Source organism: Ziziphus jujuba, chromosome 12, assembly GCF_031755915.1.
Source record: "Ziziphus jujuba cultivar Dongzao chromosome 12, ASM3175591v1".
Classification (NCBI taxonomy): Eukaryota; Viridiplantae; Streptophyta; class Magnoliopsida; order Rosales; family Rhamnaceae; genus Ziziphus; species Ziziphus jujuba.
This window is the reverse complement of record NC_083390.1, coordinates 5,288,013-5,425,445: the sequence shown is the minus strand read 5'-3', so window position 1 is coordinate 5,425,445 and position 137,433 is coordinate 5,288,013. Positions and strand designations below refer to the sequence as shown.

At 33.0% G+C, this 137,433-nt stretch overlaps 21 protein-coding genes, 1 long non-coding RNA gene, 1 other non-coding gene and 1 pseudogene across 32 annotated transcripts; 12 read left to right on the top strand and 12 right to left on the bottom strand.

The window, feature by feature from the left end:
- The first annotated feature begins 1,438 nt into the window (after positions 1–1,438).
- On the top strand, positions 1,439–2,643 carry LOC107428479 (uncharacterized). 2 transcript variants are annotated; one of them, XM_048462809.2, is made up of 2 exons: positions 1,439–1,562; positions 2,023–2,643. In XM_048462809.2, the coding sequence occupies exon 2, from the start codon at positions 2,056–2,058 to the stop codon at positions 2,317–2,319; it is 264 nt and encodes an 87-aa protein (XP_048318766.1). In that variant the 5' UTR covers positions 1,439–1,562; positions 2,023–2,055; the 3' UTR covers positions 2,320–2,643. The 2 variants fall into 2 exon arrangements, with proteins under 2 accessions (XP_048318766.1, XP_015894501.1); XM_016039015.4 differs by lacking the exon at positions 1,439–1,562 and adding an exon at positions 1,621–1,878.
- Positions 2,644–4,283: 1,640 nt separating this feature from the next.
- On the bottom strand, positions 4,284–8,039 carry LOC107428520 (BTB/POZ domain-containing protein At1g67900). Its single transcript, XM_016039066.4, has 4 exons — positions 7,189–8,039; positions 7,020–7,089; positions 5,625–6,887; positions 4,284–5,066 (listed from the first exon to the last, which is right to left on the bottom strand). Exons 1-4 carry the CDS (start codon positions 7,245–7,247, stop codon positions 4,569–4,571), a joined length of 1,890 nt encoding a protein of 629 aa, XP_015894552.1. The 5' UTR covers positions 7,248–8,039; the 3' UTR covers positions 4,284–4,568.
- A 15,931-nt stretch (positions 8,040–23,970) lies between these two features.
- LOC107428517 (uncharacterized) lies at positions 23,971–27,751 on the top strand. The gene is made up of 2 exons (XM_048462747.2): positions 23,971–24,664; positions 26,168–27,751. Exons 1-2 carry the CDS (start codon positions 24,584–24,586, stop codon positions 27,266–27,268), a joined length of 1,182 nt encoding a protein of 393 aa, XP_048318704.1. The 5' UTR covers positions 23,971–24,583; the 3' UTR covers positions 27,269–27,751.
- Positions 27,752–37,362: 9,611 nt separating this feature from the next.
- LOC107428465 (probable E3 ubiquitin-protein ligase XERICO) lies at positions 37,363–38,211 on the bottom strand. Its single transcript, XM_016038997.4, has one exon. It carries the CDS (start codon positions 38,061–38,063, stop codon positions 37,632–37,634), a length of 432 nt encoding a protein of 143 aa, XP_015894483.2. The 5' UTR covers positions 38,064–38,211; the 3' UTR covers positions 37,363–37,631.
- Positions 38,212–40,245: 2,034 nt separating this feature from the next.
- LOC107428509 (uncharacterized) lies at positions 40,246–44,876 on the bottom strand. 3 transcript variants are annotated; one of them, XM_016039049.4, is made up of 15 exons: positions 44,556–44,694; positions 43,218–43,353; positions 42,969–43,080; positions 42,689–42,838; positions 42,389–42,493; positions 42,190–42,273; positions 41,987–42,102; positions 41,781–41,882; positions 41,572–41,685; positions 41,417–41,473; positions 41,206–41,272; positions 41,041–41,094; positions 40,857–40,931; positions 40,690–40,725; positions 40,246–40,456 (listed from the first exon to the last, which is right to left on the bottom strand). In XM_016039049.4, exons 2-15 carry the CDS (start codon positions 43,235–43,237, stop codon positions 40,352–40,354), a joined length of 1,197 nt encoding a protein of 398 aa, XP_015894535.2. In that variant the 5' UTR covers positions 43,238–43,353; positions 44,556–44,694; the 3' UTR covers positions 40,246–40,351. The 3 variants fall into 3 exon arrangements, with proteins under 3 accessions (XP_015894535.2, XP_024934291.2, XP_024934292.2); XM_025078523.3 differs by lacking the exon at positions 43,218–43,353 and having other exon boundaries at positions 44,556–44,876; XM_025078524.3 differs by lacking the exon at positions 44,556–44,694 and having other exon boundaries at positions 42,969–43,075; positions 43,218–43,358.
- A 2,158-nt stretch (positions 44,877–47,034) lies between these two features.
- On the bottom strand, positions 47,035–50,876 carry LOC107428504 (chloroplast sensor kinase, chloroplastic). The gene is made up of 9 exons (XM_016039044.4): positions 50,376–50,876; positions 50,128–50,289; positions 49,671–49,991; positions 49,009–49,074; positions 48,849–48,917; positions 48,669–48,761; positions 48,164–48,348; positions 47,672–47,945; positions 47,035–47,571 (listed from the first exon to the last, which is right to left on the bottom strand). Exons 1-9 carry the CDS (start codon positions 50,811–50,813, stop codon positions 47,335–47,337), a joined length of 1,845 nt encoding a protein of 614 aa, XP_015894530.1. The 5' UTR covers positions 50,814–50,876; the 3' UTR covers positions 47,035–47,334.
- Positions 50,877–51,009: 133 nt separating this feature from the next.
- LOC107428505 (probable protein phosphatase 2C 14) lies at positions 51,010–56,113 on the top strand. 2 transcript variants are annotated; one of them, XM_025078320.3, is made up of 6 exons: positions 51,010–51,595; positions 51,696–51,857; positions 52,411–52,581; positions 52,677–52,856; positions 53,387–54,417; positions 55,974–56,113. In XM_025078320.3, the coding sequence occupies exons 1-5, from the start codon at positions 51,287–51,289 to the stop codon at positions 54,134–54,136; spliced, it is 1,572 nt and encodes a 523-aa protein (XP_024934088.1). In that variant the 5' UTR covers positions 51,010–51,286; the 3' UTR covers positions 54,137–54,417; positions 55,974–56,113. The 2 variants fall into 2 exon arrangements, with proteins under 2 accessions (XP_024934088.1, XP_060669432.1); XM_060813449.1 differs by lacking the exon at positions 55,974–56,113 and adding an exon at positions 55,092–55,231.
- LOC107428506 (uncharacterized) lies at positions 55,405–57,238 on the top strand. Its single transcript, XM_048462487.2, has one exon. It carries the CDS (start codon positions 55,897–55,899, stop codon positions 56,842–56,844), a length of 948 nt encoding a protein of 315 aa, XP_048318444.1. The 5' UTR covers positions 55,405–55,896; the 3' UTR covers positions 56,845–57,238.
- A 1,605-nt stretch (positions 57,239–58,843) lies between these two features.
- Positions 58,844–60,657, top strand: LOC125424117 (casein kinase 1-like protein HD16). Its single transcript, XM_060813558.1, has 3 exons — positions 58,844–59,169; positions 60,049–60,235; positions 60,313–60,657. Exons 2-3 carry the CDS (start codon positions 60,133–60,135, stop codon positions 60,621–60,623), a joined length of 414 nt encoding a protein of 137 aa, XP_060669541.1. The 5' UTR covers positions 58,844–59,169; positions 60,049–60,132; the 3' UTR covers positions 60,624–60,657.
- A 360-nt stretch (positions 60,658–61,017) lies between these two features.
- Positions 61,018–61,870, top strand: LOC132800256 (uncharacterized). The gene is made up of 2 exons (XR_009635206.1): positions 61,018–61,071; positions 61,211–61,870. It is a non-coding gene; the product is annotated as an uncharacterized LOC132800256 (long non-coding RNA).
- A 4,164-nt stretch (positions 61,871–66,034) lies between these two features.
- On the top strand, positions 66,035–68,343 carry LOC107428455 (uncharacterized). The gene has a single exon (XM_016038983.4). It carries the CDS (start codon positions 66,379–66,381, stop codon positions 68,284–68,286), a length of 1,908 nt encoding a protein of 635 aa, XP_015894469.3. The 5' UTR covers positions 66,035–66,378; the 3' UTR covers positions 68,287–68,343.
- A 297-nt stretch (positions 68,344–68,640) lies between these two features.
- LOC107428485 (GDSL esterase/lipase At3g26430) lies at positions 68,641–71,884 on the bottom strand. The gene is made up of 5 exons (XM_048462965.2): positions 71,527–71,884; positions 69,910–70,119; positions 69,640–69,809; positions 69,272–69,542; positions 68,641–69,111 (listed from the first exon to the last, which is right to left on the bottom strand). Exons 1-5 carry the CDS (start codon positions 71,882–71,884, stop codon positions 68,846–68,848), a joined length of 1,275 nt encoding a protein of 424 aa, XP_048318922.2. The 3' UTR covers positions 68,641–68,845.
- LOC107428482 (alpha-L-fucosidase 3) lies at positions 71,866–74,533 on the bottom strand. The gene is made up of 5 exons (XM_016039020.4): positions 74,194–74,533; positions 73,104–73,313; positions 72,826–72,995; positions 72,439–72,709; positions 71,866–72,317 (listed from the first exon to the last, which is right to left on the bottom strand). The coding sequence occupies exons 1-5, from the start codon at positions 74,435–74,437 to the stop codon at positions 72,043–72,045; spliced, it is 1,170 nt and encodes a 389-aa protein (XP_015894506.2). The 5' UTR covers positions 74,438–74,533; the 3' UTR covers positions 71,866–72,042.
- A 1,411-nt stretch (positions 74,534–75,944) lies between these two features.
- TRNAR-ACG (transfer RNA arginine (anticodon ACG)) lies at positions 75,945–76,017 on the top strand. Its single transcript has one exon. It is a non-coding gene; the product is annotated as a tRNA-Arg (tRNA).
- A 125-nt stretch (positions 76,018–76,142) lies between these two features.
- On the bottom strand, positions 76,143–81,841 carry LOC107428446 (GDSL esterase/lipase At5g14450-like). Its single transcript, XM_060813305.1, has 10 exons — positions 81,539–81,841; positions 81,249–81,458; positions 80,988–81,160; positions 80,353–80,623; positions 78,294–80,191; positions 78,093–78,174; positions 77,661–77,850; positions 77,377–77,543; positions 76,560–76,825; positions 76,143–76,465 (listed from the first exon to the last, which is right to left on the bottom strand). Exons 2-5 carry the CDS (start codon positions 81,340–81,342, stop codon positions 79,938–79,940), a joined length of 792 nt encoding a protein of 263 aa, XP_060669288.1. The 5' UTR covers positions 81,343–81,458; positions 81,539–81,841; the 3' UTR covers positions 76,143–76,465; positions 76,560–76,825; positions 77,377–77,543; positions 77,661–77,850; positions 78,093–78,174; positions 78,294–79,937.
- A 400-nt stretch (positions 81,842–82,241) lies between these two features.
- On the bottom strand, positions 82,242–86,567 carry LOC125418589 (eukaryotic translation initiation factor 4B2). Its single transcript, XM_016038977.4, has 3 exons — positions 85,123–86,567; positions 82,948–83,391; positions 82,242–82,632 (listed from the first exon to the last, which is right to left on the bottom strand). Exons 1-3 carry the CDS (start codon positions 86,274–86,276, stop codon positions 82,608–82,610), a joined length of 1,623 nt encoding a protein of 540 aa, XP_015894463.2. The 5' UTR covers positions 86,277–86,567; the 3' UTR covers positions 82,242–82,607.
- Positions 86,568–88,481: 1,914 nt separating this feature from the next.
- On the top strand, positions 88,482–89,957 carry LOC107428524 (high-affinity nitrate transporter 3.2). The gene is made up of 2 exons (XM_016039072.4): positions 88,482–89,020; positions 89,116–89,957. Exons 1-2 carry the CDS (start codon positions 88,888–88,890, stop codon positions 89,610–89,612), a joined length of 630 nt encoding a protein of 209 aa, XP_015894558.1. The 5' UTR covers positions 88,482–88,887; the 3' UTR covers positions 89,613–89,957.
- Positions 89,958–90,156: 199 nt separating this feature from the next.
- LOC125418097 (sufE-like protein 2, chloroplastic) lies at positions 90,157–92,507 on the bottom strand. 3 transcript variants are annotated; one of them, XR_009635027.1, is made up of 4 exons: positions 91,527–92,506; positions 90,885–90,988; positions 90,692–90,762; positions 90,157–90,496 (listed from the first exon to the last, which is right to left on the bottom strand). XR_009635027.1 is itself a non-coding variant. In XM_048462769.2 (3 exons), the coding sequence occupies exons 1-3, from the start codon at positions 92,292–92,294 to the stop codon at positions 90,490–90,492; spliced, it is 846 nt and encodes a 281-aa protein (XP_048318726.2). In that variant the 5' UTR covers positions 92,295–92,507; the 3' UTR covers positions 90,157–90,489. The 3 variants fall into 3 exon arrangements, 1 of the variants encoding a protein (XP_048318726.2); XR_007237625.2 differs by having other exon boundaries at positions 90,896–90,988; XM_048462769.2 differs by lacking the exon at positions 90,885–90,988 and having other exon boundaries at positions 91,527–92,507.
- Positions 92,508–96,209: 3,702 nt separating this feature from the next.
- LOC125418411 (uncharacterized) lies at positions 96,210–101,366 on the bottom strand. Of its 2 annotated transcripts, none has more exons than XM_048461919.2 (14): positions 101,206–101,366; positions 100,612–100,750; positions 100,240–100,497; positions 99,801–99,975; positions 99,429–99,490; positions 99,121–99,284; positions 98,853–98,950; positions 98,498–98,556; positions 98,277–98,411; positions 97,877–98,133; positions 97,629–97,788; positions 97,209–97,284; positions 97,081–97,134; positions 96,210–96,694 (listed from the first exon to the last, which is right to left on the bottom strand). In XM_048461919.2, the coding sequence occupies exons 1-14, from the start codon at positions 101,259–101,261 to the stop codon at positions 96,468–96,470; spliced, it is 1,920 nt and encodes a 639-aa protein (XP_048317876.2). In that variant the 5' UTR covers positions 101,262–101,366; the 3' UTR covers positions 96,210–96,467. The 2 variants fall into 2 exon arrangements, with proteins under 2 accessions (XP_048317876.2, XP_048317877.2); XM_048461920.2 differs by having other exon boundaries at positions 99,121–99,275.
- Positions 101,367–112,531: 11,165 nt separating this feature from the next.
- On the top strand, positions 112,532–113,083 carry LOC125418436 (uncharacterized). The gene has a single exon (XM_048461967.1). The coding sequence runs from the start codon at positions 112,532–112,534 to the stop codon at positions 113,081–113,083; it is 552 nt and encodes a 183-aa protein (XP_048317924.1).
- A 113-nt stretch (positions 113,084–113,196) lies between these two features.
- On the bottom strand, positions 113,197–118,262 carry LOC125418745 (uncharacterized). 3 transcript variants are annotated; one of them, XM_016039053.4, is made up of 14 exons: positions 118,026–118,262; positions 117,401–117,563; positions 117,034–117,291; positions 116,610–116,784; positions 116,250–116,311; positions 115,942–116,105; positions 115,689–115,786; positions 115,334–115,392; positions 115,054–115,243; positions 114,767–114,959; positions 114,507–114,666; positions 114,082–114,157; positions 113,951–114,004; positions 113,197–113,525 (listed from the first exon to the last, which is right to left on the bottom strand). In XM_016039053.4, exons 1-14 carry the CDS (start codon positions 118,079–118,081, stop codon positions 113,257–113,259), a joined length of 1,977 nt encoding a protein of 658 aa, XP_015894539.3. In that variant the 5' UTR covers positions 118,082–118,262; the 3' UTR covers positions 113,197–113,256. The 3 variants fall into 3 exon arrangements, with proteins under 3 accessions (XP_015894539.3, XP_015894537.3, XP_015894540.3); XM_016039051.4 differs by having other exon boundaries at positions 114,767–115,023; positions 115,109–115,243; positions 118,026–118,259; XM_016039054.4 differs by having other exon boundaries at positions 113,197–113,483; positions 114,767–115,023; positions 115,109–115,243; positions 118,026–118,256.
- A 1,236-nt stretch (positions 118,263–119,498) lies between these two features.
- Positions 119,499–124,488, bottom strand: LOC107428519 (protein PECTIC ARABINOGALACTAN SYNTHESIS-RELATED). Its single transcript, XM_016039065.4, has 11 exons — positions 124,000–124,488; positions 123,666–123,716; positions 123,486–123,576; positions 123,290–123,366; positions 122,517–122,605; positions 121,858–121,977; positions 121,319–121,435; positions 120,942–121,085; positions 120,735–120,858; positions 120,451–120,642; positions 119,499–120,280 (listed from the first exon to the last, which is right to left on the bottom strand). Exons 1-11 carry the CDS (start codon positions 124,303–124,305, stop codon positions 119,921–119,923), a joined length of 1,671 nt encoding a protein of 556 aa, XP_015894551.1. The 5' UTR covers positions 124,306–124,488; the 3' UTR covers positions 119,499–119,920.
- Positions 124,489–124,820: 332 nt separating this feature from the next.
- Positions 124,821–126,534, top strand: LOC107428472 (uncharacterized). Its single transcript, XM_016039006.4, has 2 exons — positions 124,821–125,254; positions 126,247–126,534. Exons 1-2 carry the CDS (start codon positions 124,932–124,934, stop codon positions 126,257–126,259), a joined length of 336 nt encoding a protein of 111 aa, XP_015894492.1. The 5' UTR covers positions 124,821–124,931; the 3' UTR covers positions 126,260–126,534.
- A 1,814-nt stretch (positions 126,535–128,348) lies between these two features.
- LOC107428495 (protein SRG1-like) lies at positions 128,349–132,649 on the top strand (annotated as a pseudogene).
- Positions 132,650–137,433: the final 4,784 nt, after the last annotated feature.

Sequence of the window (137,433 nt, the reverse complement as noted above, 5' to 3'; positions counted from 1 at the left end):
CAACTAAATCATTTAGATACGTTAGGGTTACCGGAGCTGAACGTACATTTCTATATTAAAAATGTGTGTTTTTTCATGGTTCACAAATAGAATTTTAATCAATTCAAATGTGATAGTATTCACCATAAACCTCATTTAATGATTTTAATTAAATATATGTATCAAAGAATTAATCAATTAAATTTGTTTGCCACATACACTTTTTTTTTTTTTTCGGGGGAAATACATAAAATAATCAAACGGGAATAGCTGAAATATCCACATCAGCAAATCCCAATGCCGACAATGATGTTAATATTCAGCCTACTGCCATCTTGCCACAGACCTTTGATAGGCTTCATTGTCATTATAAGAAATTTTATAAAGTTTTTTTTTTTTTAAGAAAATAAATTAATAAAGTTATGAAATGGTGAATAAAGATCATTCATTAAACAAATAGAAGTGAAAAGAAAAATACATATGGGTATGCATTTTAGATAATTCATGTGAAAAAACGTGGGGTAGAAAAAGGTTTCTTATAAATAGAAAGTCCATTAATTCCAACAAATCTTTTCAAGGCCCTCCAATGTCTTTTTTCTTGAGGCCCAAGTCACTTGGCTTGTCACTAATGATTGCATTGGGGAAGATGACTATTTATTTATTATTATTTTTTTAAGAAAAAAGAATAGAGATAGTTATCATCTTGTTACCAATCAAAAGGCATTAAATAAATTTATAAATGTGCGTTAATATTTGATAACTGTTAGTTATATTTGTATTTTTAATATTTACTTATTTATAATTATATTATAATAATACGTTAACAAGTAAAATATTAATATACGATATTAGATACATATTTTACTATTTTTAATTATCATACTTTTGGTTAAAATCTATACAAACATAAAACTTTTTTTTTTTTAAATTTTTTTTAAGGTAATAAGAAAACCATCTTTGGAAGCTATAGTAAGCTCGCTGATTTGGCTTGGCCACCCATCGGTTCTTTTAATACATGATGGTCATGAATGATTGATTAAGCATAATTTAGTCAGAATTTCTAATTTACCAAACACTATCTCAATATGCCAAAGCTAGAAACTTTATATCAATAATTCAAAAGCAAAGCAGCACCAAAAAAGACCCTAAAGCAAAAAACCAAAGCCAAAAATCACCTAATGGCATTATGGCATATAGAAAATACATACATATGGTATGGTGGAGGTCACGGAGATCCTCTCTATCCAATGGTACTTTGAACACAGGAAAGGATGTTTTGCAATCCTTACAATAAATGACGAAAACTGACCCACACCCACATCTGATATCCCCAATTGACACCCACGAGAATGTCTGCCATGATAATGTGTGGGACACCTTCTTAAAGCTTCTATCTTTCTCTCTCTCTCTCTCATGATTCAAAGCGACTGCAAAAGAAAAGATAAGTCAGTGGAAGAGATAAAAGTGAAAGCTAATGAAGGAGGTCGTCATCCTTCCCTTCACTGTGTATAATGATGGGGGTTTTCTAATAGAGACTAGAGTTTGTTTTGATGAAGCATTTTTGCTAAAGTAGAAAAATATAGGTGGGACGTTAATGCTATCCAAAGTTTTTTTTTTATCAATGTCATCTTACCCATAACCCGTGACTGTGAAAGAAAGCAAACAATCAATAATAAAGAGAAACAGATAAGGATAATATATATGTGCATCTATATCACATACTATGTCTGCCCATCAGAGTTTTAAATCACCCTGCTCTCTCATCTCCTTTTGTCTTTCAATTTTCTACCTGTGTCTATATCTTCTCCTTTTTTTTCGCATCTGAAAAAAAAAAAAAAAAAAAACCAACTATACCCTTTTTCCTGGAAAGTTCTAAATTTGCTTGGATTTGATCAGCAGGTCCATTTTCTATTGTACTATATAGTAATTTCAGTCACAAAGTCACTCTTTTTTATTCTTATACTGCTTGTTAATTTCTGTTTGATTTGCTATTAACCCACATGCTGAAGCATTGAATTGATTTCGTTATTTGAGAAATTGCAGGAGAAAAATCAGGAGAGAGAGAGAGAGTGTTTCATGCAAATGAATAATGAACAGATGATGAATAAGGATATGAAAGTGGAGATTCCATCGGGAAATGATCAAATGGGACTGGTTGGGTCTGGTGGGCTAACGAGACAGCCTAGTGTATCAAAGAACAATTGTCTTTGCTCTCCAACAACACATGCTGGTTCCTTCAGGTGCAGGCTTCACCGCACACCAAGCCTTCAAAGGACCAAGAGCATGGACTCTGCGTCCTCTCGGGAGTCTACATCTAAGCCCAATACCACTACAGCTTGATATAAATTTAATTTACCCACCAAACTGTTAATTATTTGCTGATGGAAAATAAGTGAGCTTTCATGCTGCTCTCTGAGTCTTTTTCTTGTATCTAAGGGTTTGGTTTTTTTCTCCATTTTGGGTACTTTTTGTTTGTTTGTTTGTTTGTTTGTTCGTTCTTATTTCACTTGTATAGTTTGGAGATCTGTCTGTTTAGTAATGGTAAGAGTAAGACCTGGCAGTTTATGCAGAGTCTCTCTCAAGCAAAATTAGTGTCTGTTCTGATACCATAATTCCAATGATAGCAACCATAAATAACATATTATAAAGTTTATTATTTATTTATTTATTTTTGTTTTTGCCACAAATTTTTAGTTCTATTTGTGTATATATAGCTGGAGAGCTGGAACAAACATGGCTTAATTTTCCTTGCTAAGCCAAACATTTTTTCAGTTGCCTATTATTTGGAAAACTGATAGCTAAAGAGGAAATCTTGTGAGATTAGTTAACTGTTTAACTATCTATAGCATACAGAACTTGTATGTGGAAGTAATTGTGACTAGAGGCTCAGTTCTTGTACTTCTCTTTATATTTTTCGAAAATGTCTTAAGACGTTTTTGGAAAAAAAAAAAAAAAAAAAAAAAAAAACTAGCTTTTTGACAGTAATTGTTTAAACATAATTCTTCTTGATAAGAGAAGCCCCTAAGATGTGCTTATTGGAAAACGATTTTGTAGTTTAAATTCACCAACTTCTTCAGATTCTTAAATACAACCAGATCAGAGAATATCCTAACCACCAACCCATTGGTTGGATCACTAATTCTAATATATTGAATGAATGAAGAGCTTAGAAGTTTGAATGGCTAGAAATAGGCTATCAGATATTTTCAATTTAATCGGTTTCAATCTTTTCATGTTTTAGAATGTGGAAATACTGAATCATTATTGATAAATGGGCAAGCAACATAAAAACGTGTTAAATTATTAGGAGTAACAAAAAATACATGCTGGTCATGTAGAGTTAGCAGACAGCAAGCGTTTAGCTTTATTAACATAAAAACTGTGTATCATCCAAGCAGCTTCTTCATAATACGTTATAATGATGTGAAAAGAACAAGGACCACCTTCCCAAATATGATGCTCCAACACTCTAATTTTCTCATTTCAATGTATGCACGGTGGGTATTTCTGTTTTTGCAGCAAGAATGAAAGACATTAAAATTACATCCAATTATTTGCAGACAACATGAAGATGCTTGGATTTTTGAGGTCTAGATGGAAACTGCACTGAACTGTTTGTGGAATTGTCAAAGACACGATTTTGCCAAATGTTGGGAAGGAAAAAGAGAACACTTGAATGTTTATGTAATCATTGATTCACAATATTATTCATTCAAAAAAACACCCATGTATTGGTGGTAAATCAATTTGGTTTGGGTGGTGGAGTTGCTTCTTTAGTCGGTAAAATTTCTTACTGTGCTTTGCTTTGATTTGCTACTTTATAATTAAATGTTATTATATTGTTGTTTCCCTATTAGTGTAATGTCATCTTCAATTTTGGAATATAGAAAAAGCAAGTTGAATATTGTTCCATGGTATTGTCAGTTGGTGAGTTTTGTCCCTTCTTGTCGGTTCTTTTGACTTCTTTTGGGTACAAAATTGCTGTAAATAGTTTGTTTGTTTGTCTTTAACTTGCTTCAAATAACCGCAAAACAATTTTGAAATCCATCCTGTTGATCAGATGTCAAAAAAAAAAAAAATAGTAGGTAGTTTTGTCTATGACTCAAAGCAAATTTAAAAGGAAAGCTGAATAATTTCATTTTAACTTCAAAACAAATCAATAGGACAGAAATCCCAGTATCAGAGCAGTACATTATGTCAGACACATGGAATACCAAGAAATAAATTTTCTTAATTAATAGGTGAGGATCCAAGGAAGTTTTTTCAATATAGAGACAAAGACAGGTGTTGCAGATTTATAGACAAACACAACAAAATTGGTCCCACAATTACTCATTTACAACTAATAAAGCTTCAGCAAGAGATTTTCCATCTCATATCCTGAAAATCTTGTTTCTTATTATAATAGATTACATCGACAATGCGCATTGGGATTCTTAATCTTCCTTTTTTTTTCCTAGAAGTTACAGGGGATTTAGCAAGAATAAAGTGGGAACAACAAAAGAAAAAAAAAAATTGAAAAAAGAAAAGGCAGAGTATATGTTACCCTTTAGATTACCATACCCAACCAGAAAGTCAACAAAATTCACTCAATTCTTTTCACTGGCTGCTCTGTTTGTGGACCATAACTTACTGAACATTCTTTTGGGTCTAGTTGGAAGAGCGCAAATAGCCTTAAGCTTAGAACTTCTCACAATTCCATCCGGGTGTATTTCATTTTCATCCAATTCATCATCTTCAGCCAGCTTCATTCTTAAAGTTGACATCCTTGATTTTGGTGATTTAAGGCCTGAGACACTCCATTGATCATCTGCTTGTATGGAAGTAGTGGTGCTTAATGGTGGTGGAGGCTTCGACGGGTCAATGTTGTGTGTGGCTAGAAGTGCCTTTATGTTGCTAGGCAGTTCAGTCACTTTGCCACCTGCCATAGCAGCTCTGGCTTGCTCAAAGAAGAGAACTTGGACCACCACCCTTAGTGGGAGTAGCTCATTTTGTGCAGCATGCATGCAGGCTTCCATAGACAGTTTTTTGCAATCTAGGATTCTACATAACCTCTTCCTTTCACTCTTATTGAGTTCTGGGTGTGCCTGGAAATCCATGCCATAAAATGTTAAATCAAACTTGGTGACAAAGAGAATTGTTGAGCATCTTATAACTCCAACAACTACTAGAGTTAAATACAATATAATCAATGAAGAAATCTGCAAACTAGGAAAATCGACGTGATAGAATTTAGTTCAAACTCTAGTGCTCAATTAAGTAGGATAGAATTTGAGGGTGGTTCAAAAATTTTACTTTTTTTTTTTTTTTTTTCCAAAAAAGAAAAATGGAAAAAAAGAAAAAAGAAGTATGCATGGACATTTAATCAAGAAAAAACTTGATTGAATTACCTAAAATGGAGACTCAATTCTCTGCTAAATTTCTTGTGGGTCAGGCTATCCTAACTGCTGATAAATTGTGAACATGATAAGATTTTAAGGTCAAGAGAGTTGGTTATCTACTAACTTTGGTGACCCACATCCTAAAATATGATAGTGAAATATGTCAAAGATATTTGACAATATTGAAATGTTAAGATAAGCAAGAGGAAAAAAATAAATAAGAAAATAAAAAAATTGAGATCATAGTAGATTGTGTTAATTTACCCTGAGGTAAATGTCAATTGCTCTGTAGAGATCATCATGGTCAAGCCTTGCGAAATCCGGTATGGTTTCGGCTAGAGCAATGAACTTTGATAGAGATAATTTTGACTCTCTAGCAATCTCTTGAAGGTATCCATCTACAAGTTTTGCCACCTTCAATTTTGCGCTATGTGATGCTGAAGAAGATCTCCTACTTTCTTGAAAATCAAAATCGATATTCTCAGCTGATCGAGATCTCCTCCTTTCGAAACCAAGTTTGGACCTTGGAGGGCTAGTTGGGGGACTCTGCCCTTGTAACATGAACTGTTCCAAGATGGTTAAAACTATGTCTATATCATACACCGTATCACTTTTGTAGGACACAGAAGGAATTAACAAATCACTGACTGTTGCTTCTTCTAATTGAAGTCCTATTCTTCTTGCCAATTCAATTTTCGAAGAAGAAGAAGCATGTAGAATATTAGCTGCCTTGAGGAGTTTGAGTAAAAAACTGCAAGAAACAGCACCCTTCTCTGCTGGAAGTAAGCTTACTATTGACTCCAAGAGCAACCTATGCTTAGAAGATACCTCACTGGCTGAGTCTGAATCCGAATCTGATGAACCGTGGTTATTGGTAATTCCATTTCTTGGTATGCTTGGTAGCCATCTTGAAGCATATATTTTCAAGGCATCACCTATGAGATTGGAGGGTATCTTTCCACCAGATTTAATTGCTATCATAGTCCTCCAATAAAGGTCTATACCCAATTCTGCCATATCTTCAGCCCACCAACCTTTTGTTGCTGGTTTGTGTCTTTGGCTCTCAGCTCCATTGCAAGACACATCGTCTCTAACGCGTCGTGAATAACTATGAGACAAGCTCACCTTTGAGGGATGTGTTAACACTTTTGAAGCAATTGCTTCAATGCATCTGCTAGTGATTCCAAGGTCCTCCGACCACAAGGCATAAGCTTTTGTGCTTTGTAGTGTCACAATGGAGTCTCTCCACCCATGAAGTATGCAAGAGTTAAAAAAAACCTCAATTTTGTATATCAGATTCCCCTTCTCCACATCCTCTGTCATCTGCAAATACTCTGCGGCGCATCGAGCCGAGACAATGTTGTAAGCACTGAGGGTGATGGTTATACCATAGCAAAATTTTGCACACATTTCAAATGCTTCAATTCCTCCTGGGAAATCAGGGAGTTGTATTATTTGGTGCTGTGAGGATTCAGGAGATTCAGAACATAGCCTCTGTAGGCGCAAACACTTGGACAGCAGAGGAAACTGGCGTTGCCAAGAAAAACCACAAAACCAATTCAAAAGGAAATAAAACCATCAGCATCATTCAGAATTTCTTCATACATACAGAAAAAAAAATTAATTAATCTGAGTTTATGAGAAAGTTGGATAGATTACCTTGTGAAGCAAATATCTGCTTCCCTTGACTTGAATTATTAGATCACTAGAGACTTCAGAGGAGACTGCCCTGAATTTTAGACAAAAGTAAAGAAAGATTTTCAAGTACCGGTAATGGTGAAATATATCTCAAAGTAAGTTCATGTTTTTAAGTGGAAGATGCTATTACCTCACAGCCTCAGTAGTATAGAAAGTATCTGGTCGAGATCCAAGTTTCATAAACTTCATGATTGATTCTTTCTTTCTTTCTTGTTTTTCTTCTTATGTGTTTTTCATCAGATACTTTGTCAAAGTATTTGAATCAGATAAAAAAAAAAAGGAAAAAAAAAAAAACAACTTATTTGATTTATAAAACCTTCCCTTTTAGTGCAGCAAGAACCGCAAGTTGTTCTTTCTTCTTCAACAGCAAGCAAAACAAGTTGTCCAGACTAGAAACAGAGTGGAGACCAACCATTTCCTGTACTAAATTTTTATGGACCTTTAAATACTCAAACTAGAAAATTAAACCCAAGAGATAAAATGGGTAATTTTTTTTTTTTTTCAGCAAGCTAGAGGGGGGAAAAAAAATAATAAAGATAGAATTTTCTTGGATGAGAGAGGATATCCAAGGAGAAAGGAAGACCAAGAGCTTTGTTGTGGGTATGTAAATACTATGGTGTTTTTATGAGTTTATATATCATAAATAGTCAAAGTTACAAACCCAGAAGATCAAACACACCAAAGTCCATGTCCTATCAGTCAAATTCTATACCCCATGTGATTTGGACATGCAAACAAAGAATCAAAATTCTCTTCAACCCTAATAAAATCCCAAAAAACCACTGTGTCTACCCATGTCAATCAAACAAAACCACAGTAAAAAAAAAAAATGAACCAACTAATAGACACACCACAACAAACAAACCAATATACATTACTTAAATTAGAAAGAAGAGGAATATATATATATATATATATAAATAGTTAAAGAATAGTTTTTAAGATTACGACCTGAAATTATAAACTTTGACACTCCACAAACATAAACTGCCAATCATTCATCGGAAAACTCAACCTGAAAAAAAATAATTGCCAAAAAAAAAAAAAAAAACAAAAAACTCTTCTTTTTTTTTTTTTTTTTTTTTTAAACTAGCAACTTCAAGAAAATGTATGAAGACTCTCCGCTTCTATTAGCATGGCCATGCCAGCGTGCAATTCAAAAGGAGACGCCCACGTGCTTATCCTGCGCCCACTTGTGGCCTTCTCACCATCATTGTCACGCCATTTTTTTACTGTAAACTCTCTGATTATTTTAGTCAAACACTATTTTATACGCTACATCGTACGCCTGTCCATTGCTCCTAATTAATTTCCAAAAGGGAATATTGAGGGAAAAAACTAAAATAATCACAGAAATTTTTTTAAAAAAAGTTAGAGATAATTATATTGTATACCTTTCTTTTTTTTTTTTTTTTTTTTTGGGGAATATGAAAAAACAAAGAATACCAAAAAGTAAAGGGATTGCTAAAAAGAAAAAGTGTATAGGATATATGTGAATGGCTAACAAAATGCCCTTTTTAATCTTCTTCCTCCACCTACAGCCACCGGGGTCCAAACCCGGTCTTAAAATTAAAAACTGCCCTGCTCTTCTTTCTTCAATAACGAAAATACCCCCATCATTCATTTATAGCATTATGGCCCATGACCATGAAACGTTTTCTTATATCATTGGTGTGAAATGAAGAAAACCAAAAGAAAGTTTACCATGCATGAGTAGCACTTAATTAATACTGATCATATGTCAGAGCTTTTTGGCTTGCAAAGTTTTTTATTTTTATTTTTATTTATTTTTATTTTTTTATTTATATATATATATAATTGTTGAAATTAATGCATGATTCTGACAGTTGACAGTCGTCTTCCACACATTTCATATCGGATTATTAGGGTTTTCTTATTCTTTTTTTTAAATTTTTTTGTTTTTGTTTCATAACACATACCTTTTGATGATCATAACATTGAGGACACTGAACCACAGCATTCTTTGGACCCCATTTTCCAATTGAATGATAGATTGCTAAACCAATAAATTAACACCCAATTTAGAAGCATGTGATGTTTGCTAGTAAGCGACCCTCTGATAGGAGTAGCTAGTTGCATTAATCTTCTAGACAGGGAAAGAAAAACGCAAAAACAGCGCCAATATTAGTAATTTAATATAGCTTTATTAATTTAAAGTTTGCCATCAAAAGAGATGTGTTTTATTACGGATTTTATTAAGGAAAAATGGATCAGATTATTATTATTATTATTTTTTTTTAGTTAATCAATTTTCTGGGTCCTGTATCGCCAGCGGAAAAAACCCCACATCATTTGTGAGCCAGTTGTGGGACTTCTAAAGTTTCAAAATCTCTGTTCATATCACAAAAATGATGAGATGGGTTGTATGAAAACTTTCTTCTATATCATTTATTGTTGTTTGCTAATTGAGCCTCTTGTTTTCAATCATACAGTTGAGATTAGCAGATTTTTTTTTTTTTTGGTTATTTTTTTTTTGGGAGGGTCTTACACAGAAAGTCACTCATATAGCATACAGATGTGATATGCATTATGCCATTTTTATTTAATGATAAAAGAAATATCCTATCCAGCTTTACTGAATTAATGCCATAAGGGTCCCATAGAAAATAAATTATAAATATCTTGAAGAGAAGATAGTAATTTTGTTATTAGACTATCTAAAATAATGATATACATTTGTTAACTATGCTATTGGGATCCAAAAATAAAGAAAGTTCAAAATAGCTTCAGAATTATTATCAAATGGGCGAGGCTAAAAAACATATAATATAATATATATATATATATATGTTTAGATAATTTGGATGAAAAAGAAGTGTAACCCAAAATGTTGCAGCGTATTGCGGCAAAATCGATCAGAGAGTGAGAGAATAGGGACCCAAAAATTGAATGTTGTGGCTCTATCAATGTCCTTCTCTAGATAAGAGAACATGAGGCTTAGAGATGGGTTTATCAATGTGCACCTTAAAACCTAGGCAATTGGCAAAGTTTGATATTTGAGAAGAAAACGGAGGGTAAGATTTTAAAACGAGTGGTGTTGAGTACAGGTAAAGGTCTCTGTGGGCATAAGTTGATGTCCACCCTACGTGAAAGTAAGGCAAATGGTTCAACCACAAAATGCTGTCATGGTCCATCTCTTTGTAACCCAACGGGGTAACCAACGGACAACATATGGGTCCCTCATTTTATAGCCTTTTCTCTCTCTCTCTCTCTCTCTCTCAGAGGTGGGTCCTTCTACGTATTTACAATTTGCAAACTCTACTGGAAAATTCAAAAACTTTCACTCTTTGTTAATAAATATATATTTGAAATTTCTCTAGTTATATAGACCAGCTAGCTAGAATTTCAGATAAGATGTTGATTTATGTGAAGCACTTCTGTCAAGCAAGAAAACAAAATCCTAGTCCTGTAGGGACACGCTCTAATAGTGAGTGACCTTAACCTTATTTTCATCTAATTTATCATATGCATCCAATAAGTCCACAACCTAAGAAATAAAAAACAAACTGACACAAGTTTTTACAAAAAGTGTTAGAAACCACATAAAAAGTCCTTGTGTAAATACACACACACACACACACACACACACACATATATATATATATATAATAAATTTCATTTCGAGAAGTTGAAGAAAGATTTGGTTTTGGTTTTGGACCAGTGCTTGGATGAAGCAGGATCTATACGTTTCACACGTGAAGATGGTTGTGGGGTTGTTAGATGGTGTTTTTTTCATTTTTTTTTTTTTTTTCTTAATCGAAGGTTAGATTGATAAGGAACATAAGGTCCCCACAATAACAAAGTTGTAAGCATTAGAAATCCTGTGATGAAAGTAGAATTTATGAGAAGAGGGCACCACATTGGAAAAGCTGAAAGAGACTTTGGATTATATCACTGATCACTATTTGTACTGCATTGGGAAGAGCAGAAAGGAGGAGATCTCTATTCCTTAAAGGTTCGTCTCGCTGCTGCAAAATGTGAATGATCGATACAATTCATTCACTCTCTCAAGAACACAACAAAGATTTTGTATATATTTGTGTATTTATAATCCTAATAGCTACAAAAGTTTGAAGCTCCAATAAGGGATTTGTTAGCACAGACAGAAAGAAAAGGATCACACAAAAAAAACTCTGTGACCTTGCTGTGACTAACAAGACATTTCATACATACCCCTCTAATTAAATTTGCAAATATTTTTATTTTTCCCATTAATATCAGGCTTTTTTAATTTGTTCAACTATATAGGATAACTGTGCATGTGTCGGTTGCGAATTCTGCTCTCTCTCGACCAACCCAAAATCTCTGCAACAATATTTCAATTTTCAGGCTTTACGAAATTAATTACCTTTTGTGTAATGCATATTCTTACAAACTGCACATAAAGGGTGAAATCCTTGAGATTTAGCTAAAAGGTTATACATTCTTCATAAAATATTAAAAGAATTTCAGAATATTATAAAGAAATATATTGTAAATAATTCTAGAATAATCTATAATTTAGCTAGATATATGTTATGTGTACATAATTAGAATGTTATAGAATTTTATAATATATACCAGGCTTTCTATATAAAGGGTTGGTTCTTCATTTGTAACACATTCAAAAAATCTAAACAATAAAATATTTACATTCTCTCAAACTTTCTCAAATTTGGAATTATTAACAAACTTAAGATTATTGTATTGTTCTCAAATTTGGAATTATTAACAAACTTAAGATTATTGTATTGTGTATACTACATTAAAACGAATGACATTATTATTATTGATCAATAAAACTACCTAACACTAAAAAAAGGATAAGAAAAAAGTGGGGACAGATTTCATTTTATGTAAAAATTTTATTCATCTCAATTTTTTCGCAAGAAGAAAAAATAGGATCTGTTGAATTTCAGATACGCAGCCTCACCAATAGGATACAAAAACTTTCTTCACATTTGGAATTGCACAGAAAAAGATTATTTATCTCAAAGAGCCCTACGTCAAATTTTGGGAAAACAAAAACGGCTGCTAATGCCAATGGCTACTGATTGCCAATGGCTGCTGTTTTATTTGTCAAAGAAAAATAGAATATGTTATGAAGAATTAATTAATCAATTGGATATTCGGAAATCAAAAACTTGCTAATTTGAAAAAATAGTTTATTTTGAATTATTTGATTTATCTCTCAAGATCTCTTACGCTTTACACTTCTTCCTACTTCGCTTCTTTTCTTGATTCTATGTTTATGCAAGGCTAGTCAGCAAGAGAAGTGCTAAGTGCTGCACGGAGAGGTTGAGAGAGTTAAGCTTGTGACAATATGGTAGCTTTCAAAAGATCATTTATTATCAAGGCATGGACCTTTCAATTTTCCATTCTAGCTGCTGCAGTGTTCACACATATCAAAACTATAAAAAAAGAAAATGTAAAATTAAAAATGTAACAAATTTGGAATTTACCATATTATCATGTCTCACATTGTAAGTTAAAAAATACATATAAAATTTGATTTTTTATTTTTAACTATCTTCCGGTGTCACTAATTGAGATATTATTTGCAATTTATGGTATCATCCATTCTAAACTATAATCACATAACAAGTAATTAAATGATGATACTGTATCTTTGCAAGACCTCCAAAATATATGTACATATATATATATATTTTTTTTTTTCTTTTTTTTCTTTTTTGATGAAATACAGGTCCTCCAAAATGAAAAGAGATTTTTTTTTTTTTTCAATAAATGAACAAAGAAAGTTGATATATCATACATGTATATGATTGTATTGAATATGCTTCACTTTTGTTTCATACCACATGTATAGCATTCCTGTTGCAAAGCTGTTTTTTTTCGAAGAAAGATAAAGATTACATAATTTTAAAATTTTTTTTTTCTCCTTTGAGTAACTATTATGTATATAATCATCTTGAAAAGAGCCATACTTATAATTCTCTGTTGTCTTTCTGCATGACATAAATGGACAAAATCATCACGATATATTTTTTTAAATATTATTCCTCAATTATATATTTTTCTTGAACATTATTAAAACGAAAACTTATTTTTTCTTAACTTCTCAATTGAACATATGTATATGTCATCCCTAGACTCTATAGTCTATACAGTGCTTTCCGTATGATGGTACTATGCTAAACAGTTCCATATCCACTTGTCCATGCGTATAATTAATATATATATATATATATATATATTATAGGCCCCACCCATTCCCTTCCTCATTTTAACCCTAAACATCCAGTTAGTGGGTAAATTACTTTGCTTGATTTCGAATTTAATCAACTATAAAAAATCATTTTAATTTTTTTTTTTCTAATTGACATGCCACCTCTAATAGAACATGATCATATAGAACAATTTAATATGTATCAACATTTTTGGTAATTAACATGTATCAACATTGATTTCATGGGAAGGGATTGATTATATATAACTTTTACCACTCTAGCTAGCTAGTTTTGTCGCTAAACAACAACTAAATGATTGAGTTATTTTAACAACTATAAGATGAAATGAAAAATCATTTGCTATTGAACGACAAAAATATTGAGTCAATACGCGAAGGGCCGACCAAGAAGATCATATTATATAAAGAGGTTAAATAATCATAACTTTTCTTCTTTTCTTTTTAATGGTAAATTATAAATTCCAAAAAGTAGTAATTAGGTCTGCGTTAATCATGCAAATACCATAGATTTAGTAAATTAGATTTTTATTGTTTGGCATATAAAAAGTAATTAATGGTGGAGTTTCCAAGGGGCAAATAGTCAAAGGTTAAAAAAGCTTGAAAATCACAGTTGGAGTCGGTAAATGATGAGAAATGAGATGGATTTGTATAAATGGTTTCCCTAAGATGCCAAAAACACCCTCACCATTTTTGTCAAAGATTCGCGTGTTAACGCATGGACAAGCAAGATGAGTGTGAATCGACATTTGTGTTTTTAGCCTTTACCATATAATTTTGACTGTCAAATAAAAAAATAAAAAAAAATTAAATCCAATTATTAGTACTAATCCAATTATCATTAGGCTAATGCCTTTGCCTTTTGCTTAAGCTTTGCTTTCACATCATTATTCCTTTTTTTTTTTTTCTTTTTTCTTTTGGCCTTGTGCTTGTCTTCGTATACACACTTTTGCTGTTTGTTGTCTCACTGACCACCCCATTAAATAAAAGTTTTACATACAGAATTTTTGAACTAGATCCACTAAGATCATTTTGTTTATAGAAAAATTAGAATGACGTACAGAAAAACGGTGTTTGTTTTATGCTTAATTTTTCCAATTTATCATAATTACTTAACAAAACTCATTTACGTTTCTTATCCCTTCAAAGTTAAAACTTTTTCTTTTTTCTTTTATCACACTTCTTATCCCCAAAGTTAAAACTCTTTTTTACCTAATCCTTCTCGGTCCTAATAGCTAAAATATAAAAACGATAGTAAGTAACCAAATTAATTCTCATAAAGCAAATAGTAAATTTTAATGGGTAAAAAGATATATGATCAATGACTACCATAGAGCAAAATTTAGGATCTCCTAGAATTATCAAATCCACATTCACAAAATCTGTCACATCATATGGATGATTTAGTAGTTAGTTCCAAAATTATTCATTTTGTTTTTAACAGTTCAATCGTTATTTTTATTTTTGATGAGACAATCTAATAATAAAGTTACTATTTATATTTAATAATTTTTTTTTTCTTTACCTTAGTTTATGGTTCCAAATTTGAATCATTTCACTCCAACATAAAATAAAATAAAAATAAAATGGGTGTAGGTGTTGGTATGTATCATCTTTGTTAAAGGGTGGGAGATATGAACATAATCCGAACAAAAAGTCATTCTCTTTCTCTATTCTGCGGCCAAAAAGTAATTCTCTTTCTCTATTCTGCGGTCGGCTAAGATAAACTTTTGCTCGACGATGAGATCAAACATACGTGTCATTCAAACTGTCTTCCTTTTGGCTTGAAGGATTTCAATCATTACATCATTCATATGTAACATCCCCGTTGGTTTATAAATATATTTATATATGTCAAAAGGAAAGCATAGAAGTTGGCAGACGATCTTTGCAAACTCAAGAATGTTTTTTTTATATATCAGCAAAAATGAATAATATTTATGCCTTTTGTATATAATATATATGTATGGTATAATGAATATATATTTCTTTTTATAAGAAAGAAAAGACATAGTACAAAGTGAATATCCTAATAAGACCTTTGAACCTCTAATCCTTCTTTCATTTCCACTAAAATACTTCTTAATCAACCATTTGCTATTATATCATAATCATCAATCATGTATACAAATAGAAAAATATAAAGTTGTTTGGTTTTTGTTTTTCTTTTATACATCTTAGTGATGAAAGTTTTGAATTTTTTAGTAGAGAATATGGTTAATTAATTATTAAAAGGATTTAGGTTGAAATGTAGGTGGCCCTAATTATATGTAAGGATATGACACTTTGATTTCATTTTCTTTTATCCTTTTTTAATTTTTTAATTTTTAAAATAAAGGTAGAGAAGTTTTGGAATCTCAATCCAATATTGGAGAAGCATGCCATATCATTATAATAAGCTCACAAAAAGCATACTCAATACACAAAAGAGATAATGGTAATCATTCTGGCCCCATTTATACAGCGATTAACACCGAAGAATAAGAACGTTTTGGTCAACCTTCATATGTAAAAAGGATTGAGAGAAAGCAAGAAAGATAGGATTACAAGGATCTGATCAGAAAAATAAAAATAAAAAGCATTTGATGGGATTTGAAATGGTGATGGATCAAGTTCAGGCTATGGCAGCAGTTAGTCTGATAATATAATGAGAATCATTATTTATTATTTTTTTTTGATGAGATTATTATTATTATTATTATTGTTATTGTTGGGTTTTGTTTGATATAAGGTTATATAGGTTTTTGAGCAAGTTATTTGACCTCATAATTGGGAATGGGACTTTATGGCCAAAATTGCATAGTGAGTAGTAATTAGGCCACCCAACAAGGATGATATATATTGGACCACATTTATGGTACGGGGAAGGTGTTCGTAATGAGTGTTCCTCAACATCCCATATGGCAAAAGCTATGAGTAATATGCAAACCAAAAGTTTATTAATTGGGCTAATTTAATTAATTTTCTTCTATACCTTAGGAAGAAAGGAGTAATTTCTACTTTTCTTTTTTTTTCTTTTATAAAGATATTTCTATTTGGATCTAGATTTTTTATTCCATTTTTATGTATTCATTCCTTTGTATATTAACGCCTTATTATTATTATTATTATTAAAAAAAAGTAATAAAGAAACTGGGCAAATAAAAAGTAACTGATTTTTTAGATTATATAGATTTTAATTTTATAATTGATCTGATAAAAAATAAAAATAAATAAAAATCTTCATCTATGTTGACTTAAGTACTTTTAAAGATGAGAAGTTATTTTTAAAATTATTTTTTTTACAATAAAATTATGCCTATTAATTAAAAAAATTATAGGTATTAATCAATTTGTTAAATTTTTAAATGCCAACTAACTTAGCAGTTTTAAAATTGAATTTCCACTTTTTAATGTCTTACGGTTTTTGCTTTGTTTTGTTTTGTTTTTTTTTTTTTTAACTATTAATGTAACGAGCACATGATAAATTGCATGGCAACAATATACATATATATATATATATATATATATATATATATATTTTGGTAATGAAGAGACACGCATGATGGATAAACTATATATATATATATATATATATATGTACCTAAAGGGGACAATTATATATAATTAAAATAAATTGCTGGAGAAGACGGTGGAAAATGAAATGAATCCTGCCGCTTTGTTATGCATGTAATCAAATTAATTAATCACTTACGTTATTGTTTGTACATACTTATAGTGATGTTTCTAAAAGTTTAAACTTATAAAATTTGGACTCAATTATTTACTTACTGCCTAATTTTATGTATGCAGTTAAAGAATTATGACCCTAGGAACCGAAAGTACTATTTGTGTAGCTAGCTTAATTATTTGCTGAAATACGCAATAAAATACCATCAATGAAATTGGTTTGAAACACTCAATTAATATGCTCAAAGTCTCAAACCGAATGACTTACTTATTACTTCTAAATTTATTTTATTTTATTAACGAGTTCTTTTTAGATTCCATTTGATAATAAATTTATATTTTATTTATGTTATTATTTTTTTATTCTAAATTGTGTTTAATTTACTTACTTTAGTGGCTTATTGATGTAGTTGATAGTAATTCAAAATTTGTTAAATATATCAATTAATTACAAATTTTAAAGAAGGAATAAAAAAATAAAAAAAACCAATACAATTTTAGATTTTACTTCATTTTCTGTTTATATTTTTTTTTTTCATTACTTAATAAAGATATCTAACTACTATCAACTAATATTAATAGACTATTAAATTAAACAAACTATACAGAATTTAAAAGAAAAAAAACAAAAACAAAAAATAAAAATGAACTTGTTATTAAATAAGACCAATTTTCTTTTTTTCTTTTTTTTTATAAGAGCAATAAAATGAGGATTTTTAATCAACATACACAAAGTCTTAAACCGAACGACCTACTTATTAAGTCTTGAACCAAAGGACCTACTTATTACTTCTATTTTTTTTTTTCCAAATGAGTTTTTATTTTTTATTCTTTATGAGAGCAATAAAATGAGGAGTTTTACATAATCTATACAAGAAATCAAACTATTCACCAGCGATGCATGACCCGCAAAAGTTTTCGCGGCCAATTGAAGAAAACGTAAAGCCAAATTTCTTGGATTAATAGAAAAAATCATACACACTTATATATATATATATATATATAAAGAAAAAAAGAAAAAAAGGTATAAAAAAGGAAAAAAAGAAAAAAAGGCAAAATCTCTCTAATATGGTCAAGATTCATGCACATGCCTAAGCTTCAAAGAAATTAAACCACATATATATGTATATGTATCTATATATATATATATATATATATATATTGGGTATCTGCCAGAATGAATGTTTTCTGTAAATTGGCTTATCTTTAAATGGCAAGAGAATGTTAGGCCAAATTTATTTATGCAAGAAAGTAGATTGTCCAAATCAAACATCAAACTCTAAAACGTCTAAAACCACAAGGAGGGTTTTTGAAAACAATGAAGCAGATTGATCAGAATTGGGCTCCATTTTTCCAGAGTACGAAATAAAAAGATCAGAAAGCAGAGAGAGAAATCCAAGTTTGTATCGCATGCTCATAAAAATGGTCGACACTGTTAGCCCCATTTAACCTGTGTATTTTTTGGCCATTAAGTGCCATCTATCTTTCATTCTGTGCCCACAACCACAATATATATACATTGCATGTGAATTTGTCTCTGAATTTTTTGTCAACATTGGCTTTTGCTTCAATCAGAGAATCCTCCGTAAGACCAATTTGGCCAGCTGGTAAGGGAACATTCACTAACCAAACCAGGTCGATACCACACGTGCGGCCTTCTCAGTACAAAACCTCTTTTTATTTCGTTTTTTATATTTGTCTTTACATGATTGTCACGTGGCAACACATTTGCTATGTGACCTGTCATAGAAGCTTGGATTAAACCCTCTTTGTCTCTAAGTTGGCCAACTCGCTTTTCTTCTCAATATGTGAAATTTTGTGATATGGTGGATGGACCAAACCTTCATGGGCCATGAAAATGCAAAACATAAAAATGACCATTCACAGCATGCCAAGCATTTTTGCATACTTTTCTTTTTTGTCTTTTTCTTTTCTTTTCTTTTTCTCTTTCTTTCCTTCTTTTTATTTATTTATTTATTTTTTTTTTTTGGCATATTGAATTGGAAGAATTAGTTAAGCATAAATGGTCATTGCTATTTGGTTGCTCCGATCGAAAAAGACCATAAGGCATATGGTGAAAGAATTGGGTGTAAACTAAAACGATGATAAAGTGTCTAGAAAAATTACAATGAAAACAAAAACAGAGCAATCTAAAAAATGGAGATGTTAATCTGAAATTGGTTTTAGAAACCTTATATATATATATATATATATATTGAGTAATTCTACAGTACGGTATATGTAGGTACATAGTAATTTTACGGTGCAAACCACATTTAAAGATAACATTTTTTGAAAGGAAAAAAAAAAGTCAATTTTGCTGTTTGTATATAAAACATATACATGCCAATTTTTTTTCGAAGAGACATCGGCTTTGGGTGTTGTCCCTATCATAGAAGCTATGTATATATATATATATATATATATATTACTTGCTGCCATTTTGACACCAAGATTAACATCTATGTTCACAAATATAACGTTTTTCATCTGGGTTTGTGGCATGGAGACCTAAAACTTGAACCTAAACGGATCAAGTTAGAATGATATGTATTTGGGACAAAGGCCTTGAGTTTCTCCCACTGTTGGGCTCTTGAACTTGGGTTGGGAAACCCCAACAACAAGCTCAAGTACTTGAGCTGGAGCAATCTGTTGCGGGCTTGATCTACATAGGCCAGTTTTTAAGCATTCTAATGGGCCTCTTTAGGTGCAATGTCCGGCTCAGGTTGTTCTTCGTTACCTTACAAAATAACAAAAACCTTCGTGGAAGCCACGGCTGAAGACGAAGGGATAGCGGAGTACCATATTTTGTTGATACAAAAAATAATCAAATACCCAAAAATTAGTGAATCAATGTTCCTTGTCTTTGAATGCTCAGCAAGTGTGGTTTTTATATTTTTCTCCTAAATGCTTGCGTATTGTAATTTGCATTAGACCACTGACCAGACATTTATTCTCTGTTGAACATTCCAGTGAGAACATACTTCGAATGACATATATATTTCTTTTTGACATTAGGGAGGGGAAATCTTAACTTGGTCACCGTTGAGGAAATAATGGCTTTTATGATCAGGGTTCCGTTCAGGACACCAATGAAATATTAACTTTAATAAACACCATATATATCTAAGAAAACCAGAATAATTAACTCCTATCTCTCTTTGAACAATGTTGGTCATTTTATTTTAATATCAAAGCTCATATGCAATTTTGTGGAGACAAGCGTATTAAGAGTGTTGTTTTCGTAAGCCTTTTTTTTTTTAGAAATTCCATCTATATACATATATAACTATTATATAAATGATATGTAACTGTTATATGAATGATATGGTATAATGAATTATTTATTATCGAAAATAGTAATAATAATTATATAGTATCATATGTTTTTATTTATCATGCAATGTTTCATATAATTATAAAACCATTGAATTTCTACTATGGATGACATGGTGTAAATATAAAGGTTTTGGAAGTGTTGCTTTGCCCTCTTGTTTCGATGTTTTCTTCTTTGTTTTTGTGAGATTGCTTTGATGTTTTCAAGGGTTTTGTGACTAAAATACCAAAGAAAGTTCACAAATCTTGTAGCACTCGAGCATGAAAAAAGTCCATGGCTTGATAAGCAGAGTGTTGTAGTTAGAATTGAGATTGATTTATCGTACTCAACGACGAAAGACCCTTTAAAAATACATTATTAATCCTCTCTTACTTAATCATTTGCAATATTTTGTCCAACTTGGATGATGCTCTTTTCAATTATTTTTTTTATATCAATTTTCTTTGTATTAAACTACAAAATTATATATAGTTTTGTTTTCAAGCACGAGTTATACATACATATATATCCATAAATAGTTCAGTGAAAGGTGGATTGAAATGAATGATGATTTGATTTGTGGGATTGAGAATAGTTAGGCAGCAACCAATTGCTAAGTTTTGGTTAAAGATTCTTTTTAAGCATTTAAATTTTAAATGAATCATTTTGTTCTCTTATCCAGCTGTTGAAAAATGCCTTTCGAGTTTCCTCTTAAAACATTGGAACTACCAGTTTTCTTGGCATTAAAGTATCTATCTCTCTCCCTTCACAGAAACAACCCAACCCAATTAAAGAAACATACAGCACATGATTGTTGTTGGAAAGTCAAGCAATACCATTGTTTGGTCTTTTTTGTTTATTTGCGTTCTTTTCTTTTTTTTTTTTTTTTTGGTTAAAAAAAAATATTTCAGCCAACTCAAGCGCCTGCTACCTTTACCAGCTGTATTGACAATGCTGGTTCATGATTCTATATTGTTTAACCTATATATATATATATATATATATATATATATGTATATGCTTATATCCAAACTAAGATTAGGGTAGCTCTTTCAATTTCTTTTAGTCCTTTTCATTTTTCCATTTTAAAAGATGGAAGAGGAGGAAGAAAAAGGAAAATGATATTGTTATCCGTTATTGATACCAATAAACATTGATATTGATATGACAAATATAAAAACTTGTAGGATTTGAATTGTAAGGCATGCATTTAAAGTTTGGTTGTGACAATCTTCATTATAAAGACAAGTTCAATGACAAAAAACCAGACAATAATTTTAATTTTGAGTCTCTTTATCTTACATTGAGAATTGCTTTTAAAAGGACCAAGTCAAATATTTGGACAGATAGGAAAATCATTATCAATTAAAATTGTAAAACATATTTTTGAGAAATGCATATGGATCCAAAGGCTGAAATTCTCTGCGAGTCTCGTAGGAGTCAAGTTTACTATGATACTCATATTGTAGACAATTCCAAGTCTATTTTGTTATGTAGACCTCCTTTAAACGAAGACGAAGACAATTTTCTGGTAGGAACAAAAGTATCCAAAATTAAATGCCGAATTAAATGAATTATTTCTTATTGTTCCCCGTCAATCCATGACCGTGTCAATTGGGGAAAACTTTCTTTACTCTAATTTAATTTTTTTTTCCTGATAAAAAAAAAAAACTACAATAATTTTGTTTGCCTTCTTCAATCTATACCACTTGACGTGAGTCGTCGCTCTAAAAGTCAAGAAAACGACCCAATTGAATTACTTTTCTTACCCTCCCTATCAAATTTTTCCGACTTATAAGACTCTTTTTATAAACTAGTTTAATATTAACACTTCAGTTTTACATTTAATTTTTTTTTTTTTTTTTTTTTTGGTTTGCAATTGGAGTAATTTTGATTTGTGGGATTTTGGTTGCCGACATATGGCAAACTATGAGCTCACAATGTAAACGTAATGAGAATAGACTTTTAAAAACACAGACCAAAAAATAAAATAAAATAAAAGAAAAGAAATTGAGAAGGAAATTTCTTTGGAAATAACGTATTTGTTTTATTACTTTTTCAATGCTGTCATTAATAATACGTGATAAAGTTATTGACTCCATTTAAGCTAAAAATAAAATAGATAATGATTAGCCCTTTTGAGTTGATCCTTGACAGATATATACTTGAAACCTTCCCTTTGGGACACTTCCAAGTGCCAATTCTGAAGAAATTTTGACACGGAATGGTCTTTTTATAAAACATGTTAATTTGGTAAACTATTTCACAATCACCGCCTAACTAGCCCAGGTCGACCTGAGAAATGGTCTTAGCTCATCTTCCCTGCCCAAATAACATTGTGATTTTTATTTCTTATTTTTAATAATAAAGGTGAGGATTTCAAATTTAAATATTATCAAAAAAAAAAAAAAAGGTCTTGTAATTGTTCTAACTTATAAAAAAAAAATCTGAAAAACATGTTATATTGTTTAAAACACAAAATTTGTTGCATACAAAAGTTCAATACCCCAATTAATGCAACCTTTTTATTAAAGACCATGAAAAATAATAACTATAGGATTTATTATTATTATTATTATTATTATTAGTGCCTCAGTTAATGGCCGTTTAATTGGTGAGATTTTCTTAATGATTGGTATTTGAAATTTGAAGAAATTCGATCAGCACTCACCCAGGTGTTCTAATATCATGGTAATGGAATTTTAAAGCGGAATAAATTCCTAACCTTTGATAAAAAGTAAAAGCTCTGTGAATTACACATAATTATAATTTAAAAAAAAAAAAAAAAAGCTTAGGAATCTTGAAGAATAAAAGGAATAAAAAAAGAGAATATAATAATAAAAAAAAAAGTTGAGAAAAAAATAAAAAAAATTAAATTACCAAACCAAACATGACTAAATGCTGAATGATTAAAAGCCATGTGGCACTCGGCTTCACTCGCCACCACCACGCTCTGAACGGGTCCTTATCGGTGATTAGTGATTAGACAGCCTCGTGGGTGGGTCCCAATTCCACACCTTGCGTTTAATTTTTCTTTTTAATGCCACCTGTCCTCCCCAACCCACGCCCCCTTTCGGTTTTTGATATTTTCCCCCGACACGCGTTTTTAGCACCCAATTTACTCTTTTTTTTTTTTTTAACTAAAAAGTTTAAAAAAAAAATTAGTAAGGATAATTACAAATTTATGATAAATTTTAAAATCTTAGATCATGCTACTATTAAAATCTCAAAATATGAAAATAATTATTAAAAAAAAAAAGGAAAAATGTAAAATTCGAACTCAAAATTTGGGAATCTCAAATTTTGATATTTTTAGAATCTGTCATTTGTTATCTTTTTCATTACGAAAAGTGTATAGCGAAGGGTAACCACTTTACAACAAGCCACGTGTCCCAGAAATGGGAATAAACCGTAGAGTCGGGTGCACTGGAAATTCGTAGAGCCAGTAATCCAGTGCTTCTCCACCCCAAAATTACTGAGTGTAAGAGCAAATCAAAGCCAGACGCGAGCATGTGTGTTGAGCTAGTCAATGGACCGCGTGGGGACCCAGCCCAGAAAACGGTTTCCATTTCGTTAAATTACAGTAATACCCTTGGGGATTTAAGCCTTAATAGGAAAGGAAATGGAAGGGCAAAATGGTAAAATGGTAAAAGAAGAGAAAGAAAATTGAGAGTAATATAAAATATAAAAAGGGCGAGTAGAGAAGAAGACAAAGTGAAACGGCTATCTATTCTTTTTTTTTAATCTTTGGATTTGCCTTGTGGCCTCGACAACTGCCATCCAATACCAGAGAGGCCACAGCCTTTTTCTTCTACTTATTAGCTTCTCTCTTTAATATTATTTTTTTATTTTTTTATTGAAAAAAAAAAGAAAATTAAACGGAATTTCTCTGTTTGTTTTTTTTTTTTGTTTTTTGGGTTTAATTTTGGAAATTTTTATGCTTTGATCTTTCTTCTAAGAGAGAAAAAGGAGTTTAGACAGTGTTTGGAAAGAGAGGAAAAAAAAAAAAAAAGGAAAAAAAAAACGGCATTTTTTTTTTTGGGTGTGATTTTGATTTGTAAGAAACTGAATCTGAGAAGTTTCCCGATTCTGTCAAACTGGTTGGTTTCTCAAGCGGAGGGATTTGTTCGTACAGTTGAAAAGTGGTTGGAGGGACATTCGAGTGGATTTCATCTCTCTGCTGTATTTAATTTTCTCGCCGAGACCCAAAAAAAAAAAAGAAAAAAAAAAAAAGAGAAAAGGAAAAAGGGCTTTTTGGTTAGGTTTCGCTGAGCATCGGAGTTGAAAAAGTTTTGTTTGTTGGGTTGTGTAAAAGAGAGAGAGAGGAACAGAATGTGGTGGATGATGGGTGAAGGAGGAGGACATTACTGTTCAAAGAAGACCGATGATATATGCGGCGATGTTTGTGGCCAGGTTTTTACTTTCCCTTTTATTTTATTTTATAATTTTTAATTTTTTTTCAATTTATATTAAATTGTTTTTCTGCTTCTAATTGAGAATATGATCTGCTTGTAATTTTTTTTTCTAAAAATATATATATATATATATATTAATGATGGGTAAATTTTGTTATCTGGGTATGTTTGATTGGTGGGATAATGTAGCAATAAGATGGATCTCTGGGAAAGAAAGCCCTTTGCTTAGTTGTGGCCAATGCGGTTGTTTTAACATTAGGGGTTCTTCGTTGTTTAAAGCTATCAACAATGTTTTAGATGATTCTAAACTTAATTTCCTTTTTCTCAGTTTTCTTAGCTAACAAACGGAAGGTTCTTGAATATGGGGTTTCTGGAAGTTTGATTCCGTGGGGGTTTGTTTTTTAGCCGCCGAATTGGCAATTAGATAACTTATATGCAAAAGCTTCTTTTTTTCCCCTTTAATTTTCCTTTTTTCAACCAAAAAGTCATATTATACGTTGAAAAGCTTGAACCTTGCCCTTTGTCTGGAAATTCCGCTATTTTACTTTTGCCATACTTGGGATTATAAATTTAAAGTGAGTTTGAATTATTTTTTTTCAATATATATATGATTGGTGAAATTTCATACGAGATTTATGAGCTTTTTTTTTTTCTTGCTGAAAATCTGAATAGAATGGAATTGGTGAATTTATGAATGTAATAATTTTGGGTCTCCCAAGGGGCAGGTTCAGTGGCTTCTTGGCTTGGTTACTGGAAATTCAGTATTTCTGGGTGCCCCTTGAGGTGAATTCTGGTAATTAGGATTACTTAGGTTCACAAGAGCCAAAACATCATTTGGGCGCAATTGATCCTAGGCCTCTTTCTTGATGGAATTGATGTATGAAAAAATATTTTTAAATGTCGCATTTGCCTATTTAAATCATCAGCCTTTTTCTTTGGTTATAGGATAACAATGCCCTTCGTCCTCTGTATATTTTATAAGAAAGACTGGAAGAGAGAGGAAAATGTAGATGCTACTGAGAAAAGTCCAGATTCACAGAATATTGCAGATATAAATTAATTGATTGGTTTTATTTTTTGTATACTTATTAGTTGGAGTTTTATCCCTTTAATTGTTTTAGTCGATTGTAGTCTTATGTCTCTCCTTTCTTCATAACTTAGTTGTCACTGAACCAACAACCATGCCAATGTGTATGATACCCAATGCTCATGGTATGTAATGAAAATTGTGCAGCAATTATACCTTAGTGCTTCCTCTTTTAGATATGTCAAAGCAGAAACTTTCTCCTCTCTCTTTCTTGAGTCACATAGAGTTCACAATGCAGGAAAAGATATAGTTTTGGTTTTTCTCTTCAAAATTGTCATGCTTATTGTGTAAAGAGAGAGGCAATCATTACTCAAATTACATTTTATAATTCATTTTCAAAATATTGGGGGTCAATTTAATTGCTTCATTCTTGTTCCTTCCTCAAATCTTAATATCATGCCTTTTTATGTGCAGGAATCAAGCAGAGTATTGAGCATGTCAAGAATCCGCTGCATTCTACGTGGCTTGGACATTAAAACCTACATCTTTCTTTTCGCACTTATCCCAACATGTGTCTTTTTCATTTATGTGCATGGACAGAAGATCTCATACTTCCTGAGGCCCCTGTGGGAAGCACCACCAAAACCTTTTCATGATATCCCCCACTATTATCATGAGAATGTGTCAATGGAGAACCTCTGCAAACTTCATGGATGGGGAATGCGGGAGTTCCCAAGGCGTGTTTATGATGCAGTATTGTTTAGTAATGAACTGGACATCCTTACCATACGGTGGAAAGAGTTGTATCCCTATGTAACACAGTTTGTCCTCCTTGAGTCAAATTCAACGTTCACTGGGTTACCAAAGCCGTTGGTTTTTGCCAGTAATCGTGATCAATTCAAGTTTGTTGAGCCTCGATTGACTTATGGGAATATTGGAGGACGTTTTAAGAAAGGGGAGAACCCATTCATTGAGGAGGCAATTCAGCGAGTGGCGTTGGATCAGCTTCTCAAGATAGCAGGTATTTCTGACGATGACTTGTTGATAATGTCTGATGTTGATGAGATCCCAAGCAGGCATACTATTAATCTGTTGAGGTGGTGTGATGATATACCTCCAATCCTTCATCTCCAGTTGAAGAATTATCTATACTCCTTTGAGTTTCTTGTGGATAATAACAGCTGGAGAGCATCGGTTCATAGGTATCAGAAGGGAAAGACAAGGTATGCACATTATCGCCAGACAGATGACATCCTAGCAGATGCAGGATGGCATTGTAGCTTTTGCTTCCGGCGTATTGAGGAGTTCATATTCAAGATGAAAGCATACAGCCATTTTGATAGAGTTCGGTTTTCTCATTATCTAAATGCTGATAGAGTTCAGAGAGTAATCTGCAAGGGGGCAGATTTATTTGATATGCTTCCAGAAGAGTACACTTTCAAGGAAATAATTGGGAAAATGGGACCTATTCCTCATTCCTTCTCAGCTGTTCATCTTCCATCATATCTTTTGGAGAAGGCGGAGAAGTATAAATTTCTATTGCCTGGTAACTGCAAAAGAGAGAAGAGTGGCTGATTGCTTATTCTCATTAATAAAAGTCTGTGCATCTCTGTAAAGGCTAGTTTGAACGTACAGCTTGGTGTGACTCGTCATGAAGGATACAACTGAATATTTGATGACCGTGGTGTATCACTTACATAGCTGCAGCATATGTTCCGCTAAATTAATATCATTCTTTGGGGAGTTGACAAATTCTCGGATTCTTAGGATATGAGGTTTGTGTACATAGCTTTTTCTCTGGGGTTGAGTTGATAAATAGGGGGGGAGAGTATGTCTACTCATCGAGTGGGAGATTACTGTACTAGGAACCGTTGAGCGTGTTTGTTTATCGCTTTAGAGTTGGTATTTGCATGATTCCCCTGATAATAGCCCAAAGAGAGTATTAACAATCCTGCATCCCTTGGTGGGAAATTTTGTTTGAGACAAATTCTTCCTTATATCTTTGTTTAATTTCTTGATTTGTTCCATTTGATTGCTTAAATAGATCGTTTTTACTTAGCCATTGTGTTCCTTTTAAATTAAGTAATTGCTTAGGTTTTTTTATTGCATATTATTCTTCTTCTATGATGAAGAAAACAACATCATGGCAGACCTTTGAGTCTCTTGACATAGTTCTCCCAGTGATTGTCTAAGACTAAAGATGTGTTAAGTTGTTTGCTTGTACTATGCTGTTAGAAGAAGTACTCATTATCATCATGCTAACCAACAATAATTGATAGTAATAATAATAATAAAAGCAGCGCCATGCCTTTGGGTCTTCCAACTTGCGACTTTAAACAACTCTATGTGGTACACAATTCATTACAAAGAATTTAATGTTTTTTTGACCTTGACCAAGTATACAATATATTCCAAGCCTACGTTTGGTATCAGGCACAAATCAACCATCTCATTAATCTCTGAAAAGTGGGGAGTTTGTACAGTTGGGTCTCTCTTTGGTCTGTAATGGCGATTGAGAAGAGGAGAAGGTGGGGCCTTTCTCCTTTAATTTCGCGTGTGGTTAACTTTTGCGCTTACTTCTGGTCCCAAATCCAATCCCTTTGCTGGGGCTTGAAAAGCGTGTGCGTTTCTATATTCTGCTTTTTGTTCGGACTACTGTGAAAAAAGTCTTCCATGCTTGCTAAGTCATTTATGACTTTTATCTGATTATGGATAAAAATACATAAGTCATTTATCATTTTTATTTTATTATGGATAAAAATACAATTTTAGTCTTAGAATTTTATATAATAAATTTTTTTAAAATTTTCTTTTATTAAAAAGTTAATAGTCTTTTTTTGGTGGAGTTTTTTTTTTTTTTTTTTAAAGCTCTATTTGAGAGCAAAATTTTTTTTTTATAAAAAAATAAAAATATTTGGTAAAAGTCAATAAGTACTTATGAATCAAAGAATAAATTTTTTAAAGCTGTTTTAGAAAAGTTTAAATTTTAAAATTCTATAAAAAAAAATTATTTTTTATTTGAATAAGCATTTAATGTAGCTTTTTTATTTACAACTAAACATTTATTAGCTTTTTAATAAAAGTTATTTTTTAAAAAATACTTTACAAACTAAAAATTTACTTTCATTAGCTATACCAAATGGACATTAAGTGTTTTTATTGTAAATAAAAAAGCTGTATTAATTGCTCAATGAATTTCTATATAGCTTAAAAAAGTTATATTAAATACTTATTGAGTTTCCATATAAGTTGAAAAAAAAAACTTTTATAAAAACGTATAAAATTTAGACTTATCTAAAATAATTTTAAAAAGTTATTTTTTTTTGTTAACAAATGCTTATTGATTTTTAACAAACATTTTTATTTTTAACAAAAAAGCTTTTAACTTTCAAATAGAACTTTTAATAATAAAAAAAAAAAAATTCTATCAAATAGGCACTTAATCAACTTGGCTTATAAGAACTGTGTAAAATGAGCCACAATAACTCTTTAGCTTCAATCAAACACATGCCAAATGCCTTTGTTTTTTGGTGATCATCACCACCTGAGGCATTCAGTCTTTGAAGCTAAACCTTACTGGGATACTATAGTTGGGGCAATGAAATGTTGGGTCATTCACTATATCGTATCTGGCCCAATTGTCTCCAGTTTCTTCTATATTCTAGGCTCTAAAAAATTAAATAAATATTCAGCAGGACCCAGTCCAAAAACAAAAGAAAAGCAGAAACCCTCGAAATAGTTGGAAATTGTTATAAAATAAAGTGAAAGAAAATATACAGAGATGGAGAGAAGGAGAGAAAATAGAAACTCCGTAATTCATTATATAGGATAGAGTTCTAGTAGTATTTCATATCCATATTGATTTAAGTAATATTTATAACATGGATTAAATTCCTAGTGGGGTTTGCCATGTGTTAGGACTTGAAGAAAATCGATTATAATATACAAGCCAAGTAGTGGTTGAGAATTTGATGCTATGGACAACAAAGTCCTAAAGATAGGTTCCTTTAGATTTGTATTCTCCATTGAAATAAGTTTTGTGTTTTGAGTTTAAAATGCAAATCCCTATGATGGAGAACAATACTTGGCACTAATATTATATATAAATATAATGGGTATCAAACTTGAAGGAATGCTATTAATCAAAAGGATGAGAATTTTCACTTATTTAACTTCTTCTTACCTGAACCCAGAACAAGAAGAAGATTAAACTGATCATCTGATAATTTAACTGTGAATCATATATAAAAAGTACACAAAATTAATTTTTGCTTCCGTCTAATCAATCTTTATACGGGTAAAATACATACCATGATGTCGGCTTTGATGCCTATGGTAGCAGAACTATCTAGATATACAATGGTATTATTTTTCAAAGTTGGGAATAAAGTTACATGAATAAACAAAATGGCACCCGTACTGACCAATTTCTCACAAGAGACTACAAACAAATTGTGGCATGCCATTCAAACCGAATAGACACCACAATATTCTCATGATCTAGCCAGAGCTAAAGCCTATAAATTTGCATTTCCATGATCACAAAGAGAACCATAGCCTCAGAAACTACTCGTCAGTACTTCTCTATCATCCAATCCAACATGCTCGAAGACTATGAGTTCCAGCAGCAGCAGAGCTACGCCATGAGGCAGGATGCTCAGCATCAGCAGCAGCAGAGATATGGGCTCAACATTGTGCCAAGCTTTGCATGCGCTGATTCTCGGTTCCTCAAACACCAAAACGGTGGTTTCGGTCGAAGCCAAGCTCATCATCATCATAAGCATCAAAATGGGTGGTCTTCTGCCTCTGCAAATAATTACCACCACCATGTCTCTGGAGGTGGTGGTAGTGGTGCTGGTGGTGGTAAAAGAATGCCTCACAGTACTGCCGGTTTCAATGGCTCATCACAAAAGTATTCTGAAGCATCAATGCTCAACAATATTGGAATGGGTCATGAATTCGAGTTTTACGGAGAGTTTCATACTCATGGTACTACCACTGCTCCAGCAAGTGTGAGAATGCAGGGAATAAGGTATGAGGAGCATAGCAGTTGGGGTGATCATAATAATAATGGCTTTAGTTATGACAGCTGCAATGATCATTTTGATGATGGTATTTTCTGCAAGCGCAATAATGGCGGTTTCCAGAGATCATCACCAGCCACATGGATTCCAAAGGGTATATGAATGGAAAAAAGACACTATCTAGTTTTTTAACTTTTCAGGTGTGACATAATAAAATTCCTCATCATTGGGGTGTGATTCTTGGTATTGTGTATCATGTACTACCTCACTTTGTGACCAATTAAGATATATGTATATGCTGCCTGGTGAACCAGACACTATAAATAAAAACGCTTTAAAGTTAAATAGAAGGCTTTAAAGTTTCTTAAGCTTTTGGATAGTCTTAAAAATGTTGCAAAATTATAAAACTGATGCCCCCAAAAGAAAAATGTTTTTTGACCCCGTTGAAAATTAATTTGTCACCCAAATCTATTTTATTAGCTTTAAGATTGAAAATTTCGGTAACAATTTTGATATGAATTACATATAAATTATGGGATGTGTGGTGACAAAAGTATTAATAGTGATTAAAAACATCGCTATTTATGATTTGGCCGCAAAAATAGAATTAATTATAACTAGCCATAATCAATTTTTTATATCAAGTCACCGCTTAATTTTATATATATATATATATATATATATACATACATAGACAGTATAATTAAATATTTTTCTGTTATTTAAAATTTTATATATATAGTTTTTGATGAATTATTTAAAATTTTATAATTGTAAGTTCAACATGTAGGCTTTTCATGATCGATATTCATTTAGAGAGCTCCATAATAAATATATTCTATGGGTGATTCCTTTCATTGAGGCTTTCAAGAATATTATATATATATATATATATATAGATAAAGTATACGTGTCCTACCTGGCAGTTTGACCGAAAGTGATTGGTTTGCGATCGTATATAATGCGAAGTTGGAATTCACTATATAAATCATCATAACCAATCCTATTCTATCATGTGCCTATATGGACATCATATATTTTCTGAAAACAAATTCAATTCCTGAAACAGTTTGTGTCATATATATTTTCCCAAATTCCAAATTTTATCATCCTGATCATCATCACCACCTTTTACATAGAATCTTGAGGTTTAGCCACAAAATATAGGAGGTTAAGCCACAAATATCAATCTTTAAAAGTTCAAAGCGGGTAAATGGGATATCGTATTCGAATTTGTTTTCTACCCGTTAATTCAAAAAGATGCTAACCTTTTCTTTGGGATCTCTCTTTAAGCTAGCCTTGTGTTTGGCCAAGAAGTTAATTTCTCTATTGTTCATAGTCGAACAAATTATATCCCAGACAAGTACTCTTAAGATAATCTTCAACTTGCAATTGCTTTAATGATTCCCTCTTCTTCGAATATTTAAGCTTCCAAATTCGAGTGAAGGAAACCAATACTGCTCTTCCTTTATTATATACGGTGAACAAAACTTTGAAAAAAAAAAAAAGAGAATCTATAATAACCTTCGAGTTAAGGAAACCAATACTGCTCTTCCTTTATTATATTCGGTGAACAAAACTTTGAAAAAAAAAAAAGAGAATCTATAATAATCTTCGAGTGAAGGAAACCAATACTGCTCTTCCTTTATTATATACGGTGAACAAAACTTTGAAAAAAAAAAAAAAGAGAATCTATAATAATCTACATATATAGAAGATAATCTATAATAATCTACATATATAGAAGATAATTTTGATACGGAAATGGCTCTTTATTTATGTGTCATTTCACATCATAATTAATCATACATTATTCAAACGTTTTTTTATTCTTTTTAAAATTAAATAGATCCAATTTTGATAAAAATTTAAAATTATATAGCATATAATATAATAATATTTAATTGATTTTATTATTTATTTATTTATCCATTTAAAAATTTATTCTTAATATTCAAATTATATGAATATATTAACTAATAAAAAATTGATACATACAATGTGATAAATATTTTTGGTATTTATATCATCACTATACCGAACATATATTCCACGAATAAAAAACTTCAGTCTATAAAAACCCAGTTGAGCATCAGTGAAAGACACAAACAAAAATTGCCAAAAGCAGTTTCGAATCAGCCAGATAGAAACCCTTTCAAGCTTTCATTTAGGAAACTAGAAAATATGTATAGGAGGAGCGGTGTGAAATACAATATTTATGATCGCCAGCAACCTCAAGAACGGGAGTACAGCAGCTCAAATGATCATTTTACAAAACTGTCTGATCGATCCATTATAACTACACCAGCTACATCTTCTCCACGTCCAAAACATAATCGTCACCATGTTTCATTCGGCGGAGTCGACAGTATTACCGACGATCACCGTGGTTATAATGATCGGTATGAGCGTGTTAAAGAGAGGGATCATGAAGAAAACGTTGATGCAGATGCTGATGCGTTCATTAAGTCTGAGCATGAGAAGTTTTCGAGGAACAAGACCTTTTCTTTCATCAATCGCTAGCTCATGAAGATCGATCGAAGCATATATATATATGTGTATGTGTGTGTGTGTTTTTATAAAATATGCTCATCTATATTTTATAGATAATTAACGGGTTAATTTAAGTTTGCCTAGCTAGAAAAACACCTTTAAATAATGTTCAAAGCTGTACTATGGCTTTTGATTTGCATGCTTTTTACCATCACATATGTAGTGGTGTATAATTTCTCTTATATATGAAACTGCGTATTGGCTTTAATTTGTCTTCTTATATATTGTTTTTTTGTTTTTTTGTGTATTTTTTTTTTCCCTCTTTTTGTTGTTCGTCTTCTTAGCAATTCCAATTCTGAACAACTAGTAAAGGTCCACCGTATTTGTATTTATGTACTCCTATGATTCAATGCAATATTCTGAAGAATCCAAAAATCATTTAAAAAATTTTGCATTTTAGAATGCTCATCTCATCTTCACTTTGAGACTTTTACTTTCTTTCATTTAATCCAAAGTCATATATTTATATGTATTCTTGCCGATTTCTCTGTTACTTTATTAATTAGTTTTTTTTTTCTTCTTTTTTTTGGTGAATCATTGATCAGGCTAATTAGTTTTTTTTCTTTTTTTTTTTTTTTTGGTGAATCATTAATCAGGCTTGTAAGTTATAACTAATTGGAGTAGGTGGTGACTCAAATACCTTGATGTATCCCCTAACCCAAAAATAAATATTAACAAGAACCATATGTGATTTGTATTATCAAGGCCAAAAACATAAAAACTTTGATATCCCCTTGACTTTGATGCGCAGCTGGATCGACAATCCCTAGGCTCCTGGGTGAGCAGGGTGAGTCTCCTAAAGTCCTTTCTTCCATGGATATAAACTTGACACTTGATGCTTAATAGGACATAGACGGTATATGTAATGATATGTGATATATGAAATACACACACACATGTACTGATGTTGCAAAATGCTCCTATCTCATTAATTAATATGTACCTATAAATATTATTACATGTATTTTCAAAGGATATGCACGTCCATTTTTTTTGTGCATAAAAATAGAGGCTTTTTATAGCAAATTAATTCTATATATATATATATAATTATATTCAAACGAGGTAGCAAATTAATTCTATATATATATATATATATAATTATATTCAAACCAGGTAGTAAATTAATTCTCTATAGATATATATAGAATTATATTTAAATCAGGTTTTCAATATCAAAACTAATATCAATATTTTTTTCCATCCTTTATATTACATTAATGGTTAAAATTGAAAATTATATTTATTAATCACTAAATTTTGATAGTTTTATTTTTTTAAATAGAATTTTAATATGTTATTGATGCAATCCAATGGCTAATAAAAAAAAAATATGATATTAAGGATATGCATGTAAATTTGTGTGAATATAAACAGAAGTTTGTTATAGCAAAATTATATATATATATATATATAATTATATTCAAATTAGGTTTTCAATATCCAAGCTAATATTAATATTTTTTTCTATCCCTTATATTATATTAATCGTTAAAATTTAAAATTATATTTATTAATCATTGAATTTGGATAGTTTTTATTTTTTTAGATAAAATTTTAATATGTTATTGATGTAATTTAATGGATAATAAAAAAAAAACTGATATTAAAACTATAAATCATAATATGAGTCTAATTTATATATATAGTTTAGCATTGCATTAAATAAATGATTGTATACAGTCGTTTAAAGGTTAGGCATTCAAATTTCCCCTTTCTTTTTTTTTTTTTTTTTGTCTATTTTTGATCGAGAAAATTAATATATTCATACATTACTTTTGTGAAGTAGAATAATTTATTCCAAACCTTTTACAGTGCTGGACCAAGCCCACAGATTTTCCAAATCAATCATCTAGCACATTGACACATTTACCACTTCCATGATATATTTTCTGGACCTTTAAGAAAATATCTATCGTACATTATTTTATGAATGCATATTGTACAACTTCCATGACATATTTTTATATTTTTGATTGAGAAAGATAATATATATATATATATATATATATATAACATATTCTTTTTTTTTTTTTTGCTAAAAATATATAACATACTTATACATTACTTTTATGAAGTGGAATAATCTAATCCAAACTTTTTTTCAGTGCTGGACCAAGCACAAGATTTTAGCAAATGATTCATTTGGCACGTTGACAGATTTATTCCATGACATATTTTATGGAACCTTTAGAAAATATCTATCCTCATATTGTCATAAATTAACAAAGAAAGTGGGGGGAAAAAAAAAATCTCTAGTATGTTTTACATGAAATTCATACGCAATCCATGCAAATTTTCCAAAACAGCCGTCTTTTGAGGTGTATTTGACAGAAGGGGTAAATGGGAGAAAATAAACTGGTGGATAAATGAGATTTTTTTTTTTTTTTTTTTGGTTTGGTTCGAAGGAAATCTAAAATTAATCCTTCTGAATCAACCAAAATTAATATTTTAAAAGGTTGAAGTATTAAAGGAAGTATAAAAAAATCCACTTAAGGTATCAAAATTAATCCTTCCGAATCAACCTTTCTGGCTTTTTTAATTTTCTATCTCTAATATAATAAAGGCAATATACTATAGGTACTAAATTTGTTTATCAAAATTTTAGTAATAAACTATGTGATAATTTTTTAATAATATTAAATTGATATTGCTTTATATACATGAATAGATAAATCATTTAAAAGTTATTAAATCATGAATATCAAAATTTGGGTAAAAAAATTTGATCATTCTAGATTTATCCATATAATAAACAATAAAAAAAAATTACTTGTAAGTCTTGAATACATATTTTTCTATTTTCAAACTTTAATTTACCCTTTCCACCCCTCTTCATCAATACGAGAATAATATTTGAAATATTCAATTTATTCAAAAAGTGTACCTATAACTTTGGCTTAACAATTTCAACACTCTTTCAAATTTTATGCAAGCATATGGGTAAGACGTACTATGGGCTGTCTCTGCTTAATACTTAAGCAAGATAAATGAGATTTAGGAATACAAACATTCTGAAATTTCTTAGTTCAAATTTAGTTATTCTTATATGGTAATAAGTCCAAATTTATTCTTCTATGTACACCATGTCATTTTCTTTTTCCCAAGAATTTATATGTACACCTTAGAAATTTGGGTAGAATAGTTTTCTTTTTTCTTTTCATTTTTTTTTTTGGTTAAATTAGAAATTTGGGTGGATTTGAATATTATATCTAGGTGATATAAATGCCTCCAAATTGGATCTACAATAAATTGGACTAGGACCCCACACTGTGCTTGTTTTTAGCGGATTTTTCTTAAAGGTTGTTTCAATCTTGATGCACACAGAAGTTTCTCAGAAGTTTCTGTATCTAGTACAAGTCCACATGATCCAGCCAAAAAACCACCACATATGGATTGTAAATTCACAAATTATTTTGTATAATTTTCTTCCTCCAAAATTTGTAGGGAAAAAAAATTTTTTTTTTCTTCCTCCAAAATAAAATTATTTATGCAAAATTTTCAATGTATTTTACTTTTTTTTTTTTTTTTGTTTCTTTTTGTCAACAATTAACTTTAAACGGTAACATTGAAAACCCAAATAAGTACATGAGGACAAAGTTTGCTCATCGCTAAATGAGAGCCACAAAATGCAAATAAGTACTGAACCATAATTTAGGTTAGACAAAAATCCTGCTGGGTCGGAATAAGAAAGCCATCGCATTTCTGTTTGGCCGTATGAGAAGAGTTGCCGATTCAAGAAGATAGCATGAGCACACAGAGAACAAAGTTTTCTACTGAAGCTGTTGTCCAAAAACAATAAATAAATAAATAATTTATTCTGAAGCTAAAGCAAGCATCTTTCTGTTTTCTTGAACATACAATTTTGTTGTAACCTCTGCTTTTTGGAAATATTTTCCTAATAAGACAGCCAAGCATAACAAAACCCTTCAAAACCGTGTCATCTTCTTGAAAATTTCAGTGCCTTTTTCATTGCCTTCATCACCAGTAAATTGCATGATCAAAACTTCTAAACTCAGAAACCTTAAATTTATAATCCAGATTGAACATGAAAAATTATTCAAAAAAATAGAAAAAAACACCATTAAAAACTATTACAAGCTCCTGTAATCCATTCATTCATGATTTTACATCTTTTAAAGCGCACATCCACATGCAAAGCAAAGAACATTCTCTAGTTTTCGCTAAAAAATAATACATGGAAAGTAGAGAACAAAAAGAAAGAAAGAAAGAAAGAAACTAAACTGCCCAAGGAAAAGAAAAAAGTACAAGGAAAAAAGGGGGAAAAAAAAAAAAAAAAAGAACTTTTCTTTTGTATTCCTCCAAAACTTTCATCCACCATTTTGAAACCCTTCAATTTTCTAATCAGTAGAACGACAGAGAGGGCAAGTAGCACGTTTGTTTAAAAACCATTTTTCTAAGCAACCTTTGTGGAAGAAATGCTTGCAGGACAATTCGCTAACTTCTTCATCAGCTTCAAACCCACATAGACAAACACAGCACTCCATTGAACCAAAAGCAGAACCATCACTACTACTACTGGTGGTTTTTGTCACAATAATTGACCTTTCATGGCACAGAGACTTGAATTGGGTAATCGAAATTCTTCTATCTCTTCCAATCTCTGGAAACCCATCTGAATCTTCTTCAACATTTTGAGAATTCACATTGGAACCAATAATTTGGAACATAGATTTCAACATGTTCTTCAACAGAGCTACTGATAACACAGTGTTCATTACTAGAACAGGAAGAACACCCTCTGATGCGCTTGGGAAGTTCGAGAGCCCCATCTTCTTTGTATTTGCAGACCTAGTACGAAATTAAATAGCTCAAAAGTGTTTTCGTGGCAAAAGAATTTAGTGAAAAGAGTTTTGACACAGAGAACAGAGTCACAGAACGCAGAGACGCTGACAGCGAACAACTTAAAAAACCCACCTGGGCTGCTAGGATGATAAATAATAATATGGAGGCAGATAATTCTAATTCTAACCACCAGTTGTTTAACCATGGTTTAGAAAGACAACCATGGTGGGGTCTATTTTAACACGTGGCGACACGTGTAAGGTTTATGTAAAGATAAATAATAAAAGGGAAAATATATTTTGAGTTTCAACAGGGAAAAAAAAAAAAGGGTAAATACAATGTAGCCATGTGTCCAAGTGACTTTGTGAAGCCAATAAGGTGTTGAATTCTGGCAGATGCGGTGTGGCCTTTCAGTTTTTGGGGGTGGTGGTGGAAGTTTCTTGATTCCTGGAACCGAGTGAGTGATGAAGGGCGGAGGGCCAATCATTTTGTGGTGTGCTAACTTGTGGGGGTGCTCTCAGTCGGCAGCCCGAAAGACTGGTCGATTGTTCAAAGCCCACCTTTGGAAATATGTTAAAGAGTTAAGGCCACCTAGTTTCTCATAAGTGAGTGGTCCAAGTTTAAAAATAGAATTTTGATATATATTTATATTTTTTTATGTTTAATTTATTGTATAGTTTTGATTGTGTATTTTGTGTCTAATTGGTGTATCATGGGCAAGGTTTGGTTGCCCTTTTGTCGGCTCAGAAGAGATGAGATATGGAAAAGAAGAAAAATTGCACAACGTGAAATTGTAGAAATAGAACTGACTATAAAAAATTAAGAGCTTAAAAATATAATAAACAAATCGAGTAAGGCGAGGAATTGTTGAACTAATGATGTATTTGACAATTAATAAATGAAAATTTGTCAAAAAAAACATCATGAAAAGGCAAACTTTACTACCCATATAGTAATTTGTGCCTTTTTTTTTTATATATATATATTTTTATTTAGACTAGAAGCAAAACATAATTGAATGCATAGAAAAAAAAAAAAAAAAGTTAATCGTATTTCCATAAAGATTTTATAATTTACACATTTAATTTTTTGGTTCAGTAATTAATGTTCTCAATTTTTTTCAAATTGTTATATTTATTTTCAAATTATAAAATATTAAAGTGTAAAATTCTAAAACTAATTCTAAAAATTTACATTTTATGTATCTCTTAATTTTGAAATGTGATATAGTTTAATTCTAATAAGATGGTGCTTGCACAATATTTTTAAACAAATAAATGGTAACTAAAATATTTAAATATTTAAATAGTTTTAAAATTTTTAGCTTTAATATTTTTTTTTATTTTGAAAATTAATATAGATTAGTATCAATAACATAAGACAACTGTTAAAACCATGTAATCAAAAGTGAAACGACTCTAATTATAACAAATTAAAGAGTCAAGAATTTAAATTACTAAGATAAAAAATTAAAAATTTAAATTATAAAACCTTAAAAATTGAGGATATCAAATTAATCCCACAGAAAAAAATAAAAATAAAATAAAATAACTTCAAAATACTCTAGATGTCACAAAAGTAATCGAGGACTGTTTGACGAAATGAAAATAATAAGTATCTCTATTTATGGTATGAGAATATGTATAAAGTAATTTAAACAAAAAAAACTCAGGACCGTCAACAGTGTTTTTCACTTTCCAGCCAAAACATGAAAATCACATTGATTAAATTACATGACACATGCTTATGGAGTGAACGAAATAGACCAAGTCCTTTTTGTGATCGTGAAATGCAAAGCAAGATCAGCCAATTGATTCTCTTAGTAGATGGAAGCGAAAGTAAGGTGGCAAACAAACATCCCTTTCACAGCACCACATTTAGCCACCACCGCCAAACCTTCATCGAATCCCAACCTGACCCAAGTCAACATCATCGCACAAGATTAATTAGAATTCAGGCCCAAAATGAGAATTATTCACCATTCTACCAGCGAATAGTGAAGGGCAATTATATCTATTTGAGTTGTAGTTAACGGTATTATGACATAGCTATTTTACATACAACCAGGAGTGATTCTGAAGGAGGAATCTACTTTTCGTTTGCGTTCTAAAATAAATTATAAGTCTAAAAATTGTGACTCTCAATAATTAATGTTACATTTATAGTTGATTCTTTTCCTTTTTTTTTTTTTCTTTTTTTTTTTTTTTTTAATGTGAAATGCTAAACAAGATGGTGGTGGTGATTGTGTATAATATCTCATGTTGTCTCTCTTCTGCTAATGAGTTGTCGAATTGGATCCCAATGACTTAAAATAGGCATTCTCTGCATTTGCCATACGACTTTGGAACATTGTCCACTCCTTTCTGCACCTTTCTCTAACCTGGCACCAGCAAATAGCCCATTTCAGCACACTTTCATAAACAAATTGCTCAAAATTAAAAAAAAAAAAAAAAAAATCTAAATTTGTTTGTCGGACAAAAACATAATTCATTTGCATATTTGCATGTTGCATACAGTGAGAGAGAGAGAGAGAGAGAGAGAGAGAGAGAGAGAGGGAGGGAGAGAAGTAATGACTAGGATTATGTAAAATTTAAGAAGATAGGATTTGCATACCCCATGCCAAGGTGCCTTTCCATCTTTAACTTCGCCCTGGTAGGACCAAACCCCGCCGCCAAAAAAAAAAAAAAAAAAAAAAAAAAAAAAAAAAAAGAAAATTAGCAAGAGTTTCATTCCAAAATATACTGTTATGGTAATAATATGAGAAGAAAACACCAATCTACCTGGTTCCCGAGCGAGGGAACACTTTGGTGAACAATCCATTGACGATCTACAACTCCTATCTTCTCATGGGCAGGCTGTTTCCAAGAAAATTGTACTATATTTTAAGTAAAAGTAGAACTGAAACCAAATGATTGATTGAAAAGGAACTGAAAAGTTAGAAGAGGATAAAGTCAGTTCATGCACCTCAACGCATTTTCTAAGGGCAAAGTCAAGTCCCCATCCATGGACCAAGTCATTCTGCAATTCACGGAGGAATGAGAATTAAGTTAAACAATAATCAAGGTATAAAATTGATTGACAACCAGTTAAGAAATCTCCTCAATGAACAAGACAGAATGGCATTTTTACCTGAATCATATACCATACACAGCGCCATGCATCTCGGGAAAACACTGGAGCCATGATCTCCACAAAACTGCATTAACAGAAAGGCAAAAAAAAAAAAAAAAAAAAGAGGAGTAATGAAATTTCATTGCTAGTTATACAAAGCAGGAATGCAGGGTTAAAACATATACAAACAACAACAAATACTAGAAAGCATTCTTTAAGTTCTTCTTACCCTGCACAAGGGGGCAGATGTGGGTCAGTGCACCAACCAGGTTTCTCCTCCGTTACTCTATAATAAATTTACAGGGGCAAAGTTAGAAGGCTATTCAAAAATCATAGAACAAATTTGAGTCAAATGAAATTCAGAAATTGTCCAATAATTCTTACTTGTGAACTTCACGATCACCTCTTCTCTTTGTCATCTGCCACGTTAAACCTTTGTTAGGTTCTAATCCAGGCTGTGAAATCTCCAAACCATGCTTCCTCACAAGTTTTATGTACCTGGAAATTGCATTTGAAAGCAGAGATCAGCATAAAAGATTTCAGTATATGGAAAGAAAGTTGGAAGTTAAGAGCAATGGATAATCAACACTCACTCTTCCGCATTAAAATGCTCAACTCCCAGGTCTTCATCCCAGATAAATATGTAGTCATATGGAGCCACAATGTCAGGATGCAAAAACCGCTTAGCATACCACCTTCAGGCAAAATTTTGAAATGTTACAATCATACTCTATAGAAACTGGCTGCAAAGTACATGCATTTTAAAATTAGGAATAATAGTTGGACCACAGCTCCTCACCATTTAGTCTGCTTTCGAGCACTCACATGAATAGCTCGCTTTGACCACTCAAACTCATCCCATTCAGTTGTTTGGCCATCATAATGAAATAAAAGAATAGTGAAATTCTCTGAAAACTGTAAGAGAAGCATATTTAGTATTTAGTCTTATTAACACAAAAAGAGAGAGAAGAGGGAAAGGTGAGAGGAGACAAAGAGTAACACCTTTTTCACTGCTGCATCAATATTCTTTTTCTGAGAATAACCAACAGTGAAGGTTACAAGGTACTTAGGTTTAATGGTCAAGTCCTGCAAAATGCCAACTAGGTCAAATTACATTAACAGAATGCATTCTGCATCTTCTTCAGATATGTAAACTGTTGGTTACTGAAAATTTAGGTTGTGCAGTCCTTAGAATACATACCTCACTGGGCTTACCCCACAGTCTCCTTGGATAGAAATCAGATTCAGCTGCAATAATTCCTGGAGCTAGTCTTTCAGCACCCCTAGGATTTGATGTAACCCAAATCTGGAGACACAAGGATTGAGGGAAATGTGAGTCCTTGTCTAGGAAAAGAAATGCTCGCATTTCATAATAAGTTTTCAAATCAGATCAAGACACTTATTAAAGTTAAATAGGACAGTAATTATGATAATTAATAACCATGAAAACCTTATAAACTAGACATTCTACTAATGCTAAATTAGGGAAAGGGGCGTATACCTTTGATGTATCATTTGATTGAGTTGAGCTGCTATTATTACTCCTCGTAGAGGACCAAGCATTTAGAATTGTTTGGGTGGAGATACCAGATTTTTTGTCCTCGATGTATGAGAGGTCAACAGTAGGAAGAAGGCTGGATGGAATATTCAGCTGCCAAATTATGGGTAAACGTTTTGCAGCATCTAAGTAAATATTTCTAAGGACTTTATCATAAAAGACCAATAAAATAAGAAACTCAAAAAAGTTTCAAACAAAGAATGCAAAATCATAATTTGTATACCTTTGTTAATGATAATGTTGGGAAAGATACACCTACAAAGAAACCAAAAACCACCCCAATGAAAGTTGTCACGATAAGCCTCATACTCTCGTTTGGTTTTCTACCAGCTGCACTGCATTCATGAGCTAACAACATCAGATGTTATATTACATAAAACTTGGTTTACATTTTGTAAGAACTCCCTAAATTTAGAAAAGAAAAAAGGTCTTTGAAATGGAAACAAAAATAAGAACATCAAAATATCTGAACCTGCGTGAAATGATTCCCATGCTATTTACAATCTTCTGACTATGCACAAAAAAATGAACTGCAATGTAGACAACGAAGGCTCATCTGCTCTATTTAACAAGTTTTGAGTCACGGTCTCATGGAAGGAACACAAGACCTGGTGTAACATCATATGAGCAGGAATATAAGTTTTAAGTACACTACTAGCAATCAAAATGAAGATGCAGTCAAACTAACTACCTATCTAAAGCTGCAATCGAGAATTAATTTAAGTGAATTTCTTAGTATTTTCAATAAGCATCTACATTAAGGTGAAGCTTTCAAATGTGGTAAGATTTACAACTCACAACCCATGGGAGCTTCCCGAACATTACTCTCTCACAGAGTTGACTTTGAACACTTTTTTTTCCATTTCAATATCCAACAAAACCTAGCAAATAAGCATACCCAGCTAACTATGCCACACAGTTGACCTATAAATTGAAAACTCTTCACTGTATAAATTCTCAAACCTAGGAATTAGCCATTAATTAAATACAATCAACACAACCAAGAGCAAGCAATGCTATGCTTTTCTTCCTCATTACCCTCTACATGTAACTCTAAAAAGCAAGCAACCATGTGCATCCTTTGACAATCACCAGGGCGATACTCCAAACCAACAACCCATTCAAATTATGAAACCCAAATCCCTCCACTTCGAAGTAATCACGTGGTCACCATGATATGATATGATATCTTAACCTCAGATTTCATTGACAAAGCTCCCTTTATTCAGTATACAATAAAGACAGACAAACAGCTGTGGTTCCTTAATTTCGAAGGTTTGCAGCGAAAACTACCAAAAACAGAAACCCAAACACTAAGATAGCTCCCAACAACTAAAAATAAATATTTTCTTCGATAACTTCTAAAAAAATCTCCACCATCATATATGTTTTGATTAAGTTAAATCCAACTATAAAATTTTACGAGGGGTATTATTTCTAAATTCATTCAGCATCGTAAATCTCGCAACTCATGTTAGAGTGAGACAAAGCAATAAAAACAAATTCAAACTTAATACATAAAAAGAATAAAAAAAAAAAGTTTAAAAACTCAGATTGCTCAGAACCAAGCTTGATCAACTGCGTATAAAAATGAAAAAAAAAAAAAAATCAATTGCGAACCTTGAGTTTAAAAATGTTTGGATGCTAAAACAAAACGTAAACATAATTAAAAATAAATGCACCGAAAGTTAAATAGAAACATCGGTTTCAGCTTAATTGAGTTTCAATTCTTAATATTTTCTCAGCTGCCAAACAGAAAAGAAAAAATAAAAATAAAAATGGAAGTGAAAACGGAAAGAAGAGAAAATACCTGAATAGCTGGAGCAAGATCTGGTGGTAAAGAGAAATCGTTATGAAAAGGCTAAAAGAATCACGGCAAAAATACAACTCCTCAAGTCGGCTAAGAAACGGAAATCGGAGCACGAGATCGTTGAAAAACAAGTGCGTGATCGGCCAAATAACAAAGAAGAAAAAGCGTGTTGCAATAGACCAAAATACACAAAAGGCGCATAAAACAGCAAGCAGTTTTTTGTTTTTTGTTTTTTTTTTTCTTTTTGGGCAGCTAATAATTACGATTTTGTCAGATTTGATTAGTTGTATATCTCTGTCTAAACGAACAAATTTAGCCTCTTTTGCCTCTTAAAACACACAAATAAAATAATCTTCTTCTTCTTCTTCTTCTTCTTCTTATTCTTCTCCGAGATTTCAGAAAACCTGCCTGCGCGTCTCAAAGCCTGGAGGGAATGGGTTTTTTTTTTTTTTTTTTTTTTTTTGGGGCAAAAATACAAATTCACTTCCTTTTAACCTGCCAAACCAACATATTTATATCTATTAAAAAAATATATATAAAATAAAAAAATAATTTTGATTAATTATATTACGATGGAATTTGATTAATTTAAGGAATCTGACAATAAATCCAGTCGGTTTTACTATTTATTACTATTATAGAAAAATAATTAATGACTTTTCTATCCCAAAAAAAAAAAAAAAAAAAAAAGGGTAAGTACTTTGCAGGTAATGTGGACACTGCGATTTGGAGTTTGTATGGAAACTGAAGAATGTGATTTCGCAGGAGTCAATATTCTTTGACTTTAAAAACCAGATATTAATAGAAAGAATCGAAAATTACGATAATATTAATTATACATTATTAAAACGATTACTTATTTATAACTCTGCTTATCTTTTTTTCTTTTTCTTTTTCAAAATAAGTTGTTGTCGTTATCCTTTTTTGTTTTTAATTTACATCGAAAATATAGATTGGAGTTTAAATGCTAAAAAAATAGAAACTTAACCAATTATATATATATATATATTAACAAAATTTGCATTAAAAAAATGTAGTGAATAACTGAAATTTGGCATTGTGCATTTTCCTGTTTGGCCGTGTAAGAGTCAAAAGAGATTCCGTAGGTTGATTCTTCTCCATATTGTGTCTTTTTTATATTGTCAAAAAAAAAATAATTAATTTGTTTTCCAATTTTGTAAAAATATTATTCTAAAATAATCTAAACAAATTACCCAAAAAGTGAATCTATCCCCAAAAAAAAATGAAAGAAATCTACTTATTTATTGGCCATTGCCCCAAAACTTTAATTTCAACCAGAAAACAGTATTAATGTTACGAATTTGAAAGCATCTTTGCAGGACCACCTACACCAAGCTCTTGTCCCCTCTCTCTCTGTGTCAAAATAATAATATATATTTCTTTAACATCCCTTTTGCCAAAAATTTAACTTTTATTATGTGAAAAAATTGATAAAGGTAATTGAAATTTAAAAAAAAAAAAAAAGAATAAACTTGTTAAGATAATAATGGCCGGAGAATGTTAATTATTTTAGGGAGGAAATGTGAGGAAAATTGAAAAGTAGTGATTAAAAAAATGAAGGGCTGGGATTGAGTGGTGTGAGTGGAAGATGGAAATAGTCGTGGCAACGAGGTTAAGAGTTTTGACCCGACAAGCCTACAAAGTCTTCTCGGAGTATTCCATGGGGCAGACTGGTAGGCTACGTGCCATTACAACGTTAAGGACGGCAATAAGCCGGCGCAGATCTTCCTCTCTAGATTAGGCTGCTGCCTTTTCACGTCACGTCACGTGGTGTCCAATTACAAATCCATAAAATTCCCCACTCAATTTCAAACTCAAACTAACATTCTCATTCCCTTCTTTCGAACCCAAAAAAATATTTAAAAAAAAAAAATTATTAAGCTTATCACCCACTATATCCTCCTCTTTATCTTTCCCATAATTCTTTCATATATTTTTTATATAATAATACTAAATATGATAATTCACAATGTAGAATAAACCATGTGCCCCAACAAAATTATTTAAACTTTGAGAGATATAAGTGTAATATTAACGAAGTCTGTAATCGGTTGGTTTGGTTGACTATAAGTCGTCTCTGACTTGTAGAAAATTCTTAACCTGCATTAATGCACACAGAGAAAACCCAAAAAAGTGTAATAATACTTTAGGTTTTTGGTAAACGATTATGAGAGGTACATTGCGCGTCTGGTTTTGAACGCGTAGATGAGTTCGGCAAGAATAATCCAATCTGAATTATGGAAAACACAGAATTTGGTGGTTGGTTGAACAGGTTGAGGTTGGTAGATAGCGATTGGAGTTGAATTGGGCTTCATCTGTACAGGGCACGGATGTGTAAATCCTAATCCAACGACTCTCAGGGATTCAGCCGGGTCCCATTGGATTATGTAATTATGTTCTATTTCCTTCACATTAACATTTCCTAGCACAAAATCAAAAGCAATGTACGGCAATCAAGTATTATAAGATCCTGCAGCACATTTTTACCGAAATTCACAGCAATTTTTACAAGGTTTCCGTGAAATAATCATTTCTCTACATGTATTACACTGTACATAGTGCAGTATGGCAAAAAAACAAACTATACAATATCACCCCATATTGCATACCATGGGTAACCCCCACCTCCCATTTTTCTTTTCCTCCTTTTTTCGATCGATTCCAAAGAGAAAACAGGATTTAATTGTTGTATATACTATGATTCCTATCGTAGAGAGTTAAGGGACAAAAAAAAAAAAAAAAAAGACTAGAACACCCGTTAAGGACTATCAAAATCGGATGATGTCGAAGGAAGCCAGAGTTCTACACGGGTTCCACCTGCTCCAAGGGCAGCATCTTTAGTCCGCGGTGAGATGACACGAACAACACACCCATAACTCTCAAGAATCTCACGTGCAACAGTCAGTCCAGCTATAAAGTTCCATGCCATGTTGTCTTCGACCATTTCATCGGAACAGAGATCTGCTCCAAATGGGGTGAGGGAATGCATCTGTGTCTGAATGCACACAAATCAACGGTGTACAAATTCATTTCTGAGCTTCAATAAAGCCAAAATAAAATTAGAAATAAATTCAGCAAAAGTTGAAAGTAATCACCATATAGTGCATATCAGGCCCATCATCATCGATTATTACAAGAGTACCACCTGCTGGTGCTCTCATTGACACAATTTCAACCTTTCCCCCAACTTGTGTTCGCAACAATGCTCCCTCAATCAAATTGCTTAGGGCCTGGCGCAAAGCAGGTTCTTCTATTGCAACTTCCAAAGATTGTATTAGTTCATTCAGTTCTACTGCACGTTTCTGCTTATGAGCAAGGGGACTCACAGCCTCCACCAAATCTACTAATACATCAGAAACACTGCATGGTCTTCCTGACATAATTTACAAGAGTAAGAAAATGACAATTTAAATCTAAAGAAAAATATGATTTCTCAAGTAAGTCAACAGACATGCTAAACACAGATGAAATATGAAACTTGTTTGCTACATACAAGCACTGCATGCATCTGAAACTTGCACAACAATTTTGTAACGTCAGCCACCTAGATCTCATGCGACAAAATTCTAATTAGGCCCAAAACCTACCTAAGTCCATGTTTATGTACAGGCGCAAGAGCAGGAGGTGGCATAGGCATCTCTAAATCCTTGGCTGCAGTGCTTAAGGAAAGTGGTTCACCTAGATTTTGGAGCTTAGTGCCAGACCCATCCCTGGTAAAACTTGAATTGGGAATCTTCTTCAATTTTTCCTCATTATAGTGAAGTATATTAGCCTAATATCACAAGGAAATTTCAGAGAGTTAGATGTTTCTTTCTATATAATGAAGTAATAGGCAACATTTACGTTAATTGAATCACAATGCTTCAAATTTCAGCATCATCAGCAGTCTTACAGGCTGCTATTTTAGCTCAGATGCTGGGGTGGATTGGGAAGATAACTAAAAAAGGAACGTCAAGTCTGGAGCAAAGTATAGTAAAAAGTCTACTAAAATAGACACGAATAAACATTTATACACACACACACACACACACACACACACATATATATATATATATGTAGAGAGAGAGAGAGAGAGAGAGAGAGTGAACACACCTTTGTCATGTAAACAGCATCTTGGAGCTGTTGGAGAGTATCCCTCATACGATCACCTTGTGTCAAGATGTCTTCAACAATATCAAATGAAATCTACAAGAACGTATTGTCCAATATTCAACACTAATTGAAATAGAATAAACTAAAAAGCAATTCACCGCAGATGTCCACAAACCTCACCTCAGTTTTCTTCGTGTGAATAGATAACATCTTGCTTAAAGTCTGGATGCTAGAAAGAGGACCACGAATCTGGAAGAACATAAGATCATAGAAAAATTAGAATCAGCATATAAATTATACTTAAAAGGCCAACTGCAACAAAGTGATCAAGGGATCCTACCTGCTCAACTAGATTACTCATCCTGACATTATTCTGCCATGTGGATTGCTGAAGTAACATTGCTTTCTGCAGAAGAATAAGCAAGCTATTTAAATTAATAAAGACGTTTTTAAAGACAAAGCCAAACCATCAATATATTAGATTGGTTTAAAAGTTCAGGCAAGCAAACAGAGTCAACAGAAACCAGTCTTCTACAGAGAACAAATACAGAAGATGAGGAAAAGGGAAATTATGAAAACTAAAGGCTAAAGAGAAACTGAATAAGATTACATAGCATTTGATGAATGAATACTATGAACATCTTCCCACGGAAATGGACATGAGATAAGGTTACGGTCAGCAAGCAACCACAAGTACCTGTGCAAATTCCTGTTTAATTAGGCAATTTAGCACTACCCTAAAGTAAGATTTCCTCCTCTTTGCATAAAATCCATAAGGCATGGTTTCAGCATAAACTCAATAATATTTCTCAAAAGAATCAATTAAAATTATAAGACCAAGATGCAAATTCAAATCCAAGAGGAGCATCCTTCAGTACTAATAGGCAGAGACAACGGCAAGTGGGATTTTGGTTCTACTGTTATAAAACGTAGCAGAGACTCTTTATCCTCTCAAGTACTTGCATATATGCAACAAAGTTCAGTTTAGAAATAGCTGTATACCTGATCCATAACATATGCCATGGCCAGAGACCGAGAGATGTTGATAGCATTTGATTTCTGCTCAGCAGTGAAGTTGTACATTCTCATTGACTCCTCCTCCAAAGTCTGAATATCCCACGACTTCACATTAGTGTCCAAAGGCCAAGCATGAGCTTCCCCAGGAACTGATTCTGAATGATGATTCATATCACGCCCTTGGCTATGCACAATCCCCTCCTTGAGTATTTCCATACTCTGAAATTCAGCAACCAAGAAACCAACCACAAATGGGTGTTTCACCATGGGGAAAACCACAGCTTTGTTCTCATGTATAAATTCCACCTATACAAAATTGAATCAACATTCGACAATTAAAGCAGAATTTTACAACAAATTGGAAACCTCATACGGTTCAAAAATCAAACGTGGGTCTATCATGAATCACGTAAAGCAGGAGTTGAAATCAAAACTATCATACTTGCTGACTGGAAAGCACAGCTTCTGCGGCGCGTAAACCAGTGGGCATGCTGAAACTACCAACTAATATCACAATATCAGCCGCATTCACTCCAGGATACGCGGTAACCCGACGCAGCTCCAAACGGTCCATTACATAACTACCAGCTGGTCTTACATAGACCTATCAACAAATTTTCCTTGTAAACTACGTAATTCTCTATAAAATCTACTATAATAAATTTTAAAAGAGAAGGTGCGAACACTTACCGAGAGCAGGACATCGGGATCGACTATTCGGCGAAAGAGGTCCAACTGTTCGACGCAAAGCCTCTGAAAATCGGAACTCGGAAGCACCAGGCCGCTCTTCCTATCGTTTTCGATTCTCTGCATGAACTCGACGGGTGAGGTCGAAGCGCCGCGAATTGCCGATGCGACGGCCGAGGCCGAAGAAAGCATAGCCGGTTCCGGTTCCGGTTCCTCATCCGAGCTGACGTGGCGGAGAGCATTGGGGCTAGGGTTAGGATTTTGTAGAGAAGAAGAAGAAGAAGACGGCGAACAAGAGCTGGTAAAGCGGAGGGGCCTTCTCTGAGTGGAAGTGGCGGAATCGGGGAGTTTGTGGGAATTACGAGAAAAGTTAAGGGTAGAATTGGGATTTAGAGGACGAGAGAGACGAGGGTTTTGGGGAGTAATTGCAGAGAGAAGCATTTGGGAAGAAGATGGACGTTGGTTTGAGACATTGAGTGGAGGAAAACCAATGTCCCATTTGCCGTTACAAAGCGAAAGCCCAGTGGGGTGGGGTCCACATACTTACCCTTCAAAACGAAAGGTTTTTGAAAGGGAAGCAAAGAGACGGCGCCGTTTGACCATAAACACACAGAAAAATAAAAATGATATATATTATTTTAAAAAAAATTGAAAAAAAAAAGGAAATTCCTGAAACCAAATGCAAGTATATTCAATTTCAAACTATTTGACCAGGAATCCCAACGGCTCCTATGGCAGCCAGAAATGTGTTCCTTTTTGACTCCTAAAACAAACCCTAACTACCTTACCATCTTTGCTCCACTCTTTAACACTCTTTTAACAACTTGTATTTTACTTCTTTCTTTCTTTATTAATAACCGTTGGAGCGTAAGGCCTTTCTCTACTCTCAAATCCCATAGAAAAGATAAACAAAAATGGTGACGAGCACAGAAACCTCTGTTTCTTGTACCAACTCTACTGACGCCATGGCCAATTCGACTGGTTCTTCTTCTTCTTCTTCTTCTACAACTACTACTTCTCTGAAGCGGAAACGACCCCCAATGATTGCAATCCCAAACGTCTTGCAGGAAATTCAAGTCGATAGGCTCCAAGATCGATTGCCGCATAACAATGCCATTTCTGTCGATGGTGTTGGAGTCGGGGTTTTCTCACTCAAAGGCAAGAAAAAATTCATGGAAGATACTCACAAGATTGTAACTTCTTTACAAGGAAACTCCAAAAAAGTATTTTTTCTCCTTTCTTTTCATTGTTGGCCTTTTTTTTTTTTCTTTGGTGGAGTCCCGTTTTAGTGATATGGATTGTTTTGGTAATGTCAATGTGTAGAGCTTTTTTGGGGTTTATGATGGACATGGCGGTAAGAAGGCAGCGGAATTTGTCGCGAAGAATTTGCACAATAATATTCTTGAAATGATGGAGAATTGTATGGAGAAGGAAGAGGCTGTTAGAGCTGGGTATCTAAGGACAGACCAGGATTTCTTGAAGCAGGTACTTTCCAATTTTGCTGTTCTCTTTTTTTTTTTTTTTTTTTTTGTTTTTCTTCCCCAAAATGATAGGTATAGCTTCTTCTGATTCATAAGTTGATTTCTTGTAAAGGTTCTCAAAATTAGTTTCAATTGGATTATTTTTTGCCTTTGAACATTTGCATCAAATTATGATACTCTGATGTGCATCGCATTTTCTTTGTAATGTTGGCGAGGAATTTGTGCTTGTTTTTTCCATTCATGGTTTCTTGAACGAGTTATATCTGTTCTTGGTCCATTAAAGCTGCTGTTTTGATTTTCAGTAGCTTTGTTTCTCAATTCGAACAGGCTGGATAGGTTGAAAAATTGTAAAGTCAGTTCCCATAAATGCAAGTTTAGTTTAAGGACTCAGTCACACATTGTCAGCTCAATTATACTTTTAATCATAAGACTCAGCCATGACAGTTTTCTGTTGGCTATGCGAATCCTGTTTCTACCGTACACCATTAGACTTCTCACCGTATTTTAATCAGCAAACTTGATGCAGTTTGCTAATTCAATATTTTGACTGGATGTAGGGTATAGGTAGTGGCGCCTGTTGCGTCACAGCCTTGATTGATGGGCAGGAGGTTGTTATTTCGAACTTGGGAGATTGCCGGGCCGTTCTTTCTAGAGATGGAGTAGCCGAAGCTCTTACAAAAGATCACCGGGCTGAACAGGAAGATGAACGAAAAAGAATAGAGAAAAAGGTGGTATTTTATCAGAATGCAAATCTTAACTTAGGTTGTAACATAGGAGAATCTTGAAATGATTTTGACGTTATTGTTGATATTTTTTTACATAGGGTGGATACGTGGAGATCCATCATGGAGCATGGAGAGTCCATGGGATACTTTCTGTTTCTAGAAGCATTGGAGATGCTCATTTGAAGGATTGGGTTTTGGCTGAACCTGATACAAAAATCCTGCAGCTGACTTCAGACATGGAATTTCTTGTTTTAGCCTCAGATGGACTGTGGGAAGAGGTGAGACAGAAATTTCATAGAGAAGAGCTTGATTCAAAAAACAGAAAAATGAATCAATGCTAGTATTTGAAGATGCTAGGAATTGATGCATTTGCAAAATTATAGCTTTGTTCCACTCTGCTTCTCTTGCAGTATATGTCATTATATCAAATCGAAGAAATTTTGCTCGCCTTTCTTTCTTGCATTGATACATCTTTTGTTAACTAGGTGTAGCCGATATCATGATGCATCATGTAAGTAATCAAAGATGGCATAAATTTGTTGTTAATTTATCAAAGCAAATGCTGACTAGAAAATTGAGACGGCATATTATTCCGAGCAATGAAGTTTCTCCATCCAACTAGGTTATTAGTAAATTTGAAAATTCCGTGTCATTGTACTTTTTGGCTTGAACGTTTATATTGGTTAAAACTTGCTCACAGTTTCTTGTACATTTAATTGCTGTTACATGAAATTGAGATATCTGTGGTTCATTCCTGTTGAGTCAAATTTTTACATGATTTTTAACTTTCTATTGAATGCTTTCCTAGGTTGGCAACCAAGAAGCCGTTGATCTCGTGAAACGATTATGCCCAGTTGAGAAAAATTTGGGATCCTCTTTAGATTGTCTGACAAGTAATGATGATGACCATGGATGTGTTAACATTAGTCCTTCATCAAAGTTACGGAGGATTTCTTTGGTTAAGCAACCCAAAGGGATGAGTCAGTCTCCAATCTACAAGAGGACCTTTAATAGCTGGAAAGATTGTGAAAATATATTTGTCAGTGAAGATGAAAGTTCTCCATCCAAGTCACGAAGAATATTACTGGCCAAGCAAATCAAGACAAAGATTGAATCTCCCACTAAAGAGAATGGTGACCATAAGAAGAGACATACATCTGGTGGACTCATGGATGAATCCTCAGGAGATTCCCCGAACGATAATGCTGACAACTATTGCCGTGTCAGTGTGAGTCCATTACGGAGGATTTTGCTACCAAGAGGGATAGGTGAATCTCCAATCTACAAGACCCTTGGTGGCTGGAAAGATAGTGAAAATGAAAGTCCTCCATTGAAGTCGCAAAGATTATCATTGGTCAAGCGAGTCAACACAAAGATTGAATCCCCCACTAAAGAGAACAGTGGCTATAGGACGACACCTGCCTCTGTTGGACTTGTGGATGCTTGTAAGGAGCTTGCGAACCTTGCTGTGTCTAGGGGTAGTTTGGATGATATTACTGTGATGATAATTGATCTAAAACATTTTGGGAGCAAAAGCACGTGTGGTGGGTTAGCCTAGACCTGATGACTAGAAGTCTTGCTGTGGTAGTGCACTTTTCTTGTGTATATAGGAAAGGAACCCCTGCGATGCAGGGTCTAAGTCTTGAATTGTGGATGCTTATGCAGAAAGCTTACTGATTAGATTCTTTAACTACCGATGTTCCGGAAAGTTTAACTTTTTATCTTTCTTTCTACTAAAGCTCAAGGATAGTGCTAGTGAACTCTTTCCTGCAACTGATTCGGCTTTTGACCAGGACGACCACCACCACTTTCATTTAGTGCTTCTCCGACCATTTTGATGTATGTATATCATAGGACTTTGATGTATTCTACTGTTTTTTCTTTGATGTTTAATGCAATTTTAATGTGCCTTTAACCATTCATTAGCTTACTGCCATAGCCTCATGAGAAATAAACAAAACATTCTGGTTTGACATTCTTTATGACTTTTTCCAAGAACAGAATTATTATATGCATATATTCTTTTCACTTACAGATGAAGTAGCAAATCAAAATTTTCAGAGTATTTTAAATACCATAATTCTTATGAAGTTTCTTTGTCCGAGGATTTGTGGGTTCAATGGTGGATACGAGGATTTGAGGGTTCAATGGTGGATAATCTAGATCTAACTCATTTCAATAATGCATATCAAGGATAAGTTTCCACCTGTCTCAGATTGATATTGAAACAAAGTTTTTCAATAAAAATAATGATCATGGCTTTAACTTGTGTTGCTAAGTTGATTTTAATGTTAGGTTAAGACGAAATGAGTAGTAAATTGTTTTGCTCCATTAAATTATTTTATTTGGTAGTTATCAGCATTTGGGGCTTCTTCACCTTTCTCTGGTAAGACTGGTAGTTATCAGTCTACTGTCATCCATGTTCAGAAAAAGAGAAAACGAGAGAACGAAGAATTATAGTGTTTTTTTTTTTTTTTTTTTTTTTGAATAATTATATTCAAACTCAACTGTAGTGACTGTCCAAAAACAAAAGGAAAAGAAAAACTCAACTGTAGTGAAGACCGAGGGGTGGACCATAAAAGGTACAAAAACCCCAGATTCCTCATATTTTTCTGCGTCTCTAACCCCGAGATTCCCTGCTTTATAATATCTCACGGCATCTGCACTGTAAAGTTAAATGATAAAAAGGAAAAAGCCCCAGGTAAAAAAAAAAAAAAAAGGTTACAGATTTTTCTTACGCATAGATTAGAGGAAAAATTACAATGACCTTCACATCGAAAATCTAAAGTCTTTGCATGTTCAATACCCATCATTAGTCTCTTTTTGATTTTTTTGATTTTTATTTTTTACCCCAAACCCACTTGCTTCTTCGATGTCAGAAAGACTCTTCCTTCTTCCCACATGAAAAGCTTTCTTTTTCGGGTACACCATCACATGAACTTCAAATCTGATGAAATAAAAGGGGTTTGTTTGCTTTTTACCATGCATGGAAAATAAAGTTTTTCTTGGGATAGTACTTGTCATTGAATCCAAACCCACTTTGGAGAGAAAGGCAAAACAGATTTAGAAGCTTACACGGCTTCCATAAATATAAAATGTCTTAGTTCTTCCCCCCTCGTTTCTCACACTTCCTCTGCCTTCAAAACTCTCAGTTTGGAAGTTTGGGTGCCTAAAAATCTCTATCAGTCCATCTTGATCTTAATTTACTAAGTTCTCTATGCTTGCCACTGCTTTTTATGTTCTGTGTAGTCTGACAAAAAACCATCTTTCTTCTTCATAAACCTAATTAGTTTCTTTTCAGTTTACATAGAAAAAACCATGCATGATTCAATCGTAATTCCTGCTTGTTTTACATCCGGTGAGCGGCCAATTGGTGAGCCATCTACTATGATCAGGTCAGGACAGAGTGCATTCATGTCAGTGTATCGGACAAAGATTGCTGGTCAGTGCCGTCTCATCACCGTCACTTGGTGCAAGAACTTGCTGCTTCATGGCTTATCAGTTTCAGTTCAAGGACAAGATGAAGAAGAGCAGTATCGATGCAAAGTTGAGCTAAAACCATGGTATTTTTGGAGGAAACAAGGCTCCAAGCAATTTACAGTTGATGGAAGAACAGTTGATGTTGTATGGGACCTGAAAGCTGCGAAATTCAACGGCGAGACAGAGCCGCAATCTGATTACTATGTTGCCATTGTTTGCCAAGAAGAGGTCGTTTTACTTGTCGGTGATATGAAGAAAGATGCTTTCAGAAAAACAGGTTGCAGACCATCACTGATAGAGCCTATTTTGGTGTCGAGGAAGGAACATTTATTTGGTAAAAGGAAGTTCTGTACAAGAATGAAATTTCATATGAGAGAAAATTTCCATGAAATTATGATCGAATGCAACAACAGCAGCAGTATCAGCAGCGCAGATCAAAGCGGGTATGATCCAGAATTGGAGGTGAAGATTGATGGGAAACTAGTTCTTCATGTTAAGCATCTCCATTGGAAATTTAGAGGTAATGAATCGGTTTATGTAGGCAAAACTAAAGTGGAAGTTTATTGGGATGTTCATGATTGGCTGTTCAGCTCTGGTCTAAGACATGGTATGTTCATATTTAGTCCAGAAACTTCATCATCATCATCATCATCTTCTTCATTATCTGATCCATCATCAGCTCCATTGTCAACATTGATTAATACAGAATCAGGAGATGATAATAATGAAAATGTTGATGGGTCATCTAGATATTCCTTGTTTGTGTATGCTTGGAAGATGGAGTAAATTATTGGTGTTTTACATAATTGGGTCATTGACACTGAATCATGGAAAAGTATCATCAAATTTTGGAAGAATTAAAAGAGAATGAGGGATCAGACAGTGGCTATTATGTGTTGGTTGAGGCAAGTGAAAAAAATAATATATATATATATATATAAAAATAAATAAATAGGTGACCAAACACATGGACCAAAGGAGTGGAGTAGTAGGGAGGGACATGGAGGCTTGCTAGCTGGAATTGATTAGGTAATAGGGACATGACTGGACAAGCCATATTGGATCACGTATATGTGCCCACAAATTATCCAATTGTGCCCATTACCCACCATTAATGACTTTATAATTGCTCTATAATGCCTGTATGGATATTGCTATATTTTTATTTTCTTTCCTTTCATTTTCTCTGTCTCTCTCTTTCCTTTTCTTTTTCTTTTTTTTTTTTTTTCTGTTCTAAAATTTCCCTTTAATGTAAGTATGTTGATAAATCAAAAGACTTGGTATATATATACAGTTGTTTTGCACTGTAGAATATGCATCTCTATAGCTCATGATCCAATGTCAATGGTACAAACTTCATGTTGTATTTGAACTTTAGACATGATATATTTACTTTTAGGTGTTAATATATTCGCTTTACTTAAAAGAAATGTTAATATATTCACAAATACTACTTTATCATGGTTATCAATAATAATAGTGATGAGTTAAAAAAAAAAAAAAAAACACTATATATGCTCTAACATTTTATAAAAATTAATGATATTGTGATTAATTCTATTTACTCCTTCGTTTCTATATCGAAGTCTTCATACTATTCTTGGGAGTTGTCACTACTAATATATTAATTAATTAATTATTCAAATGCCTTTATTATTGTTTTGTCCAAGAACCATTGAAACTGTCATTTAGAGTTTTTATGGGTATCATAATCCCATATTCCAATTCCCACTTTTTTTCTATACTATGCTTAAAATGCCATATTTCATAGATATGATTATTTGCTGGCAACAAGAAAGAAGAAGAGAAAGAAAAATATTTATTAAAAAAAAAAAAAAAAGGTATAAGAATGGAGATGCCCCATTGCACAATGTTATTCACATGCATGAAACCTAGAGACAGGGATGAATTCTCAACATGTTTTGGGCCCGCGGAGACCCATCCACCTAAAAAGGCTACTTTTCTTCCACCTAAAAAGCAAGCCCAATAATACATATATATATTTATTTGATAATCCGAGCATTTCCAATGTGGAAGATTAAAAATTTACCCAAAAGTATAAAAATAAAATGTGGAAGATTAAAAAAGGTTGTTCCTTTTTCCTTGCTTTTTGCAAACCACTTTAGGGAAATGAAAAGAAGGCACAAAGCCCAAAAAAAACCAAACAACCCAAGTGATTCACTGATCCATTCTGTGACATGCCATTTTCAATGGAGTTGGTGGCGTCAGAAAATGACCCATCAGAATTTTGTTCCAGTAACTACTTGTTATCGGTCTAGGTGAAGTGGAGCCCATCCCAATTTAATCCGGACCCTTGGATTATTGTATGATTTGGCGTTCAAGATCTCTTTGCCTTTGATCGTCTTCTTGCTAGACTCATGTTATCCAAATTGTACTTCCCAGCATGAGCTCGACATTCTACAAGGGGATGCTTAAATCTTAATGCTTAAATCCTTCATATTCCAAAAAGAGAAGAAAAAAAAAAATTAAAAAAAGCATGCCATTTGTAACGTATGTGGATTTGTGATTTTATGGAAAATTTACCTAATAATTCAAAACTTAAAAAAATAAATAAATAAATAAATAAATAAAAAACACTAATCTCAGAAAGGGATTTGAATGATTATTACCATATGTTTTGGGCTGGCGAATGGGGGTGTACTTGACACATAAGTTGGGCCGTTCGTGTTGAAATATTGGAGGTTTTTTCGATAACTAACCACTTTATAATTGCATTTTAGAAAAATAGTAAATTTTTTTATTTTTTTAAAAACTAACCAATATTTTACCCGTTTGGACTAAAGTACCCTTATCTATATTTTTTCTTTTCTTTTTTTTTTTTTGGTTCTTTTCTCTATCAAAAAGCCTTTTATTTTTTTTGGTTTCGGTTTTGTTTTTTCACTTTCCCTTTGAAAACGTTTGAAAACGCAGGTAGGGCATATGCACATCTTACCATCCCGGCCACGTCCTCATCCTCGTCCAGAAACGTTTGAAAGCCTTTTATTTACTTAAATTTCATTGCTTTTTGTTTTCTCTGTCTTCATTTCTTATTTTTTCAGAAACGTTCGATTTGGATTGGATGTTTCAGACTCAAGATTTTTATCCCACGAGGTACGTGTTTGATGATGCTTTACCAGTTTCCCAAAACACCATTTACCCTCTGTTTCGGTCTCTTTTTGATGTTTTTGTGGTTATGGTGCATTGGTAATTTGGTATCTATGAATCTGTGTTCGTGGGTCGAGATGTTTGTATGAGTTTTTCTTTTCTTTTCCATTTTTTTTTGGGCGATGTATTTTCATCGCTTTTTTGGATGATCGTTAAGCTTGTTGGTGTCCGATCGAGGAGTTTTTGATTTGTGTAGGTTCAAGTTTTCGGTTTTAGGTGGTTTCCAGTTTGAAAATACGTGCTTGAGCAAGTGCTTGTGGTTTTCGGATAATTTGTTTTGTATACCCAGTTATGATTTTTACTTGATATATGATATGCATCCTTTTTTTGGTCCGATGAGTTTATGGAGAAGTAATGGATGATCGGATGTTTGGGCTAGCTGAAAATCAATTATAGCTGTGGTTTAAAAGGACAAAAGGGGTCGCTGTAGTTGGATTGAAAGTATTCTGCAACAATTTTCAGAATATAGACGAGTTCAACAATTTAATTTCTCCTGGACACTAACTTGATATTCGATTGCTGTGATACACATTGTATTTTTGTGATATAAGATGATCATGGTATAATGTACGGTGATATAAGATGATCAACGCACAATCTTTGTTGTTGTTTGATTATAAGGGGATTAGTTAGACCTGTAAATTTTGTTTCCAAATATTTTGTTAATGGGTTCAATAAATGTGTTGTTCATGAAATGGAGAAAAAGATATAAATTTTTAATGAGGACTGGTATACATGTGATTGTGTGGCTTAAGACCTAAATTTATGTCCAAAAGCCCCTTTTAACCGATTAAGCTTCTAAGGTTTGCAATTCTTTTTTATTAGGTTGAAGTTTTAGTTGTCACTTTTTCCAAAGTTCTTTGGGGTTGGTTAAGAAAAATCTATATTGGTTTTGGGCATGAAAATAGAATGCCAGATCTAAGAAGTGGAGTTCGGCGATCAAAGAGAGTTAATAATGTGCAGGAGAATCCTGCTGTTATAGTTCCACCTACTCGCCCTGGTGTTGCAAAAGGTAATGTCTCCAAAACCAAGTCTTCCCATTAAGTCTCAAAAATCTGCTTGCCTAGGCTAATGTTTGCCCAAATCCAGGGCCAACTGGTAGAGGTAGAGGAAGAGGGACCAGAGCTATGAATCAAGGTAAGAATGCCAAGCCAATTGGTGCTGGAGTTGGTGGACAGGGACACACAGGATTGGACTTGCCAATCGGAAAGTTGGTTGCTGTTCGTGATGAATTGGTTGCTCAGAAAAGTGCAGAAAAGTTGGCTGCTGCTGAGGATGAGGGAAGCACAAGTCCACTTCCTGAAAGGGTACTATTTTGGCCTTTCTGCTCTTATCTGCATATTGCAAATTTTATTTCTGTTGCTTCTTGTTTTGTCCTGTTTTGTCCATTTATATATTGAGGTGACAGTCTGCCAATTTTCAGATGCTTTGCTTTCTAGACCACTCTATAAGAGGTCATGGTCCTGTAAGTTGATTTAGACTAATTAGGCAAACCTTTTAATCTCATGAAATGTGTTCTATTTACATTGTCTGTTTTATTTTACCACATTTGATTTGCTTTTCATTCCATTTGATTAGAAAATGTATGAACTGTATAGTTTCCTGAGATAATTTCTCAAATCTTAAAAAAATTCCTAGAGGAGGTTTGTGTAGTCTCATTTCCTGATGCGTACTGTTATAGTTAAACTATATTGTTTCACATGTATTATTATGTCTATTGCAAGTTATTAACAACTTGGTTATTATATTTATCTCCACATAGTTTGTGGATTAAGTTTATATTTATATAATATAAATCATGACAACTTCTATAAATGAATCTAGACATTGGCTTATCTTATCCTACAAGTTGAGACACCAAATTAATATATCTAATGAGGATTATTCTCTTATAATGTGCTTGACTTTTTACTGGCTAAAGAAGAAAACAGATATTGGTTGTGCTGAAATTCCCTCTCATTCATATCCTTATTTCATTTGACTGCAGAAAAGAAGATGGGGTAGCTGCTGGAGTCTCGGATCATGGAGAATGGGAGGATCAGTGCTACCGAAAGCATCGATCCATCACTCTTGGGTCAATAAAGGAATTCAATTTTGACAGCACAAAGTCAGAATTTTCAGATAAGCCTACCAATGGCTCAGAGTGGTGGGCTAATGAAAAAGTAGCTGGAAAGGAATCTAAGCCTGGCAACGGTTGGACTTTCTTTCCCATTTTGCAGCCAGGAGTCAGCTAACGTAGAAAATATTTCATCATAGCTTCCCCTCTGTGAAAGGATGGCAACTGTAAAGCAGCTAACCCATCTGTTGTAAATCTGGAGTTATACAATTTTGAAGATACGGCTACAGCTTGGCAAAACTTGGGATCAAATTGTTGTTGGATGAATGGATGGATTGCAGAGATGAAAGAACTGCTTATGAATGTGTTAGGAGCAGAAACAAGATGCAGAGAGGAGATAATTTTCTAGGAATTAGTGTGAGTACTGATAGAGCATTCTTTGTAATATTTCTTGATGTTATACAAAGGGATAGCATTCGCTTATAGGGGGTTTTGTTGTGGACTACTTTTTCTTGTAATGTGTAACAATAAAAAAATGAAGAAGCTCATATTTCCACATTTTTTAAGAGACCTCTAAATCATTTGGTGATCTATCTTGTTCTGTGATCTAGAATCTTGCTTTTCTTGGTCTCGTAGATTTGGTGATGCTTTATTCCATACCCGGAAAAAACCCTTCATCTGGGAAGCATTTTAGAGCTAATAGCGTTAAAATGGTGTTAAACTGCGTTCAAAAGCAAATTAAGTATTTATAATTTTGCTATTAGATCATTAAATTTGTTGAAGTATCTTTGATTTATAATGCTTTTCATTATTGGGGAGTAAAAGACTAAAAGGAAAATAGCACCATGGTAATGCTATTGAAATATTTCTCCAAATAAAGGCCATAAGTTAATAAAATAGTGAAGCTAAATTGAGATAAATCAAATCCATGACATGTAGGGCTGCTAGAATTGAGATGGTACTGCAAATATCTAACAAAACTGACACAGGGACCATGTTTTCCTCCTGGCGGGAATTTTTTTACTTCTGGAGGAAAAAATTTCCTCCAGGCGGAAAATGTTTTCCTCCTGGAGGAAATTTTTTCCGCCAGGCGAATTTCCTCCTGGAGGAAATGTTTTCCTCCAGGCGGAAAACCTTTTCCTCCAGGCGGAAAATTTTTTCCTCCAGGCGGAAAAATTGTCCTTCAGGCTTTTCTCGTGTCGGAAAAAATGTTTCCTCCATCTGTTATGTTTTGTTGTATTTGATTTGCAGATAAATGGATTCAGATTACCAACGAAGGTTTTAGGACTCGGAGATATCGAGGGTAAAGGTTAATTGTAGATCGAACTTCTGGAAAGCCGTGTCGGATATTAAGTTCAAACTGACTCCAGCCCAAATAAAGAAGTTTGAGGATAGCTGTTTTGGCCACTTTTTGAAGGCCAACGAGATACAATTTAGTGGCCACATCGTCAACAGCATGCTGTATAGGCAATGTGTTTGCGACGACAAGGACTCTATGGTATTCAATTTTGGAGGGCGTGGTGCTAGATTTACACAGAGGGACTTCACCATAATTACAGGTCTACGGTTTGGTTACGAACCCAATAGGCAGGTTAACATCTCTACTCGTATTAATGACACGTATTTTGGCGGAAAGCGAAAGATCACTAATTCGGAGATAACCGAAGCTTTCCTGACTGCACAGTGTCAAGACAATGATGAAGCCGACGATGATAGATTGAAGTTGGCTTTATTATATTTCCTAGAGACGGTTCTTCTAGGCAAAGAAAGCATGGCCACCGCACCTCATTATCACTTGGAGATGGTGGACGATTTAGAGTACTTCAATAACTATCCATGGGGTACTTTATCGTATACTACCACCATTAGATCCTTTGGCTTTCATGGTAAGTTTGTTACACTATTATTTAAAGTTCATTACACTTGTATGTATGGTGTATATTTCGTTACTTATTGATTACTAATTAATTGTTTGACAGATTTGGGGTTTTGAGACAATTCCTTCATTGGGTCAAGCATTCGGAAAGAAGTTGTCGGACATGGCATTTGTATGAATATTAGTATTACTTGCTAATCACTTGATTATAATCCCTTTTGTCTTTTGCAGTATCCCGTTCATGGCTTAATGAATGTGACTGAAGTTGAGCATGCATATATCGGCATATTATGAAGTCTGGTTGGGCATCAAAGGTTGATATGGACATTTTGACTGCGGGTAAAGACTTTTTCCAGTTGCTTATAAACAGTGAGAAGTGGCTGAATCACGATGTAAGTATCAAGATTTTTATTTTATAATTTGATAAATTCCATAGATAGTTGTTCAACTACATGGATGTAATTTAAAATTAACTCGTCTTTCAATGCAGCATATGGAAGTCCTGCCTTACCTATTTCGTGTATGTGCCAATCAATTTGCTGATATTTTTTATCCTAGTTTTGAGGTGCTAGATGGAGGATTTTGGGTAAGTAACGGCCATGTGTCCTATATGTGGCTATTGTGATTTTAGATAACTAATAAATTATTTTGTTGTAGGTATACATTGAGCAATGTCATGGAAAGTTCATCGACAATCCATCTAAGTTCCAATTCTCATACGCAATGCAAGAATATGTGTTGGGGATTCGAATGAAGGAGTCCAAGCCATGGAAATACGTAAATCATGTAATATATACATGTCCAAATTGTGTAATGTTAACTATTCATTTATTCATGTGCCTTCCTTTATTTATTGTGCTAACTGAAATTCTGTAATGTATTGACAGTTGTTGATTCCACTAAACAAGCGCAACATACATTGGGTGGTAGGGCACGTGGACTTAAAAGAGCGTCGCATGACTGTATATGATTCAGATAAGGCTGGTAACCGATACAAGGGACAAATTTATTTCCAGAAATTATGCATAATGTTACCATATTTACTGCGGTCTGCATCCTTTTATGAGCAGCGGCCGGATCTTGTAGACTCCGTTGACGAGTTTACATGTGAATTGGCACAAAATACCCCTCAGCAAAGTAACGGGTAAAACCTCTTAATATTTCCAATCACCACTATCATTTTTACCATTTCGATATTCCCAATCACCACTATCATTTTGTACCAATGTTCCATTGTATAAAACCGCAATTACAATGTCATCATCTTCCATTTGACTACAAAATTAAATGAATAACGTTAAACTAAATCAATAAATATATAAAATTTTGAATAATATTAAACAAACATATTAACTGTATTAAAAAAGTTGACTCTGTTTTTTTTTTTTCGGGCCAAATATAGCTTTTTCCTACTGGTGGAAAACTGGCGGAAAATTTGCGGAAAACTGGCGGAAAACTGGCGGAAAATTGGCGGAAAATTGGCGGAAATTTGCGAAAACGGACAAACTGGAGGAAATTGGCGGAAATTCATCTTTTTCGCCAAATTTCCTCCGTTTTTACTGTTTTCCGCGATTTTTCAGTTTTACACAAAATTTCTTCCATTTTCAAACCATATGCCACCTAAAGTATCTTTAAAATCACATAGAACATCTCATAAATCAATTTCTTGCATACCCATATCAAATAAAAAGCTTAAAAAACCCTAAACTAATAAAACTTACAAGAAAAAATAGAAAGAGAAAAAACAAAAAAAACACATATTTCCTTACTTTCATCTAATAAGAAAAAAGATAAAATTTTTACCTGATTTTAGTTTGAGATATGAGAAAATACAAAAAAATGAGAGTGAGAGGCGATGAGATGCAAAGAGTTTAGAGAAACCCTACGAACAGTTTTGTATAAACCCCACCCCCACGAACGAACGGCTGTGTAGAAGAAAGGAAAGCTTTTGTGTAATTTTCAATTTTATCAAGGGTATTTTTGTCCCAAGGTGGCTAGTTTTTAAAAAAAAAAAAAAATTTGCTATTTTTCTAAAATGAAGTTGTAAGGTGGCTATTTATGGGAAAAACCCAAATATTAGGCCCCTTCAATTCAAGCTGTCTTGATGAGATACCAGTCCAAAATGAAGGGCAGACAGCCCACTTAGCCTGTATACATTTTACAGAGCATTCCCAAAATAGAAAGAAAGAAATACATCAAAATAAAAATAGTTATTCAATCTTTTGATGATATGTATATATTTGATATGCAAATATGCATTGCGGTTGATCTATAATGATATTGCGGTTGATCTATATATATATATCATTTATAATAATTTTCTCTATCTCATATTTTAAATTTAAATATAAACGGCATATTAATTAAACTAATTTTACTTGACAAATTTTTTAAAGTTTGTATTTTTACATTTTTTTTTTTTTTTTGGTTGGCATTTCGTATTGTATTGTATAAACGTGTTTGAAGAGTGTGTGGAGTTGCTATTTTTATTTTTAAAATTTTCAGTTGAAAATTTTAACATGACCACGTTTTGTGCATGTGACTGTGATGCAAGGGCATAGAAGATATTTTCTCACCAATTAACTTCCTTTTTATTTATTATTATTATTTTTTATTTGAATGGAACTTCCTCTTATTATTTTGCAAAAAGTTTTTTAAAAAAAAAAATTCCTCTTATTTTTAAGAACAAATTAACTTCTTCTTATCTATAATATACTATAAGTACTAATAAATCCCAACAATAAACAACGTAATTATCTACAATATACTAATAAATTCTCATTAATGATGACTGCCTAATTGCTTATATAAAAACAAAAGAAAAGAAAATAAAAATCCATAATATCTATTTTCCTCCACAATTATCATCGTTGTTTAAAAAAAATATAAATAAATAACTGGGGGGTTTTATCTCATTATATAAAATATTGAATTGATTTTCAATTTCTTTCTCGTCTGAACGGTTTCGGAAGAATAGGGCTTTTATATTTGTAGGAAAGGAGGGGTACCAGCCGAACCAAATACAGAAATCTCAGGGTTTTCTTCAAACTTGAACACGGCAAATAGAAGAAGAAGAAGAAGAAACGTCTTTGATCTTTGTGATCCGGGGTTTCGGAAGGATTAGAACCCTCTCTGCAACTTTCCTTCGACGATTGGATTTTCTTAAGGTAGTATTTTTGGAATTTATACTCTGTGGATGTAAAATTTTTCTGGTGGATTATGAATGATTGTTGCTATGGACTTAAATGGTTCACCAATACTCCAACCCAAAGAAGAAAGGCGTAGACGTTTGAAAAGAGACCGAGACCATGAATCTCAACCACGTGAACACCATGTGTTTGATAAAAGTAGTAAGTTAGCTTTGCCCCCTGGTTGGCTGGATTGCCCTGCATTTGGTGAAGAAATTTGCTACATGGTACCTTCAAAGGTTCCACTCAGTGAAGCATATAATGATAGGATTCCACCTGGTGGAAGATATTCATTCAAACAGGTTCATCATCATCAAAGGGTTCTAGGAAGAACACTGGGTTTGGTCATCGATTTGACAAATACTAAGCGTTATTACCCTACTCAGGATTTGAATAAAGATGGTATTAAGCACGTTAAGATTCCGTGCAAAGGCAGAGACTCTGTACCTGATAATTCGTCTGTTAACCACTTTGTGTATGAGGTTTCAAAATTCATTCCTTGTCGTCAGAATCACAAGTACGGTATTCTTGTGCATTGTACACATGGCCACAATCGCACTGGATATATGATTGTTCACTTCCTTATGAGAACTCGGTCTATTTCTCTAACTGAGGCAATTGGAGTATTTGCTCAAGCACGCCCTCCGGGTATCTACAAAAAGGACTACATTGATGCATTATATGCATTTTATCATGAAAGAAAGCCTCAAATGTCCATTTGCCCACCAACCCCACAATGGAAGGGGTCTAGTTCTGATCTTGATAATGATAACGATGATGATGGAGTTCCAGCTTCTCCTTTGTGCGGGACACATGATTCGGATTCGAACTCAGTGATGATGACGAATGATGATGTTTTGGGAGATGAGATACCTTGGGAGCAGCAAGATGCATTCAGGAAGTTCTGCTATCAATCACTTAAGTTGGGTGTTGGAGCAAGAGGGAATAGTGCTAGTCAATTTCCAGGATCACACCCAGTTTCTCTTAATAGCGACAATTTACAATTGCTGAGGCAACAATATTATTATGCAACATGGAAAGCTGATGGTACAAGATATATGATGCTAATTACAATAGATGGTTGCTATTTGATTGATAGGAATTTTAACTTTAGGAGGGCTCATATGAGATTTCCTTTAGCTGATCAGAAATCTCATCATCATCATAATCATCATTATACATTACTTGATGGGGAGATGGTAATTGATACATTACCAGATTCACACAAGCAAGAGAGAAGATACCTTATCTATGATATGATGGTGGTTAACAATGTATCTGTAATAGAGCGGCCTTTCCATGAAAGATGGATGATGCTTGAGAAACAAGTAATTGTCCCTCGCCGAAATGAACGAGTCAAATTGAGGGATAGTTGTTATAGATATGAATTGGAACCGTTTAGGGTGAGAAGGAAGGATTTTTGGTTGCTAACAACTGTTAACAAGCTTTTGAAGGAATTCATTCCGAGGAAGCTATCACATGATGCAGATGGCCTTATATTTCAAGGCTGGGATGATCCGTATGTTCCACGCACTCATCAAGGCCTTCTGAAATGGAAATATGCTAAGATGAACTCCGTTGATTTTCTATTTCAGATTGGTGATGATGATGATCGTCATCATTTACTTTTTCTTTATGAACGAGGAAAGAAGAAACTGATGGAAGGAAATTATAAGGTTGAATTTAAAGGTGGTTTAGATCCATCTTCCTATGCGGGGAAAATCATCGAGTGTTGTTTGGATTTTGAAAAACAGAAGTGGGAGTTCATGAGGGTCAGGACAGATAAATCGACTCCAAATGATTTTAACACTTACAAGAAGGTCATGCGAAGCATAAAGGATAACATCACAGAGGATTTCTTGTTGGATGAGATTAAACAGATCATTAACCTGCCAATGTATCATCATAGAATTCAGATTGACAAGAAAGCCAATTTCGCCTAAGTTGTCTTTGTTCATAAAAGACAAAGATTTTCTGTGAGAAAATGGAAGTTTAATGTATTAGTTTTCTCTCCACCCCCCCCCCCCCCCCCCCCCCCCCCCCCCCCTTTTCTTCTCTATTTTTGAGTAATTTAATCTGGACGTGTTATTCTGATGCCATGTCATAGTCACGAAAAACAGAGCATCAAAACAAGGAAACACTCTATGTCACACATTCTTACTTCTGTTAAATTTTTCCTATCTATCAATGTAGTTTTCAAATGGGTTTTGGAAGTATGTATAAACTAGGTTTGGAAAGAATGGAGAAAAATGGAAGAGATTTTAGAAATACCTATGAAATCAATGACCAGACAATCATCAGAAAACCGTCCAAAGGCTACAATTATTGTTAGTCAAAAACAAATCCAATAATAAATAATTTGTTAATCCTAGCATTCCAATGTGGAACAATAAAAAAGATTGTTCCCTTTTTCCCTTACTTTTGCAAATTACCTTTTAGAATAAAAAAAAAGGGCACTTCGTTTTTTTTTTTTTTTTTTTTGAGAGAGAGAGAAAAAAAAAATCATAGGTCCATTCTGTGACATGCCATCTTCAATGGAATTGGTGGATCTGAAAATGATCCATCAGAAATTTGTTCAAATATCCACTTGTTAGCAGCCTCTGTGAAGTGGATCCCATCCCAATTAATCCTGACACTTGGATTGCTGCATGATTTGGCGATCAAAACTTCTTTTCCTTTGATTGTTTTCTTGCTTCCACACCTCATGTTGTTATTGAAATTGTACTTTCCACCGTGACCACAACATGCTACAAGGGGCAGCTTAAATCCTTCATATTCCCAATATAAAAAGAGAAAAAAAAAAGTAATTAATTTGTGAATTATATGTGGGTTCATGATTTTATTGAACTCAACCCAATAATTGAAAATTTCATTTAAAAAAAAAAATGCGGACACTAATAATCTCAGAAAAGGATGTGAAAGATTTACCATATTTTTTGGCTTGGCTGATAAGGGTGTACTTGACTGAATAGACGTCCACATAGGTGATTGCAGCCTCAGGGAGATCTTTCCTAAGTTGGGCCACTAGTGCTTTTAATCTGATGTTAAAATATTGGGCCACTTCATTGAATGGAGTGGCACATCCATATTTATCAATTTGGGCTGCTGTGACAAGATACCGGTCTAAAATGTAGGGCAGACAGCCGACAGGGCCTGTATTGTGTATCCAAAATGATCTTCCTCCTTGACCATACACATTCTGCAAATGGAAAGAGCAATCCCAAAATAAATAAATGCATAAAAATTAAAAACAAAATAAAAAAATCAGTTTTACAATTTGGGTATTCAAATCTCACCTTAATGGTATTATATAACTGGCTCAGAACATCAGGAACATATGCCTTAACTTGTTCAGTGGTCAAGTTAAGTTTGTAACCAGCAGTGAGATCATTTTGGCCAATATCAAAGGTATATAGGGCTTGAGAAAAACTATCTTCCTTCGGCAACAATTTCTTAAATAATTCTCCTATTCAATCAAATCCCATTTAAGTAAAAAAAGAATTTGTTCCTAATTTGCATAGATAATGAAATTAATCAGATACCATCTTCAAATGGAAATTAATCACCTTTTTTCAGGAAAATTTGTGTTCTCCTATGAAAATCTGAGAATTGAATAAATTGCACATTCAATGAAATTGGACTATATCCACTCTGTGAAATGGTAGTGTTTTGAGGTCTAATGGTTGATCCAGCTGTGGCAAAATTGGCTCCATGGCTAAAGTTTGAACCCACCGAGTCTAAATAAGCACTAAGGTAGGGCAATCCCAAGCTCTCCGCTGCACATAAAAACATTAGCCATCTTATTACATGAATAAATTATTATTATTGGAGATGAAACAGATTATTCATTATACCATTGAAAAATTAGAATGAAAAGCAAACACATTAAAAAATTACTTTGAAAGTGATGGAATATACAGTTTTAGTGACAGATCTATTCCTCTGCTAATGATTTGGAATTGGAATCTCCATATTCTCAACAACATCAAAAAAATCATCATGAGATACATAGATGATAGATATAGATTATCATTAATATTGGAATGATATATACCATCAATTCAGGTCAAAAATAACAAATTTTTTTTGTTCGTATCCACCACACAAATTTCCATATCATTGTCAACATTGATAGTGCATGGTTATACACTTGGTATGACAATCGGTTAAAATTCAATAAAATTTACTTAAAAGATAATTATATCGGAAAAAAAAAAAAAAACACTTTCAAGAAATTTACTTAAAATGTCATGGGATGCATATCTCATAATCTAACATAATGGATTAATGATGGATAAATTCTCTTTAAAAATAATAACATCATTATCAATCCTGCCGTTTGATTTCGTTCTTTTATATTTAAAGACAATCCTGCTGTTTAATTTCTTTCTTCTATATTTAAAGTTTTTTGATCATTTTTGTACGATGTTTCAGTTTATATGGTGGAGTCACATGCTGCACATAGAGTTTTAAATTTGAAGTCGGTCAAATTGGTACCAGCCTGAGCTGTCTTTGTTCCTAAACGACAGTAGTTAATGATTTTCTGCAAGAAAAGTGGAAATTTTATATATATTTGATTGTATATTCTTGAGATCGACGCCTCGTCACAGAGACATAGACTCACAGTCATGACTCTTCTAAAGTCCAAACCAAAAAAGGACTAAAAAAGGAAAAACAAAGCACCAAAACAGTGAAACACTCGTACAGAAACAGCCAATGCAGAAAAAAAAAAAAAAAATTTACCATATTCATAGAATTACAATTTTCCATCCAGAATTGATAAACTATCAATAATTTTGAAATGGGTTTTGGTAGTTTGTACTTTGTAGAATTAGAAAAGAACGGAAATGGATAAGAGATTTTAGAATTAAACCCCAAAAAAAAAAAAAAACAAAAAAAAAAGCATATACACAATGAAACACTCATATATACAAACAGTCAAGATGCAGGAAAAAAAAAATAAAAATTGCCATATATTATTAGAAGTTTCCATCGAGATGTAAACAAAAAAAGGAAAAAAAAAAAAAAAATTCCATCGAGAATTGATAAACCATCAATAATTTTGAAATGGGTTTTGGCTGTTTGTAAAATTAGGAAAGAAAGAATGGACCCCAAAAAATAAAAATAAAAATAAATAAAAAAAAGGAAAAGATATTTTAGAATAATAATAATAATAATAATACCTATGAAGTCAATGACCAGACGGCCATCAGAATAGCGTCCAGATGGGGTGTGGAAATATGTAACTCCGTTTGGATGTGGTGCTTGTCCAAATGCTGCCGACAGACCTCCGGTGTCGGAATTCGAGTCTCCGAAGTTGAAAATTGCCGGAAAATGGCAGGACCTCAAACCGAAGGTGGAACTTGGAAATGACAACACCACCCACAGGAGAAAGAGAAAAACACTGCTCGAGTAGCGAGACTCCATTGGAGAGAGCCAAAAGAGAGATAGAGAAGAAGATGAAAGAATTGGTTTGTAATGCCAATAAAGTCTGAAGATTAATATGCATATATATATATATATATAAAGAAATAAAATCATTATAATTAAATAATCATGAAATTTTATTACATATCATGACTTGGGTCACATAAGTCTAATCTAGATCTGAAACCAAAAAAAAAAAAATTAAAAAAAAAAAAAAGGAATTAATTAAGGCTAAAAATATGAATGAACATTGACGATTGATTATTTTTGCTTCAATGGGAAGTGGGTGGGTTCCGAAGGCAAGCCATTTTCAAGGGAATTGGAGGGTCTGAAAATGCACCGGTTTCAATATGTTCAGTGATGAATTTGTTAGCTGCTTGTGTAAAATGAACACCATCCCAAATCACTTTAACCCCTGGATCTTTGCAAGCCTTTCCAATCATAATTTGTGTCCCATTCACATTTTTCATTGCTCCACATCCAATGTTAGCATTGTAATTATACTTCCCACCGTGTCCACAACATGCTCGCAGTGGGTCCACAAACCCTGCCATTATTTTTATTGATTAATTTCAACTATATCATATCATACATAGAGTACTATATTGAACCCAAAAAAACAAAAAAAAAAAAAAAGTTAATTTTAATTTAGTAATTTGGTAGTGTACCATGCTTTGATGGGTTGGTAAACATTTCGTATTTGAGAGTATAGACATCAACATAAGTGAGAGCAGCCAATGGTAATTCCTTTCGCAATTCCATCACGGATTGCTTTAATCCTTCGTTGAAAACCTGTGCAACTTCATTGAAAGGTGTGGCACAACCAGCAGCGTCAACGTCTGGTGTTCTGACCAGCAGCCGATCAATCACATATGGTAAACATCCTACTGGACCTGTATTGTGTATCCAAAAGTATCTCCCTCCTCTAGCATATATATACTATGACAACCACCAAAAATATATAACATATATATAGAATCAGTCTCATATTATAAAAAAAAAAAAATGAAAAACAATTTAAATGGGAATTAATATTTGAAGAATTTGATACCAACCCTTATGGTGTTAGAGAGCTGTAGAAGTACATCAGGAATGTATGCTTTAACTTCAGTGACTGACATGTTAGAGAAGTAACCTGATGTTAAGTCGTTCTGACCAATATCAAATGTGTACAATGCGTCATTGAAATATTCTGCGGGAGGCAATAGGCTTTTGAAAACTTCATCTGCATAAATTTACATAGTGTATATATTAAAATCCCAAATTGGAAAATAGTCATTAAAAATAAAAATAAAAATGTTACAATAAATTTGAAAGAATGATTTTGTTTTACTTTGGGCACGGAAAGTTTGAGTTCTATTCTGGAATTCACAGAACTCAACGAATTGAACGTCCAAAGAGATGGGACTGAAACCGCCCTGGCGGAGAGTTGTGTTTTGGGGTCTCACGGTTGAACCTGCTGTGGCAAAGTTGGCTCCATGGCTGAAGTTGGTGCCCACAGAATCTAAATAAGCACTTAGCAATGGCAATCCAAGCTTCTGAGCTGAGATTTCATAACCAATATTGTCTTTAATTGTCACTTTCTTTTTTTTAATGACAAAATAGTTTCAATTATTATAAAAAAAATAAAAAAAAATAAAAAACAATTTTTCAATTTTTTTTTAAGTGAATCTTGGATATATCTAGCACATTTAAAATTCAATCATTATTATATTTTGAATTATTGAAGTGAAATAATTCAAAGTTTTAATACGTTAGACTGCGAAACCCAAAAAAAAAAAAAAAGAAAGAAAAAGAAAAAAAGAAAACGTTAAAACTGAAAGGTAGAACCCCAAAAAATTTGGTAGAGAGGATTTTGGAGATAGGTGATAGTTACTTTTCTTTTCTTTTTTTTTTTTGCCCCCCCCGGCCCCATATTCGTTCTGCAAAGTGTCGGTGGAATTGGGGTCCAATCCAAAAAGTTGGAATATATCGAGAAATTGGACAATTCAAAAGCAAAGTATCACGCTTTTCTTTACCAGAAACTGACCCAAGCTGGACCGTTTGGTTGCAAGGAAAATTTATGCGAGTCTACATAAAAAAAATAATAATAATAAAAAATAATAAAAAGGTACTAAAAAATTTTGCTAACTTTTCTGGGTTTTTGTTTTCTTTTTTAAAACAAAAATAATTTCAACTTTCTCATAAATGTTAAAGCTTTGTGATGCAAAAATGGACTTATTCATATTAGTTAGGAAATTCAATAGAAAAGATAGAAAAAGATCTGTATACAAAAGGCATGTATTTAAAACATATATACCATAACAAACAATAGGAAAATGAATTTACATAGCAAAATATATATGTATTATAAGAACTAAGAAGTCGTGTATATATATATATATATAGATAGACATATATATTAAGATATAAAATATGTATACCTATGAAATCTATGATAACACGACCATCACAGTAACGACCAGCAGGGTGGTGGAAATATGATTCGCCATGAGGAGGTGGGGCTTGTCCAAAAGCTGCAGATAAACCACCGGTATCGGAGTTTGAGTCTCCAAAGTTAAATATTGCCGGAAAGTTACATACACTTTTATCATCGGCCATGCTCACGGATATCATGGAAAACAAAGTAGTGAGAGTGAGACCACACATTAGCATGTGTGACCCCATGGCAAATAATAGAGAAAAGAAAATTAAAGTAAACACAGAGAAAGAACAGGAAGAGACTAATAGTGCGTGAAAGAGTGAGTTTCTGTGAGTTATTTATAGTGTGAAAAAGTTTTGTTGTATTATCGGATAAGTATTATTTGGATAACTCTCTTTTACTTATATATATATATGTTTATTATTATTTTTAACCATACATTATTTGGATCATTAAACTAATGATTCCATGAATCCCTCTTTCACTAACCAAACCCCAAAAATGAGGGGGAATCAGATAAGAATTAGAATGTTGATGATATTCTTTTTTTTTTTTCTTTTTTTTTCCTTTTATTAATTAGTTATAAGGTTGAGCATTTTTTTCCTCTTTGATCTTCCATATCAATAATTGTCACAGCTGATACTCATTTAATTATATTTTATTTTTTATATTTAAAATGTAATATAAAAAGTTAACATTTTAACAATATATATTTTAAATAGCTATAATGTGAAGACCTATCACAAATAATGACAAATAACATTTTATTTCTATTTATAGACTAATTTTTTTTCTCTTTTATTTATTTATTTTGGTTATAAAGGGGCTAAACCTAGAAGAGTGGAGCTTCCTCTAAGACACAAATTAATCAATTTATCAGCAACTCTATTGCACTCTCTAAGGGCATGACACAAAACCAATTTCCAATCTATAACATCAAAAAAATGTTGCACTCATTTATCAGATCAACTGGAGGATGGAAAGAGTTCACGCCATCATCCTTCACCCAATTAAGAACAACCACGTATTTCATTTCAACAATGAGTAGTTTTTTAAGTTTGACCATTTCTCTCTCTCTCTCTCTCTTTTTTTCTTTTTTTTTTTTCTTCAACATCTTTTTTTCTCTTAGTTTTCTATTTAGAGTTATAAACTTGACCAAATATCTCTCTTTTTCTCCAGTTTTAGATTATCTAATATTTAATTTGAGTGTATCTGTGTGTCTTTTAGGATGGAGTTATTGTTACAACTGTCAAACTATGTTTACCGAATTTAATTAATAAATAATACGACAATATTGACTCAATAAAACAAATTAAATAATGAATTTCTATAGCATGTTGGTATCTATAATACTATGAAAATTAATTAACCTACACAGAATATTGATACAATAAACAAATAAATCCTTAAATAAATAATTGAAAATTTAATATAATTCAGTACATAATGTAAATAAATTGGTATCTCTTGGTGAACAAATTAGAGATGACAAATTTAATTATCTTTATATTTCTTCTCAAAATGAGAGAAAATGCAATTTAGGCCGGTCATTGTTACAAATTGCTAGAACATTTTTTATTATGTTTTCCTAAGATCATAAAGTTAATATATAATCCCCAGATATAACAAATACAGGTACCACAAATTAAGATAGAGTCTATTGTCCCTGCCCCAAAAAACACAAAAAAAAAAAAAAAAAAAAAAAGGTTATAACCCTGAAATTAATAATATCTAGAAACAATGATACCATCCGACTCCATGGCCCAATGGATAAGGCGCTGGTCTACGGAACCAGAGATTCTGGGTTCGATCCCCAGTGGAGTCGTTGCTGTATGATTGTATTTTTACAACCGTATTTGTTTGCCTTCCTTTATAAAGCGGCTCGGAAACAATATGAATATGATTCACGAAAATGCTGGAAGACAAATTTAGCAGCAAATATTTAGCACATACTCACGCAATTGAATCCTCACCTTCAACAATTGAGTTTTCTATTTTTAGGTTTTCAAGTCAAAGTTTGCATACAAAATATAATACACAACCGAAAGAAACCAAACTAAAAAATCATGGTTCAGCAATCTGACACGCTTTGGTGAGTGAAATAATGAAATTGGAGGGTCTGAAAAAGAGCCATCCAGAATAAGCTGGTCTCCCACTGGTTTGCTGCATGAGAATGATGCACACTGTCCCAGACATTAACAACTACATTCATCCCACGGCAATGAAAATATTCTCCATAGTGTCCAGTACAAACCCAAAAGGATTTCAAAAACCTACAAATTCATGAAACCAAATAAAAAACATATTACATTAACACATGCTAAACTTAGAACCAAGTCAAGTGAAGTGCAGGACATTGACACTTACCGTACTTCACTGCTTCGCTGGTAAGTTATATTTTGCTGCATAAACATCCACATAGGTAAGGTTAGCGTCTGAAAGTTTGGTCCTTAGTTTGGAAACGCTGTCTTTGGGTTGTGTGTTAAATTCCTCAGCTACCTCATTTTGAGACTTTGAACAACCGATTTGGTCCATGTCACCAGGTTGTGGTGGAAAGTTTGAGAATTATAGGCAAGCAGCCCCGTGTTCTGGATCCACCAAGCTCTTGCTGCTGAATATGTATAGGATGAGAACTGCATAAAGTCACATTAGGTATAAATATGATACAAGGCAAATGGAAAATGACAATGACTGGCTTCTGGGTTTATGATAAACGCAAAAGGCTAATGATTATGACTGGCTTCTCTAACTAGTTCTGCAAAACTACAAGGAATCAAAAACATATCTTTTAAAGTTATCAGCCTTTACGGTAACACCTTATATATAAGATGAAATCATTGCTGATACAAACACAGACAAGTTGATTCACTTTTGATTTAATCATTACATGAACTTATCTTATATGGTAAGACTATGGCTTCGAAAAATAAGATTCGTTAAGATTATTGTCTTCGTGTGTTGGCTTGATATACATTGTTGGGGCCCAACTTCTTCCAGGCTTTGGACAAGTGATAACATGGAATCATAGCTTTGTAATCTGTAGGTCATGTGAAATACATCTTTGTATCTACTTCTTTACGTGCAACCTTATGGGATTAGTGGTTCCTTAAGATGTTCATTAACAATGTGTTTGTAGCCAATTATATGTTTCTTCACCAACAGGTTAATGTAAATTTTTAATTACCTCTATTGCGAAACCTAACCGATCAGTGAAATTGGAAATAGATACTTGCTCTGCTGTCATCCATATTAGTCCAGCATAAAGATCATTCCGTCCTATGGGCAATGTGTACATGGCCTTGGAGAAATCCCCTGGTCTAAGGAGACTGTTTTTGATGTGAGAATTTTTATCTGAAAACAAGAACGCATAGATAAGTAATGCAACCTACTTAGTGGATTGAGAATGTGAGAATTTTCCCTAACTTTATGTTAAAATACCATTTCAGTCAAATATATATAAACCCTTACCGTTAGGCTAACTGGCACGAGCTTTGTAACAGTAGGAATTGCAAAATCTGTATGTCAAGAGAAATGGGGCTGAATTTTGCATCAAACATGCGCCCATCTTATGGCTGAATTGTAGATCCTCCAGTTGTTAAATTTGCTCATAACGAGGAATCCAGATAAGCACTCAAATATTGCAAACCGAACTTCTGAGCTGCAATTATTACCATATAAAATTTGAGAGAGAGAAAGAGAATGAACAGCTAGGACAAAACTGAAGATATTATGTTTGGCTGAAACTAGTAATTCGTGAAAGATTGCAGAACTGGCTATACTGTCAACTTGATGTTCATAATACGACCATTTTTACTAATATCGAAAGCATTGGGAACTGATGGTTACGTAACATGGTACCAAAACCTTAAATATCTAGTTGATTTAAGGTCAAATTAGCACCTCAGAAGAGCAGTCAACTTGACGTCCTTCGTTGATACGATAAAACTACCTAACTCCTTAAGTTAGTAATGGATATGCCAACCTGCAAAATCAACAATGAGACATCCATCAGAGTACCTACCTGAAGGTTTCTGGAAAAAGGTTCCATATCAGAATTTGAATCAGTTATAAATTGCTGGAAATTGGCAACTTCGTTTTTACCAGAATCCAATTTCTTTTTCTGTCCAAATGAATTGAAAATGCACCAGCTAGAACAACTCCCATTGACACTGCTTCGATACCCTTCTTCAGTTCCCAAGAATCCCTCCATCTTGTGCTGATCACCCAGTCCATATACACCTCAAGTTGTTACCTTAGACCTTTCTTGCAGAAAAAGGCAAGATATGCTACTAGAGTTTGAACAAGCGATCATCAATATTGCTAGCAGCTTAAAGCAAGATTTGTTGGCTTTGTAGAAGGAACAGTTAATTACTTAGAAACGATACATAAATTTCAATAACCAATGATGGAAATGAGTTGGCAAGAGTAGGATTCACAAGTCTAATAACACACACACACACACACACATAGTACACGTGTAAGAGACAAGGGAAAACTTTTGAGTTTCTGCTAAAAACACTTCCTTTTTTTTTTTTTTTTTTTTTACCCCTTCTTAAGCACTGATTCTAAAAAGTGAAAAAAGCAGGCTAAAGTTTAATCTATATTTCATAGAAAGATAAAAACTAATTTTAGTTCTATAAGTTTTCTGTAAGGAAGTGAAACTCAAATCAGTAATCTGGCAAACTCTTACCGTGATTGGTAGCTATTACTGCAGGAATATACTACTTCGTTGGACGAAGAAACTATCTTCGGGCTTCACAAACTGGTCAAGTCGCAACTTCACAAACTGGCCAAGTCGCAACTTTTCAGGTCAAATTTGTGCGAGTTAACATATATTATTGTCGTTTAGAAATAATAAATATAAAGTCGATTGTCAAGTTTATTGCTTTGCCATAGAGAAGAGACTTAGAATAACCATATTAAGAATGCAGCCATAAAAGTCCACGTCATACATGACCCATCTCTATCAGGGAACCTAACACCATATTTCAAGTTTTCAACTAGGATTGTCAACCAAAAAAGAAATTTTCAACTAGGATTTAGTTACTTCTTTAATTGCAGACTTTACCCACCAAGCTTATGAGCTTGTGACAAGGTCAGTGCCAGAACAGAGAAGGGTCTGAGATTTTGAGAGAAAACTTACTCCCTCGCTCCTAGTTTATATAGTTTCGGTTCAGGAAATCACTTTAAATTTACTAAGAAAACAGTTGTCTGACATTCTTCAAAGAGGGGTACTGCAAGGGAATCTGAGAGCTAGTCATCCACTATAAGATTGGTCAGTCATGTATTTGCAGCTCTATAATGTATCGCATCCCAGAAAATTTATTTTGAATGATCACAGAAGTAAGTTCTATTCACTGTGGCACCAGACTTCTCACATTAGGTGCCTGCCTGCCTGCAACAATCCATAGGGAGTGAGTGCCATTTGATCTAAACACAATTGAAAACTCCTTAGCCTGCTATGGTACACAAACGAATTGAATGGTAACCACTTCTTTGCAATATAATTTCTTTGCAAGGTAACCACTTTGGTTAAGAAAACCACTTCTTTGCAGAATCGCCATGAAATTCGTCAAATTGCCAAACCAACAAAACAGCTTTCAATGTTCAAGATTGTAATTTGTTGTTTTTTCAGTAAAAGATAAAAAATAAAAATAACAAGTAGACTTACAAACATAAATATGGAATAATGATCATTTTCATCAACCGATTCAAAACTTCAGAATTGAAGATTTCAGCTTGCACCTACGAACGAGCAGGGCCGTGACAAGCTTGAGTGATGGCAACTGGAGGGTCTGAGAGAGAACCATCAACAATATGGTAGGCTATCCATCTATTTGCAGCATGAGAATAATGTATAGAATCCCAACTAATGTAGAGGGAAGGATCACTGCATGCAGCCCCAAAGATTTCTGTCCCATTTACCATTGCCTTCTTCCCACACTGAACGTAATAATCCCCATCATGCCCACAACAATAACCAAGTGGATTTACAAAACCTGCAAACATCAACACCCAAACAACTAGAGACCATTAGTATGAACACCTGAAGAGTTTAGTGCACAAATACAAGTTTTTAATATGCTTGGAGTTGGAACCCAAATCTTCAATTTTTCCAAAACAAAAATAACAATTGATTTTGATCATATCATGGATTTACCATGCTTCTGTGCTTCAGAGATTAATGAATATTTGGCCAAAAAGACGTCAACATAAGTAAGTACAGCATCAGAAAGTTGCACTCGAAGTTGGGATACCGTCTCTTTGAGCTGCCTATTGAATTCCTTGGCAATCTCATTGTGGGATTTTATACAACCATTTTGGTCCATGTTTCCAGGCTTTGGAGGATACTTTATAAGAGAATAAGGCAAACAACCAATAGGACCAGTATTATGAATCCAAAACACTCTTGCACCTAGTTGGTATAGTTTCTGAATCAGAAAATTGCAACAGATATTCATAAGATCTTAAATCTACAGTAATTAAATTGACATCAAATATATTTATATATATAATGTTTCGAATATGAGAACTTCCTTTATTAGCTTTTAGATTAGAATTTAAAATTTAAAAATGATAAAATATGTTCTAGTGATAAACTAAAATCCTCTTTTAAGAAAAAAAAAATGAAACTTATGTAATGAATAAATATAATTTTATATCTCCCGTATTGATGCAATCTAAAAGTTGAAAAAAAAAAAATCATTCTCATATTAAGATCTGATTTGAGTTTGTGTATATATATATATATATATATATATAAAGTTTTCTTTTTGTCTTTTCTATATCTATTACCTCTACTGCATGAGCAAGTAGATTGATAATATGTGGCATGGACGCTAGAAGTTGTTTCTCTGTCATGGATTTGATCCCAGCAGTCAGATCATTCTGCCCAATATCCAAAGTGTATAATGCCTTAGGAAAATCCTCTGGTCTTGGAAGACTGGTTTTGACATAAGAAGATGTAGCTGATGGAAAATTACAAAAAGAAAGTGCAAGTCTCAGTTTTTCCTTTTATACCCATTGGTTCGCTGATCACAAGCAACTATATCTAACCTTCATTGTATAGCTCCTCAGTTCGTGCTTTGAACTGCTCGAACTGCAAAAGCTGTATATCAAGGGAAATCGGACTGAATCCCGCCTCGAACATCTTTGAATCCAGTGGCTGAATCGGAGAGCCTCCAGTGGCAAAGTTCGCACCATGTAGAAAATTGGTTTCGATGGAATTCAAATACGCATCCACGTACGGCAAACCCAACTTCTCAGCTGCAACATTTGTTTATCAGAAATCATTATCAGGTGGATTCCATTTCCAAAGCATAACAGTGACTTTTCCATCGCAGTACCTCCCAGAAGGTTTGTGAAAGAAGGTGTCGCCGTTAGGAGAAGGGAGCCTATGGAATGCGGCTGATTTACCACCGGTGTCGGAATTCGAATCGCCGAAGTTGAATACTGCCGGGAAACTGCAATCTCTCCGGTTACCAAAGATCTTACTTGGAATCTTCCGGCGTGCAATTGCGGCAAGTATCGAGAAAGTAACGACAAGAAACAAGCCACTCTCTTCCTTAACGGCGAAGAAGACCACCATCTCCTGCCCACTCTTGCCCACTCTAAGGGGCAGCAAACAGTCCATGCAAACGGAGTCAACGTCTTTCAGAACTTTTGTCAAACAGGTGGTGTCACAGATAAATGAGCATAAATTGTTTCAGTAGAAGCTGGGCTATGACTACCAACCAGTGACTTAATTACTAATTAAATATTTCCCTTAAGAATCCAATGGCACACCGTCCATGTTGAACACCAAATATAATTAAATAAATAAAATAAAAATGCTCATCATATTTACAGTAATAACCATTGCAATTCATGAAGCGAAATAGAATCAACTTTAGAAGAAAGGATCAACTAAATTTCAGTTCCAACCCATTAGAGATCAAATTTCCCTATACAATTTTAATAAATTTCCAATAGTTCATCTATCCAAACATTTGTCTTAATGCATTAATTTATTTACGTGGGTAGGGAGAGAGATCATTGCAGATAAAAGACTGGTGCAAAAGGAAAACAATCTGTATAACACTCAGAATAATTGTCACAAGAGATAAAGGCTAGTGAATCCCATTGTGTCCAACAAAAACCGAGTCCTACAAAACAATACAGCCTCCTTAATTTAAACAGAGAAGGAGAAAAAGAAAGACGAAAAAGAAAAAAAAATTGCAATTTTACAAGGTTTCCAAGATGTAACAATAAGATTTAACGCAAGAGTTCCCTGGTGCCAGTACTCAATAATCGTTGCTCGAATTCCCAAAGCAAAATGAAGAAAAAAAATTAAAAAAAAAAAGGTGAGGAACAAAATATTATTTGGTTCTGGTTGTCAAAAGTAGATAATTCAATGAATCCACAGAAACTGTTTGTTCACCATCTTTCCCTCGATCTTGACCTGTAACATAGCCAGATGACAAATATTATTAGCAATTTGAGACTTCCAGGATCATATCTAGTAACTCAAAAAGTAGACCATCATGGATCTTGTGATGTATCTCACACACGGAAACAATTAATAGAGTATAACATAAAATCATTAAAAACTTCCTAAAATTACAAATTTAACCAAAAAACTAAGAAATATTTTATAAGAAACTGGAAAATGACTAGTATTTCCGAGTAGACTTTGATAATAAAAACTAAAATTATATCAAGAGTGAACTTCAAAATAATACGCAGAAACACAATTAAGAATACAATATATGCCCACCTGTCCAAGTCTCTGCTGCCCAGAAATCCTCTTTCCCTGCCACCTTGAAATGCTTTTCTATCATCAGCAGGTCTTGCATACATATCTCCTGTGCCACGTGATCGAGGCCTGTCTGACAAACCCACACTTCTAGATTCATCAATTGACCCAGATTGAGAAGGTGTTCTCTCAAGAAAGCTACCAGCCCTCCCTGCTCCAGAACCAGGCCTACCTGCTCCAGAACCAGGCCTTTCAATGGCTTTCTGTCCAAAACGTACTTTGTCATCCAATTCATGAGCCAGCTTTTCCAATTCTGCTTCTTTGTCAAGAATAATATCATGTAAACTGGGCTGGTGTCCACCAGACGCTTGCACAGATTCCCCGTTGAGATTAGATTGCTCCTCAAGTTCCTTTCTTAGATGATCTATTTCTTCCTTCAATGCCTTTTCCTCGTCTGTCTCAGGTCTGCAACATTTTTTCCCCCAAGAGATTAAGAACACAAGAATGTATGCACAAGACATATCTACAGCTCACAAAGAGCATGCCACCAAACAAAAAGACTAAGACAGGACAAGAAAAATGGTAATATATAGAATGTTCATCTACCAATAAGCTAACAAGCATGGCTTCATATGCAAGAACATTGCAATGGACTGAAATTGCAAACAAATCAAAACATTAAGCAAGTAGATTTCAAGTATTGAAGAGTAGTCATAGGCCTAAACCACAGTCCACATAATGCAACATGTATGTTACAGCAATAATATATTTATATGGTGAAAACAAACAAATGAATAAGAATCACTTTAGCCTCAGAAAGTGCCTATTTCACTAAAAAAAGGATAAAAACTTAGTTAATGTTATGTCTAAATAGTGTATATTCATCGATTAGTCCAATAAAGCTGATGTTTGTATGCCAGCATGTTATAGGGCCACAAGTATATAGGAGTCCAATCAGAAAAGGTTCAAATACAATAATGACTTCCAAGCTTAAGGTATAAACCTTTCATAGAGAGTGCTCATGTACTGGCATCTATAATAGCACGAAATGAAGTCCAGGCATTAAAAAACCGCGGGGGAGGCGGGGGGTTGGTGGTGGGGTTGTAGTATAACAACCCTCCGATTGAATCAAAATCTTATTCTCATGAGATTCAGAAAGAAAGAACATGTCACATCGAAACCAATCAAATATAAAATTTGCAAATAAAACAATATATGAGATGCTAGTATGGGTGGAATAATCCCCGTCATTAATATCCAAGCAAACCTTCCATTTCAGGAAGCAGAGAGGCATTTCCACTTCCACTAGGACTGGCAGCACAAATCCGTAAACCATGAAAATTTGAACCCAAAAGAAATGCTAGAAGAAATGAAGCATGTTATTGTATAAGACTATGACTAGCATTCATGGTCTTATCTGAAAGTCAAGCTTAATATAAACCATATAAACCCCAAGCATAAATCTTAGAAGTTTCAAGGGCCAATAACAGAACAACCATCCTAGTCTAGACTTTAAAGACCCATTTTTTAATGAAATATCTATAAATTTAAGAGCGTGATTATAAGTTTTAATATCATGACGAATAGGTTAGAAAGTCTAGACCAACAACATATAAGGTTGTCCAAGTATTCTCCAATTAAGGGGAACAAAACTAATAAGCAACATTTAAAGATCATTTCCAACCTCTTCTTACAAAAAGATAAAACAGCCATAGCAATAACCTATATAAAAAATGCAAGTTAATTGCATGATCTCCACCAGACTATATATTGGTTAACTTAAGCACTTATAAAACTACCGTATCAAACAGCCATAGCAATAACCAGTATCAACTGCAGCTTCAAAAAATGAAAGTTAATCGGATGATATCCACTGGCCTATATATTGGCTATCTTAAGCACTTACAAAAACTGCCTATCAAAACCAAAAGACATAACAGATTCAACAATGTAACCTACCAGCAACCAAAAGCCTATATCGGATTACAATGCTGAAAAAAAAAAAAAAAAAATTACAAGGAAATAAAAACTACCGTATCAAAACCAACAACATAACAGATTTAACAATGTAACCCAGTAGAAACCATAAACCTAAACTGGATTACAATGCTGATGATAAAAAATAAAAAATAAATTTAGAAAAAAAAAAAGCCAAAAATGTTTGCAAGGAAACAAAATACAGAATACATTACAAACCTGTCAACACTACGATGCTCCAATTCACGATCAAGCTTCCGCCAATCTTTACCTTGTTTCTCCAGCAAAACTTCCCTAGGTTTGGCATCCCCAAATGGATTCACCTTGGGCTTCGACTTCACCACATTTTCGCCAGCCTGCAATCCAGGACCTTCAGACCGGCTGGATTGTGCACTTGAAGGCCTGCTTGAATGCGCACTGGTTGGCCTACTCGTTTTCTTGGCCTCAAATTCAGACTCCATCTTCTTCCAATCCAACCCTTTCTCAGCCAGAACATCCTCTCTGGGCCTCGCATCACCAAACGGACTGGGCCTGTTCGTCTTCACTACCGGCGGTTCATTTGCTCCGGCATCGCCTTTCGGTGGATCCAAAACCAATCTTGGTCGCTCTCTTTCTGCCTCACGCAATCCACCACCTCGGGTCCAGCGATCGGGCTCCGAGTCACGAAAACCACTCGAATCGCGAAAACCACCGGAGCCGAATGTAGAGGATCTAGTAGAAGGAAGAGGCTTTTTCCCAACCGCCCAGTTATCAACCTCGTCGGCCCTAGAAGCACCACCACTTCCGAGCGACCCGTACCTGTTTTGCCGACCCGATTCGAATGAAGGGAGAGACTTTTTCCCCATTGCCCAATTGTCCACTTCGTCAGCCCTAGAAGGTTGATCGAAATCTGAAACCCTAGAAGATGGACCCCTTCGTTCCTCATCGAATCCACCATACGATTTTCGACCACCACCACCCCAAGAACCATCACCATCTTCACGGTCACGTAGACGACCAGAAGGAGGACCAGACCGACCGTAGGATGAGAAACCGCCACCGAGTCGACCATACTGCATTTCCTCCGGCGACCTTTCTTTGGGTCCGGTAGGGAGGCGAAGCATCTCGTCCGGCGTCAAACCCTTGTACTCGTTGGGTCTAGCACCGGGTCCGGAATCGGAGTAAGTAGACTTATTGAACTCAGAGAGACTGAAGGTCATCTTCTTCTTCTTGGGCTTGGCGTTCACTGCTTCTTTGAGACTCGGAAAACTCTGCGACTCGGAGGCAGCCGTCGCAGCAGCCGCCGCAGCCGCCGCCTCAGCCTCCTTCTCCTCGGCTTCGGCTCGCTCCGCCTCGGCGGCCCAAGCTCCGATACCACCCCATGGTTTCGACATTTCCACGCTTCCAAGATCTGATGAACACACACACACACAGAGCGAAAATAAAAATAGCCTCAAATTTTAAAAAATGGTAAAAATTATAAATAAAAATTAGTAAAAATCCCTATGGGAAAAGAAATTTAAAAATTATAAAGTAGAAAGCTTTTTTAATTTATTTTAAGATGGGGCTCCGTTTGTGGAGCCGGAGCTCCGATATAACATGCGAAGGCAGAGGGAGAGGTGTCACAGTTGGTGTGCGTGAGAGAGAGAGAGAGAGAGAATGAATGTGTTCGTGCGTGTGTGTATATGTTATCATTTTTTAATTTATATTTTTCCAAAACCCATAAAAGAAAAAAAAAACAAATTACTTTTGGGTGGTTTTTGTAAAGCGAAATGGAAAAGAACGGCAAATTCCAGCAAAATGCGGTTTTTGGAGCGCACATATTGGGTGGTGTTAAGGTGTGGTAGGGACTAGGGACAATGTTGAGGTTAGTAATTACTTTTCTTTTTTGTCTTTCCAGCTATTGGACGGTCACGATGGATGATCTTTCCAAGTCTCCTTTCAATGCACTTTTTTATTACTGCTTGTTCACCGTCTGATGATGTCACCCGATGTGAAATGCTTTATTCTCTCCATGTCTTCTTCTTCTTTTTAATAATTGCATAAAATCTCTACAAAATCTGTAATTTCAAAAAATAAATAAATAAATAAATCATAATATATAAATAATTAAAACTTACAATATCTTTCGTAAACTAAAAGAAACAGTTGAGGAATAGAAAGAGTACTCATGGTGGATGGATAAGTGTGCGATTGGGAAAAGTTTTTTTATTTTTTAATTATTATTTTTTTTTTTGGGTATTATGGGATTAGGCAAAGCTAGTAAAAATAATAATAATAATAATAGTAGTAACATATATATTTGGTGGTCAGATATTATTAGACTTTACGAGAAAATCAAATACACGAGGCTGAGATATTTTAAGGTAGATAAAGATATTTCTTATTAAAAAAACAAAAAGGGTAGACAAAGATAATCCGGTGCTTAGCAAAATATCCTACTATTTTTTTTTTCTTTTTTTTCTTCTTGTCTTTTTGGGACATAAGAAAAGATCCAATTAATTTCTTTTTTTTTTTTTTTTTTTGGCTAAAAGATCGTATTAATTTCATTCACTTTAAAAGTGCAGTGCAGAAATAGCCAATAAGCTTGTAAATTTCCTACATATTCATCAGGAATAAAAAAAAAGTAGAGATAAAAAGGAGAGGACTAGGGAAATCGCATATGCATATATTTTTTTTTTTTTTTTGAATTCTTAGAATTTGTTACGATAGTGTTGACAAATTAAAATAAAATGATGCTTATTTAAATTGAATCTATATAATGAATTTCTAATATGTTGCAAATTTTAAGGATTGCCGGCCTATCCAAATTGGTTTTTAAAACTAGGTGTCAACCTTTGTATGTGAAATGTCAATATATTTCCATTGGAAACATCATACTTCTAAGAAAGCATAAATCTCTATGTAATATTGTGAATCTTGTTTAATCTTAAACTTATATGTATCATATATTTGTTTTTTTTTTTTTTCCTTTTTTTTTTTTTAATCAGAGTATCACGTATTTGTATGAGTGGAAGTAGTTAGTAGTTAACTTAATAGAACTTGAGTGGCACGAAAGAGGGAGTTTGGGCGTGCTTTACAAATTGATTAGCCATTAAGTTTTTAACCAAAGGCAGCCTTTTTTTATTTTTTGGTACTTTCCCTCTAGAAAGAGGTAAAGTTCTTAAACCTTGAGGTGGGTGGTGTGCCTGGCTGACTGGCTTTAGTCACATTTTCACTTTTAATGGTGTTTTTTTCCATTTTTTTTTATCAATGTACAGATATGATATATAAAGATATGACTGAGCTTCCGATCCAAACTATGATGGAACTTGAACCTCTACCCTTCAAATCCCCTACCAACCCATCTAGTCTCCTCCAGTAATTGGTGTTTCTTCGTATAGCTAGGTTTTAATTAACACAAAAATCAGAGACTGGCTGGTGAGGCGATCACAGCTAATTCACTGGCATTATTTTTGGAGTCATGGCCACGGCAAAACCATTGTCTTATCTGCTTTTCACTTTGGTCTATCCTAATTAAACTGCGCTGCCAAATATGAATTTCACCACTTGTTGTTTGTTTTCAATTTATATGAGTGGATGGGATAGCCAAGGAATATATCCAACCACACGTCTTGTTTCTGTACCAAATATTGAACTGAATATACATCATTAGTAAAAACAACACCTGTGTTACTAATATGAATACTCAACTCATTAGCAAATTTTTCTACGATGGTCGGCGCTTAGCAACTCTAACACGCGTTCAGGTGCCCATCATTATAAGTGAGAGGTCTTCTATCCTGGTATTGCCGAAATATAGACAAAACCCACTGAGTTTTGCCCCGTTAATGAAGAAAAGAAGGGGAAAATATCTATCCCTAATAAAAGCTGTCGGAAAGACTTGGACTTTGCCCATTGACATTCTTAATTCTTCCAATATATAGTTTACCATCTTGCACTTCCTGAATCACATATTTAATTTTTTATTTTCCCTTGATATTTTTTTCCTTATAAACAATTCCAATGGAATATCCTATTCTCATCCCTTTCATACTCTTCTGCTTTGCAAAAACTTGCCATGGAGATGGAGCTGGTGTTCTCTTCTCCACCCTTCCTAAAACTCTGCTGGTCGCTGCTTCTCCACAACAGGGACAAGGTAATTCATCTTCTTCTTTCTTCATCTAGATATTCTAAATTTTTGGTGATATATATATTTATAAATGACTATCATCTTTATGTGATTCTTTGCAGTTCTTCAAGCTGGGGAGGACAGAATCACTGTGAAATGGAGTTTGAATGAGAGTTTTCAAGCAACAGGGGTTGATAAACTTTACAAGAAAGTGAAAGTGACTCTTTGTTATGCTCCTATTAGCCAGATTGACCGTGGATGGAGAAGAACCGTGGACAATCTGAGGAAGGACAAGACCTGCCAATTCACCATTGATAACAGAGCCTATGATGCCTCATCTCAAAGCAATCAGAGCTTGGATTGGACAATTGGGGAAAATGTTCCTACAGCTACTTACTTTGTGAGAGTCTACGCTTATAACTCTGCCGATGAAGAAGTGGGTTTTGGTCAGACTACTGATGCTAAGAAGACCAGCAATCTGTTTGTAATCAAAGGTGTCAGTGGACGTCATAATTCACTCGAGGTAGTCTCAATTTGCTTCTCTGCTTTCTCTGTTGTGGCTTTCTTTGGTTTTTTCCTGGTGGAGAAAAGAAAAAACAGAAGCCTCTCAAAAAATTGAGATCTCCTTTTTTCCTAGAAATATGGCTTAGTGTCCGCTGATTTACAGATTAAGAAGTAGAGTGGAACAAATTGGTGCGTGGAAATTCGTGTGTGGATGTTGTTCATTTAGTAACTTGGTTATCACATAGGTCTGCTTGGAAAAAACGGGTGTGTGGATGTTGTTTATTTAGTAACTTAATCATTACTTAGTTCTGCTTGGAACAAGTATATGTATATGGCAGCTGAAAACATTGGACAATAAGGAGGTTTTGCTCCACCAACCAAATAATTAAGTAACTTTGTGGAAAAAAGCAAAAGAACAACATCATTATTATTAGTTTCTTAACATTATTATTATTAGTTTCTTCTCTTCGATCAACTAACCCATCTAAACGGTAAATAGTCAAGTTTTCATTGCTTTTATAATTATATAATTTTAGGAACCCACGTTAATTGCTAATTCTAGGTCCATGCCATAGTCATTGAACTCGCTTTGCATATGCTTAATCTTTTATTGGAAAAGAACATCCTTGTTGAGCGCTAGCAAATAGTACGTGGATGCATTTTGAACACTAAAAAATGTGCCTTTCATTAGAGAATAAAGTTGAACTTTGGATCTGTTTAACTAAGAACATTTTGCCACTAAAATACATTACATACAAAAAGATATGAGGCAGACATAGAGATATGTCAGTACCATCAAATTTGTACAGCATTTCCCACTACAAATTTTCTTGACAAAACGGCAGCTTTACCCAGTGATGTATAGAAACACCTAGACTAGCTAGTAATTCTTACTTGAAAATTGGCTCGGTTTTACCAGTTGGAAAAGATAATGATATCCATTTTGCAAGAGACCCACATCAAAATGGAGGAAGGAGATCCCACAGACGAGTTCATTTACTGCCAAAACAAACCAACAGTATAGATAATAATAAGAAAAAAGAAAAGGAAAATAATGGAAATATTTAAAGACCTAATTAATTAATTGATTGTTCAAGCACGGAGGAGATACCCCTGAAACCAAAAGGACAAGATAAATAGTACAACAAAGAACCAGACATTTTTTGCCTTTTAGAGAATCCAAAATTGAAGTACCTCATTAGAGATTGTCTTTCATCGAACGTCTGCAATTCTGGCAGTACCAACCTAGTAGGAAACAAGCAGCCCTGCACAACCAACAAGATTAAAATCATAGTGGATCAAGCTCCCTCCTCCAAGGCGTTATATATGAGCATTTTAAGATTAATATGCCATTCAAAAGATTTTCAGATTGGAAGATATAGTAAACCTTTCTAAAACCTGAACAGAAAATGCCCACAAGTTGGAGACCTCGAATCCAATCTAGAACAATGATAAATTGGCATCCAGTTCCTTCCATCTTGTGGTTTGAATCTGCCATAACCAAATGAATCAGATAAATGGTTAATTACAAACGCAAAACTTGAAATGTACAACATGGACGGACAACACATCTACAGAACTTGTAATTACCTCCATTAATTTAATGAATACATCTTAAAAATAAATTGTCAGGAAAGAAAATTATAAGAAACGCCATAGGCAAAATGAAAAGATTCCCTTATGATTGGTAAAAGTAAAAAATACAGAAGAATGCATAGAATACAAGATCATAGCGAACAACATAGTATGGTTATGGTATTGATAAATCAAAATAAATTCTTGTACAAAATCTCAAGAATAAAAATTAAAAAAAAGAAAAAAAAAAAAAAAATATATATATATATATATTGGTGACAGTGATTGGGACCCCGTAACCAGTTTCATGTTTACTAAGAAATTAATACATTTTTTATTTTTTTAATGATTTGCCAAAGTAGGAGATGACAAAAAACAATCATTAAAATAAAGAAATTCATATTAAAAAAATAGAAACCGAGAGAGAGAGAAAGCGCGAGCTTTTGGGGCAAACCTGAGCTTCGGCGGAACTTCCATGGTTTACAATCAAAGAAGGCAAAGGCTCCAACAATGGAGGGTTTTTTCCTCCCCTTTCCATAACCAAAGCTTTTGTCCTCTTCTGCATACTGATCAACACGTTTTGCCACGTGTTCACTCTGGAATTCGCTTTCACGTACAGACCCACATTCACATGCTCCAAATCCTCCGCCCTCATCTCCGAAACCTCCTCGGGCTTCGCACCATCCAGCATCCAAATCAGGCACGAACAGAACCCTTTCGATATCTCCGAATCGCTATCCGCTCTGAATCTCATTCTGCCCAAATCGTCCATCTCCACCTCCAACCAAACCTGAGTCGCACACCCCACGACTCGGTTCTCCGCCACCCTCGCCGACTCATCGTATGGTGGAAGAATCGCCGCGTAGTGAAGCAGCCGTTTGACGCGGTCCAATGGTTCATCCAGAGACTTGAATTCCAAAACCAGTAGCTGAAGTTTATCGGCGACAACGAGACCATCGGTCTCTAACGGCCTCTCAAACTCAACCTCCGCCGGCAAGCTAGGGTTTCGAGCATGTAACTTTGACGGAGACTTGGGACTGAAACCGTAGTTTTTGATGCTTTTCAGCGACAAGATCAAGAACTTGTTCTTCTCGTTTTCTGCGTTGAATTTCAGTGCACTGTGTCTAGTTTCGTAATTATCATAACGTTTTCGCAATATTTTGGTACAAGAAGATGAAGAATGAAAATGAGTACTTGTTGTAATGGTCGAAGAAGAGTTCATGTTTGGATAGAAAGAAAGTAAATGGAAACGAAAATAACAAAAATAAAAAAAAGGAATTATAATAATAAAAAATGAGAAAAAAGAAAGCGAAAAGTTCGTTGAGTTTGAGCAGGTAAAGAGGAAAAGATCCTTAAACTGCGAACCCTCTCTCTGAATCAATGTCTGAAAATGCGTGTAAATATGAATGAATGAATGAATGTGGAGGAGACGATATTTGGTACTACCATTTATTATTTATATATAAATAAATAAACCACCACAAAAGACACAGAAAACGACGCTTTTTCAATCAGCGTGCCAGTTGCCATATGACAAGTCCGAGGCGCCAAAAAATGTACCCAAAACTTTTCAACTTCTGGCTTCCCCTTTTATCCCCTATGTTTTACTTAATTTATATTTCAACCCCCCTTTTTTATATATTTTAATTTGTTTTTCCATATTAAATTTTTAATGTAAAATAAAAAATTATAATTAGATGTATGCAGTTAATATTTTATCATTTTAGGAATGGAACAGAAAAATTATTATAATAATAAAGGTTGGATGGAGCAAAATATAAAATTAAAAGGCTCCTAAATAAAAGGAACACAAATACAAAAAGCTAATTGGATTTTTCTTATGAGCAATATAATAATGTTTAGCTAGACAGGACTACTTACAAATCCTTCAAACTTTACAAATTCTTACTTAAAAAAATAAAATAAAATGCAAATTGACAGATATCCTTTGAAAGTCTCAAATTTCAGTTGTACTTATATATATATATTTTTTAACACATTGTTTATTCATTGTTTTTTTGGCTTCATTATTTATTTTAGTTTGACTGTTTGACTGTTTGACATTCGATATTGATGAGGTTAGTGCATACATATTAAAGGGATGAGGACTATAAGACCAAAAAAAATAATAAAAAATAAAGGGATTGGGACAGTTTGGTGTTATTATATATTTAAGTATAGTAGACTACGTAAGGGCATGCGATTCCTTTCTGAGTAGTTTTTGCTTTATGTGTATGGTTTAAAAAATAAATATTGTTTTTATGCTGTTTCAATTTTTTTATTCATTTTTTAAATTTTTTTTAATTTTTTAATTTTTCTGTTTCTTGTTGGACTAAGAAACCCAAAGCCATGGCCTCAGAATAGAAATTTCAAAATTCCTGTGCATTATTGGTGAAATCTCCCGACAAGGGAAAGACTTTTTTTTCCTGCGTACTGCGGACTTTGGGAAGTGAGATAAGATTGAAAACACATTTTTGTTTCCTACCGTACATTTCTTGCCAGAATAAATGTGAAAACTTGTTTTCCTTTCTTATAAAAAAATAAAAAAAAGGTTGGAATAAAGTTTACTTTTTTTTGATAAATTGAAAATAAGGGGGAATCGTGTTGAATTCTTAATGCAAAAGCATGAAGTAATTAATTAGGTAAACAAGGACTTAGGCTATGTTGGGAAATTAAGATGACAGCTTTAGTCCAACAACCAATGAATGACAAAATAGGTATAGGTTCTACTCTTTGAATCATTCCCTTATCTTTTTTCTTTTTTTTCTTTTTTTTTTTTAACTTAAAAGTCCTATTTTATGGTTAAAATATTTTTTTAAATAAAAATATTTGACAAAAATTAGCTCATACTTATTGATTAAAAAAATAATTTTTTAATTTCTAAATTTTTTTATTCCTCTGTTTGATTTATTGAATTATTAAAAATACATTTCACCTTTAACGCAAGGTTTGATTTGAGTGAAATTTCTCACTTCTTTACTTGTAAATGTTGCCTAAAAAACTTTATAAGATTTTGTTCTTATTTTTTTCTTTTACAACTATTTCCTCATACAATGATTTTCACATTTCTAATGTAGAAATAATAATAAAATTATTACAAGAGTTTGCCCTATAAAAAAAAGAAAAAACAACAAAAATATGCAGTTTTTAAAACTAATTTGGATTTAAATTATTAAAACCATATAATTATACTTACAAAGTTATAATAACATAAAATATAATAATATGATAATCTCATGTAATAGTTAAATATAGATAAATATAGGTATATATATATATATACTTAATAAATCTAATACTATTTTTCTTAAAATAATAAAAAAAATTTAATAATCATCTTAAATTTTCTACATATCCTAAAGTCTTAAGCATATTAAATTTTATTTTCTGGATGTCCATAAATATTCAACATATTATATTTAAGTAAATAAATATTATTTTAATAATTTTATTTGTTTATTTTTTTAATTGATGAAAAAAATAATAATAATAAAGCTTAAAATAAGTTTGTAATTTACTAATATAAATTTAAGTTTCCACTCCTAATCATAACTGCTGGAAACATTTGTAATTTCCTTAGCCATGCGTTACTGTAGATTTAATAAACTTAATAATCATTGGATAGCTCCGTAATTGCGAGTGGACTTGTCACTTAGCACTTGCGAAAGTCTTAAAAAAACCAGTAATTTGATATCTATTGAAAAAAAAGTAGCTTGATATTCAACATTTCAAATCAATTTTTAAGTTTGACAGGTAAATATGTATTTAATTTGTACAAATGATCTTTTTCAATTTATGCAATTGATTTTTGATACTCAGAAGAAAAAGTAAATATAATCTTACAGTATGTACGGTACTGAAGCCATTATTTACTAATTTCCCAAAGTAAAAAGTATGTGTGTGTGCTTTACGGACAGCCAAAACACTAAAAACTAATAATTATTTTTTATTTCTAAGTAAATTAATCACCAATTCGCCACCCGATTTCTTTCCTAAAAGGGAACATTAAAAATTTAGTACAATTACTTCATGAGAGATATTGGGAAAGGGTTATGGTGGTCAATCTTTAGTTTTATAATGATAATTTTTTTTTTTTTAACAACTATGGCCCACCTAGTTCTTGTAATTCATGATAATTATGTTGCACTTATCAAGGCATAAAAAGAACCAAGTTGGTGGTAGCCCCAAAAAAAGAAAAAAAAAAAAAAATGGTTGGAGCTCAAATAGCACCATGCATTTATGTAGATGCAAAATTGACACCCTACACCTTACATTAAAAATGAAATTCACATGCTTTCTTGATATTTAAATAGTTATCATGATGATTTATTTTAATTTATTAAAATAAATTAAAAAATTAACATATAAAATCAAATGGCCAAGAAAGCTTAATAAAAATAAATAAATAAGAAATAAATTATTGAGTGACATGGATGATTTTTAGTATTTATATATCTCTCAAAGTAACTTGGGAACTATATCAATTCTTCATGCGTATAAGCATTATCAATAACCAATCCTTTTATCCCCCACAAATATTAATAAAATAATTACAAAGTATAAAACTCTAACGAAAGGAACCGAAAAGAACAACATTAGTATTTGCTCATACAAACTTTATAGTTGGAAGGACCCCTGTGAGTCAATGCTCTTATCTTATCCAACATGGTTTTGAATTTTATTTTTTTTTCCATATTTATTTTTGAGATGATTTTTTCAGGTTCAATATTTTTTTTGACAGATTGACATTTCAGTTTGACTAATTTGTTCACTTTGTTCTTTAAACGTTACATATCTATATGTTCTGTTGATCAGATAAATGCACGACTTTTTGGGTAATTTTGCCAGAATTCAAACCTCAATTTGAAAATGTTTTTGGATTATACTAATTCTTTATATATTGTCACCTGAACACCCCTCATGTCGGTAATGTTATAGTAATACTAATCAGTATTAATATTAATTATATATATATATATATATTATTAATTTCATTTTTGACGAGTCAAACTGGCAATTTGGCATCATGCATGACACCCACTTGACAATTACAATTGTTGAAGTGTTACTGTTAGATACGCCATGTCGTTGCAAGAATTAAAGAATAAAAAGCCGGAGAAGAAAAGAAACAGAGAAAAACACCAAAAAAGAACGCCGTGCCGTTTAAAACAAGCACGAATATATTGTCATATTGCCTACAACAGCCTTCTGATATTTTCTGTCTTTTTCTTCTTGAAATCTATAAGTATATATAAACAAATTTAGACCCTGTTAACCTTTTATCTTCTTCTTCATTGAAGAGGAATAAATGGATGAGGGACAAGAGAAACAAAATTAAAAGGATATAATTTAATTTCTTATTAAGTAATATTATATTATTATTATTATTATTTTTTCATGCAGCAACACAGTTGAGGACAAATAGTGCAGCACCATGTATTTCTACCGGTGTTGATATTGACTGGCTTATTATCCCAAAGTCTTTTCCACTCCATATTTCATTGGCCTTGCAAGAAGCTCCATTTAAATTTTTACCAGGAAGTGCCTTGGCCAAGTCAGATATACTTGCTGATATTACTGTCTTCTCTGCGTTGAGGTTGAAGAAAGCTAGATATATTTCTCCTGGGGGCCCCAATTATTTCTCGTTAGATTGAAAATACTAAAATCTATACACACCAAAAAAACAAATAAATAAATAAATAAATAAATTTCAAACTGTCCCATGCTGTGGCTTTGAAAATTCATTCATGGTCGTTTGCTAAGAAAATCAAACACTTTCCTAGATGAACATTAGATGGATAAAGATTGAGGAGGACTGTCATAGAGGATACGTGTTGCTTTGACCAATAAATTACTAGCTGTATTTCTGATTTGCACATAATCAATCCTAGTAGGCTGCTCATCTCTCAAGTTTGAAAATTGCAGAAGATTTTTATAAGCCTTTTTTCTGTGATTATTGTTACTTATTTTCTTCCCCTGTAGATGAAGGGCAGGGTTTAGAAACAAACCTTTTCTTCCGGTCGCAATCCAAGATCGAACACCAGTGGAAATGACATTCTTAGCTGCATGCGCAATTAAGCTCTTCTAAGTTAATAAATCAATTTATGCAAAGGCTCTTGAGTTTGAAAATTTTCACCTTTAAGAGAATTCATTGTTGCGCATTGGCTGGAATAACTGTTTGCCAGGGTTCCATTAGGATTAAATTCCCATAGCTGTTAATGTAAAACATATCAAATTCCATCTTCATTCATCAAAGTTTCAGAAAACATAGAAACACATAATAAGAAAGTTACTTAAAAGATTGTGAACCAAAATCCGCAGAAAATTGATATTATACCATAGAAAAAGGACAAGTTATATGACACTTGTTTAATATATAAATCTAGAATGATTTGAGATTGTAAGCAAGGCCTCTAGCAACTTTGTTGTATCTTTATCCTTCCAAAAAACAGATGAGACAAAATAAATGTCGGTTTGCAAAAAGTATGAAGGGCTCTCTCCTTGCAATAATGCAAAAGGTTTTTCATAGATTTAAAAATCAGGGTTAAAAGGATACCTGGTTAGCATCCCGTCGACAAGGAGAAAATGAACCTCTACTTTGCTCTTTGGAAGTGATCTTTCTCTTGGGAGAAGCATGCAAGCAAAACTCACTTCTACCAGTTGCTAATAAATGAAACTTCCCTTGGTATTGCTGTTGGTAACCTATATCTTCATCTCTATGTCAGCAATGAAATCAGAAGTATTATATTAGTGTCAGCTTCAATGCAGGCAACTGAAATATACGAAAAGATAAAGCACAATTACGATGCCACATGAGATTCTCTCTTGTATAGGCAAAAAGGTGCCTGATGTTTGTTGCTTAATTTTTCCCTCCAGCAGATCTGTTTAGGATCTTGATCAAGAGCTTCAACAGACCAACCAATTGCTCTCACATCCGCACAGCTAGTGAGACTCAGAGAAGGCGTTTGTGGAGGTCTTCCATCTGTCAAATGTCTCCCTGATTGCAAGGTAGAAAGCTGGTCTTCCTTCTTGAAACTGTTTGCACTCGTTATGTAAGGAAACTGCAAATTCACAGCAAAACAAGAATTCAAGTTTTTATTGTTAGAACTCTCTTTTTCAGGATTGAAAATATTTGATGATTGATGCACTGAGCAACAAAAGCAAAGAAAAAAAATCACGCTACGGAACACTCCAGAGAACTTGCCTCCAAATTGTTTGAGCTAAAAGAATTTATCTCCAGCAGTGTAGGATTAGTGATGAGACCGTAAGTAGCATCATCAATGTTTCTCACATCTCCTCCAAACATAAGAGGAGACTTGGCCATAGACCACAACGTTGTCTGCAAAGGTGATATTTAGATCTTTAACGAGTCTTTAGTCAACCGAAAAGAATATAGAAATGAAAATCATATATTTCTACGTATACCTGAGTTTTTTGCTCATCTAAAGTAAGGTTACAGTTTCTGTGGGGACCTTCATTGGAACCTAATGTCATCAAAACAAAAAAGTCAAGTTTACATCCTTGTAGCACTATGAAACTTAAACAATTCAAATTGATGATCTTTTAGGAGCTTCTGCAATATCCACTAAACGACAACCTTCTAATTATTCATCATAATTCATTAGAAAACTATTGAAAAGAATTCACACACAAAGTGCTATACTGCCAACACATTGAGTTCATTGATTGATATGTTCTATCAACCCTACCTACCTACAAGCATAAAGATCAAAATAGTCATCAATGTACTAAGGGGGAAACAAATGCCAAGCCTTTTAACCTTGATCGGTAAGCCATCCCAACGGTAACATATCTAAGTCAGGCCATGATTTCCCCATCAATCCTGTTGCTCCCACCATATTGGCGGTAGAAAAATCCCTGATGAAGAATTGAGTAGAGTTAATCATGAACTAACAACTACATTTTCTGTCTCCATCTCTCTCGCTCCCTCTTCCAGATAAATAAATAAATAAGAACCCAAAGAAATAGAAATTGGGAATAAACATAAACATCAAAACTACGAAGGTTTGAAAAATAAATAAATAAACCTGGTAATATCAAAATGGGATACAACGTCACCCCATGTATCCCAATCGTCACCAGTTATACGGTACATGTTGACTAGTCCATTGACCTTCTTAGCCATGGCAGGTGTAACACCGGTTCCAGGAGAAAGAGAATATAAAATGGGGCGGTCAAGTTCCTTCAGAACCTTGGTAAGGGTATCACAATTGTCAAGTCCAAGCAGCAAAATTGAGGATAGAAACATATTTGGAATTACCAGAAAGAGACAAAAAGAGAGGGAGAGAGGAAGAGAGGAAGAGAAATAGAAACAAAGAAATGCATGGAAGAGAACCTCTGAAACAAAGGTTATTTCATCCAAATCCAAGTCATCACCAAACACACAGTCATGTTTCACTGAAAAGGAAAAGCAGAAGTCAATAATAACACCAGCACGGGATAAAGTAAAGCTGCTGCTGCCAATATCAGGCAAGCGAACAATAATTATGGCATATGTAAATTAACACAGATTGAATCCTAACATTGTACCATGTGCAAGTCTGCAGTGTTTTGAGACACTAATGCACTCGACTTAAATGTTATGGAGGAAAAGAAAAAAATCAGCAGGACCCGAAGATAAATAACAGGGTATCATACTACCACAAGTCCTATAGCAGTTGCAATAAGATACAGCAGGATAAATTTAATTAACAAAAGATTAAATTACCAAAATCAACTCCCCACTCGGCATACTGCACATAGAGTGACTTTAGAAAGGCCCTTCCAGCCCCTAACTTGGTGTTCACACTCATGAAACCATTTTGCATCCATGCACAAGCCCTTTCCTTAATCCCTATATCTTTTGCAGTCCACTGTCTTCCAGACTCTTCATAAGCAGCTCCCTGACAAGACATAAACATTTGAACTCAAGCATTTAGACTATTTTAGCTAAAAGAGCTTTGAGTTATCCCATACACAGTTCATTTCTTTCTACAGATAAGTGGAAATAAGTTGTGCTTCCTTGTGATTCTCGCTAACAGTAAATTACAAAGAACAAGGCCTACTCATGAAATTTTAAAAAGAGCAAAGTAAAATCTGAGTTATGGTGGATTCGGGATAAAGACATTGCTAAATTTAGCTGTTATAATGGGAATGAGGAGAAATACCGTGGTGATATCCAAGATAGGGGTATTAGCATTCACTGCCTGTGTACTAATTCCTCTCATAACATGAATACCAAACTTCAAACCCAGGCTATGTACTTTATTTGCTATTTCAGTGAACCCTTTTCCATCTTTGGAGGAAGGCCACCTATCTGGATCAGGGATCATTCTCCCCCATTCATCAATTACATCGAATCCAAGAGAATCGGGATAAGCACCCGGAACCTTTCTTCTATACCAAAGGTAGTCCACCACAGCATACTACATTGCAAAGAAATTATATATATATATATATATATACATTCAGTTACATTTCTAATGATTCTCATACTGGTCAGCAGCAAATTAAAAGAATTTGATCCACCATATTTACACCTCATATCCATGAGGATGAAGCCGGTTAGATATGATTTCAGCACTTTGCAAGTACTCTTGTTCAGAAATCGTCCAGCAAAAAGAATCATAGGAGTTCCAACCTCTGGGTGGAATGCTAGCATGTCCTTCTGATGATACCCTGAAATAGATGAAACCAGTTGTCCAATAACATTATTAGCTTTATGAAGGTGGGAAAAAGGTTTTACTGGGTCTTATGGGATTTTTTTACAAGCAACAATAAAGCACAAAACTCTAACCACAGCTCAAAATGGTAACATAATCAAAATCCCTGAAAGCAATGAGGCACATTTCACGGATAACAAAAATTCTTTCTTGGTAGATTATTCTTGCATGTAGTTTATGGGCTATGAAATGGTCCATCATCGTTTCAATAAATAAATAAATAAAATTGAAGTGAAAAGACACAAACTTTACTGAAAAATCATCAAGTTTAGACAAAATTAAGCACAGCAGGAAATAATTAATAACAGAAAATTTGATAATGGTTATAATGAGGATAAGGAAAACGATGTAAAAGGAAAGCATGAAAGTAGTATAGAATGGAAAAATGGAAGATTGAAGAACATCCTCCACCTGTGGCTGAGAAGGGTAAGGAAGATACAGAGAGAGCTGCAAAAGACGATCTGCATGGTTCAGAAGCAGAGGATCGCAGCCACTGAAAAGCTCAAACTGATCAAGTTTTGAGCTTTTTTCCTGTCCGTTTATATGAACTAACCAAGCCATCAATTCAATTTCGATGATGACGACGTCGATAATTAATTAACAAATATGTCGTCTGTAATTTTCCAAGTTTTATTAACAACAATTTAATTTTTATTTTGCCTTTAAATTCAAATTAATATGTCTAAAATTAAAGAAAAAAATTGAATAAATATGTTAAATTAAAAGGATGCAAAACGAAATATTAAGTCCACCAGATTTGTTTACCAGCTTGTTTAATGGGATAAGGAGCGTTAAAAAGGAATTTAAAAAAATAAATAAATAAACATGGTAATTTATATTTGGCTATTAAATTAAAATTTATTTTGTTTCTTAAAATTGAAAATCTATTCAAGGTGAACACAACTCATTGTTTTCCTTTACATCAATCATTTTCGTTTAAATTCCTTTCAACTTTTTTAGGTTAAAAATCTTAACATCTGTAAAGTATTTTGCTGAATTATTAAATTTTATTTGGATTTCTTTTAACTTGTTTATTTAAAACTTTATATAAGGATACATCCACTGAGAATATACTTCCATGAACCTTGGTGAAAAGTCCCTTTCCCTACACTGTAACAAGCCCTATACAAGGCAAACACAATTAATACTATTTTATTACATAATTTGAACCTTTTTGAGTTAAAAATCTACATTTAAAATAAAAAATTAAATAAATCTATACAAGGAAAAGGCAATTTATAGCGTTTTTGTTACATGTTAATTTTTCTTTGGATTGAAAATCTATGTAAGAAAAAACACAATTTATAGAATTCAGGTACATCGCCGATGATGTCACCGTAAGTAATGATCTATAATGATCGCATTTATAAATATTGAGATTGTAGGATTCATATAAAAAACAAAAAAAGAATAATAATAATAATAACAAACATAATCTAAATAAAATAATTAAATAAAAAGAGAAAGAGACCGTGCAATAACGGTTGTAAATCCCAATGTCCTATATTGTTGCCTTCAATAGGGTTTGTGAATAGCTTCATATTTTAAATTTAGATGCATAAATATACAATCACTTATAAAATTATTTTTGAATATAAAATTATTTATGATTATTAATTAATTAAATATTTTATAAGTTTTTTTTTTTAAAATCAATTAACTTTTTAACAAAAAATTTGTTTTTTATAAAATTTTTGAATGTCTAATAAATTTTCAAATATTAAAAGGTCAACTTGAGAGTGTTTAATTTCTTGTTTTTCAACCACATCAATTTAACAAGATGTTCTGACAAATTAATTAAAGAAATTCTTTTAAATGATTATCTATTTTTATGATATGACAAATAAAAATGCAATAAACAGAAATCTTGAAAATGCTCTTAATGCACCATTTGCGTTTAGTTTAACACAAGGAAATAAGAGTGAAGAAGGTCCTTATGTTAGTGTTGTAAATTATAACACCCAACTTTGTCTGGTAGGATGTATTACATCCTAAACCTTTTGATATACAACCAAGCTCCATAGACCAAGTTGGTAACTCCCAAACTTTTTCTAGGCTCTTTGAAGATATTGATGCAAGTTAGATTCTTTTAGAATTTTGCACGTGCTTTAATTTTGAATTTGTCAATTTACATATTATATATATCTCCTTTGTTTCTGTTGCATTAACATGGTTGAAGTCAACAAGATATATGATATCAATTTTCAAAAATTTGTAGTGAACCCTCAACATCGACCTTCATTTCCTAGCCAAACAAAATAAAAAGAAGAGGAAAAGTGAAAGAAAACCCTTATTTGACTGTTGTAGTTCCTAATGCCCTATCTTATATTTGTGTTGCATCATTTGCATTGATGTTGCATCTTTTATTAAAGTTTAAGATCAACAAGCGAAAATAGAGCCTGAATAAAATAAAGGACCCCTTTTTGTGGATCATTGTGAAGATTTTGATTTTAGGGAAAAATATGGCTTTGTGAAATCCAAGCTCAATGACGGTTGAGAAGAAAACTTTTGTATTTATATGAATATAGAGCATATAGAAGGTTATCTGAAATTGAGAAGACATAACCAATGGGTGGCCTTGTGCCACGTGTAAAGAAATTCATATACATTAGAGTATTCTAGAACTCATATAAGCAAGACAATTTAACTAATTAATTTACAATTTAACTAATTAATTTGTGATTTTTTTGTATTCCTAATAGTCCCCTCAAACGAGAGGGTGAAACCTTCACGCCGAGTTTGTGCTTGAATTCATGAAAATGAGTAGCAGAAATAGCTTTTGTCAAACCATGAACAACTTGATCATTAGAAGGAACATATCTTACTTTTAGTGCTTTCACAAGAATTTTATCATGAACAAAGTGAACATCCACCTCGATGTGTTTGGTTCTTACATGAAAAACAGGATTTGAACAAGATAGATGGCACTTTGATTATCACACCAGGTTATTGGACAAGAAGGAGGAATGATTTTCAACTTTATAAGCGGTGATTGAATCCAACTAATTTTAGCTGTTACATGAGCAAGTGCTCTATATTCTGATTCGGTGCTTGATCTTGTTACCACATGTTGCTTTCTTGAAGACCAAGAGACTAAAGAGTCACCCAAATATACATAGTATGCAACAATGGATTTTCTATCATCCGGAATATAAGCCCAATCAGCATCTAAAAAACTAGTCAAGGTAAGTCTGTCACAAGGTGATGTATGTAAACCATAGTCCATGGTTCCTTTAAGATACCTAAGCACTCGTTTTGCTGCTTGTCAGGTCTTGTGTGAGAAAGATATTGTAAAGCACCAATCACGCTTTGATATGTAGTTGGATTTGCCAAAACATCACTTTTGGTTACTGTTAAGTATTTACCAACTACAACAGGTATAGAATAAGGCTTCAGATGTTCCATTTCAACCTTTTTAAGTAAATCAGCAATATATTTTCCTTGTGTGAGATAAAAGCTAGAGCTATCTTTTATTACTTCCACACCAAGAAAGTAATGGAGTTGTCCCAAACCTTTTAAAGCAAATAACCAATGCAATGCTTTAATAAAATTCTGAATCAACTTAAGATTGTTGCATGTCACTATGATGTCATCCACACATATCAGCATAAATATCACAGTTGGCCTTTGAATGAGAAAGAAAAAAGATGTATCAGCTTTTGAATTTTTGAAACCCCAAGCCAAAAGAGTGCTTCACAATCTATCATACCATGCTCAAAGAGCTTGTTTGAGTCCATATAATGCTTTATTTAATTTGCATACATAATTAGGTCTGGTTTGATTAATGTAGCCTTCAGGTTGGTGGATGTACACATCTTCTTTCAAGAAACCATTCAAAAAGGCATTGTCGATGTCAAGTTTTCTCACTTTCCAATTTTTAGCAACAACAATAGCTAAGATCACTCTAATAGTTGGAACTTTGACCACAGGGCTACATGTTTCAAAGAAGTCAATTCCTAGATTTTGATGAAATCAATTTGCAACCAATCTAGCTTTATGCCTTTGTACACTTCCATCTGCATTATATTTAGTTCGAAAAACCCATTTGTTTCCAGCCAAATTGAAATGAAAAGAGTAAGGCACCAAGGTCCAAGTTTTATTTTTTATGAGAGCAAGATATTCTTCATCCATTACATGTTTCCAGTCTTTTAACTGTAAGGCTTCTTTCACTGTTGCAGATTCTAAAAGGCCAATTTCTTGTGAAATGTGATGTTTCTGAGCATGTATTGAATATAAATATATCTTTGGCTTGAAGATGCCACTTTTGGATATTGTTTGCATAGGATGACATGGCAATCGAGGCAAAGATTCATGTTGTTGTTGAGTCATTTAAAAAGTTGGTTCATCACTTGCCATTTGTTCTTGACTAGAGCTTGGCAATGTTTGCTTAATAGCTGATGGGGAATTTTTCTCTTATATTGTTGTTAAATAATGAATTTTCTTGTGAGCAAACAGTTTGGGTAGGAGCTGTTGCATTGGAACTTTGAGTGTTGCTTGTACCAACCAAGTGATATAGTGCATTTCAATTTGAATTATTAGATGGTTGAATTTCAACTAAAAGAAGCAGGAATGTTTAGTTACTCAAAATAGGTGATACTTAAAGGAAATTGAGGGTACTTGACTGCCATTAGTATGGATGTTAACTTTAAGATTCTTGTAGTTAGAAAACCAACTTTAAATGGAAATTCTTTCTCATTAAACTGAACATGCCTAGATATATAAATTCTACCGGTGGAGCTTATACATTTAAAACTTTTGTGTGAGTCACTATAACCCCAAAAAAACACATTTGGTTGAATGGAATTGAAATTTATGGTTTTGATATGGTCTACGACAAGGAAAACAAGCACAATAAAAAACTTTAAGTTGAAAATAATTTGAAATTCTTTTATGGGGTTTCTCCTAAGGTGAAATACCTCCAAGGATAGGTGTTGGCAATCGATTTATCAAGTAGACAGCAGTTTGAAAGGCTTCCTACCAATATCTTAGAAGCATAGAAGCTTGAGCCAAAAGGGTAAATCCCATTTCCACTATATGTCTATGTTTTCTTTCTACTCTTCCATTTTGCTCACTAGTGTGAGGACATGGATGTTTAAACTCCACTCCAATTTGTTTTAGAAAAGGAACAAAGTTTCTAAACTCTCCATCCCAATCTGCTTGAAAGGTTTTTATTTTCTTATCAAACTTGTTTTCAACAAGAGCCTTAAATTGAGTAAAGGCATTTAAAGTTTCAGATTTGTTTTTCAAAGGATAAATCCATGTGTACCTAGTAAATCATCAAGAAAGCTAACATGATATTTAAAATTATATGAAGAGGTCATGGGTGAAGCACTGCAATGGTCAGAATGTATCAGCTCCAATGGTCGATTTGTGTGAGTATCAGCAGTTTTAAATGGCAGAGAATGAGATTTGCCGAATTGGCATGCATCATAGAAACTTGGATTTTCATTAAAATGGAATTTTTGATTACAAGACTTAAGGAATTGACTCAAAACTCTATAAAATGGATGACCTAATCTCCTATGTCACACATCATTTGTTGACTCTAAACTTTGATTAAAGATACATGGTTTTGACATATTTTGAATAAGAAATTATATAAGCTTGCTGAAAGTTAGATACCCTTGTGTTTTCACTTCCAAGTTTTTGATTTTGAATATTGAGTGGAAGTTCAAGTTGGTACAGGCCTTCTCTAAGTTTCCCTTGTAGCACCAACTTCCTGGTTTGCTTGTCCTTCATAAAACAAGAATTAGCATGAAATTTAACAACTACATTGTTATCTGTTGTGAGTCTAGATATACTCAACAGTTTTTTTTGTGATTTTTGGAACATGCAGAATTTGTGTGAGATGAAGTTGTGAAATATGTGAACTCTTAGAATGAATAATAGATTTCCACATATGAGCAATTTTTAATTTAGAGCCATTTCCAACAGTCAGAAAATCATTACCATGGTATTCAATATGTTGATTGAGATGGTTCATATCAGGGGTTGTGTGATTTGTTGCTCCACTATCAGCATACCAAGCTTAGTCTCTAACTATCTGTAGTGAGCCAACATAAGCAATAACTTTTCTATCAACACTTTGATTTCTTGAGGAGCTAATGTAATTTTCATTAAAATGATGATAGCAAATAGCAACTAAGTGTCCATACAAGCCACAGACTTGGCAAGTTGGTTTGGAATTATTGAATCTTCCACTATTAAATCTACCACCACGACCTATGTGTCTACCTCCACCTTTAAAGCTTTCATATGCTTGTCTTTTACCTGAAGGTTGACTCTGATTTTGATGTTGTCCATGAGTTTTATTTTTGTTGCAGTTGGCCTGTTTGTTAATAGCCTGGTTAGCAACTACTGGTGTGAGATTGGTATTGACAAGATTCAACTGCTGTAGAGTGTTTTCAAGGTCATAAGAGTTACCTGGGACTCTTTGTTGGAATCATACATATAGTGGAAGCCTGATCAAGATTGAATAAAGCATGTGATAAATTATATCACTATCCATTTATATTTTACTAACCTTTTATGCAAGACCTTCTAAACTATTCTTCAAGTGACAAATCTGCGTGTAGACGCACCTTATCACAAAAAAACAAAAAGAGTAATGTAAAAAACACTTTGAAACTCACAGTTTTTGTTTTTCTCTCATAGTATTTTATCCTCCACTGAGATTCACATTCTCTAGAAAATAATACGTAAAAAATCCATTTCTAGAGGCTAATAAGTAGTGTATTTATATATTGCTACCCTAATCCTCTTAGGGTTTTATAACATCTTGGGCCCAATTAATGAACTCCTTCTTATATCTTAATAATCAGTTAAATTAGCTCTATCATTTAATGAGTTAGTTTGGGGATCCCATGATACATTATTAATCAAGGCTCCTGATCTTGGATTAACTTGCTCCAAGAGCATAAATCGAAAACTCTTACCTATTAATTGATTCTTTAGCATTAATTTGACAAACAATTGGAAGGTATGTAGCATCCAATCTTGCCGAAACACATGAAATAAGTGAATTTGTTTACATTGATTCTCCAATAAGAGCCATATTATCAACATTTTGTTTCATTAGAATAAGGTAATCGTCCATCTTCATTGTCCCCTTTCTTGTAGTTTGAAGAGTCATCCTAAGTTGATTAGCTCTAGATCTATTTACTGTGCCAAATAGAACTTCAAGTGCCTTCCAAACATCTCTAGAGGTATTCAAATTGATGACTTCAGTGGTGACGGGAGGAGTCATTGAGCCAAGAAGCCATCCCTTAAGAGCTTAGTCAAGAGTAACCCACTGCTCATACTCTGGATTTTGTATGAGTTCTGAGTTTGAGCCTTGAATAAACTCAGTAAGACAAGGTCTAGTTCCTAGCAAGAAACCATCCATGTGTTGTCCTTGAGCTAGAGGAACAACCACTGAACGACAAAGTAGAAAATTATCTCGATCCAACTTGACTGAGAGAGGAGAACTGAGAAGATTTCCAAAACATGAGCCACTATTGTTTTTGGCAAGAAGAATCTCCTAGGTTGTCATCTCACCTGGTTGAGTTGGAAAGGAATGGATGCTTAAACAATTTGTTTCTGAAGACATTTTGATTTAATCAGTATTTTTGTTTTTGGGTGACAGTGTGTGCCTTAGAGGGGTCTAACAGCTGCGAAGAAAGCTTTTGTATTTATATGGATATAGAGTATATACAAGGTTATCTAAAATTGAGAAGACATAACCAATGGGTGGCCTTGTGCCACATGTAAAAGAATTCCTATACATCAGAGTATTGTATAACTCATATAAGTAAGACAATTTAACTAATTAATTTGTGTCTGATGTTGCATCTCATCCTAAACTTTTTAATAAACAACCAAACTCACACATTCCAACCCTGTAATCCCTACTTTTTTCAGCTCTTTGAAGTTAAATCTGTAAATTTTCTTATATATCTCCTTTGTTTCATATTCAATTGACATGATTGAAGTCAATGAAATATACAAGGATTGGTTAATGAACCCATCATCACCGACCTTCCTATCCCAGAGTAAAAAAAAAAAGTAAAAAGGTAAAGAAGCCTCTTTCTTTACTATACTATTGTAGATCTTAACTCCTTATTTGTGTATGTATCATCTATTAAGATTTAAGACCCAAAAAAAAAAAGCCTAGATAAAATAAAAAGTGAAAAGAACCCCTTCTCTGACCATAGACAGCTAACGGCACGCCTGGTATTGCATCTCGTCCAAAAGCCTTCTAATAAACAACCAACCCTTGTACACCTGGTCGGTAACTCCCCAACATTTTAAATTTTGGGTCTAAAGCATGATTATTGCAAGTGGACTTGTCACCAGAGACCACTAATTTGATATACTTTTTTTTTTTTTTTTTTTTTTTTGTGGCTAAAACACTAATTTCAAATCTAGTGAAAAGGGCAGTTGGATATTCAACATTTCAAATCAATTTATAAGTTTGACAAATGATACAAATAAAGTAACTATTCAAATGATTTGTAAGTGTGTGCACGCTTCATCATGTATAGCCAAAACACTAAAAACAAATAAATAATATTTTATTTCTACTTAAAATCACCATCCAATTTCTTTCTAAAAAGGAACATTTAAAATAAGTACAACTACTGCTCCATGAGAGATATTGGGAAAGGGTTATGGTGGTGATTCTGTAGTTTGCAATGATTATGTTTTGTTTATACACTATTGGCCCACTAATTCTTGTAATTCATGATAATTATGTTGCCCTTTTCAAAGCATAAAAAGAACCAAGTGAAGCTTAAATAACACTATGCATTTATGTAGACACAAAAATGATATCTTAAAATATAATTCACCAACTTATTCCCTATCACACATTGATATTAAAAATGAAATTCACATGCTTCTATGACATTTAATTATTTATTATTATGGTTTATTTTTTAGTATTTTGTTTTTAATGTTAAAAATAAAAATAAATTAAAGGTAATTTAAAATAATTAAATAGCAAGTAGACTATTGGGTGACATAAACTATTTTTAGTATCCATATCATTATAACTTTTACGGTAACCTAGAAACTATATCAATTGTCAATACATAAAAGCATTTCTCAACAAATTAATTTCTACATGCAACCAATTCTTTTGCCCCACAACTTTTATCAACAACAACAATAATAATAATAAATTCTTTTGCCCCACAAATATTAATGCAATAATTACAGAGTATAAAACTCTCATGTAAGGTACTAAAAAGATTGGTACAGGTAAACTATACATCTAGAAAGAACAATCCTTTTACCAAATATAATAATAATAATAATTATTATTATTACTATTGCTCGTACGAACTTTCTAGTTTCAAGAAAAGCCCCTGTGACTCGATGCTCTTATCCAAAATGATTTGTTATTTTTTATTTTTTCTACATGTTGATTTTTATCAGCTTCACTGTATTTTAACGGGTCAACATTTTTTTCTTTTTTTTTTGAAAAAAAAAATCATTTTGATAGTATTATAGGTACTATATTGTAATTTTCACATCATATAATACAATATTATAGGATGGAACAATTCAAAATAATAACAAAACTTATTAAAATTCGTATCTTAATTTTTGGACTCACACATATAAAAACTAAAAAATTTTCTTCTGCCAAACTACTAGCGTCATTGATTCGATTTGATTACTTTCTTCACTTGTTCTTTTATCCTTACATATATATATATATATATATATATATTATGCTCATATAGATGCACTGCTTTTTGGTTAATTTTGCCAGAATTCAAACCCCAGTCAGAAAATGTTTTTGGCTTTATATATTGTCACTCGGTCACCTCTCATGTGGTTATTATAGAAATATTAAAGATTTGGAATGATTCTTAAGAATTACTTAAATGATTTTTAAAAATTATCTAATTAATATATTTTTTTAATCATTAAATAGGTAATTTTTCAAATAAAAAATCATTAAAAAAATAATTTTATATTCTACTATTAGACATTTGATGAAGCACTTTTACTCTTTTTAGGATATTTTACTCATATTAAAGTTATTCCCGAACAGGCATTAATAGTACACCTATAGGACCTTTGTCTTGTTTTTAAAAGTCAATTTTTAAAAATAAAAAATAATAAAACCCTAAAAAACTGTTTATGTTTGATTTTTTAATAAAAAAATAAAATTGACTCAGCAAAATTAGCTTTTTATTTTGATATTATATTATTTTTGATGTGATATAGTTTAAATTTTTATATCATTATTATAATATTTAAAAAATTAAAAAAATAAATAAAGCAATAAATATTTTAAAAAATTAAATGAATAGCATAAATAAAAAAGTGTTGCTGGAAACATGATTTTTAGAGAATATATTCTTTATTTAAAAAATATTGGGATGCTTTACTCACATTATATTAATTATGTAATTATGATTTTTATTTCATTATTTTTGATGTTTGGCGAGTTGATACTTGGCAATTAATTGGCACCATGCCCGACACCCACCTGACAATTATAATCGTCAAAGTGTTAGTGTTAACAACGCCATGTCGTCCCAAGAATCAAAGGGCCAAAAACTAGAAAGAACAAAAAAAACAAAAAAAACAAAAAAGCCCAGTTCATACATGCGAAACGAGAACGCCTTGCCGTTTAAAACAAACACGGATTAATATAATATGCGGATGATATCTTCTCTGTTTTTAGCTTCTTAAAATCTATATATTCTGCTAGAATTTTTTTTTTCTTAAAATCTTATACATCTTGCTATGGATAAATTACAATCATCATTTTCAGAGCATTTTTAATGATTATGTATATTATTAAATTGATTATGTATATTATTAAATTAAAGTATATGGTATAATATCTATTTATAAATAATATATTTTAAAGATTCCTCTCCAATCTGTGTTTTTTTTATGAGGCCAAAATTTTTTTGAAAGGACAGAATTAATTAATAGACATTCCTATTAAGATGCTTCTACAAGGCTTAGCTCAGAAGTTAAGAGGATCCATATTTAAACTAGATTAGGGAGGATAATTTTAGAAGAGCACTCTCGAATTGAAATATCATGTAATTTTCATAACATTTCGTTTAATATAGTTGTTAAAAGTAGAACTTTAGTATGTAGAATTCTGTATAATAGATTTTTTTTTAAAAAAAATTATTAAAAAATTAATAATTGTTTGGTTGTAAATAAGAAGATTGCATTAAATGTTTAATGAGTTTCTATATAATCTAAGAAAAGTTACATTAAATATTTATTTAGTTTCCATATAAATTAAAAAGAAGAACTTTTTTAAAAAAACACAAAATTTAGGTTTTTCTAAAACATTTTAAACAAGATGTTTTCTTTTTTTTTTTTGGTCAACAAATATTTGTTGACTTTTGTCAAACATTTTTATTTTTTAACAAAAAAAATTTTTGGCCTTCATGGGTGCAGATGTGTGGAGATGTGTGGAGAAGCAATTGCATTCATGGGTGCAGATGTGTGGAGACGGACAACCATCTTTTCTTCCACTGTCAAACTGCAACGGCCATTTGGTTTGCCACACCTTGAAGCATCAAATGGGACACCCTCGAAGAATTACCCTTAAGAGGAGAAATTGGTCTTACTTGCAGACCCCAAAGGAGCAGTTCCAGTTCACAGTAATGACAGGGAAGTTTTCTTCTTATATGCAACCCTTGTGTTGGATCAAATATGGAAAATTAGGAACAAAGCAATTTTTGAAAATACAACTTTCTCTTTGGAAGTCACAATGGATCGACTGAAAACCAGGTTCGAAGAAACAAGGAATGTAGCGTTCAAGAATCCTCTGGAAGCCTCAGCTTCGAGCCTTAGCAGGTCTGAATGGAGGAAACCGCCATCACAATGCATTAGAATAAATACAGTCGCGGCAGTCAAGGGTGGTACGAGCATGGTTGGCATTGTAGCAAGAGATCAGCAGATGGAAATTCAAAAGATCAAAGCAGTAAAGTGCTGCTCAAACATTCCGGAAGTGGCTGAAGCTTTTGGTATTTTGCAGGGAATGAAATTAGCAAAAGAAGAAGGGTGGAACAAAATATGGTGTGAATCTGATGCCAGAAACATAGTCACAAGCATCAACAACCCGGATGCCCAAATTAGTCATTGGGCAGCAGCTGGAATCATATCTGATATTGTACAGCTAAAAAGTGAGTTCCAGGAAGCTCACTTAATGTGGATTCCCAGAGAAAAAAATTTTCTAGCTCATTTTGTTAGTAACTGGGCCGTTAAAAATGGCATGTGTGGTGTTCTGTCACTCTCCCCAGTTCCTTTTCCTTTTTTGTAAGCCAGGAGTATGGCACGTAACCAACTCCCCATGCAGATTGTATTCTGTGGCTTCTTTGGTTTATAAAACTGTCTCTTTCCAGCCACACAAAAAAAAAAAAAAAAAAATGAGAATGAAAATTTAAAGGACATAATTTCTTATTAAGTAATATTATTATATTATATTATATTTTTTCATGCAGTAAAACAGTGGAGGACAAATAGTGCAGAACCATGCATTTCTACTGGTGTTGATATTGACTGGGACATTATCCCATAGTCTTTTCTACTCCATACTTCATAGCCTTTGCAAGAAGCTCCAGTCAAATTTCTCCCAGGAAGTGCCTTGGCCAAGTCAGATATCTTTGCAGATATTACTGTCTTCTTTGAGTTGAGGTTGAAGAAAGCTAGATATATTTCTCCTGAGGCCCAATGAATTCTTGTTACATTGAATGTACCAATATCTATACAAAAGAATAATAAAACAAAAAAAAAAACAAAAAAACAAAAAAAAAAAAAAATGAAGAAAGATTTCATACTAAGAGAGATTAGTATGGACTGTGGTCAATGTAATAGCAAGGAAACTGTCTGAAGCAATGGCTTTGAGGATTCATTCATTGTCTTTTACTAAGAAAATCAAACACTTTGCTAGATGAACATTAGATGGATAAAGATTGAAGAGGACCATTGTAGTGGATATTTGTTATTTTGACCAATAAATTACTTGCTGTATTTCTGATTTGCTCATAATTGTCCTAGTTGTAGCTAGGCTGTTCATGTAAAGTTTGAAAATGACAGAAAATTTTTGTGAGCCTTTTTTCTGTGATAAGTATTACTTATTTTTTTTTTTCCCATGTAGATGAATGAAGGGCAGGGTTTAGAAACAAACCTTTTAGTCCAGTTGCAATCCAAGATCGAACACCAGTGGAAATGGCTTTCTTAGCTGCGTGCATGATCAAGATCTTGTGAGTTATTAAATCAGTCTATCTATACAAAGGCACAAACTTTAAAATTTTTCACCTCTAAGAGAATTCAATGTGGCGCATTGGCTGGAATAACTATTTGTCAGGGTTCCATTTGGATTAAATTCCCATATCTGTTTGTATAAAATAAATATATCAGATTCCATTTTCATTCATCAAAGGTTAAGAAAACAAGAAAAGTACTGAAAAAATTTGTGAACCAAAACGTGTAAGAAAGAAAAATTAGAAAAGGTAAAACAATGACAATTTGTATGACTTTTGTTTAAAATATAAATGTTAATCGATTTGAGATTGATTTGAGATTGTAAGCAAGGCTTGTAACAACTCTATTGTATCTTTATCTTCCCCAAAAACAGATCAGACAAAATAAATGTAGGTTTTCAAAAGTATGGATCGCTTTCTCCTTTTGCAATAATGCATATGGTTGTTTATAGATTAAAAAAAATAGGATTAAAAGGATACCTGGTTAGCATCCTGTTGGCAAGGTGAAAATGAACCTCTCCTGTACTCTTTGGAAGTGATCTTTTTCTTGGGAGAAGCATGCAGGCAAAACTTGCTTCCATCAGTTGCTAATAAATGGAATTTCCCTTGGTATTTCTGTTGGTAACCTATATCTTCATCTCTACATCAGCAGTGAAATCAGAATTATCATATTAGCATCAATGCGGGCAACTGAAACAGACATTTTTTATGAAATATATGAAGAGATAAAGCACAATTACGATGCTACACGAGATTTCCTCTTGTATAGGCAAAAAGGTGTTTGATGTTTGTTTTCTAATTTTTCTCTCCAGCAGATCTGCTCGAGATCTTGATCAAGAGCTTCAATAGACCAGCCAATTGCTTTCACATCTTCACAGCTAGTAAGACCTAGAACATGTGTTTTTGGAGATCTCCCATCTGTCACATGCCTCCCTGATTGCAAGGTAGAAACCTGGTCTTCGTTCTTCAAACTTTTTGAACCGGTAACATAAGGAAACTGAAAATTCACAAAAACAAGAATTCTTACATCTGTTTGTGAGGCACTCTTTTTCAGGTTTGAAAATATTTGATGATGGACTTGCCTCCTTATTATTTGAGCTAAAAGAATTTATCTCCAGCAGCGTAGGAATAGTGATGAGACCATAAGTAGCATAATCAAGGTTTCTCACATCTCCTCCAAACATGAGAGGAGACTTGGCCATAGACCACAAAGTTATCTGCAAAGACAATTGTTAGATCGTAAATGAGCCTTCAGTCAATTGAGAAGAATATAAAAATGAAACTCACTTATATTTTTCTATATATACCTGAGTTCTTTTCTCATCTAAAGTAAGTTTACATCTTCTGTGCGGACCTTCATTTGAACCTAATATCATTAAAACATAAAAGTTAAGTCTACATAGTTGTAGCACTATGAAACCTAAACAGTTCAAACTGATCATCTTTTAGGAGCTTTTGCTGTATCTACTAAACAATTCAACCTTCTAAACATTCATCATGATTAATTAGAAAGCTATTGACAAGAATTTGCACACAATGTGCAACAGCGCAGTTGAGTTCATTGATTGATATGGTCTATCACTCTTACCTACCCACTAAAAGTGTAAGGATCAAAATAGTCATCAACATATTAAAGGGGAAAGAGATGCCAAGTCTTTGAACCTGGATCAGTAAGCCATCCCAATGGTAGCATATCTAAGTCAGGCCATGACTTCCCCAGCAATCCTGTTGCCCCCACCATATTGGCGGTGGAAAAATCCCTGATGAAGAATTGAGTAGAATTAATCAAGCATTAACAACTAAGTTCTATGTCTCTCTCACTCCCTCTTCCAGATAAAAGAAAGAACAAGAAATAGAAATTGGGGATAAATTTAAACATCAAAACTATTAAGGTTTGAATAATGAATAAACAAACCTGGTAATATCAAAATGGGATACAACGTCACCCCATGTATCCCAATCGTCAGCAGTTATACGGTACATGTTGACTAGTCCATTGACCTTCTTAGCCATGGCAGGTGTAACACTGGTTCCAGGAGAAAGAGAATATACTATGGGGCGGTCAAGTTCCTTCAGAACCTGGTTAAGGGTATAAAAATTATTAAGTCCAAGCAGCAAAATTGAGGATAGAAACATTGTTGGTATTACCAGAAAGAGAGAAAAAGAGAGGGGAAGAGGAAGACAGGAAGAGAAATAGAAATAAAGAAATGCATGGAAGAGAACCTCTGAAACAAAGGTTACTTCATCCAAGTCCAAGTCATCACCAAACACGCAGTCATGTTTCACTGGAAGGAAAAATAGAAGTAAATAACAACATTAGCATGGATAAATTACAGATGTGGCTGCCAATATCAGGCAGGCGAATAATAACTATGCACAGTTTATACTAACACAGATCGAATCCTATCATTGTACCCTGTGCAGCTCAATAGTGCTTTGAGACACAAATGCAGTTGACTTAAATGTTATGAAGAGAAAAAATCAGCACACAAGACAAATAACTGATTACCATACTACCACAAGTCCTGTACCAGTTGCAACAGATTAAGCAGAGAAACTTAAACTAACAAAAGATCAAATTACCAAAATCAACTCCCCACTCGGCATACTGTACATAAAGTGACTTTAGAAAGGCCCTTCCAGCCCCTAACTTGGTATTCACACTCATAAAACCATTTTGCATCCATGCACAGGCCCTTTCCTTGATCCCTATATCCTTCGCAGTCCACTTTCTTCCAGACTCTTCATAAGCAGCTCCCTGATAAGACACAAAAGTGCGATCTCAAGCATTGAGAGTCCTTCAGCCGAAAGGGCTATGAGTTATCACATACACAGTTCATTTCTTTCTACAATAAATGGATATAAGTTGTGTTTGCTAGTGATTCTTTGCAACAGTTAAATTACAAAGAAAAATGCATGCATACTCTTGAAATGAGTAATGGTGGATTTGGGATAAAGACATAGCTAAATTTAGTTGTTATATTATGATAGGAATGGGGACAAATACCGTGGTGACATCCAAGATAGGGGTGTTAGCATTCACTGCCTGAGTACTTATTCCTCTCATAACATGAATACCAAACTTCAAACCCAGGCTATGTACTGTCTTTGCTACTTCACCGAACCCTTTTCCATTTTTGGACGAAGGCCACCTATCTGGATCAGGGATCATTCTCCCCCATTTATCAATTACATCGAATCCAAGAGAATCGGTATAAGCACCTGGAACCTTTCTTCTATACCAAAGGAAGTCCACCACCACATACTGCATTGCATACAAGGTATACACATTCAGTTTCATTTCTAATGATTCTCACACTAAGTCAATGAAAAATAAAAAAGAATTTGAATGACTTGATCCGCCATATTTACACCTCATATCCATAAAGACGAAGCCGGCGAGATATGATTTCAGCATTTTGCAAAAACTCTTGTTCAGAAATGGTCCAGCAAAAAGAATCATAGGAGTTCCAACCTCTGGGTGGAAAGCTAGCATGTTCTTCTCCTTTATTCCGTGAAAATGTTTCCGATGATACCCTGAAATTGATAAACCAGGTTTTCCAATACATCATTATTAGCTTGATGAAGGTTGAAAAGTTTTACTAGGTCTGATGGGCTTTTTAAAAAAAAAAAAAGCAATAGTAGAGCATAAAACTCTAACCAGAGCTCAAATGGGGTAAAAAATCCCTGAAAGCAAAAAGGCACATTTCATAGACAACAACAACAACAACAATAATAATAATAATAATGCTTTCTTGGTAGATTACACTTGAATGTAATTTATGGGCTATGAAATGGTTCATCATCGTTTCAATAATTAAAACAAAAAATTAAGTAACAAAGATACAAACTTTACTTAAAAATCGTCAATTTTAGACAAAATTAAGTACAGAGAAATAATCAATTAACAGAAACTCAGGCATAGGAAGATGATGAAGATGCTGAAGATAAAGGGAAACGATGTAAAAGAATGAAGCAGAGAACAAATGAAGTAAGAACCTGTGGATGAGAAGGGCAAGGAGGATACAGAGAGAGCTGCTAAAGAGGACCTGCATGGTTTAGAAGCAGAGGATCGCAGCTACTGAGAAGCTGAAACTGATCAAGCTTTGAGCTTTTTGTTAGCTTCGGTTTATAAGGACGAACAGGAATAGTAGACCAGCAACAACCCATCAATTTCAACGATGACCATTCTTTGTGGTAATTGATAATTATGCTAATGTCGTCACTACTTCCCAGTATTATCAACAACCGCAACAAAAATTTATTTCTTATCTTTTTTAAGTTATTTTTCTTTTAAATTAAAAATTAAAATGTTAATCAATGATGAATGTGTTAAAAGGATGAATAGAGAAATAATATTAAGTGCACAAATTTTGTTTACCAGCTTATTTACTGGGATAAATGTGGTAGTTTTATTTGGTTATCAATCAACATTTTTGTTTCATTTCTTAAAATTAAAATTCAATACAGTTCTAGGAAAAGATGTTACATCATTTATTCTTTATTTTAATTTCATTTTACTTTATTAAGTTAAAAATTTAAACATCTCTTCAGTATTCTGTTTCATTATTAAATTTTCTTATTTTGGATTTCCTTAACTCTTTTAAATTAAAAAAACTATAGTATTTATGTTACATAATTAATTTTTGTTTAAATTTCTTTAAACGTTTTTAAGTTTTAAAAAAAAAAACTACATAAGGAAAAGACAATTTATTGTAATTTTCTTATTTACCAAAAAAAATTTTATTATATTTTTATTACATGTCAATTTTTATTTAAATTTCTTTTATATTTTCTTTGATTAGAAACCTATATAGGAAAAAAAATAAAAATTCCCGAACCTTATTATACTATTACTATTTTTTATTTTATTTTATTTTTGCTAACATATTATAGTATCACTATTTTGCTCCATCAGCGCTAGTAATGAATAACATTTTTGGTAAATATTTGGGATACAGGTGTTTGTGTAGTGTGTGGATAAATAAACAATATATTGCCAATTAAATTGCTATCAGTTCCATTTGATAACAAATGGTATTCTCTTTTAAAATGAAATTGAAGTTTTTTATTTCTATTTTTTTATTTTTATATTCATGTCGCAGCAATCTGCAAACCCATCAAGTTTGATTCCATGGCCATATCTACGATTTGATTTGTTTGATTTCATATCGTTAATAACCAATTAAAAAAAGGGGGGAATAACAATCAAACAAAAAAGACAAAATAAAACGACTCGATGGCTTTCCAAGGCATGAATGTGAAAATATTACACTTTCCACTCAGCAGAAAACCATGAAAAGACCAAATATTTTAGGGAAAAAAAATTTAAAAAAAAAAAAAGAAGGAAATTTTGTAAGCTATAATTCTCTGACAATCACCATGGGCTTCAAAAACCAAAGAAAGAAATAGCTTTTTTCCCTGACCTCTCATAAATACTGGCTCTAAATCTCTATCATCACCCAGTCTTCATTCCTTTGAATGATTCAATCTTGTATATCACTAGCAATTCTTTCACATTTGACCTGTAATTTACACAGTTTGGATGATACACAAAAAAATTTCTTGTTCTTTAGACAACTACAAAAAGATTTAAAAAAAAAAAAAAAATTAGATATTGAGACTATGAGTGCCGAGTTTCTCTGGAAAGAAGATAGAACAAAATGGGTTATAAAATGAGAGCCCCGACATGAAACTATCAAATTCTTGCTCTGCTGCCAGCAGTTGTCATCCACATATTCCCACATTAACACTGCATTAGCCAGCCAATCCTTGCTGATTTCTTTAGTTTTCTTCTGGCTAAAACTTTCGTTTCCCAAATATGATGTCCGAGTTCGTGGAGGAAATGCCCTCACAACATAAATCTCTGGTACTTTCAGTTAGATATCCTTTGTTCAGGCTTTGCACATGCAAGGAGTCAGAGGGTTCTCCCACAAGTCATAGTTAGGAAACGTCTCTTCTGGCAATCCTGTCCGTGTCTGGTGTGTGACTATTACGTCCTCCACAAAGGTGGCCCATCCCATGTATGGGTCCCCGAAAGACTTGGACATAAGACCCTTGTCTGGTTTTATCGATTTAAGTTGGTGACCCATATACCGACGCGCTCCAATTATCAGCTTGGCAAAGTTGCCTCCATGGGTCATCACAAAAACATCAGATTTCAAGCAAACCAAGAAGTCAAGTGCTGCCAAGCTAGTGACATGCTTCCTGAATTTATCCAACTCTTCTTTAGTTGCCAGCTCCTCCTTTGTAACCTGTTAGGTACAGTTAAAAAATGAAGATAAACAACTGAAGTAAAGAAACTTATGAAATGATGAAAAGCATATAATGATTAGAACATATAATTTGACAAGACATCAAAATTTACAAAATCACTACCAAGATTAAGAAACTAAAAAGCTAAAAATGAATAAGAAGGCTTTACCAGAAAAGGGAACATGTTCCTGAGAGGAGCCATCCTGTTCTGCCCACCATAGACCTGTCCAGAAGCAACATAAATTTGAGTTTCCTTGGGATATCCCATTGCCCGGAGAATCACAGCCACTTCCCCAGGCTCAAGTGGGCATCGTCCTTCCTTTCGCTTCTGCAGGGCCAATTGCCATAGATGGGAACCGTTCTGCATATATGAAATCACCACAAAGAGTTATAAGCAATGCTATTCGAAGTGTTACTTGGAATAGGAAAATAACAGAGAAGATTTTGGGTTACCTTGTACCGTCGAGGCCATTCTTTTTTTCTGTATTCTGCCATTTTAGCTTTCTCATCTCTTGTCCCCACAAAATCACAGAAAGAAAGGCCAACCATCCCTTTCTCAAACCTTAGATGAAGGGCCCTGTAACATAAAGTTTGTTAGTTAAGTTGGTTTTAATTTAATAAAATGCTGAACAAGGTTTCTCAAATGCCACTGTTATATACATATAAGGATTTGAGCTTCCAGTTCGATTTCTCATCCTTGATGCCAACAAATCAGCCATCTGCTCTATCTCAGGAAGAAATTTCAGAGCATGATAGTTAACCCTACACCTTAACCTGTTTATCTCTGGAGGAACATTGTCATACCTGAATATGAGAAGACATGTTATGTCAGTCAAAGGTGAACTTCTTTTGATGAAATCACAATATTTAGGCACTGCAACACGCATATGATAAATCCCATTTCTAGTTCTTTTAACTTTGATTTATCTATTGGTAAAATCTGTGTTGAAAAGCATAATGGGGTACAATCCATGTAGTAAAAGAAAACAATTCTAAAAGCACAAAGAGACAACAAAATCTAGGAAAGTATGACTTACCCAAGCCGGTCAACGAAAGGCTTTAGGGCCATTATCTTTTTCTCCTTGACTCGAGGCAGAACATTATCAATGTAAAACTGCGCTGGTGCATACTTTGGAATGTTTTTAACAGTCCGTCTGAAGACGAATGAAATTATCCATGAGTCAGTGCTTGTTACCACCACATAATAAGCACAACAACATTTCAAATTCTAGTACTCTATCGAAACAAATAATAGGGTTGACCCATTTTTTTTTTCATTCACACACCAAAAACAACTTTTCTTTTTAGTCCATTGAATACAAAAATTATGAGTACTTTCCTGGATACGAAATTTGAAAATCATTTTCACACTACAAAATAGTGACATTTTGTTCCATCTGTGACATAGGTCATGCACATTCAATAGTTATTATTTCACGACTTTAGGGATATAATGACTTTTTTTATTTTTATGTTGGCAACAAATCAAGCAATGCCCCTGCAATTATCCTGATATGTGTTTAAATAATCATTATTCTTTTCATTTAAAACCATGAAACAAGTGAAAGAACCTAACCTTATACTTGAAAATAGCTCTGATTTGTCTGTAAACCAATCTGGAATATCTCGAACAATTCGCACATCATCCTTCAGGTAATCAATAAAATGATCTACATCGAAGATGTCTTCGAATTTCCTGTAAACAAATTTGTACTTGTAAAACGCAAGCTTTGGATTTACTGTAATAACATGCTAATGAAAGTAGCACAAAAGTTTATGAATTCTATTGACAATAACACCTCCTGCCAAGTTCAGGACTGCACTTTACCTTCTATAAAACTAGAAAATTTCAGGACTGATAGTGTAATAGAAACAATAAACATGCCAATAAGATTACTCCTTCTATATACTTTGTGTATATCTGACTCATACAGACATCATTATAAATTTTTTATAATAACATATTTGTACTTGTGAAACGCAAGCTTTGGATTTACTGTAATAACATGCTAATGAAAGTAGCACAAAAGTTTATGAATTCTATTGACAATAACACCTCCTGCCAAGTTCAGGACTGCTCTTTACCTTCTATAAAACTAGAAAATTTCAGGACTGATAGTGTAATAGAAACAATAAACATGCCAATAAGATTACTCCTTCTATATACTTTGTGTATATCTGACTCATACAGACATCATTATAAACTTTTTATAATAACATAGGTGGATATCTCACGTTTGGTCTTTCCAAATTTGATCCTGCTTCAACACTGGCAAAATAAGGGTGGCATTCATTATTTTGGCAACAGCTACTGCATTGCATATCTGCACACAAAAATATGCATAATTTAGCAGCAAACAGGTAAATGGCTTATCGTAAAAGAATTACAAAATAAGAACAGAACAAAAAGAAACACCATATCAGATCTAGAAAATTGAAATAACACCATGGCTTGGAACCAATTGGCCCTGGAAACAAAAAAAAACCTTTTGTTTGTTAATAATGTTTTCTATGCTAAAATTCACCAATAGAAAGCTAAAATGCTAAATGCTGATACTTCATAATAGACACTAAATACCTAATTCATACTTTAGTTCCTAAATAAATAATTTATAATGCTTGATTGTTCTGCATTTAAAAATGATGATCTTTTGATGCTTTTTTTTTTTTTTTTTTTTTAATCATGACGTAGCAGTTTTGATTCTCTTACTCAAGAGAAGCAAGTCAAAAGTTTCTGCATAATGAAAGTGGAGGACCTCTTATACAATTACACGTACTCCAAGCAAACAAGTGGTCATCTTCCACTTAGACCTCGTTTAAATGGTATAACATATTCAATTGTGACCCTAGTAAAGTTCTCAAAACAAACGTATCAAAGTAACACCAAATAACAAAGTTATGTTTGTGAATAGAAAGCCTTAAGCAAATTACTTGTAAATGCACAGAAAAAGAATAAAGGAAATGAGAATTATGTCAATAATATTACAGTTGAACATAATAGACCATACCGCAATTCGTTGTTGATTCAGACCTCCCTCAGCATGAATGAATATATAGCCACTAGTTTCATTTTCAGGAGGTAGATCTGCACGGTGCATTAATCCATACAAAGGACATGAAAAATTCCATATGATGCGAAATTGTAGAAACTACAACAACTTTATAAATATCTATGCATTTATCTTATAACAAAACCTTCTTTACCTGAAATTCCACCGTCACGGCGTTCCGCACATGGTTTCCAAGACGTGGTTGCAGAATAAGGATTCTCCCAGAGTGAAGGAGCTTCCTTTACCTAAAAAGAGGAAGAACCATGTACATTAATGGAAGAGAAGATCAAGACATATGAACAACAATCGAAACAAGATTCTTAAAACAACTTACATCTGGGCAGTGAAGAACAATGCCATCTTTCCTACACAAGTATGGGGCATTCTGTAATTAAGTTAAAAAAAAATAAAAACACAAACAGTTAGAACTATTGCAAATTGGTAATGCCATTTGAAAATGTTTGAAGAAGATCTATACCAAACATGATAGCATAACTAGAAAAAAGGCTTCAAGTTATATTCCAATCCTAACTATCAAACTCCAATTAAAGCGAAATTAAATATACAATTATTCGTCTAAATCCAAACTAGAACGCCACCTACTCCTCACAATGAATTAATACAAAATCGGGGAAAAAAAAAAAAGTCAAAGAGAGTGGAGAATTCACCAATCGTTTGACGATGGAGAAAATCGAGATCAAACCGACAAGAACGACGAAAATGAGTAAGAAGAGTGGGATCCTGGAGCTGTGATAGGAAACCCTAGAATCATCACTGAGGAAAGGGCAGAGAGATTGGAAATGAGACCAGAATGAACGGTCACGATCCTTGTGGACGTGTCGACCGCGACTATCGTCGTCGTCGTTTTCGTTGGGCTGCGTATCGGGAATGAAAGGCGAAGCGTCCTCGTCGCGCTTCATCGGAGACGAAGAGGCTCGGGCTCCGATCGAGCTCGAGTGCCTCAGCTCAGCCATGGCTCGCTTTGGACTGTAAGCCAGATTTTGCGGGTATTTTTATTTATTTATTTGTTTATTTATTTATTTTTATTTGTTTTTATTTTCGTGTTTTAGAGCTGAGAAAGTTGTGCAGAGTCCATGTGAGTTCAGTTCAGAATCAGATCGAGCTTTTTCTGCAAGTTTAAAAGGCTCGATGTGTAATTAACTTGATTCACTGGTGGCATTCTTGTCATTATGGTAATTGAATAGATAAGGAGATCGTGATCAACATTCAGCTCAGAGAAGAAGAAACGGCACCTTGTCAGACAGTTTGACGAAAGCGACTTAAACGGCACGTCGTTGTAATCCCAATAGACGAGAAAAGAAACAAGATAGAATGTTCATGTCCCCAACTCCAAGCATCCCTGGCCCCACCACAGGATTACACGTCCTTTGGAAGGCGAACGGCTCTGATCTAATTTTAGTCGATTGGAATTTGGAATAGAGAGGTTGGGTTACAGAAGATTTTTTTCCCACCCTCTTTGTAAGTAAATTACTCAGAACGGTTCCGTTCTGTAGTTCTATTCCTCGGTCTTCTTTCTCTCCGAGTCGCCTCACTCTGCGACACAGTGTGAAACAAGCCCCAAAAACGAAAACCCTAGGAAATGAACTCAATCGCGAGACACTCAACGAGTCTGTTGAAGCGGCCGAGTCAGATAGTTGAATCGCTGAGTTTTGGGAATCAGCATCAGCTTCAGCAATGGAGAGGGATACGAGTGAAGGTGCTGAACGGGAATTTGGAGTCGGCGCTGACATTCATGCAGCGGAAGATGCAGTCTAGTGGAATGGAGAGGCTGATAAAGCGCGAGCAGACCCACCATATCAAGAACTCCGAGAAGCGCATCTTGGCCCGCAAGAATCTGGAGCGCAAGATTCGATCCCAGGAACTCGCTCGCAAGCTCCAGGCCATCCTCCTCAAGAAAGTCAGGTAATTCTGGAAGATTTCCTTTTTTTTAATTTTATTTATTTATTTTTTTGTTCATGTATTTTTGTTCAATTTCAAAGCTTTGTTGTTGAAACTGTGTGTGCCTTATTGATTATTGATAGTAAATAGAAATTGGTGGAAATTTATATTATATGTGAAATAGAGTTTAATTTGCTGCTATTAAGAAACTTCCACTCAGTTCTTTGCCAGTGTGGGTGATATGTGAAATGTGTTTAGATTGTAAATAAGGTCTTATAATATGAGATTCAAATTAAATTCCATTTGGGTGGTGGTGAAGATGGGATTCATGACATGTTGATGTTTAAAAGAGTTCAGATGAATTTCTTGTCTGCAAAGTTTACAGATTGGGAAAGTACATTGCTTAATTAATCAAGGTCAGGTTATTGGGGCATCAAAATTAGTAATGTTAACTTGGCTCGCTGCACTTGAATTTTTATGGTTAATACCGAGTTTATAATGGAAATTTGGTGCCTGCTTCAAGAAGTTTTACACATTTTATTAGTTCTTTGAAGGGTTATATGAAATTCAATCTCTAATTAGCTGGTTCGTCCTTTTGATAATTGTAGTATCTGGATGTTGATTGTTCATCTTTCATTGTTGTTTGAGAGACTTGGCAAAGTTGGTCTTATTTGCTTCTAACTTTTTTTTTTTTTTTTTTTTTGGGGGGGGGGGGTAAATTATTTGCCTCACAATGAGCGGGTCTTACATTTGTGAACAAGGAGAAGAAAATCTTGGTTTTAGGGTACCATCTCTTTATTGCGTTACATTGGTGCTTGTGCCCCCACAAGTAGTTGATTTTATCTATTTCATAGTTTCCTCTTAAAGACTTTTCTTTCCTTTGTTTTTGTTTTTAACTTTTGTTTTGGGAACTTTTCCCTCCTGGTTCTGGATGCCTTTTTAGTTCACATATTTTATGTGTGTTCTCCTTTTATGTCATGCTTACATGTACTGGTTTCTTCATTGGAATGTTGCAGGGGGGGTCTATGAAAGGAGAGCTCCTGATGGTGGTTTCTTAGTGGAAAACATTGGCCAGGTGTTATCTTTTATCTTTTGGGAATATCATGGTGTTGATATGTGGGGTTAGTTTGACCTGTTCTTCTGCGATTTGAACTTCCTCCATAAATTTTATGTAGACCAAACCCATTGATTGAGTTGTACCCTTCTTTAAAATTTTTGATAAAATATGTGACCGTTTGAAAGATTGTCACTCTACTTGTATTGTTGTTGTCATTAAATGGCACATGGATGACAGGTTATTTGTACCAGGCTCTGCAACATTGACTGTTAGTTTTGAAAAGCGTAAAAATGTACAAGATTTTGCGATGATTGAGTGGGATTAATTCTATGAGGTTAATTTCATCTGCGGTGCTGAAGTTTGGGTTAATTGCAAAATTTTTCTTAAGGTTTTACGAAATTCGTTTGTATTGTAATTTTCTATCAAGTTTGCGAATAAAGGATAAGTGAGTAATTGCACATTTTAACGCAAAAATACAGTCTATCATATTGGAAATCTCATAATAGAATTAAATGTTTTAAAAATAAATTTTCTCTCTCTTTTTGTTCGGTTCTCCCCTAAAATGATTATTGCAAGATTATGTTGTTGTTGTTATTATATTTCCTCTCAGACAGGATCTTCTTCCTCTAAGATGTTCTAATGGCACACATTCTTAAGCTTACCGTTTTAATTCTTCATCATTTGTGCTTTCTTCCCTTACCTAAATCCCATTCACCTTAACAATTTCTTTTGGACAACATTCAGCTTTCCAATTTGAAAAGGCTAGTTTGACGGTATGGAAAAAAAGGGGAAAAAAAAAAAAAAAGTAATAATAATCTCTTCTTTGTGATAAAACTGTGCTGGAGAGTATAAGAGTTTTTTGAAGAAGTGGTTTATAATTGTGCTGGTTATGGAACACTATAAGTCTACTATCAAATTCAAGTCTGGTTGTGATTGACCTGGATTTTTCAGGGGTCTTCCTGAATGTAGAAATTGTTCTGTGAGTTTTCAATGCTCTCTCATTTATTATATTTTCCTTGTTGAATGAAAATGTTTGCTTTCAATTGTTGTTATGTTATGAGATGCTTGATTTTTTGTTGTAAAGTTAACAAACATTAAAAATAACAAACTTCTAGCTGGACCCAGATGGGGGAAGTGAAAAGAGATAACTTCTGCAGCTTGTGATGGGCACTTAGGCCATGTTTTTAAAGGGGAAGTGGCTCAAGACTCCAAGAGATAAACGCCAGCCACTGTCTCGACAGCGTTTCCGTCAAGTTTATTCCGGGGAATGTTTCACTTTGAAGCCGCAATATGGCAGACTGAACATAACCAAAGATCTAGCTCCTTGTGTAAAATTATTATTATCATTTTCATAATATATATATATATATATATATATATATATATTTTTAACTTTTTTATTATATTGCTTACCAACCTATTTTATTAATTGTGTTATTGAAGTGAGTTTTTCTTCTTCCCCCCTACAATATTGAAAGTTAGGTAAACTCTTCTTTATGATATATGTAATATATTTTTTCCTTTTTTTTTTTTTTAATCCTGTATAAATTAAAGTATATAGGTTATACATGAAATTAGAAAACTTTTTTCATTATATAATTTTTCATGGTGTTTTGGATATACTTTGAAATTAGAAAACTTTTTTCATTATATAATTTTTCATGGTGTTTTGTTGTTGTTGATTTTTCATTCTTGATTACTTATATATTTTTTCAAAAAAGATATTGTTAAAAAAAATGAATACTTTAAATAATAATAACATTATTATTATTATTATTATTTGTAAAGAAATAATACTAGTTAAATATAGGGAAATTTTTTGATGTGCTTTGAATAAATAATTAGGTTGTTTTCAATTCTAAATATAAATTAAGGGCATAAATGTTATGAGAAATGTTAGATGCATTGCAGAAAATACTTTGTACAGTTTCATAACTTTTAAATTTTCATAATATCCTTATTGGCTATGGTACCACATCCCTTTAGTTTTATATCTCCCTATCGTAGACTCACCTATTCACTTCAGATAACAGTGGACGTGTAGGGTGAGGAAGAAAGAGTAAAAAAAAATTAAAAAAAAAAAATATATATATATATATATATATATAAACAAGGATATTTTGATCATTTAAAATTTTCTAGGACTGTTTGGAGTTTATTTTACATTGAAAAAAAATTCTCAAATGCTATTTCAGTAAAAAAATAAACAAATAAAAAGCATGATGGTAATTGAAATTGTCATATAGAAGAGAGAAATTTAAATCACAAACGAATATATTCATTTTGTAAAACCTGAGAGATTAATTTTATAATTAGCCCAAATCGCGGATGGAATTAACGTATTTCATAATTGAATTTTCAGTGCTTGGTGAAGTGTTGTTTTCTATGCAAATATGCTTGCAGTATACTCTATTTTCCATCTTGGGTAACAGAAACCTGCAAATTTCAAGAGCTTTTCCTTAATTTGCTTTGACTCTCGTGACAACATTACTATCATGGATTATAAAATGTGAACAAACAGGACTACAAAAAAATACGACATGTTGTGGCGTTTGTTTACTAGCATTAAAAACAAATGCCTTAAAGACTGATTATTTGTGGCACTTTTTAAATGTGCCTACACAACACTTCTCAAATTTGTCATAAAAAAATATTGCATTTTGTGTTTATGTCTTTTTCCCTTCCTTGTAATTCACGGTCCACAGACCAACCACCATTTACGTGACTTTTCTCTTCACCATTTTCACAACAAATTTGCTAGAAATGTGTCTCTCCAACTTCTCTGATTTCTGAATAAACTCACTCAAAGTTGGATCCAGTCAAGCGTTGGAAAGTAGCAGGTACATAATTTTCCTAAACACAAGCTCATGTTTACTTCTTCTTCTTCTTTTTTTAATGTGGTTTATACCCAGATTTCTTCTTCTTCTTTTTTAATGTGGTTTATACCCAGATTTCACTAAACAGCTTTGGTGGTAAGTGTTCAATCTTTATTATTATTATTATTAAAATAGTTATTTTTTCAGTTTTTGAGCATCTCAAAATATTGGGATTTTATTTTGTTTTTGTAATTGGTTTGTGCTTTCTCTTTTGAGCAGCTTAGGTTTGTCAATGTATTTAGAGAAAAATAATTACATCATTAACCTTGAGAAAAATAATTTTATGGTATTATAACTAATTCTTTCTATCATTTGTTTATTTATTTTTTTGCAGTCTTATTGTACCATTTTTGCAAGCAAATGAACTAGTAGTAGTAGTTTTGCTAGATATTTGTCTTCTTCAATTGTGAATTTTGATTTTTTAATTTAATCGATGTGGATGGACACATAAATGGTGGAATGGAGATTACATTTATTTTTATTTTCTTTTATTTGGTAAATGTGGAATGCAGATTACTTGAACCGGCAGCATGCAACTACATTTTTTTCAAAAAATGTTTTATGCATATATATAACAAGTTTATGTTTCCATATGAGATTTGAGCTTTCTGTTATGTTGTGATATGTAAGAGAAAAAAGACACAGGAACCATAGGCAAAAGCAAAAGAGAGCGCACAGAAAAAGAAAAAAGTTGAGGCATGGAAGAATACAAATCAACAATTGGAAGCTCTCTTCTGGTGCCCACTGTTCAAGAACTGGGGAAAGACCCCATGGTCAGCGTTCCCTCCAAATATCTGCTTCCTGATCAAGACCCAGTTCTCATTTCTGATGAGCAATTTTGCTTTCCTCATCAAATCCCAACCATCGATTTGGACAGTCTGATTTCTGAAGACTCAAAAACTGCTTCTCTTGAGTTGGAAAAGCTCCACTTGGCATGCAACGATTGGGGTTTCTTCCAGGTTATTATAAGCCCTTCTTCTTCGTCTTCTTCTTCTTCTTCTTCTAGTAGGTTGTCACAGAACATTTTGTTCATACATCTATGTCCGGTTACAAGTATTTGACACCAAATATCTTTGTCTAGTTATCACAATTTTTTATAATTTATCCGGATTATAAATTGTGACCAAACACTCATGCAGTGTGAACCAAAAAAATCACAGCAAAAATGTTCTAATTTTTGTATTCATTTTCAGTTTAAAAATCATTTTTTTATTAAAGTAGACAAGCACGAATGGCGTCCTAATTATCAAACACATGATGTTGATGAGCCACTTCTACAAGTATAAGGGTCGCACAAATAATAAAGTAATGAATAAATATCGTTTACTTGAAGATTGATGTTCAAAAATTTTGCTAAGTACTAAAATTATTGATCAATTTTTTTTATTTAGGCATCCAATTTGACTAAAAACTAATGTGAATGTAAATTAAAACTAATATTAATATTAAACTAAAGTAGAAGGACAAGAAATCAAGATAAACAATTCACACAAGTAATGGAAATATATTATGATATAAAGCTTTAGGATATTGATTTCCCTCTTATTCTTCGCATAATTGAACTTACTTTGGGTGATTAGTTTTGGATTTCTATCCTTATTTCTAACCAAAAGGTTTCTAATTACATCCAATTTCCTATCCCTAGTAAAATTAGAATCTATGAATAATTAGTGGAAATTTTAAAATCCCTTTCTAAATTAACCTAAAAAGGCATGCATTAATTCCCTTTTTTAGGTTACCACTTCCTAATTAAGCTTTCCAACTCTAATTAAAATATGGGTTGTGTAATTTTGGTGACAAATCCATTAAATAACCCTTTTCCAAGGAAAAATTTATACATCTATCCAATAACCAATTGATTTCCAATCTAATTAGGCATATTAAAACATTAAATCCAACAAATACAATCCAAATAAAATTGCACAATAATAATCAACCCATCATTCAATTACAATCTAAATAAAAGTTCCATCAATACCCTAGATAATAAATCTAGCAATCCATGTCCAAAATATAAACCAAATGCAAAATAGAATATATATTCATCATTAAACACATGTCAAACACAATATATATATAAATACAATTTAGAGAGTGATAAAAGATAGAGAAAACTCAAAGGAGGAGGAATCTTGTACAGGAATCTCTTCAATCTTCAATCTTCTTCCAACGTCAATAAAGTCAAAATTAGAAATTAAGGCATAAAAAGTCAACATTTTGAAAATCTTCAATAATGAATGGTATGTTTGACTTGGTTTAGCGATGGTAAACTTTCTTCCTCTCCAAGGTGATCTCCAAAGCTTTAAAAACCATGAAAATTACTCTTAATTTTATTTTAAAGCTCACCTACACAAGTACACGAAAACATATCAAAATAACTATAAATGCTTGAATTTTCCACAAATAATTAAGCTATGGAAGATTAAATAAGTGAGCTAAAAGTCACTTATCAGATGTTCAGTTGGTAAACCATGGAGTAAGCTCTTCCTTCGTGGAGAAAATAAAGACAGAGATTCAAGGCTTCTTCAACCTTCCAATTGAAGAGAAGCAAAAGTTTTGGCAAACCCCAAGAGAAGTAGAAGGATATGGTCAAGCTTTTGTAGTTTCTTAGGAACAAAAGCTTGACTGGAATGACATCTTCTTCTTAGTTACTCTTCCAGTCCATACGAGAAAGCCCCACTTGTTTCCCAAACTTCCAACTCCTTTCAAGTTAATTCTTCTTCTTTCTCTTTGTCTATGAAGATGTTTGTTTTAAATTTTAATAATAACAATAATAAAAGTAATATTATCATTATTATGCAGAGAAACCTCAAACACTTATTCATAGGAACTAAAAGATCTAGCAATGGGAATTCTTGAACAAATGGAAAAGGCTCTAAAAGTGAAAACCAAGGAACGTACGGATTTGTTTGAAGGTGGTCATCAGGCAATGAGGATGAACTATTACCCTCCATGTCCTCAACCAGAGCAAGTTATTGGCCTTACCCCTCATTCTAATACTGGAGGCCTCACCATCCTCCTTCAAGTTAGTGAAGTTGAAGGTCTTCAAATTGAGAAAGATGGCATCTGGATTCCGGTTAAGCCCCTGCCAAACTCCTTCATTGTCAATGTTGGAGATGTCATAGAGGTAAAGAAAATCATTATATATATGTTGATTCTATTCCATTACTGAATGCTCTCTACAATACAATGCATTGTTATTTTTGTTTGTTTGTTCACATTTTGATTACTTGTCTCATGCAGATTATAACAAATGGTGCATATCGTAGCATCGAGCACCGTGCAATTATAAACTCTAAGAAAGAAAGATTGTCAATTGCCACATTTTATAGTCCCAGCTTTGATCATGAAATAGATCCTGCATTTAGCTTGGTCACTAACCAATCACCTCAAAAGTATAGTTGGATTGGAGTCCAAGAATTCTTTAGAGGTCTATTTGCACATGCACTTGATAGAAAGTCCTATCTTGATTCCTTGAAATTATGACATGGTGATGAATATTAGAATCTTAGTGCTTGTATAAATGCAAAGAAAACACCATGTTTTGGTTAGTATTTTCTGATTACTTACATAAAATGGAGTTCAAGTAGGAAAGTGACCAAAAAATTTGCTAGTGTCATATAGTTTGGGAGAGAGGTCTAACTGTTTTGATGTGAATGTCTTCAATTTTGGATTGACATTGTTATAAGAAAGTTTACTATTCCCTTGTATGTAACTCTTGCTGCTCCAAATTGATCCGAGCATTAATTCCCGAGTTTTAACCAGATTGTCTTAAGGATTTGATGCAAAGTTTGATCAATGACACAGCAAACAGAGAGAACATAGTGTGTTAGACTGAAAGAGAACTCTGAAGATGCTGAGAACTGAATGGTGATTAAAAAACCCATATAAGCAATTGTTATGTTAGTTAATATGGACTTTGAGAAATCTATGTATGAGACATAATATTTTAGTTCTTTATACCTGAAAAAGTCACAACTCACATATACAGTATAGTAAATATAAACGAGCAATTTATTTGGTAGGATTTACATAAGTGAATCAATATATTTAAGCCCCTTTCACGAAACAACAGGAAGAACAGAATCATCAAAGGCCAATAACCTCTTCCCATTCTCAACCAGAGCACCCATATTACCACATGCAGAGAGTGTAGCCTTGAAATTCTTGGTCTTTCTCACTACATTTTCTCACTCCATAAGAGGAGCAAGTTTAAAGTGGGCAGGGGTTGTTTCAATCGATCAAAGTAAAAACGAACACCATTATCGGTAATGGCAGGCTTAAAGTAGTATTCCATATCACCTTAAAGAGGCAGTCAGGATGTGTCTGAGCACACAGCTAAAGAGTCCTCTTGGGCTGTCACTGCCACAGCTACAACGAGCCAAGATGATGCTCAGGCAAGGTCGTCTCGAGAAATTTTGAGGCCCTAGGCAGAGAAAAATATTTAGGCCTTAATATTTTAAAAAAAATAAAAAATAAATATTAGTTATTAAAAAGTAGATTTTTATATCAAATTTAATTTTCTAGCTTTTTGATATGCAAAATTACTAATTAAATTTTTATATTCAAGTTTCGATAATAAATCATTTTCAATTGATAAAATTACCAAATTATTTAATCTTTCTTGAGACATTGTTGAGTATAAATAAGATTTTATTAATTTCAATTTTGAAAAACTTCTTTCTGCTGAAGCTATACTAACATGTATTGTCAATAGTATTCTATAAGCTATCCATGCATTAGGAAAAAAATTTAATTTTTTTATAAAGTTTAATATCTCAAGTGCTATTTTTAATTCAGGATTTATTATTTCTTTTAAAACTTTTAGTTCTGAAAATAAATCAAAACCATCAATATCAGATAACATGTCATGTTTTAAAAAATTTTCAAGATGCAAACATTTTTCTTTTAGAAAATCATCATCAAGTAATTTTAATTTTTCTACATCATATAAAAAACTAAAATTATCTTCATATATCTTAAACTGTTCAAACCTAATTTGAAGTGAAGAAATAGCATGATCAACTATATAATTGAAATAATTAATTTTAAAAGATTCTTCAAGTGAAAGTCTCACCTCATTAGTTTTATTCTCATCAAATTCTTTTTTTCTTCTAATTACATATTTTTCACGAAATTTTGGTTCTACATTCATTTCATTAGCAATCTCTTTAGCACAAATCATAGCAGATATGAACCTATTTTCTCTATAGTCATTAAAAAATGAAATAAGACATTTTAGCTGATCTAATGCAATGGCAATATCCATATCTTTATATTGTAAAAATTTACTAACAGTATTAATTGCAAACAATATATCATACCAAATAATCATACCTAATAAAAATTCAAAATTTTCAATCCCATATATTGCTAAAGAAATCGCTTCACTTTTTGTTTTAGGATCATCACTAGCTTCTGCTAGTTGATATAAAGCATCTCTTATTTGTGGAGCTTGATATTTTATTGCTTTAACACTTTCAAGACGACTTTCCCAACGTATTTGTAACAATGGTTTAAGAGTTAAATTAGAAACATGATCTTGTAAAATTTTCCATCTTTTTGTAGAAGAAGAAAATAATGAGTATATATGTTGGACAATAATTAGCCATGTCACAAAGCACTAAATTAAGACTATGACATCCACATGGTGTATAAAAAGCTCTAGAATTTATATCTAACAATCTCTTTTGTACGCCTTGTTGTTTACCTTTCATATTAGACCCATTATCATATCCTTGTCCTCTTATATCATTTATATCAAGTTTAAAATTTTTTATTACACTAATAAGCATATCAAAAAAACATTTCCCTGATGCATCATCCATTTTTAAAAATTCTAAAAAATATTCTTCTATTTTGATTGGATTTGTGGAAATATCTACACATCTTAATATAAGAGACATTTGTTCTTGACGACTTATATCTGGGGTACAATCAAGTATAACTGAAAAGTATTTTGCTTCTTTTATTTTTTTAATTATAATATTTTTTATTTCTAATCCTAATATATTTATTAACTCATTTTGTATGTTATGGCCAAGGTAATGATTATGAATTTCACCATTTTGAATACGTTTAAGGTGTTCTTGCATTATAAGATCAAATTCTTCAATCATTTTAATTAAACTTAAAAAATTTCCATTGTTATCTTGATAAATCTTCTCATTTGTGCCACGAAATGCCAAATTATTTTTCGCAAGATTTTTAACTATAGCAATAATTCTTACTAATACGTTCCTCCAATGCTCTTTTTCCTTATTTATCTTTTCTTGTAAATTTTGATCAATAGTTTTATTTTTAAGTAATCTCATTTCAATATCAAAACACATATTCATATTTATAATATGTTCACTGCTTGTTTCATGACTTTTAAGCTTGGCACGAAGATTTTTCCAATCTTGACATCCTTCGTTTGCTAATTGAATTGTAGTTGATTTTTGACTAAATAATTTACAACAAAAGAAAAATACGTTATCTAATTCTTTTGAATATACTAGCCATCTCCTATCATATTTTTCTCCATTTGGTAATTTTAGAATGTAATGAATAGTAGAAAAGTGTCTAGAGTTTCATCATGTGGAAAACATAAATTAGTGTCTCTAATTGGACCTTTTTCAACTAATAAATCTATTAAATTTGTATTTATGTTTTTCCATTGTGCTGGATCATATATATTTTTAACAATAGTTTCATCAATATCATTAAAATTTTTAACTTCTTGATCAATTAATTCATCTTTTTCTAAATTATTATTATCTTCTTCGTTAATATTAATATTTGGTGAATTAGATTTATGATTATTAGAAAGTTCTTGACAATTTTTTTTTTTATCCTAATAAAGTATCATCTTCTAGCGAAAATTCAATTGTTTTTTCATTTAAATTTTCAATTGGTTTTTCTGAGTTTTGATTTTTAGTATTAGTAACAAACCTATCAAGTGCTTCTTTTTTAGATTGAACAAATTCTTCTGTTTTTCTTTTTTTCATACGTTTTGCATATCCAGACTCATATTTTCTAGCAGACATATTTATATTCAAATAATAGAAAATATAGATCCCTAATATTTTATCAAAATTAAAATGCTTAAAATTAAAGAAACAATAAAGCCTGATTTATGCCTTGTATTTTCAATTTGATGATACTTTAAAATCTGACATTGTTATCTGCATGAATATGATAAAAGAACAAACAAATATTAACTTTTATTTAGATTAATTAAAATAAGTATCTAGGAGAATAATTTGCCCAAATTAAAAACACCATGTAAGGATTCAAATCCAATCAATTTAATTGAATAAAAGATATAAAAAAAAATAAAAACACAAAATACAGAACAAAACTGTGAGCTATATATATATATATATATAAGAACAATAAGAATGATTAGTAAATAACATCATCATAAATTCATATAAAATAATATATATATATATATATATAAATATAGATATAATATATGAGGAGAATGAATGTAAATTCATTAAAATAAATAAAAACCAACAAGCTTACCTTTAATTTTGGGACCTTCTGGATTAAAATTGTAATTATTTATGTTGAGTATCAAAGATTAAACAACTATGAAAGATGAGTGAATGAGAAGAGAATAAAGGAAATTAGCAAAAGATAAAAACTCATAAACTCTGCAGAAATGGGAATGAGTATTTAATATGTGTTTTTTTTTTTAACCGTTATAATCTAATTAATTATAGAAATAAAATATAAAAAATTTCAATTAAACTTTATTAGTATTCTTTTCCAACGATAAAGATAATTATAGATAATTATAGCAATAGATAATCAATTAAAAATAATTTAGAATCCTAACAATAACCAACTTCTTATATTTCCAAAATAAATTAATAATAATATTTTATTTAATAAATATATATATGTATATATAATATAGAAAATATATTTTTGGGGGCCCAATGGCATATGCCTTAGTGGCCTATGCCTTCAGCCGGCCCGTGCTCAGGCTTCCAATGATATAAGCTTCATTGTTTGAATATATTATCTAAGGTAATGTGTGATCAAAACTTGGTTTTGGGTGTTGATCTTGGCAATAACATTGGCCTTGTCAGAATTGAGAAAAATGACATATTATGATGTTTTGCGAAAGCAAAATTAGAGCTTGCTTAATATCAACGAAAAAGAATAATAATAATAACAATAATAAAAAAGAAGTTAAAAATGAGTCTCAAACATAAAAATGTGGGCACACGATCAACAAATAGGCTTGTTCAACAATCTTTTGAAGTTTTAGTCCA

What these genes read in the sequence shown, in the direction of transcription:
- LOC107428479 (XM_048462809.2), top strand. Translation starts at nt 2,056, where the DNA reads ATGCAAATGAATAATGAACAGATGATGAATAAGGATATGAAAGTGGAG.
- LOC107428520 (XM_016039066.4), bottom strand. Translation starts at nt 7,247, where the DNA reads ATGAAGTTTATGAAACTTGGATCTCGACCAGATACTTTCTATACTACT. An exon ending in GCAGATATTTGCTTCACAAG is followed by an intron (nt 6,888 to 7,019) that starts GTAATCTATCCA and finishes TGGCAACGCCAG; the next exon opens with TTTCCTCTGCTGTCCAAGTG. An exon ending in CAATTGACATTTACCTCAGG is followed by an intron (nt 5,067 to 5,624) that starts GTAAATTAACAC and finishes ATGGATTTCCAG; the next exon opens with GCACACCCAGAACTCAATAA.
- LOC107428517 (XM_048462747.2), top strand. Translation starts at nt 24,584, where the DNA reads ATGTGGTGGATGATGGGTGAAGGAGGAGGACATTACTGTTCAAAGAAG. An exon ending in GCGGCGATGTTTGTGGCCAG is followed by an intron (nt 24,665 to 26,167) that starts GTTTTTACTTTC and finishes TTTTATGTGCAG; the next exon opens with GAATCAAGCAGAGTATTGAG.
- LOC107428465 (XM_016038997.4), bottom strand. Translation starts at nt 38,063, where the DNA reads ATGGGGCTCTCGAACTTCCCAAGCGCATCAGAGGGTGTTCTTCCTGTT.
- LOC107428509 (XM_016039049.4), bottom strand. Translation starts at nt 43,237, where the DNA reads ATGGGAATCATTTCACGCAG. An exon ending in GGTGATCGTGAAGTTCACAA is followed by an intron (nt 41,474 to 41,571) that starts GTAAGAATTATT and finishes AATTTATTATAG; the next exon opens with AGTAACGGAGGAGAAACCTG. An exon ending in GTGTATGGTATATGATTCAG is followed by an intron (nt 41,095 to 41,205) that starts GTAAAAATGCCA and finishes CGTGAATTGCAG; the next exon opens with AATGACTTGGTCCATGGATG.
- LOC107428504 (XM_016039044.4), bottom strand. Translation starts at nt 50,813, where the DNA reads ATGCTTCTCTCTGCAATTACTCCCCAAAACCCTCGTCTCTCTCGTCCT. An exon ending in CTGTGCTTTCCAGTCAGCAA is followed by an intron (nt 49,992 to 50,127) that starts GTATGATAGTTT and finishes AATTTTGTATAG; the next exon opens with GTGGAATTTATACATGAGAA. An exon ending in GGCCTGATATGCACTATATG is followed by an intron (nt 47,572 to 47,671) that starts GTGATTACTTTC and finishes GTGTGCATTCAG; the next exon opens with ACACAGATGCATTCCCTCAC.
- LOC107428505 (XM_025078320.3), top strand. Translation starts at nt 51,287, where the DNA reads ATGGTGACGAGCACAGAAACCTCTGTTTCTTGTACCAACTCTACTGAC. An exon ending in TACAAGGAAACTCCAAAAAA is followed by an intron (nt 51,596 to 51,695) that starts GTATTTTTTCTC and finishes GTCAATGTGTAG; the next exon opens with AGCTTTTTTGGGGTTTATGA. An exon ending in GAAAAAGAATAGAGAAAAAG is followed by an intron (nt 52,582 to 52,676) that starts GTGGTATTTTAT and finishes TTTTTTACATAG; the next exon opens with GGTGGATACGTGGAGATCCA.
- LOC107428506 (XM_048462487.2), top strand. Translation starts at nt 55,897, where the DNA reads ATGCATGATTCAATCGTAATTCCTGCTTGTTTTACATCCGGTGAGCGG.
- LOC125424117 (XM_060813558.1), top strand. Translation starts at nt 60,133, where the DNA reads ATGCCAGATCTAAGAAGTGGAGTTCGGCGATCAAAGAGAGTTAATAAT. An exon ending in TCGCCCTGGTGTTGCAAAAG is followed by an intron (nt 60,236 to 60,312) that starts GTAATGTCTCCA and finishes GCCCAAATCCAG; the next exon opens with GGCCAACTGGTAGAGGTAGA.
- LOC107428455 (XM_016038983.4), top strand. Translation starts at nt 66,379, where the DNA reads ATGATTGTTGCTATGGACTTAAATGGTTCACCAATACTCCAACCCAAA.
- LOC107428485 (XM_048462965.2), bottom strand. Translation starts at nt 71,884, where the DNA reads ATGATTTTATTTCTTTATATATATATATATATATGCATATTAATCTTC. An exon ending in TCTGGTCATTGACTTCATAG is followed by an intron (nt 70,120 to 71,526) that starts GTATTATTATTA and finishes TTTTATGTGCAG; the next exon opens with CGGAGAGCTTGGGATTGCCC. An exon ending in AGTTATATAATACCATTAAG is followed by an intron (nt 69,543 to 69,639) that starts GTGAGATTTGAA and finishes TTCCATTTGCAG; the next exon opens with AATGTGTATGGTCAAGGAGG.
- LOC107428482 (XM_016039020.4), bottom strand. Translation starts at nt 74,437, where the DNA reads ATGGGGTCACACATGCTAATGTGTGGTCTCACTCTCACTACTTTGTTT. An exon ending in TCAAACTTTCCGTGCCCAAA is followed by an intron (nt 72,996 to 73,103) that starts GTAAAACAAAAT and finishes AAATTTATGCAG; the next exon opens with ATGAAGTTTTCAAAAGCCTA. An exon ending in AGCTCTCTAACACCATAAGG is followed by an intron (nt 72,710 to 72,825) that starts GTTGGTATCAAA and finishes TGGTTGTCATAG; the next exon opens with TATATATATGCTAGAGGAGG.
- LOC107428446 (XM_060813305.1), bottom strand. Translation starts at nt 81,342, where the DNA reads ATGTTCGAGGCGGGATTCAGTCCGATTTCCCTTGATATACAGCTTTTG. An exon ending in TACTTGCTCATGCAGTAGAG is followed by an intron (nt 80,624 to 80,987) that starts GTAATAGATATA and finishes TTTCTGATTCAG; the next exon opens with AAACTATACCAACTAGGTGC. An exon ending in CTCTGAAGCACAGAAGCATG is followed by an intron (nt 80,192 to 80,352) that starts GTAAATCCATGA and finishes TGATGTTTGCAG; the next exon opens with GTTTTGTAAATCCACTTGGT.
- LOC125418589 (XM_016038977.4), bottom strand. Translation starts at nt 86,276, where the DNA reads ATGTCGAAACCATGGGGTGGTATCGGAGCTTGGGCCGCCGAGGCGGAG. An exon ending in GAGCATCGTAGTGTTGACAG is followed by an intron (nt 83,392 to 85,122) that starts GTTTGTAATGTA and finishes AAAATGTTGCAG; the next exon opens with ACCTGAGACAGACGAGGAAA. An exon ending in GGCAGCAGAGACTTGGACAG is followed by an intron (nt 82,633 to 82,947) that starts GTGGGCATATAT and finishes GCTATGTTACAG; the next exon opens with GTCAAGATCGAGGGAAAGAT.
- LOC107428524 (XM_016039072.4), top strand. Translation starts at nt 88,888, where the DNA reads ATGGAATATCCTATTCTCATCCCTTTCATACTCTTCTGCTTTGCAAAA. An exon ending in TTCTCCACAACAGGGACAAG is followed by an intron (nt 89,021 to 89,115) that starts GTAATTCATCTT and finishes GATTCTTTGCAG; the next exon opens with TTCTTCAAGCTGGGGAGGAC.
- LOC125418097 (XM_048462769.2), bottom strand. Translation starts at nt 92,294, where the DNA reads ATGAACTCTTCTTCGACCATTACAACAAGTACTCATTTTCATTCTTCA. An exon ending in GAAGTTCCGCCGAAGCTCAG is followed by an intron (nt 90,763 to 91,526) that starts GTTTGCCCCAAA and finishes TTGGTTGTGCAG; the next exon opens with GGCTGCTTGTTTCCTACTAG.
- LOC125418411 (XM_048461919.2), bottom strand. Translation starts at nt 101,261, where the DNA reads ATGCAGATCGTCTTTTGCAGCTCTCTCTGTATCTTCCTTACCCTTCTC. An exon ending in AAATAACCTTTGTTTCAGAG is followed by an intron (nt 99,285 to 99,428) that starts GTTCTCTTCCAT and finishes ACCCTTACCAAG; the next exon opens with GTTCTGAAGGAACTTGACCG. An exon ending in AACAATGAATTCTCTTAAAG is followed by an intron (nt 97,135 to 97,208) that starts GTGAAAATTTTC and finishes TTGCGCATGCAG; the next exon opens with CTAAGAATGTCATTTCCACT.
- LOC125418436 (XM_048461967.1), top strand. Translation starts at nt 112,532, where the DNA reads ATGGATCGACTGAAAACCAGGTTCGAAGAAACAAGGAATGTAGCGTTC.
- LOC125418745 (XM_016039051.4), bottom strand. Translation starts at nt 118,081, where the DNA reads ATGCAGGTCCTCTTTAGCAGCTCTCTCTGTATCCTCCTTGCCCTTCTC. An exon ending in CTATCTTGGATGTCACCACG is followed by an intron (nt 116,785 to 117,033) that starts GTATTTGTCCCC and finishes GTGTCTTATCAG; the next exon opens with GGAGCTGCTTATGAAGAGTC. An exon ending in AAGTAACCTTTGTTTCAGAG is followed by an intron (nt 116,106 to 116,249) that starts GTTCTCTTCCAT and finishes ACCCTTAACCAG; the next exon opens with GTTCTGAAGGAACTTGACCG.
- LOC107428519 (XM_016039065.4), bottom strand. Translation starts at nt 124,305, where the DNA reads ATGGCTGAGCTGAGGCACTCGAGCTCGATCGGAGCCCGAGCCTCTTCG. An exon ending in CCTTTCGTTGACCGGCTTGG is followed by an intron (nt 121,086 to 121,318) that starts GTAAGTCATACT and finishes TCTCATATTCAG; the next exon opens with GTATGACAATGTTCCTCCAG. An exon ending in AATGGCCTCGACGGTACAAG is followed by an intron (nt 120,643 to 120,734) that starts GTAACCCAAAAT and finishes TCATATATGCAG; the next exon opens with AACGGTTCCCATCTATGGCA.
- LOC107428472 (XM_016039006.4), top strand. Translation starts at nt 124,932, where the DNA reads ATGAACTCAATCGCGAGACACTCAACGAGTCTGTTGAAGCGGCCGAGT.